At 36.8% G+C, this 137087-nt stretch overlaps 5 protein-coding genes and 1 long non-coding RNA gene across 6 annotated transcripts; 3 read left to right on the top strand and 3 right to left on the bottom strand.

Annotated features, from left to right (window-relative positions):
- Nucleotides 1-4238: 4238 nt before the first annotated feature.
- LOC124642677 (gastrula zinc finger protein XlCGF26.1-like) lies at nucleotides 4239-14054 on the top strand. The gene is made up of 13 exons (XM_047181273.1): nucleotides 4239-4493; nucleotides 4854-4961; nucleotides 5835-6066; nucleotides 6390-6584; nucleotides 7079-7248; nucleotides 7718-7803; nucleotides 8921-9043; nucleotides 9584-9703; nucleotides 10334-10483; nucleotides 10893-10967; nucleotides 11133-11244; nucleotides 11821-11925; nucleotides 12744-14054. Exons 1-13 carry the CDS (start codon nucleotides 4344-4346, stop codon nucleotides 12903-12905), a joined length of 1788 nt encoding a protein of 595 aa, XP_047037229.1. The 5' UTR covers nucleotides 4239-4343; the 3' UTR covers nucleotides 12906-14054.
- A 2717-nt stretch (nucleotides 14055-16771) lies between these two features.
- On the bottom strand, nucleotides 16772-18724 carry LOC124642676. Its single transcript, XM_047181272.1, has 3 exons — nucleotides 18441-18724; nucleotides 18212-18349; nucleotides 16772-18035 (listed from the first exon to the last, which is right to left on the bottom strand). The coding sequence occupies exons 1-3, from the start codon at nucleotides 18574-18576 to the stop codon at nucleotides 16813-16815; spliced, it is 1497 nt and encodes a 498-aa protein (XP_047037228.1). The 5' UTR covers nucleotides 18577-18724; the 3' UTR covers nucleotides 16772-16812.
- A 14110-nt stretch (nucleotides 18725-32834) lies between these two features.
- Nucleotides 32835-39649, top strand: LOC124642793 (sodium- and chloride-dependent GABA transporter 1). Its single transcript, XM_047181448.1, has 11 exons — nucleotides 32835-33044; nucleotides 33838-34109; nucleotides 34461-34562; nucleotides 35046-35217; nucleotides 35708-35898; nucleotides 36250-36430; nucleotides 36833-36957; nucleotides 37308-37552; nucleotides 38192-38395; nucleotides 38752-38919; nucleotides 39258-39649. Exons 1-11 carry the CDS (start codon nucleotides 32974-32976, stop codon nucleotides 39348-39350), a joined length of 1824 nt encoding a protein of 607 aa, XP_047037404.1. The 5' UTR covers nucleotides 32835-32973; the 3' UTR covers nucleotides 39351-39649.
- LOC124642794 lies at nucleotides 35365-36836 on the bottom strand. The gene is made up of 2 exons (XR_006985818.1): nucleotides 36236-36836; nucleotides 35365-35885 (listed from the first exon to the last, which is right to left on the bottom strand). It is a non-coding gene; the product is annotated as an uncharacterized LOC124642794 (long non-coding RNA).
- Nucleotides 39650-47859: 8210 nt separating the features above from the next.
- Nucleotides 47860-89217, top strand: LOC124642825 (fibulin-2). Its single transcript, XM_047181548.1, has 28 exons — nucleotides 47860-48121; nucleotides 59133-59313; nucleotides 61695-61773; nucleotides 63680-63811; nucleotides 66392-66449; nucleotides 67162-67295; nucleotides 67745-67868; nucleotides 68495-68653; nucleotides 69079-69261; nucleotides 69764-69913; nucleotides 70484-70580; nucleotides 70826-70881; nucleotides 71085-71213; nucleotides 71700-71843; nucleotides 76097-76241; nucleotides 76979-77697; nucleotides 77966-78160; nucleotides 78574-78690; nucleotides 79297-79473; nucleotides 82286-82426; nucleotides 82848-83005; nucleotides 83490-83585; nucleotides 84463-84590; nucleotides 85060-85199; nucleotides 85627-85771; nucleotides 86085-86205; nucleotides 87972-88093; nucleotides 88454-89217. Exons 1-28 carry the CDS (start codon nucleotides 48061-48063, stop codon nucleotides 88614-88616), a joined length of 4254 nt encoding a protein of 1417 aa, XP_047037504.1. The 5' UTR covers nucleotides 47860-48060; the 3' UTR covers nucleotides 88617-89217.
- Nucleotides 89051-136347, bottom strand: LOC124642826 (NACHT and WD repeat domain-containing protein 2). Its single transcript, XM_047181549.1, has 33 exons — nucleotides 136144-136347; nucleotides 125792-125911; nucleotides 118384-118472; nucleotides 111834-111979; nucleotides 110649-110823; nucleotides 110024-110168; nucleotides 109345-109570; nucleotides 108889-108999; nucleotides 107848-108023; nucleotides 107336-107490; nucleotides 106760-106963; nucleotides 106271-106410; nucleotides 106011-106122; nucleotides 105671-105769; nucleotides 105307-105476; nucleotides 104721-104884; nucleotides 102936-103099; nucleotides 102288-102457; nucleotides 99000-99219; nucleotides 98420-98632; nucleotides 98277-98337; nucleotides 97874-98026; nucleotides 96928-97115; nucleotides 96445-96574; nucleotides 96029-96126; nucleotides 95489-95640; nucleotides 94815-95033; nucleotides 94171-94375; nucleotides 93605-93752; nucleotides 93154-93316; nucleotides 92780-92911; nucleotides 91685-91909; nucleotides 89051-91351 (listed from the first exon to the last, which is right to left on the bottom strand). Exons 2-33 carry the CDS (start codon nucleotides 125892-125894, stop codon nucleotides 91207-91209), a joined length of 5001 nt encoding a protein of 1666 aa, XP_047037505.1. The 5' UTR covers nucleotides 125895-125911; nucleotides 136144-136347; the 3' UTR covers nucleotides 89051-91206.
- Nucleotides 136348-137087: the final 740 nt, after the last annotated feature.

The raw sequence follows: 137087 nt of genomic DNA, 5'->3' as shown, positions 1-137087 counted from the left end.
TATAGTAATATCAATAACATTGTAAATCCAATATGGCCGCCGGCACAAAATGGCGGATAACGTAGATTTTATCAATCCCATCAATATGGGTATCAAATGAAAGTTCTCAACCAGTAGAATACAATGTACTATATAAAATTAAAATCCAAGATGGCGGCCTCTACAAAATGGCGGATAACTTAGGTTTTATAAATCCCATCAACATGGGTATTAAATGAAAGGTCTCAACAAGTAGAATACAATTTACTATGCAAAATTGAAATCTAAGATGGCCGCTGCTACCAAATGCCTGATAACAATTTTTTATCAATCCCACCAATATGGGTATCAAATGAAAGGGCTTCATAAGTAGAAAACTGTCAGTAACTCCAGCGGGGCCCAACAGGGCCAAGGCCTGCCTGGGCTGCGAGATTGTTCGATTTTTAGTCAAGAGTCTGGCACTCCCTCACCGCTGCTGACCCACAGCAGGAGAGGTCATGTGATGATTTTTGGGGTTGTTACAAAAAAAAGTATCTGGAAGGGCTATGTATTGAGGAATTGGATTGTAATAAATTTTCAGGTAAGAGACCGTGTCATAATGATGCACTAAATGAATTAGATAGAATGAGGAATATTCGGTAGGCATTTTCATTAAATACTAAAAACTAGAAAATAAAAAATCGGTAAAAAAAACTTTTAAGTTAAACGGTTTTATCTTATGTGTACTGAAAACTAGAAAATAAAAAAATAGTTACTTAACTGTCAACCTACGTAGGTGGTCCCGGTCATATTAAACTAAAATAAAAACGTGGGGCCCCTGTGAAATCCTACCTATGGCAAAGCATATCTTTATACTTTGGTAGATCGTGAGCTCGGCGTTCGCTGGTGAAGCCGCTACGGCTGATTATTGATTGTCAAAATCTCCAGTTACGATTATAGTAAGTCGATGCAATCCACACCTATTATACCTCTAGAAGAAAGTACTACAGCAATAGTTAATGGGCCCCACGTTTTTATTTTAGTTTAATATGACCGGGACCACCTACGTAGGTTGACAGGTAAGTAACTATTTTTTTATTTTCTAGTTTTCAGTACACATAAGATAAAACCGTTTAACTTAAAAGTTTTTTTTACCGATTTTTTATTCACCTTACATCCTACACAGGTACTTAATTTTTCTTCTGCAATTAGAAGAAGGCATCTCTCTACAAAGCTCTCTACTTACCGAATTACCAACAAAAATCGTCCCTGTCTAGGTATATCTCCATTAGATACTTACCTATCTTAAAATCATAATTCTCTCTTTATAATTATCAATATTTATTTTGATTCCAAAATCTGTTGTTCAATTGAAGATTTGGCGTTCCGCCATGCAAAAGCGCTTTCTAAGGAAAAAGCTAGCTTATCACAGGTGACCTATCATGCATACATTCTCTATTTACTGCATCTTAAATATTTAAGCCCGTGCTTTTGGCAGGTCTTGCACAACATTCATATCAGACTTCCCAAAAATTAAATGGTTCCGCTAAAAGACCCGCAGATTTACACAAACATTAACTTTGGACTTTTCAAATATTTATTTGTTTAGCCTACGGTAGACTAAACAAATATAAACCTAGGCTGCCTACCTTCCTATGAAGATAGGCGAGTGGTTTAAGACTCTACTCTCGAGTACGAGGGCGGGTTCGATTTCACATAACAAAGTTACACATAACAATATCATAAGGTTAAGCAACACTTGTGTACATCTGCATATAGGATGTATACATTGGTGTACATCCTTGACAGTCGTTTTAAGCTGCCTCTGTTGTCATGTAGAAACCGCGGAAATTCAGAAGGTCATAAGGACATTATGAGTAGGTACATAGGAGAAAAACATAAGGAAGTACATAGAGATACCTACATCATAAGGGGAGGACATAAGGGATTCCATAGGGGTGGTACATAAAGCACGTACCATCTTCGACCACAGTGACGTGATTTCAATGTAATATACCTACGATCATTCGTCATTCATTGTAGACGTCAACACATCAAAATGATACAACACCTAGGAAAGCGAGACACAAACATGATAAACCCTTTTGATGCCCTTTTATCTTGCGATGATGAACATTAATAGATAAGACCTAACTAACTTAGAAAACTAAAGTTTTGAAGGTAGTAGGTACCTGTAGGTAGGTATCAACATTTTCTAGTACATCGGAAAGAAGCTAATACCTACTTTGTGACGTAACAATGCTGACGATCGCCGCCGGGGGAGGGGCGGTCGACACTTGAGCACGATGCGGTCAAACGCTACTTCCACTGTATTTGCCTGCGGTTTGTAGAGAGATGTTGATACCGCTTTGTGGTATTTATTAGGAGAATAAGTATAATCATCGGCAAGGATATTGAGCCCTGACCTTCACCTGCGCAGAAGTGATTTATTGGTTTATTGCCTTAAGTGCACAGTGCGCAAAGCGATCCCCACTCTTCCGCCGAGAGCTCATATCCGTGCCGATAACTATAGGCAGCTGAAAATTGGACGTCTTTAAAGTGGAGTTGGTCACTGCATCTGCATAATCTGGCTAAGAGAGGAATTTTAACTCCTAGACCTTACTGAATACAAGTTTTCTAAGCGGAGGTTACCTAATCATCATCATCCTGCCCTTATGCCAATTTTATTTGTGATCGGCACAGGGGCCCGATTCTCCTAAGTTAATAATGTCAAAATCGAATAGAAATCGAATCGCAATATGATCGCAATAGCAGTCTTAACCATATCGGGCATTCTGCTACTAATAAAAGACCAATCGTATTCAATTGACATTTGATTGGTGTGCGATTGGTCTGCTATTTCGGTGATTTTGGTCTATACGGTAGTTTGCTGTACAAACATTTTACAATCGTAAATCATTTGCAGATAAAATGATTCATTATTGAATGACAGAAAAGGATAAAAACGTTTATTTCAAAGAAAAAATAGCGGAATGCCACATACGCTTCAATCGTAATAGAGTCGGGATCGGATCTAAGTCGAATCGAGTCGAACGTGAATTGTATGTTGCTTAAATAAAATTAGGAGAATCGGGCCCCAGCATGTTTTCTCCTTCCATACTCTTCTATCTGCCGTCATCTCACAAGTAACATTCTTTCTTACCATATCTCTACTTTCACACAGTTGAGGACTATCAATTCTGTGCCTCAAAGCTGCACTAATACCTACCTACATTGCATTGCGCAGTTTCTCTATCGTAGCAATTTTAAAGAATTTCATTATACTATGTGTGGTATCTCATTCTTTAGCGTTCTAAACCATGCGGTGCTACATTTAACCGACTTCCCAAAAAGAAGGAGGTTCTCAATTTTATAAACTAACTAACCTAACTGTCAAAAGGTCCTGCGTTGGTAATTCAAAATATCTAACATACCCTTTCCTCCCAAAGTCGGCTAAAATTAAACCTCTAACAGCTCTATACAAATATATCTGAAGTGAAGCTACGTGCTCAAGAAGTAAGCCTGATCAGGCCACGTGCGATGTTCCGTCAGAAGCTCCGCAGCCTCTTGACCGCGCCTCAGTTCAATACAGAATTGGCAACAACATATCGATCAAGTAGACCTTATTTATAGTGCCTACTTGGTTACGTATCATTGCCTTAAGAAACAAAGTTTGTCGCTGAGATTTTTCTGTACGATCGCGATACTTATGAACTTATCTGAGCGTATCTATTTGTAAGCGATTTTAACACCCATTCTTAACTTTATTTTATGAAATACCACCCACAGTATCTTATAAAGGAACTGCGTTTCTTAAATATCCTTCTCCAGACTTCAGGGTTGTGTCAGGGTATAGGTACCTTGCTTTATCAATATTTAAGCCATATTTCATGCCAATTTGATTAGCCGTCTATGCGTGAAATCCTGTAAGTAAAACAAACGAACTCACATTCACATTTGTTATGTTATAATAAATATACCATCATATATTTATTTTTAAACATTTCAACAAGTTCTCAATTTTTAACAAGAATTGTTTTTTTTTTATTTAAAGTCAACTACAGTCTAATTTTGATTTTCGAACGGAAATTTCTCTTTCATCGTCAATATTAACCGACTAAATAAAATGTACCTATCAGGACTTTCATAGTCTGCCTTATCCTATTGCCATAAAGTTCAATTCCGATTAAACTGTATAGTATCTACTACAATTTCAATTTTACTGTAGGCTTTTGACATGTATGCCTTCAAGTTGTAAATTGTTGTAAAATCTGCCACTGCCATAGAGAAAGAACGTATTTATACTGTGAATATAATGAAAAACAGACATTAATATATAAAATTTCATAATTAGGGTTATAGTGAAGCTAAATAAGCGTCTCAAAATGGGTGATATCAATACTTGGACTCGTAAAAATGAAGACGAAAAACCCGAATGTCCAAGGGATTATTGTTTTGTGTGTTTGTGTATGAAAGAAGAGAAACATGTACAAAGCTATGCATTTCAATGTGGCCCTCTCATGAAAATACTTCAGGTAATATAGTTCTCTTTAATATTTTGTGCTTAAAACTGGTAATCTTGCTCCATTTTGTAGAAATGAAAACATGTTTTTTTAAGATAACAATGCAATAATCTTTCAATTTATTAGGTCTAAATCTCAACAGCTATATAGATTCACACATTTTTTACATACTTTTATTAGGTCAACTTGTATGTAACTATGTAATCTAAGGTATCTAATTTTATCTTCCAAGGATTGCAGTCACTATAAGGCGTGTTATTTAATGTTTTAAAACTATTAATTTGGATTTGTTATAGATGTCACACACATGAAACTAAGGATAATTAGTGTTACATTTTCTACATATTAGTATAGTAACAATCTTTTTTACAGATGGACTGCATAAACCTGTGTTATCTGTGCAAAAGAATGGCTCAGCATGCAGAAATGTTTATACAAACTGTGCAAAGCAATCAGATACTTCTGGAAAACTTTCAAAATGTATGTACACTTACTATATTAGTACAATGCAACTTTTCTAAGTTTGTATGTACTTTCTAAATCTATCTTAGACACCAATGACTGTTTCGGATGTCACATTAAACTGTAGGTCCCGGCTGTCATTGAACATCCTTGGCAGTCATTACAGGTAGTCAGAAGCCAGTAAGTCTGACACCAGTCTAACCAAGGGGTATTGAGTTGCCCGGGTAACTGGGTTGAGGGGTTCAGATAGGGCAGTCGCTCCTTGTAAAGTGCAGCTACATCTGGTTAGACTGGAAGTCAACCCCAACATAATTGGGAAAAAGGCTCGGTGGATGAGGATGAACATGATTACACTTACTATGTGTATAACATAATTATATGTTAAGGACTTCATAATTATATGTTAAGGACTTCATAATTATATGTTAAGGACTTCATAATTTGTGTTATACTGTTTTGAATATCTTTTTCTTCTTACCTGCCAATCATATTTATCTAACAGCTACTCATTAGACTGAAAGCTAACCCAATATAGTTGGGAAAAGGCTGGCTAGATGATAAGATGTGTTAAATCTGTCATTGTACAATAATAGAATAGATAAATTCATCACGGCAGCTGGTTGACGCTTCTTGTGACTAAAAGGCTGGCTATTACCTCGGACAAAGGATCAGCATGGCCATCCAACGAGGTAATGCTGCCAGCCTCTTGGGTACGCTCCCAGTTGACAGCGATGGGGATGAATTTTTTGATGCGTTTTATGCATAGTGTTTTTTTTTACTTGGATAGTTTTATCCTTACCTATTGTAAATAAAAATTTCTTATAATATAGAAAAAAACCATCACTATTCAAGCACTTACAAATCACTATAATTATATTTCCTACATTTCAGGAAATGGACGAGACACTAAAAGCAGTCCGCACACAGATTCAACCTCTAGTCAATTTAACAGAAGTGCCATTAAACACATTAGAGTTGTCCGAGAAAGACGGCCAGCGTTACGAGGACCAGTTCGTGGTTGTATGCTCTAAGAATAAAGGTTTGCAGGTCCAGGTGAAGATGGAAATGAAGGAAGAGGATCTCATTGAGAGGCTGGAGGGCGAGTTTATTAATGGCAGTGATGGTAAATAGTATATGTGACTACATAATATTATAGATTCTTTGTAATCAGCCTTTTTCACTTTTCCACTGTGGGACTTGTGACACAATTAAGCCGTTAATTAAACAGAGTTTTCTCCCCCGAACTGGGTAAAACACTTCTTGCAGCTGGCCAAAAGTAGCCTATGTCCTGTCTCAGGCTCTAAACTATCTGTGTATCCAATTTTATTTATATTGGTTCAGTAGTTTTGCCATTAATGCGCAACAGAGTTCGTTCATAAAATTAGTAAAGATAGTTTTTAGTTTTTGCACCACATTGTAATAATACCTACCTTTACTCTGTTCTAGATTACCAAGACACATGTATAAAAGATGAAGACGATGACTTTCCACTAAATGCATTACTGAAAGAAGAATTAGTTCTAGACAATGAAGATAGCCTAGGCTTTTTAAAAAACCTTAGAGCGTCAAATAGAAAGAACAAAATTAAGAAGAAAAAGAAAATAAAAAAAGAGAAGGAGGATACAAAAGTAATTTCTAAAGGTAATTTTTTTATATAAAATGAAATCAAGATAGAAAATATCATTATTATCACAAATATAATGTAAACTCACACAAAAATGAAAAGTGCGAGTCAGCCTCGCGTACTAAGGGTTCTGAACAATTTATAACGGCCAAAAAATCATGTCTGTTGCAAGGGAGACCCCCAATTTACTTTGATCATCCTCCAAGCCTTTTCCCAACTATGTTGGGGTCGGCTTCCAGTCTAACCGGATTCAGCTGAGTACCAGTGCGTTACAAGAAGCGACTGCCTATCTGACCTCCTCAACCCAGTTACCCGGGCAACCCGATACCCCTTGGTTAGACTGGTGTCAGACTTACTGGCTTCTGACTACCCGTAACGACTACCAAGGATGTTCAATGACAGCCGGGACCTACAGTTTAAAGTGCCATCCGAAACACAGCCATTGGTGTCTAGGATATACTTAGAAAGTACATACAAACTTAGAAAACATCTTTATTTATTCCTCTTACAGCTTCAACTCAAGTAAAAATGGTTTACATAACACGGGACCAAGTAACGGAGGAACGTACAAATATGGCACAAGATCCAAAATACCTCACTTGTATGTACAAATGTGTAGATTGTGTCAAAGGGTTCAGTTTTAAAGGCAGCTATGATAAACATATGGAATCTCATAATCAGGTATGTATCTATTTTCTAACAAATAAAAAAGGAAACATTAAAACTAAACTATGTATGTAACAAAAGGCTGACTGCATTGCCACGCTGGATGGCAATGCATATTCGTTGTCGAAAGTTTAAATATGTAATGTAAAAATAGGTATGAATCGCTGATACAGTCGGATTGGCATCTGTCATTGCTGTCATTACCAGAACAGCAACAAAAAAAAAAATAACGCTCATTTTATAGATATTTAGTAGTAGGTTCACCTTGACCTTTGACCTTGAATATTTTCGGAACCGTAGCTCTGTCGAAACGTCAAGCTATTTGTTTTGAATATCTCATTCTTCTCTCTCATCTCGCTTTTCGAGGAATGATATAGTCTACTTTTTATCTTGGTGTGTGAAGTATGTACCCACAGGATGATAGTGAAATTACTGGCAAAAGCTAGCCCTATAATTCTGTATTTATTAATTCATTTAATTGCAGTTTACAGGTGACTACGAATGTGAGATATGTAAACAGAGAATGGAGTCGGAAGATAAGCTGGTCAGTCATATGAGATACCATTATACGTAAGTAACTTGTAACCTCTTATTTATTTTTTTAATTGTATATTTTTAAGGCCACTATTTTTGACAATATTCATTGGTATAGAACCATTTTAAGGTCCAGACTTCGCCAAAGCAGATAAGTTTTTAAACAACCCATTTAATTTCGTTATTTAAAAGTCGTGGTGGCTTACAGCCTTACTTATAAAAATCAACTAATCATCTTCTAATCATTGTTTTAACTAATTACTACTTAAAGCTCTAAGTAGTGATTAAATTATTTTGACCTATAAACGTTGCTTAAGCATGTCTTAAGTAATGAACAGATAATGACATAAAAACATACTAATTTCTCAACACTACCGGAATGTTGGTAGCTTAAAAAAATATTTGTCATGAAAACGTTGTGTAATGGCAACAATGGCATCCGTAAAATATAAAATTAAAAAGTTGAGCTGTCAATAAACCGGAAATGAAAAATCAGCTGGTAAGAATCCAGCCATTTTGCTAATTAGCGGGTTAAACAAGGGTGTGAGGCTACTTAATTTGACAGCTCATTTAAGACATTGCTAAGAAAATGATTTATTTCAGCCACGTTTATAAGTAAGATTTTTTCTTAAACACCCCTTAAGTATAACTTATTATTTAATTCACGTTTATAAGTAAGACTGTTAGTGGGTAAAGAACCAACCTCTCGAGTATGAGGGCGTGTGTTCGATTCCAGGTCAGGCAAGTACCAATACAACTTTTCTAAGTTTGTATGTACTTTCTAAGTATAGCTTAAACACCAATGACTGATATGAAGGTGAAGGAAAACATCTTGAGGAAACCTGGACTATAAAGTCTGAAATCACCAACCCGCACTGAGCAAGCGTGGTGATTAATGCTCAATCCTTCTCCGTGTGAGAGGAGGCCTGTGCCCAGCAGTGGGACGATAAAAAGGCTGTAACAGTAACAGTTTAAAAATGTCCACTCAGTTGTATTCCTAACCGGCAAAAGCCTATTGGTCAATTGAAAATTTCTCTACACCACTGTGGTACTGTTTGGTACTGGTTTGGTGTGGGACTTTGTAGTCTGGGCCTTTGTAGTATGGGTTAGGCAGATGATTAACTAACTATGTATACCAACTTTTTTCTTTCAGCCGCTACAAATGTTTAGAATGTGGTTTGATTCGCAACTGTAGACTAACTATACTAGATCATTACAATTCATATCACTGCCAAGATTTATATCTCTCCTGTCCACATTGCAGTAAAAAGTTCAAGTGAGTATGTGCTTTATTTTGTATATTATAAAGTTCAATTTTGCTTGACAATCATTTTTCATGTTATATACGTTGTTTTTTACAATTTTAACTACTTTGCATATTTAAAGAAAACATTATGTACCTAACGTAGTCTTAAAGCAAATTTTTTATTCCTATCTGTGATAATGTGACCTTGGACGCGCTGCTCATAGGCTACTTTTTAGCTGGATATTGAAAGTCCTAACGCGCGTAAAATGGGTAAAAGACCAGCCATGATGTAGTAACGAGTGGATCCTGAAATTAATATTTCATTATTAACATCATTTTAGCTTCACTTGTAACTATGTAAGAAAATATTGGAATCTTAATTTCATCTTCGTTTAGTCTTCATTACGATGAAATTTTGCACACGCTCTGAGTTTTGATGACAATACATGACTAGCTAGGAAAATCCAATATGGCGGCCTCCCCAATATGGCGGAGTGCTAAAAGCATGTTTTTTAGTTTTTTTAATTAATTTTTGTTTTATTTATTAATTTCCTTCACTTTTGTTGTCAGACGGTCAGGCTCGCTCCGCAAGCACATCCACTACACACACAACCGCGGCGAGCGCGTGACGTGCGCGTACTGCCACAAGACGTACGCCGACAAGGGCGTACTGCGGGCACACATGCGGCTGTAAGTACTGACTAGAACCCAAAAAAGAAAGAAATTGTCCAAATCAGTCCACGCGTCTTCATGAAAGATAATAAAACATCAAAATCAAAAATTCATACGTGGCTGCAAATCAGCACTTTTTGAACGTCAAAAATTTTCAAAAGACAGCCCCCAAAATGCCCACCCTTCTGTGTGTTTTTGTTGGGAAAAAACATTTGAAAATCGTCATTTATCAAATTGAGAATAATGTCTAAGAATAAGAAAGACTACTGATAGTTGCTAAAATAATTCTATGTAATTTCTTCTGTATTTCTTATGTAAAGCTACAATGAGTAATTGTAACGTACAATGAATGGAAGTGCCAAATCTATATATATAAAAGAAAGTCGTGTTAGTTACACCACTTATAACTCAAGAACGGCTGAACCGATTTAGCTGAAAATTGGCAGGGTGGTAGTTTAGAGCCATGAGAAGGACATAGGATAGTTTTTATTACAAAGAAATGTAAAAATAAAAAAGAAAATTTATTTGGGAGATATAGCGCCATCTATTGGTCAAACCAAAAATCTGTTGGAAGTCCTATTCCACGCGAACGAAGTCGCGGGCAAAAGCTATTAGAAAATAAAAAATATATAATATATTTATCCACAGGAAACATCCCAAAGAAGTGTCAGCTACAGAGATAACGAAGAAGTACGTATGTCAAGAGTGTGGGATGGCTTTCAAGTCACCTTCTCTTTTGAGGAACCATGGAAGCAAGCACTCTTACAGCCGGGACTATTACTGCGTCGAGTGTGACAAGTGAGTTTGTTAGCTATAGTGAGTGAGTGATTATGTAAGTAAGTGAGTATGTCAGGAGTGTGGGATGGCCTTTAAGTCACCTTCTCTGCTGAGGAACCATGGAAGCAAGCACTCTTACAGCCGGGACTATTACTGCGTCGAGTGTGTCAAGTGAGTTTGTTAACAATATAATAGTGTGTGAGTGTGTATGTAAGAGTGTAAAGTATGGGTGAGTGAGTGAGAGAGATATACAAAAAGAATTTGATTGGTTACAAAGAAATTGAGAGGAACAGCAAAGGAGAGATGGAAGTTAGAATGCAATGAAGAGAGAAAGTGATAAAAATATAGTAAAAGGACAAGTAATTGATAAATAGTTTAGTACTATTCATGTAATGAGCTACATAATTTCTAATAATTTGGTTTCTTTCAGGAGTTTTAAAACGGAAGCCACATTAAAGAACCATTTGAAGACTGTATCAATACATACCCAACACATACAATTACCGTAAGTGTAGAAACGATTACCAATTTTCTTTTCTTTAATTGTTGACTTGAATAAAAATAGTTTTTGACTTCATTAATCACTTTACCAATAAGTTAAGGGTAAAAAAGTTTTTTTTGACCTTTGACCTTGACCTTATTTCATATTTTTTTGTACTGTTTCTTTCAGGTTAGCCTGTACTCATTGTGAGAAAAGGTTTGCAATCCGGCGAGATCTAGACAGGCATATGAATAGAGTGCATCTAAATATCAAGCCTTACACTTGTGACAGCTGCGATAGGGTAATTTTTTATCTAAAATATAAATAATTACTAAGCAGATGAGTTTGTGTGTTTGTTTCTTTGGTCAATCTCCAGAATAACTGGAGCGATTTGAAAACTTCTAGCTAGATAGCCCGGGTATCGGAGATGGCGAGAGTTTTTTTTTATCCGGGCGCGTGAAGTAAATCCCAATGTCTACGTCTCTTTCTTCTTACTTGTATTTTCGCCTCCAAGGTATCACCCATGCTAGTTCAGGGTTTTCATACAGCTAAACAAGCAAACAAACAGACGAAACTTTCCCATCACTACATAGTATAAAACAAAGTCGCTTTTTCTGTCCCTATGTCCCTTCAAAACTACGCAACGGATTTTAATGCGGTTTTTTTTATCAGATACAGTGTTTCAAGAGGAAGGTTTATATGTACAATAACATACATCAAATAGTGGGGAAATACTGTTATCCCACGCGAAGCTGGGGCGGGTTGCTAGTAAGGAGTATAAAAGAAAGAAACAGACACACTTAATTAAACTTTCCAATTTTTGATAGGTAGGTACATAATAGTGTTATGTTAGTGATACCTTACAATTTCTCCACAGACATACACAGACTCATGGAGCCTGAAAAACCACAAGAAGATAGTTCACGAAGGGTACAAGAAACCTCTGATGTACCCTTGTTCCATGTGCGACAAAGTGTTCAATGTGAGTTCAATTAGACTATTCTATTTAGCTATGAAGTTGGTCTAAATAGGAATAAATAACCACAGAGGTATTAGGTCCGATTGTTCGTACGTTACGGTAAAGTTAAAGTTAAAATTTTATCTTTGTCAATTTTGACCACGGTTAATTTGACATTTACGGTTAACAACGCTTTTTGAATTTAATTTTACTGTAACTAGAATTTAACCCTAACCTTGACGTAACCGAACCTCGAACAACCGGGCCTAAATAGGAATAAATAACCACAGGGGTATAGTAATCGGCACGACTCTTTGAGCTCTGACCTTCACCTGCGCAGAAGTAATTTATTGGGTCCCTTTTGTGTTATGAAGTGAGGCGCGGGAGTGAGCTAAAGCGGTGATTGGCCCGCAGTGTATCGCGTCATAGCCGTCACTCGGGATTGGTTCTTTGCTAATAAATCACTTCTGCGCAGATGTAGGTCAGAGCTCAAGATTCGTGCCGATAGCTATATAAGAGTAGTGTACGACCATACTGTGCCACCATGCTACTCTTAATTTGAGAGGGCATTTAACAAAAGGTAAACAATTTTAATAGGACATTTTACATAAATACACATAAAACAAGTAAACTAGTGCTTAAAATAATGATTCAATTGATTAATTAAATTGTTATTACTGTAGTTACACTGTTTTTAGGCACATGTTATGATTAAACCGAATTTTTCGAATAAAAAGTCACATCAAGATTATTTATTTCAGCTACAATAATTTTACAATTTATAGTAAACAAGTCTTCTTTTGAAACTAGTCATTAATATCTACTTCGTATTCTTGTTACAGAGCACCCATATCCTGAAAGGTCACATTCGCACCCATACAGGTGAGCGTCCGTACCAATGCAGTAAATGTCCAGCTCAGTTCAGTCAGTCGAACATACTGCGAACTCATGATAGGCTCATACATCTGCAACTCACGAGGGACGGACGGCCCAAGGTCAAATAACACTCAAGGTCATCTAGAACACTCAAGGTCAAATTCTATTCAAGGTCATCTGAACTTCAAGGTCAATTTGTTTGTGCTATCAATTGTGCAGTTGATATGTGAAGAAGAGTTATGTTGTAACGTATTAAGAAGCTTGTTAGGTAAGACTGGAGGTAGTCTTGAACCTAGTGGTGTTTTAAAAGCCGTTGGTCGTTATACTTTTTTTGGTTGATCCACAGGAAACAATGACATTCGATAACTATGAAATAAAATCAATCCAGCTAGCGTAATATTGTGTTAAAAACTAAGTAATTATAATTGAGAAACATTATAACATGTAATCTGAATTAATATGAAAACAAGGTATAATGGGGACTTTATATTTTTATTACAAATGCCTCCAGCCACAGCCAATAAGCTTCTTCGTACCTAGATGATTGTTTTTGTCAATTTAACAATTGAAAGAAGGGTCTGTATAAGTTGATAATACAGAGTAGGTACTAATAAGTATATTAAATTAATATATTTCATTATATCTATTGGGCCTAGCACCTACTACGGCCGGTTTTCTTAAATATAACTCGATCTGCTTAACGGGGCCAATTAATGATACACAATCGTCAAGCAGAAAAGAACAGCGCAGTATTTTTAGGGTTCCGTACCCAAAGGGTAAAACAGGGCCCTATTGTTTTCGCTCCTCCGTCCGTCCGTCTGTCTGTCACCAGGCTGTATCTCATGAACCGTGATAGTTAGAGAGCTGAAATTTTCACAGAAGATTTATTTTTGTTGCCGCTATAACAAAAAATACTGAAAACTAGAATTCAATAAATATTTTGGGGGGTTCCTATACAATAAACGTGTTTTTTGGCCGTTTTATAGATAATGGTACGGAACCCATCGTGCGCGAGTCCGACTCGCACTTGGCCGGTTTTTTATTTATTTCATTCACTATGGAAGACGTTCAGCTATATATTTTTCAGCTATTTTTTTCACTGTCAAGCTATTACCGACTTTACACAAATTTAAATTCTTTGAACCCCAAGATGCAAGGTTCCTGCAAAAAATAATGTTTGTTGCATGGGAGCCTCCTTTATATATTAATTTAAATACATATAGTTACCTACTTATTTTTAAAGAAAGTAATACATTCCATATTCTGTGAATATTTCAACCATCCGTTTCCATCCATTTGTCATTATCTATATAGTATTTAGTTATAAGTTTTAATTGTTATTAAAGATACCCACTGACCCCACAGTCAAACCATTACAACGGTTTTGTGGGGCTTAGCTTATAATATGGCTACCTTTGTAAATTAAAATAAATAAATAAAAAAAATAAATCTACCTGTTGCCGTTATCGAGCAAAAATTTGAAAAAAAAATCACGTTTGTTGTATGGGAGCCCCCCAAAATATTTATTTTATTCTAGTTTTCAGTAGGTATTTGGTCTACTTTTACCCTTCGGGTGCGGGACCGTAAAAAAGTTAGTGAAAAAATACTCTGTTCTGAGCATTATTAGAGTCTGGCCAACGAAAGCTGTCCAAGAAAAAAGTAGGCAATTTTAAAAAATCAAGAGCTGACAACCCCGGCTATACGCTGCTTAAACGGAGTTGATACTTGTTATTTATAGCGATATTTATATCAGTGTTTCATATCAGAACATTACGACTGTAATAACATTATTTAAAAACCGGCCAAGTGCGAGTCGGACTCGCGCTCGTAGAGTTCCGTACCATCCAAACTATTATTCTATAAACATACATATATTTATATATAGATATCGAGCAAAAATGAGTATGGGAGCCCCCCGAAATATTTATTTTATTCTAGTTTTCAGTATTTGTTGGTATAGCGGCAACAGAAATACATCATCCGTGAAAATTTCAACTCTCTAACTATCACGGTCCATGAGATACAGCCTGGTGACAGACGGACGGACGGACGGACAGAGGAGCGAAAACAATAAGGTCCCGTTTTACCCTTTGGGTACGAAACCCTAAAAATGCCATAGCATAGCCAGGGTATGGCATTTTTTAACTTCTGCATGCATTGAAGTCCACAGGGATGAATTAAAAAAAAAGTTATTACAAAACGTTTATTCGATGGAATCACGGAGGACTAAAGACTAGCGGAGGTGCCCTAACGTAAAATCTCCTAACAAAGCAGCGCGCCAAAATTCGGGTGAGCGGGGGACGAGGAACGTTACTGGCTCCACCCGTGCTACACCCTTATACGCCTTTTATGGGAAGCCACCCATTTTTTGTAAATCCATCTAGCGTGGAATAGGATGATTAAAATCTAACCCTAAACTAACATCGACCACTAGTGACATACTAAAAAGTAAATACTCAAAGTTAATAATTCTTAAAAATAGTAATTGAATTAGAAAGTTTGAAGAAGCATTCATTTGAAATGAACGAAGAAAAATAGAGAGATAAAAAGTTTAAAAAATAATACTTAATAAGTATTATCTTGTGCAGAGTACTTGCCTCACAACAATTTATTTACTCCCCCAGAAATGAAATAGGTATAATTCTACTAGGAATCATTAAACGGAGACTCGATTAAAAATATTTTTTATTCACCACGGGTCTAAAATACCCCCGTGGCGTAATTTCAGTATCAACTTATGTCATTGTGTTAGTTCATCTACTAGCCACTATGGCGTGACAAGCATGAAAATTTGTTCTATTTGTTCTAGAACCGTGCTGATGATGACTGTTGTTATTTTCGATGTTGCCATATTATGAAATTCACCAAGAAAAATGGGAATTAAAATTATAGGGACAGTGTTTATCAAATAAGAGTTTTCACAACTATGTACCTATATCATAACGGCGCATCCACTAAATAGCAGACTTTATATGTCGGATGTTGCTCTGAGTAAAGGTCCATTCAAAAAGTATGTATGGCAATAGAGATATAAATATGTAAAACATTGCTGAAGATCTATATAAATAAATCTACACAAATTCTCGTCACATCTTATATTTAAAATAACACAGTATCTACCTAAAATATAAATAAATATTCCTTCTATACAGCGATAGACAGGAAAATCTTTGTTCATCCACCCTAACAAAGAAATTCATATTGACATATATCGAGAAATCTTCTTACAAAAGTACTTTTTAAACTTTTTGTTTGTTTCTTAGATAAAACTAAAATAAATACATAGAGTTATGATTAATTTTAAGATAATTGCAGCTTTTTTTATAAGACCTTGTTTAAGAATGGGTGACTGAATTTTCGATGTCTGGTAGCACTTAATTTTGTAACGGGTCTCTCTGTCTTGCTTGATGAACACAATTTTACTTCAAATATTAAGTCGACTACTTACCGAAAGATGGTGTTTTTATAATTTTAAATTTTCATGATAATATATCGTATGTTTTGGTTTGTAAATAATCTATAAAAAAAACTTGTAGGATGCAAGGAAAAATGAAACTGCTTTTTAAGGCAAAAATTGGTACCAATAATATACATTGATACAAGATTGATACGAAAATAATACAAATTCACTTAGAGGTTCTAGAAATGCAGCTATTCGACGACAGATGTCTCTAGCAAAACATATGTTTTAAAGTTAAAATAATACTTACACGTGAAATGTTATCCTATGGTATGTTTGAGTTTGGATCCTGAGCAATTTCTACAATTAATGATAGCGCATTTCATCGTTTTAATCGAGTAACAAATAAAATCACTTGAAATTGTGGTAAAAATACAACTATGACAAGATGTCAGTTAGACGTGAAGGACGGTATATGGGCGGTGTCTAGCCACGCCTGCCGTGACGTAGTCGTGACGTATTTGACCTACCTGAAGGCGCGTGACCTACCTGCGTTAGGGCATCTCCGCTAGTCTTTTCTCCTCCGTGGATGGAATAGATAGCACCGATACAACTATATCAACACAATGAAGGAGTTAGGAGTCATAATTGAAATCGGATTCCAAGTACTCTACACCTGATATTATAGAATTGGCTTCACTGCTACTGCTAGTGCCTCCAACATTTATTATGAAGGGTTCAAGTTCGGTATCAATAAGACGATCCCTTAATTTGTATTGCTCTTCAACATGAAGTACATGATCGGTGTACTTCTTCCAGTCATTGGCCGTTATTGATGCAAAACATTCTTTTATTAAATTTTGCATTTCCGACCCTGGTATACCTATATTTCTACTTGCCACTTTTCTCTTTGCCTCACTCCATACAAGCTCAATGGCGTTGAGGTCGCAATGATACGGTGGCAGCAACAAAATTTCGTGATTCAAGATATGACTGTATTTTTTTAGGGCTTCTTCTGCTTCGTAAATAACTGCAGGTTTATTATCTTTCACTAGACACATTAGTTCTGATTTCGTATGATATTCTTCAAAATGAATATTATTCTCTTGAAGCCATATACGGAGATTAGATTTAGAATCAGACATAGTAGGGGGTTTGTTCACTTGTTTTACATGATAACTTGCATTGTCCATCACAAGTACGCTGGGTTTTGTGAGATTTGGTAGCAACATTTCTTCAAACCATTTCATGAAGTTGGTAGAATTCATATCATCATGGTAGTCAGCTGATTTGGATTTTGAACTAAATACCAATAATGCGCCTGGCACGAATCCTTCCTCCGATCCCGCATGCACAATGATATGCCTTTTACCCGATGAAATTTTTGTTGTGACACCACTTGTTGAAGGTCCTTGCCACGATTTTTTGACTTTATAGTTCTGATGTACATATGTCTCATCAAGGTAAATAATCTGTTTACCTTCTAGTCTCTTTTGATGTATTGTTCTCAAGAATCTGTGTCTCCATGCTGCAATTTCATATTTTTCTGTGAGTAAAGCCCGTTCATTTTTATTGTTTTGGAAGTCAAATCCGTTCTTATGTAAAACATTTCTAAGGGTTTCACGACATCCCATAAATCCAATTGCTTCCTTCAGTTCATTGTGCAGGCTTCTCAGTGTTGGGACTTGTTTTTTTACTGCATAAAATGAGTTTATTTTGTTTCTTATAGCAGAAATGTCAAAATTATCCAAATTAGAAACTGTTGCTGAATGTGGACGTTTTTTTCCTGGAGTATCCCACTGTCCTTGATTTTTAGACCCTTCAATTTTAATTCTTCTTAAGGTCTTCACACTTATATCTGAAAAGAACAAGTACAAAAATTGTGTAAGAGTATAATAATACCATAATACCCATAAGACCAATAATATATAAAAAAACAAAAAAAAAACATTTGGTTTAAGACATTTTTTTCTCAAAGCATAGATCTTATAAGTTGACTGATAAATCTATAATTTTTTAATTAATGTAGTGAACCTGTCATTGAAGATATTTTTTCTAAGTACTGTGTTTCACTTGCAAACATTTCATTATTTTCGAGAGTTTTCAATTTCTTTACTGTTTCCGCAATTGTAAGTTTTGTTTCCTCGTTGCCGTTGTCCCCGTTAATATTATCTGAAAAGTAGATACACCGTGAAAACTATTGCGTTTTTTGCAAATAAGTCAAAAGTATCAAGATGTTTCAATGGAAATTCAAAAAACTAACCTAAAAGTGAAATGATTGAATCCAGTCGTCGTATTTTCTCTGCAAATTTCTGATTCAAATCACTTTGTAGGTCTTTATATTTGTCAATCATAGTAAATAGAAGCTTTCTCGTCGAACTTTTGATTGTTTTCGGCATTATTTTACACAAAACCAATGAAAATAGGATGAAATAAAATAACAAACCGACTTTATTAAGAAACGTCAATGGGACAATTTTGACAGTTCTAAAATATTGCCATATCAAAACTTTAGAAATTAATTCGTGGTCAGCTTTCGTTGGCCAGACTCTATATTTGCGCCGGCACACACTTTCGAAAAAACATTCGATTCTTTTTTTGTTTTTCATTTTCTTTTTGACTTTAGAAAAAGTACTTTTGTGTTTATTTTCTTCCTTAAATTACTTGAAATGTTTGTGCTAGGCCCACAGTTATTTTGGTTATCGTTTCTACTAAAAGAAAGTAAGTTTCTTGAAGACTTACTTGTAACTACAGAGAAGATATTAAAATATTAGTCAATGGTATTATAAGAGTTACTCTATGGATCTTTGTGGTCCGGTTGTGAAATGTTGTAATAAATACCTAATTACTTAAATGTGTTTTTTTATTTCTTACATTCTAACCTAGAGGTATACTGTGCGGTTTCATCCGTGTCTTCTTTCATTTAAGTTAGGTATACTTTGATAGGGGGATCCAATTCCAATCAAGAAACTACTACAATCTATAGGTACATAGATAATTGTCAATAATAATAAATAAGAATAAAACAAAATAAGTTTATTCTCAAGCATTGGCCCATAGACATACCTTAAAAACTAATATACATATTATATGATAGAAAATTGTAAGTATATAAAAACTTAAATCTATGTTATGAAGTTATAAAGCTGGAGTTTAGTGTTTGAACGTGGTAATCTCAGAAACTACTGAATCGATTGGAAAAAATATATCGTAGTTATAATATACTCATCGAGAAATGCTATAGTCTACATACTTTTTAGATGTAGGTCCCTTTTTAGATGCAGGGATGTAGGAAGTAGGTCCCTTGGGACGCGGGTGGACCCGCGATAAACAGCTTGCAACAGACACGTCTTAGACTAATACTGATTTTGAGATCAATTTTTGAGAATAAATTGACTTATTTTTAGAAGAGTCAAGAAGGTTTTATCCAGATTTCGGACCTACACAAAATAAGATGATAGTTAAGCTATCACGAGTTTATACCTATGTAATATTCATCTCTGAGAATTCTCTAATAAACCCTAAAAGACCAAAGGGCTTACATCGTACAAAAAAAGGTCTCAGGCCAGTGTTAACCGAGTCCCTTCGCCCTAAATTCCTCATAGGAACTGGGAGACGGAAGTGCCGACTTCCAACGGCGCGACTAACCATTTCCTATAGCGCGAGAGGCGTTATACCTACTGTTGCTACCTACGTACGTATTGTCACATGGGGGAACACATGGGTGGAGTTGTCGAGATCAGTCTCGGGATATGTTGCCTAGTTGTAGGCTTGCCTAGTTTGGGGCCAATGTTATATTGTAAACTGTACTTATTCTTTTTTTTGGAAATAAACATTTACTTAATTATTATGTTCAGTTTTGTGAGATACAGAAAAAATATGAGTTGCGGTTAATATAGTGAGGATGGACGGAAAGCCATGTTTTAAGAGGGCTTGGAGCAACTAACATCTTTTTTTTGGCAGTTTTTCCAAAGGGTATCGATTTGCCCAGAAAATTAGTTTGAAGACGTCAGTCGCTCCATGTAAAAAAATCTACTCAGCTGCATCTACATCAGGTTAGATTGGAACGAGGCCCCAACATAATTGGGAAAAGGTTAGCCAGATACTAATGAGATACAGCTTAAACCTTGGGAGCAATGAGAATAAGTCGTTTCCGAAAATATGTTCTCTATTAACCCGTGCATATAAATTTGTTGCTAAGCAAAAGGTATGAGAACATTTCCAAAAATGTTAGTAGGTAAAGACCAAAATTCAGACTAGACACTATTTAGCGTCTATCAATTTAGGTGATGGTTAAAAGCGAAATGAAATTGCTAATTGAGACCCACATAACTTTGTTTATTGGATATATTAGTACCTGCAGTAATTACAGTACGTGTGAAGGTAACTATTAATTAATTATCACTGGAAAGAGGTCAAGACTTTCTTTTGTCTGGTACCTAAGATCTACCTATTAACTTTTAGTTGGGTTGACGAATATCTCCAGTGTGATATTTATACATAGACCTCCCCACTACCTACCTTACCTAATGCCGTCAACAGAATCTGCCTATACTTAAACATGTATTGGGGTTAGCCTCGAGTCTAACTAGATGCTGACCAGCAATGTTTTACATGAAGCGATTTCCTATTTGATCTACTCAACCTAGCCACCTGGGCAATCTGATACGTCTTGGTATGACTAGTTGTCAGACTTTCCGGCTTCTGACTACCTTTAACGACTGCTAATGGTGTTCAAATGACAACCTGGACCCAGCAATTTAACCTGCCCTAATATGAATGTTATTTATTTACCCAAAAAATTAGAATTTTCACGTCATTTATTTCTTACTCAATCTTGCACTTCTGTACCCATGTTTGCAAATGATAAATGACTTTGACTTTACTCCAACGGAATCACTTCTAACCATAACAAACCAGCAACCAAAAAAACTCCTCCATCACAAAATCCTAAGACCTATCCTCACACAATACCCCATGTGCATCACTCCCGGATCTCATGACATCCGCGCCTCCCCCCCGGATGTCGCGCAGCTCCCGTGGGACAGCCGACGACACCGCCATCTGTGTGATGCGCGGTGAACTTACCTGTGCTGAACTTGACGAGAGTATTGGCTGTATAGTTTGATGGTAGAATTGGGAGCTTCGCGGTTTTGCAAAGATTTGATATGGATTTTTGATCAAAGCTACTTAACTGGGTAATTTGTCAGCTAGAAAAAAACTGATTATATAGGCAATTTAATGTACCCTATTTAAAGTTTGACACGTCATTAATCTACCAACTAGTTCTGAATATCATTTAACAGGATAACTTTTCTGTTGTGATGAGGTGTCCCGATGTCCTCAACGGTAGCTAGGTTTGCTATGTATACGTATAAGTTTTTCAGAATATAAAACTCTGTTTATATAATGTTCAAAGTTGTTAGTTTCTCGACAAACACAGTGAGATGCCGACCCCAATATAATTTGGGAAAATGCTAGGCAGATGACGATGTTAAAGTATTACTACTACTTACTCAAATACAACAATAATGCTTATGTACCTCAGTATACTTATTATAAGTACCTACCTAAGTATCATTGCCGGTCAACAATAACGCTAGCTAAAAAAGGTTGGTAAACATTCGACATTCAGGGAATACCCTTAGAATATCCTCTCTTACGAGGTAGCTCTCTTTCTACTATGGTATCACGGTGAGCATTTTATGGAGCAGCTCCTGGAGCGACACCGTGGCCGGGCGCGAGAAATTACAACATTCAACAATTTGTTAAAGGGAAGTTACAAGTCGTACCTATGCAGGGAAATTCATATTCAATTGATTTTATATCAAACTAACTTAGGTATACTTAAAAAAAAAAAAACTGTAAAAACTAAACTGTATCCTACTAATATTATAAAAGCAATGACAAGTCTGTCTATTAAACAGATTTAAAAGAAGTTTTGGTACAGCTAATCTTGTTTGAACCTTTAAACCCAAGAATAGGTTAGTTTTTATTTGGTGCGGAAGGTAGGTGGAACTAACTAGAGGGAGTTAGTTTAATATAAGGTCTTTTGATACATAGGAAATTGATAAGCAGGGAAATATCAATTCGTGAAAAGTAGGAACCAAACTTTATTTGAAGAGAATGTTTATTTTTTTAATACACACTAAACCAGACCCAGACTAAACTATCATAATAACATAGTCTGGCACACAAACATACAGCCAAAACTCTTCCACAGTTAAACCATCATAAAATAATTCGGATTTCCTCATCCTACCTCCATAAGCTTCCCATAACGGGCTTCCCCTTAACCCATGGGCGGCATGCAATGGAAACTGGGTCATGGGATCGATACGTGTCGAACTTGAAACTTTCCGGGGCTGAGGTGTTGGAAACTCAGTGTTCCTCCCATTATCAATTATCTATATGTACTAAAACATTTGATAGAAAGATTTGTTTGTTTGATTAGCTCCGGAATTATTGAACCGATTTCAATACTTCTTTCATTTTTAGAAGCTATACTATCTGCGTTAAATATGGGCTATGTTGTATCGAGATACAGGAAGAATTTTTACCCGGGACGTATGTAAAACCGCCTGGAACAGTTAGTTACTAATAAAATTTTAGAGTTTGTTAGCTTGAACTAAGTAATTGCAGGAACTACTGGTCTGATTTAAATAATTATTTCAGTGTTAGATACTTAGCTCTTTTGTAGACGAAGGCTATAGGCTACTTTTTATCCGTATACGGGTACTAGTTGCCATGGGACGTGGGTGAAACCGCTGGCTGGAGCAAGTTTTTAATATTTTGGTCACTTGATTGATTTTCGGCTATGTCAATTTGTTTGGGCATAATTGAATTAATTAAGATGGTGTTTTTAAGTGGGCTTTGTTTCAAACAAAGGGGAATTTATGATGGGATGCAAATTATGGCTCTTTGTTATAACCATTTTTTTGCTATTGGGAAATCATCAAATGATCCCTCCGGCTGTAGGTTAGCAGCGTGAGGGAGTGTCAGACTCTGACTGACTAAAACCCATCATGTTCCTTCTTTAGCCCTTCATGTACTGCGGCAAAAGTTTCGAACAATCCCGCAGGACTTTCTAGCCCTAGCCTAGTCTAAATGGGACTTACGTATGGTAGACTCAATGGGCCTACTGTCAGAACGCTGGTACACGGCTGAATTGAAGAATTGGGTGTGTACCTTGGATGAAAGAAGGTTTAGGTACCTCTCTTTTTCATAATCGCATTATATCTCGCTGTGTTCTTAGGTTCCAGTAATTTTCGAGTTCGAGTTTAGAGAGAGTTTAGTAATTAGGAATTTGAGTTTTTCTTTTCTTGTTTTTGCTTCAATATTCTTCAGGATTATCCAAAATAAATCATACAGGACAATACTAAGTTATGTAGAGATTATTTGGAGGCTGTCCTCCTACAGAGAGACGGAAAACGGCTTACAGCTTATCAAAAGTCACAGTCATCCTTATGTGACGACGGCTATGACCCACTGACCTAAATATGGAAATACTGATAAATATTCCTTTGAAAATAACAACACTGTTCGCGGTTTTATTGGCATTTTAAGAGAACTATAAATTATAATCTGTAGTTTATGTTTAATATTTAAGGATTACGCATTATGTTGCCTATACCTATTGTGTTTATGTAACTTTCAACCAATGAAAGTGATTTTCCTACAATATGATATTCCTATTAACTAACTACCTACTACGCTGATTTCTTGACGTTCCTCGGATAAAATATAGCCTATGTTACTCTGTAATTGTGAGTGAGTGAGAGTGAACATTTTTCAAATCAGTTCAGAAATTTCTATATTATATTAGTAAGATATTAAGTAAATAACTATAAAACTATAGATTTCATTTAATAGCGAAAGTGTAAACTTAGGTACTTAAAACATTTCATTTAAAAACCCTTAAAAATATAGTCCTTTTCAGGTTAAAACGCTTTCTCAATGCAAGCAACCATGAAAACCTCCAGTGGTTACGAAAAGTTGGAGTCTGCAGGAGTTTTCTCAACCAAGGGCCGTAATTGTCAACTCATTAGCTAAATTTGGAGAGGATGAAAGGATCCTCATTCAATGGTACTAATTTGAGAGGTTTTTCTTTGCATTCGTATTTTATCCTCGTTATTTTTGGGTAGGATATAAATGTAATTCCGTATCTGTTTAGTTTGATAAATAAAAATATTTTTTATGTTAATGTGTTATTACAAAAAGATTTAAGATAGATTTTCATGCGGTATGCCTCTAAGTAATAGGTAAATATTGTTTCTTTCAATAAAAATAAAGACAGTTTTTTAATGTAAATAAACTATACTGGGTAGGTACAGGCAGGGTCTTCTTTATTCTAAGTACAGATTCTACTTAATGTCCGCATGTAATATTTGTGTTGTTCATTTAACTATCCGATTTCATTAAATACATTCTGCGGATAACAAAAGCTTGAAAGATCTGCTGTATCTAAACCTCTAATTTTCATATCTACCAAAACACTTTCTTATTTACCTCCAATAAACACAAACTAGATATTTTTCCGAAATTCCACTCGCGTCCGGCGTCCGGTAGTACCGGACACGTATCGAAACCCGGCTCAATCACACGTTACGGTTGTGCGATAACAAACTGACAAACCCTACTTATTATTACTATTGTAGTATTTTTATGTCATTTTGTGGATGTGAAGTAGCTTGGAATGTTTGGGTGAGGTGTAAACATAATAATATTTGGGTAAGGGTCCTTTAGCTTTGGCTCTATTATAACGGTCAAGAATATCCAAATATTAAGGGAACTACTTCATGCACCGTGCACTTCAAAAACATCGAGGAAGGAAAAGCCGAAGGAAAGAGGGGAAGGTTCACCTGTACCTACAGCTACATCAAGCAAATTAAAGAGGAGGTGAATGTTGTGACGTATTCGGAAGTTCAGGAGTTGGCGCTAGATATGCGTAAATAGAAGGAGCTGCACCTACAAGAGCTGGGCTCTTAAATTGAAGAAGACTTCCTGCACCGGGAATAAAATCTAGCCTTTAAGATATCATCATCATCAGCCTTTTGATCGTCCCACTGCTGGGCTGCGGCCTCCTCTCACACAGAGAAGGATTGAGCGTTAATCACCACGCTTGCTCAATGCTGGTTGGTGATTTCAGACTTTATACTCCTGGTTTCCTCGAGATATTTTCCTTCACTTTTGAGTTTTAGTGGTCCTGAAATACGAGCTTGAAGTTTTATTAAATGCGAACTTGAAACTATAGGTACTTACCGCACCCGGATAAATGTAACGCGTGCATAAGCTATGTTATTGAAGTTTTCATCAGAATACATCCCGTGATTTTAGCGTGAAATTTTATTCAATTAATATACTACCTAACTACTTTAATGAGATGAGGTCTAATGACCATCAACGTGATGTAAACCGTTGTTTGTCAGTAAAAAACAAGCTTTTCTTGAAGGAACTTTATGTAGAAGTAGGTACCTATTTATTAGTAGGTACCTACTTGCAATTATCTGTTGAACATTACCAGCCTTACTTATAAAAATCTCTAATCACCTTCTCAGCAACATTTTAACTAATTACTACTTAAAGTCCTAAGTAGTGATTAATTGTTAGTTAAGACATGCTTAAGCAACGTTTATAAGTAAGAATTTCCTTAAACAGCCCTTAAGTATTACTTATTATTTAATTCACGTTTATAAGTAAGGCTGTACAAGATTATCGCTGTTAAGTACTACCTACTTAAATCTAAGCGACGCAGTACGAACAAATCTCTCAAAACCATTTATTTTTTAAAATTTACAATTAAAGCAAGGGATGATACCGTTCAAAGGGCACAAAACAAAGACATCCAGCAAATTGCAGTCATAGAGCAATTTAAGGAATTCAACAGACTCATATTCAAAGAAAAAGAAACTTTAATTCAAGCATATAAAGTCTAAATTCCACTAACATACTTTCTATGAAAGCAAAAGTGCTTTTAAACTTTGAATGCTACGTCTCCTCAAGGCATATTCAATACTATTTCAAGTGGGATAAGGTTCAATTTTAAGTGCATCGCTTCAGAAGATAGGTTGTTTAAGAATTGAAGATTATAACCATTACCATAGGTTTGCAATGCTTCCATAAGGAGATGATGGAGATATTTTTTCTATAAAGCTTTCACTGTATGGGGTTTTGGGAGAAGCATTTTGTGCTGGTAAGATATTGAACTTGGATAGCGAAGTGATAATATGATGATCTGACACATATAATTGCTGTAGAATTTAGCTAAACCCCGAGTAAATAAAAAAAGGCGTTAATAATGTTAACAAGCTTTGTTCTTATATTATTGTGGAATAATAGTGAAGTGTTCTTTGCGCGAGCTTCCCCAGTGACGGTGGTCGATTTAAATGCTGCCATGTCTCGCTTGATGCAGTCTTTGAAACGAAGCAACGGCCTCTCAACAAAAACGTCCTGAATGGCGCAAACGTGTCGCAGAGGGTCGCAAATTTTGCGATGAAGCCTGGTTCGGAGTGCTCGCTGACAAGAGACAGAAAAGACATGAACATGGTTCGACACTAATGTCCAGTTACTTCTCTTGTCAAGCCTGTGGTAAGAAATGTCGCTCTCGTATCGGTCTGTTCAGTCACGAAAGGCGTTGTATCACGGACACCACCACATAAATCGTCTGCAATAGACGAAAAGGCCGTTGATTGTTCTTTGCGCATTATTCTGGAATAGAGCATATCTGAACATTACTTAATATAGGCATGATATTCAAAAGCCTAAACTCGAGATTCGGGAATGTAGAGGTTCAAGACTGTAGAGACTAGAGATGCTAGGCACTAGAGACTGCAGACTCTCCTGTTAAAACTCTAGACTCTAGAAAAATTATTTCTTCAGGATAGGAATGAAATGAAAGTGAAAAAGACTGCATTACATGACATGTGTTAAAGGTAGATTCAAACGGGTCAAACGTCTATTTAACTTTTTTGTAATAACCCCATATACGTTCATTATTTTAACAGAAACAAAACAATAACCCTTAGTAGTGGTATCAGGACTCTCGTAAAACGCATGCGCGTTACAGGAGGCTGTACACCGCGTCTCCTTTGTCCACAAGGGTGGTTTCACTTAGAGCAAACCGTCGCGTCTACGTTACAACAAATTCTATATACGCAGGTAATATTTTCTATAACTTATTTTTACATAAACTTTCACATATTTTTTGTACTTTTTTCCAATGTTTATATAGCCGTTTTTTGGGCTTTTTTCTAGGTGTATTTTTAGTACTTTTGGTCTGTGTTTTGGTTTTAAATCGGGTAATGAACTGTTGCATTGATTTCGTGTACTTTGGTGAACTTTGTGTTGGTATTTATACGTTCGTTGTTTTTGTTGCGACGTAGTTTGTTAATTGATGGGAAGGGTTAAGCTTGTATTTTGTTTTTATTCTTTTGATATGTGATTAAGTTTGTTTAAATTATAGTTCTTAAGTCGCGTGGGTAGATGACTTATTGTAAATTATGTACTAAGTTAAATACAAAAAAATGATGCTCTTTATAAATTAAATATTCATTATTTTTATATGATGCTTAATAGTGTCGATTTAATAGTTTACTGAAAGATGGGTAAGTTTCAAATACTAGAACAATTTTCATAACTTTTTTTTATGTAAGTTGGTATGTAATCTGCTGTCTTTTTCCGTCGTAATCAAACAATTATTACAAATTAAACAGAAGATATGACATGATATTATAAATAAAATTGATATAATTTCAATTTTCCTTCTTATCTCATTAGGTACTTTGGATGTTAACTTTGAGACTTTTCCTCCATTTGTCGATCAAATATGTATTTGATGGGGTGGTTTCCAAGGCGGGTAGTGAAAGCTTTTCAATGGAATTTTTCTTTTATAATACACCATAAGAAAAGTTCGATGTTTCTACTTACCTACTAATGTGTCTTTTGTTTGTTCCCACAAAGAAATAAAATTTTGATCAGAAAGAAAAGGTTTCGGTTTGATAAGGTTAAAAAACTATTATGTTATGTTTTTGTACTTTGTAAAGATCTTTCATAAATTATGACTTTTCCGAGTTGTCCAACTCTGTCACTGTGATTTATTGAGTACTAGCTTCCGCCAGCGGCTTCGCCCGCGTGGTGTGTTGATAAAAAGTAGCCTATGTGTTAATCCAGGGTATCACCTATCTACATACCAAATTTCAATCAAATCGGTCCAGCCGTTTTTGCGTGATTGAATAACAAACAAACATCCACACATTCTCACAAACTTTCACATTTATAATATACTAGCTTCCACCAGCGGCTTCGCCCGCGTGGTGTGTTGATAAAAAGTAGCCTATGTGTTAATCCAGGGTATCTCCTATCTATATACCAAATTTCAATCAAATCGGTCCAACCGTTTTTGCGTGATTGAATAACAAACATACATCCATACATTCTCACAAACTTTCACATTTATAATATAAGTAGGATGTAGGATTCTCATTAATCTTTTTTATAAAGTTCCGACGTTTATTTTTAGGTAACAAACTGTTTTCCCGCGGTTTCGTTTGCGTCCCGGGGAACTTCCCACACCCGGTGAAATATTTTTTCAAAAGGATTCAGTAGTTTCGCTTGCAAATAAAGTATTTTTCCCAAAAAATCTAGAAAATATAGATTAGTAGCCTGCCTAAATAAGGAACAACCGATTTCCTGAGACGACTTATATCTAAAGACATACGTAGGTCTGTATATGTCCGTCCTATCCGATTCTAATGCCTTAAGACTACTCCAGCCTTTGTGCATTTACTAAAGCTTTGTCTCTGAAAGTAATTAAGGTCACGATCCCTTGAGAGTCAGGGATGATTAAACATACCTAACTCTGCAGTTAAAAGCATAGCTTTTAGTTATAACTACTACCTACCTTCTACTATCTACCTATGATACTATTTACTTTCGGTTTTTGGTATGAATTACCAGCTCCTCTTGCGGTTTCGTTTGCGTCTCGTTGGAGCACTTCGCGTACCCGGACAAACACTAGATATCATAATATAATCTTCTTCTATAAATGGCCTATCTAACATTGTATTAATTTTCAAAATCGGACTAGCATTTCCTCAGATAAGCGCTACCATCTAAGATTACCCATAGACTCGAATGATTTTAAGACAATTTGTCTCAACGAACATCAAACCCAATACGCAACGCTCGACAGCCAAACTTACAACCTCTCCGACCCAAAAATCCACTAATAAAGGAAGAAATAAATAGTCCATGCATACTCTAAACCCAAAGTGTGAACCAGTCCCCCCAATCAAGTGACTCCCGCGGTTCGATCCCTCTTTCCTGTGGGGTCATATGAGCTCATAAATTCTTTACAATCCTGACAGCACTCTGATTTGCATGTATACCGACCATGTAGTGGTCTCCTGTGTCAGTTTGGAGCGTCACAATCGGACCAGCATGTGTCGAGGCACCACGTTTTAGTCTTAGTCTTTCGGGGTTCGTAGAAATATTGTAGTGTATGTGTGTGTGCGGTGTTGTGTTGTGATGCTTGTGTTTGTGTGAGTATGGTTTTTTTATTTATTTTTTTGTTAATGTGAAAGCCGCAAGCCGGTGTTTGTTCTTACATATATAAACTGTCTATATTCTGGTGTGTCAAAATTTTGTGTGCAATAAAAGGATAATGAAATGAAAGCTGCTAGTGTTAATTCCAAGTGATTTTTTTTTACACAAATCTGATAAACACCCCTCTTTTTACATTGGGGCTTAAAAATAAAACTTAGTGTTGATTAAAAGGTACTCAAGGTATATGGCTAAATATTGCAAAAAGTAGGCAGGTACTGGACAAAGTACCTAATCACAGTTATTTTCAAACAATTTATCCAGATCATTTAAATTAGCTTTCGCCAGAGTTTTCACACGCTTTCTGAGAAAACAACTACTTCCCGCACCTGGAGAAAAATATAGCTTTATGTTATTACATATGACGTAGGTATATTACTGCCAAGTTTCGTAAAAAATCGTTCAGCAGTTTGCGCGCGAAGAAGTAGCGAACATACTTACATATTCAAACCTTAATATTAATATAGTGTGCACCTAGAATTGCGGATGATAGAATCCACAATTTTTGACGATTCTTGTCAAAAATTATAAATAAACCTAATCGAAGTAAACCAGATTTTCAGTAACGAAAATGTGTGCACAGTGCATTGCACATAAAGTTATTAGATTTTTTGATGAAATGGCGGATTTCAAAAATTTGCTGAAGAAATTGTTTTTATGAATAACATTTTATTATGCTATAATGATTTTTTTCATTTCAAAACAATTATCCATAGAATTGCTGAAAAATTGAAAGTAATTAGGTATGTAATTCACTGTATTTGTAGATTTGAAGCCACTTGTAACAAGCAGACATAATTTTATATTACACAGTATATCATTAGGTATTCTATCTTCCGCGAGTGTTTTCACTCAAATCTCGTAGGAAATACCTACTTTGCGCACCTGGATAAAAGTAACACTTTTTCAAATCGCGCCAGTAGGTACCTGTTTCCTGAGATTAGCACATTCAAGCAAGCGGACAAACAAACTAACTCTATAGCTTTATGATATTAGTAGGTATAAATTGAACAACATTCTAAACAAGTCCTTTCAGTGCTGTAAATAAAAGGTAGATAAATAATTTATGACAAGCATTTACGAAATAGGAACATAATCTTAAGCACTTAAAATTAGACAACGTTATAACCTACTTGAAATGCGTCTTTTGACTTCTAAAACTAAAAACCAAACATATTCCCAGATGCAAACTGCACCAATTTAATTGCAATTACATACAAAAGAGTTCATTTGAGGGTCATCAGTAAATGCAGGATCGTATCAACCGCGAGTGTTGTCATCCTATCAATTTAATAGGATAGGACGTTTTCAATCAAATGGTTTATTTGTGATCCACAACTCACAGATGGGTTTAGAATTTGTGCCAATTAACTTTGCATTTCTGAAGTTAGTCATTTGTTGCTTCATGCATGTTTTGTTAATACATTTTCGGTCAACTTTAAGTTCGTACATTTAACGAACAAAATGTTCAAGGAGTCAAATAGCTAACTTCAGAAATGCAAATGTGGTTGTCGAGGACGGCATAATTTAAAAGAGCTATAAAAAGCGCTTTCACGCCAAAGACATTGGACCGATTAAAATGAAATTTAGTACCTAGGTACACACATAGCTTAGAATCTAAGAATGGACATATAAATAGGCTACCACGTACATAGGTTTCTGCAAGACACGAACCACAGGGACAGTTAGTTTGTAAATAAATGAGACAAGTGAAAATAGATGTTGCTATTTGGATAGAATTCTCTAGCCTCTAGCTAGAGATCTAGATTAGATATTGTAATGGATGGATTATCAATCAATCATCCTCCGAGCCTTTTTCCCAATCATGTTGGGGTCGGCTTCCAGTCTAACCGGATTCAGCTGAGTACCAGTGCTTGACAAGAAGCGACTGCCTATCTGACCTCCTCAACCCAGTTACCCGGGCAACCCGATACCCCTTGGTTAGACTGGTGTCAGACTTACTGGCTTCTGACTACCCGTAACGACTGCCAAGGATGTTCAATGACAGCCGGGACCTACAGTTTAACGTGCCATCCGAAACACAGCCAATGGTGTCTAAGATATACTTAGAAAGTACATACAAACTTAGAAAAGTTGCATTGGTATTTTCCTGACCTGGGATCGAACCCGCGCCCTCATACTTGAGAGGCTGGTCCTTTACCCACTAGGCCACCACGACTTTTTTTTTATAAGTATGGATTATCAATCAATATAATCTAGAATGTGGGACGAAAAGTTAACAAATCTTTATTCTAAATGTAAATACGTATATTCAGTCCTTATTAACATAGATTTCTCAATCTACTCTATTCGCACGAGACTTCATTTCGCCAAAAAACAAGCTCATCTCAAAAAGTAAATATGTATTTGCAACCATAGCGACTGGTATCCAATTTTCTCAAGCAAATAAACTAAGAATAATGTAGAGGTGTGATGCAAATGTCTGTTCATATTTCTCGGTGTTACCTCGTAAACACAAGCCTGGGGGCTAAAGGGGTGAAACGGGGTGTTATGGTTGTATATATGTATATTTTGTCAAGCTCTGTATTTGTACAGGTATGTGATATCGATTTTATCAATTTCTCCATGCGTTGTACCTTGGTGGTTTTATGATGACGTGCTTTTGATGTTGGTGATGCGAAATTTTTAACTTATAGAAGTGTAATCAAAATATGTCTGTGACCTTGTAGGTAATAACAGGTCAGCTAATGCATTCGCAATGTAAATTGTTAATTACAGAAATGGATGAAGCATTCAAATTATAATGAATGGTAAATTAGCTTCTGCTAATAGTTTCACCTGCGTCCCACAAAGCAACATAAGCCTTTCTCGATAAATGGGCTTTCGTAAATTGAAAGAACAGTTCAAGTCTGCTCAATAGTTTGTCAGATAACCGCGCTCTAGCAAACAAAGAAACGGACAATATCTTCAGCGTTATACTCTTATGAAATATGAAGTGTTTTTATATGTCATCTTTTTACAATCCCACTGCATACTTCTCATACAGAGAATGAATCTCAAAATCTCAATCACCAATTCCTTGTTGCAGGTACAAAATCAACGGCATTCCTAATCTAGTCTACGTACTTCAACGAAAATGTTAATACAGTTCCCCTGAAACATAGTAATAGTGTGGGAAAGTACACGAGATTACTGAAACGCTACGATTAGAAGAAAACGGAAGATAACCTGTAACCATGGAAACGAAAAACGACGTACGCACAGATGACATCGAACTTAGCGCACAAGGTTCTAGCAACAAAACTGGGTAAGCAGAAATATGTAGTAGTTTTTTCATCTTTTCATCATCTTTCAAAACTTACACTAGGACTGGTAGTTCATTAAATGTATATGTATTTCATTCATATAAACTAGAAGGTCCAATTTCAAATATCACAGGCGTGGGTCAAGATATGGGCTAAGATAAGGCTTAGTTATGTGAAAAACTAAATCATACGATCGCCATTTCGCATTATAAAATCTATAGACATTATTGGTAAAAACATTTGTTTTACACAAACGTTTAGGTATCAAGCTGTCCAGAAAAAGAAAGATGCCTTTGATTTATCTGGTACTAGTAATACATACCTAGCTAGATAACATAGCTTATTCCTTGCGAGTTATCCTAATCTAGTTACAAACATAGTGTGTGGATGTTACATACATCTTTGTGGTTCGGTTCGCTTTAATTATCGTATACCGGAATGTAAGGGCCTAATTGAGACTTTGCGTGTTCACTACAATTGTCACATCTTCCTTGAGTAGTTTTTGGGTTTAGGATGCTTAATTTTGTGGAAACAACTAGTTATCGTGTCATTGAGGTTAAAGCTCGCTTTTAAGCACTTAGATATAATATACGAGAACTTAGAAGTTTTGGTCAGTGGGTCATCTTAGATCTTCTTAACGATCTACACATTTCTGAGAACAGCCTGAGTTTATCAAAAATTGGCTATGATTTCGTTTTGATAGCGCTAAACCCGTAGTTTTACTTACAAATTATTCACTCTATTACTTTACTAGATCTTTATAACAAAATCTGACAATTATTTTCTCCTTCACAGCGAAGTCTCAACCAAATCCGACTTACCCGAAAGAGGTTCATGGGGCAGCAAGCTAGACTTTATCCTCTCTGTCATCGGTCTGGCCATCGGGTTGGGCAACGTCTGGCGGTTCCCTTACCTCTGCTACAAGAATGGTGGAGGCGCCTTCCTCATCCCTTATTTCCTCACCCTGTTCCTCGCTGGTATACCTATGTTCTTCATGGAGTTGGCTATGGGTCAGATGCTTACTATCGGTGGATTGGGCGTGTTTAAGATTGCTCCGATTTTCAAAGGTATGTGGTAACTCCGTTTTTGTTTTATGACGCATATAAATGTCATATGCTATACATTTGCTTTTCAGATTTTAGCTTTGAATAAGTTTCTCTTTTGTTTCATTGATAGGTATTTTCATCTTGGCATCTTTATTTGGATATCCAGTGAACTATGTTAACTTTTTTCTTTTGGAAATGATGTGTTAAAGGCATGATTCAATTTGATTACTCCACTAGTATTTATTATCACACCTGGATAGGTTTTCTTTAAATGCCTGTCCAAAGCATCAGTTTTAATTTATTTTTGTTCACTTTACCTAAATTTTACCACAGTTTCAAATAAGTATCATATCTATCTATCTATCTATCCAGGTATTGGTTACGCGGCAGCAGTGATGTCCTGCTGGATGAACGTGTACTACATCGTCATCCTCGCGTGGGCCATTTTCTACTTCTTCATGTCTATGAGATCAGGCAAGTTCTACATTTTACTGAATGTTCAGTTAATCCTATAAGCAACATTATAAAGAGGATAGAGGGGAAATAATATTTTTGATTGTTTACAAAGAATAAACTTAAAAACATCTGGACCAAATTAAAAAAATCTTCTATTGTTGGAAAGTTACACTCTTCCCAAGTAACAAAGACAATTTTATCCCGGTACGAGTAGTAATTCTAGTACTAGAAGTAGGAAAAATGGCTAATAATTTATAAAAAAATTGAAATCGTCATATATCTATATCATCAAAGGGAAAAAATAAATAAGGTTAAATTAAGTACTACATGATGCAACCCGCATTCATGCATTTTTGCCCTGTTAATTAGCCTGTCTGGAGCCTACAGATTCTCTAAAACAGATTTGGCTACAAAACGCATTAAATCAGATAATATTAGGTATATTATTCCATTATACCTCTATGTTATGTTTTTCTATAGTTTCCGTTTTTCTTTCTCCAGACGTGCCATGGCGTAACTGCGACAACTACTGGAACACGGCCACCTGCGTGAACCCCTACGACCGCAAGAACCTGACCTGCTGGTCCACCATGGACATGAACACCTTCTGCACCCTCAACGGCAAGAACATCAGCAAGGCTGTCCTGTCTGACCCCGTCAAGGAGTTCTGGGAGTAAGTTCATATTTGCTTAGACGTTTTTGAGTTTATCGAAGACAGAAGAATGTGGTGAAGGACTCGATTAATAAAAATGTTGAATGAAAACTTTAAATGAGTTGACGTCAAAATCAAAGAATAGAAAACTCGTTAAAACTACACGTGTTGTTAATTAACATCTTTTATTATTTATGAAGCAAAGTTGAATACACCTGACGTGTAAGTTTGAATAGTTGTATCTACATAAATATGTATGAAAAGATGTGTCTATATGAGGATGTGCAAATTTCAATAAGAATTAAATCACTTTATACTCAAAAGTACATGGCGATGATATTCACTCCTTTAAAACAGTTAGTGAGACTTTTACTAAAGTTGCTATTTTATCCTTTAGTTTCAAGAATATCTCCCTCAGATTGTACATACATAGCTCACAATATAATTCCAAAACATATATCAAAATCTATATCACTCCTCATTCTTCTCATACTAACTTCACCATCCCCAGACGCCGTGCCCTCCAAATCTCCAGCGGCATCGAACACATCGGCAACATTCGCTGGGAGCTGGCGGGGACCCTACTCCTCGTGTGGGTGCTGTGCTACTTCTGCATCTGGAAGGGAGTCAGGTGGACCGGCAAGGTCGTCTACTTCACCGCTCTGTTCCCTTACTTCTTGTTGACTGTGCTGTTGATTAGAGGTTTGTGGTTTGGAATTCTTATTGTCGTTAGTTAGGGTTGGTAATTTTGGAGTCTGATTTTAGGTATTATTTGAGCTATAAGGAAGATTGCATGCGGGTATAGATTTCTTTTTTAGAAAAATAGCGAATACCTGAGAAGTGCAATTGGTCATTGATAAATAATTAATACACTCTCAAGCAAAAGATTTTGTCAGTGTAATCAAGACACATTGATGTCCCATTCCTTTTATTCAGAAATAGAGAATCTAACAGTAAATGAACAAAAATCAAAAATAGAAAAATATCCACTAATATGATAATTAGTAGTAGGCATCTCTGATTTTCTCATATTACTTACCACCATCTTCCCAGGAATCACCTTACCCGGCGCCATGCAAGGCATCAAGTTCTACGTGATGCCGAACATGTCCAAGCTGATGGAATCCGAAGTGTGGATCGACGCTGTCACCCAGATCTTCTTCTCTTACGGTCTGGGGCTGGGAACCCTGGTAGCTTTGGGCAGCTATAACAAGTTTACTAATAATGTGTACAAGTGAGTATGAAATTTTGGATCTAGAGAATTTTAGGCGCTAGAAATCATCTAGTAAAAAGCATATAAGTACAGTGAGGCATTTTGTTTCTCGTGTGATTTGACGTTACAGAAATATGTTACTAATTTTGTCGTGCAAAAAAAAATAGGAGATAGTTTTGCATTATGTACTGAATTCATTTGTATGCCTGACGCAAACAAATATCTCTGTGATATTCATGAAGTTATTTGATGAAGTAGCACGAATGAATGACCAATAGAGATAGATGGAAGGCTTTGCCCAGTCGTGGTACAGTCAAGGCTTAAAAAAGCATAATTATATTGAATCAAATAGTTCGATAGTCACAATGATAGAATTGTATCAGCATAGTAGTAGGAATGTATTGATAATAATATTATTTCCAGGGATGCCCTAATCGTGTGTACTGTAAACTCGAGTACATCTATGTTTGCTGGGTTCGTGATCTTCTCTGTGGTCGGATTCATGGCTCATGAGCAGCAAAGACCCGTCGCTGAGGTGGCTGCATCAGGTATTTAGATGTTTTTTTTTTTTAATTTTGTGAGAGAATATATAAATTCTAGTGTTTACAAAGGAGATATTAATCTGCCTTTCAATACACAGTTTTTCGCTACAAAACAAGACGATGTTGGATCTATTAATAGATGAACTTAGTTAAGATTCAATTGTCTTAGTACTAAGATGGTATGATTGACAAATTTTTAAAATAAGACATGCTCTATTTATCCAAATCAAAGCTATAAAGAGAGATGTACAAATATTTGCTTCTAGCGCTGAAATTAGTGCAAACAATGAAAAAAAACATTGCTAATAAATGGTATGGTTATGATAATATTACTAAACTTATTTCCAAAATTCCAGGTCCCGGCTTAGCCTTCTTAGCCTATCCATCAGCAGTACTCCAACTACCAGGAGCTCCACTGTGGTCCTGCCTGTTCTTCTTCATGCTACTCCTCATAGGTCTGGACAGCCAGTTCTGCACCATGGAAGGGTTCATCACGGCTGTCATTGATGAGTGGCCCAAACTCCTCAGGAGGAGGAAGGAAATCTTCATCGCTATTACCTGTGTTATCTCGTACTTGGTTGGGCTTTCGTGTATTTCTGAGGTTAGTAAATAATGTAGTTATTTTGGCAACATAATGAGTTTTAATGGCAATATTCCTCGAAATTGTTGACGAAAAATGTGTTCGCACAGAAGGGTTGCTATTCCGCGGTCATGCTTGTAATAATACATGTTTGCAAGCAATTTGGAACTGTTAGCTAGAGCCAGTAGATTAGAAGAAGCCTTCAACGCTTTGAAATCTCACCTACTTCTGAGCTTCGTGTAAACTGTGAGAAAAAACAAAAAATTGTCTGTTCAAATAAATTATGGAATAACAAAAGACATTTCGGCATAAAATGTATCTGATTTCTCCAAGGCCATACGATGTCTACCAGGCTACAAATCTCTGTATTTGACATTGACGGGAACAGGAACACTCATTGAAATTCAATGTACGACTTCAAAACTTCTTGTGAATACAAAATATCATTCAGAGTGCGGAAAAATGTGATAATAATATTGTATGGTGATTTAAAAATAAAGTTGTTTTTTTAACAGTGTCTTAAATGATAAAAATTACACTAATAAAATAATAGTAGTAATGGTAGTACTAGTGAAGTTATTTGATAAAATGTTAGATGAAGATATTTCAAGTTCAGAAAATCAACTATTTAATTTATACATCACCACAATAATTTTCCAGGGAGGTATGTACGTCTTCCAAATCTTGGATTCGTACGCCGTCTCCGGCTTCTGTCTGCTGTTCCTGATCTTCTTCGAGTGCGTCTCCATCTCCTGGGCCTTTGGCGTGAACCGGTTCTACGATGGCATCAAGGAAATGATCGGCTACTACCCTACTATCTGGTGGAAGTTCTGTTGGGTCGGCTTCACTCCCGCTATTTGCATTGTGAGTATGGAGTTTGATGTCAAGATTTTTTATATTATCATCATTTGCCACCACTTCATCCAGTTACATCAGGAAACAGTTCTTGATAACCCAGTAGCCTACTCTGAACAAGAAAGACTTCTTAGAAAAAATGTTTCTGAGGTTATGATTATGGTTTTTTGGATAAAGTTCGTCAAAGATCTACAAATGACTCCTGGGCTTGCCAACCATTTACTGTAGGTACTTTTCGAGCCACGGAATAGGATCGACTCCGGATAACACAGCTGAATTATTAACTTGTCTGCCTTCTTGTAAAATTATTTATTTTAACTTTTTTTAAGTACCACATTTTAATATATTCTATGATTCTTTTTCAGAGCGTGTTCATCTTCAACCTGGTGCAATGGAAGCCAATTAAGTACATGAACTACGAGTACCCCTGGTGGTCTCACGCTTTCGGCTGGTTCACTGCTCTCTCCTCCATGCTGTGCATCCCTGGGTACATGGTCTACTTGTGGCGCGTCACTCCTGGGACTTGGCAAGAGGTGAGGACATTTTTCTGATTTTTTTATTTAGACACATTTGACACTTGGTTGGGTAATCCCAAAGTAACCCATCTAAAGGTTGTGTTTTGTATGCTAACATAATTTATAAAATACATATACGTCTTACGTGGATGTATATTTTTTTTATATTATTCCAATTTTACACACTCAGGTCATATAGGTGATTGCAAAATATCATACATATAAGATATAACAATTATTGAAAAAATAAGCATCATATTTAGTGACTTGCATGTTATTTTTTATGTTAAGGTACAAACCTTACCTCAAAACACTGAACATTTCTGAAATCATCTAAATATTTTTTTTTTTTACAGAAATTCCACAAAATCGTCCGCATACCAGAGGACGTGCCCTCTCTGAGGACCAAAATGCAGGCTGAGGAGCAAGCCAAGCACAACAAGGCTTAAACCCACTCCCTCCCACTTAACATCAGGATCTCAGACTAAGGGATTCGGAAAGTAGCACCTTAATCCTGTATGGTTAGAGTTGATATTCCATTGGAGTTATATTTCTTCAGAGTAGCTATCGTATTATATTTGCGGAGGATTTGGTTATGAAAATAATTATATTATTTGAAATATTGATACTAACCATACAGGATTACATACCGTGGGAAGAAAAAAGAAATTCTAAAACAACGCACAATTTTATATCATATCCTATTTTGTGCCAAATATAACTGTGCCATATAATGAATTATAAAATCAAAAATATTATTATACTAAAATGATATTTACATATAACGATTATTAATTCAAAATCTATATTGTAACTTTGTAGTCGTATTTATCGTTTATTTAAACGCATTATGTTTTAGATTTTAGAATAATTTGATGACTTTCCGTTTGCCGTGCGTCGACATGTTCATGTACGTTTATAGGTACGATAATTAATTATAATTATATTTAGGTTTAATTTAATGTTTAAATGTTAACTATCTATCGGTCTTCCATGTAGCTGACGATTAGATTTTAATATACCTAATAAATGTTTATTTGTTATTGCTGACTAAAATCTGGTGATATTATTCATTAAAATTAAATATTTTATTCAACATAAAATACATATTTTGCGGCCTAAATTGATAATAGTGAAGTTTCAGATTTGTCACAAAAAAAATATCTACAACGAAAATAAGTTATTTTTCAAACTGGATTTTAGTCTTTAACTTCTAAGATTAATTTATTGTGTATTATTAAAGCTTTATATAAGTAGAAAAATATAATTATATGTGTTATCCTTTAAGGATTTAAACGTTAGTTTGATGTTAGAGAATAGATTTTTAAGAGTTCAAAAGCGCTTCGGGACGCGTCGATTATATTGAATCTAAATGGTGTTTTAAGAAAATTTAAGATTCATATTGTTGATCATTCTTAAATGCATTTAATCTTATATATGTTAAAGGCCTATGTATTAGTTAAGTATCAAAATATTGTGTTGTATAAATGGAGTTTACGGTTGTTTTAATGATCATATCATTAGGTTTACTAAATAGACATTGAGATTATGTGTTTGGTTAATCAGCTTTAAATATATATTGTTTGAGTTCAATTTCAATTGAACTGTGTACTTTATTAAATCGTATGATAAGTTTAATCATGTTTCAGAGTCATTGAGACCTAAGATATTAAAATCTCTGTGTTCCAATTGAGACCAAAGAATCTAAAAATAAATAGTCTATGCTACACAAACATTTAAAAATATATTATACTGTAGATTTTATATAAATATTGACAAATATATCTTTCTTATAATTTTTGTGTACAGATGACATAATTATTTTTCAAAACTGTCATGAATGAGTCAACAAGTCTTTTAATTTATATCTTATTGAGCATATTTTTATGTCATTTGTTAATTAATTATGTACACAAAAATATTTAATCACTTACTACAAATACACTACTTAGCGTGTTCAAAATAATGTCTATTTATACTGTCAATTTTAAATATTATATTTAGTAGAAACTTATAATCCATTTATAAAATTTCTATACAATTTATAAAATTAAGAGAATCAAATATTTAATCCTATAATTTTATTATAACTGTTTACCTTTGTAGTGTTTGAAGAAATTTTATTATAAATTAAGTGAGTTATATAAACATTATAGATCTGTATTATAAGAATAAGATACTCGTAGCCCGATTTTGTATAAATGAGTGAGATGAAACACAATTAGTAGATGTTATATTAATTATATTTTGAGTAAGATATTGGACACTAAGCAACAATAATAAAAAAAAACACTAAGCATTGAAAAAGTACCATCTCAAAAATATTACGGTATTTATAAAGGTACCTCATTTTTCAGTAATAAAAAAAAACCTCTGAATAAAATGCTTAAAGTGTCTATTATCTCTCAAATTGTGCTTTGTCTAAGATAACTGTGCTTCCATGTATATTAAATATAGTAAAATTAGTAGAACAATGTATTAACGTAATTTTTAAAATTAAATTGATGTACTATACTTTCCTCTACAAGATTTTTGTAATCTTCAACTACAGAAAAATATCTCTTTAACAAAATATACTGATAGATTGGAAAATCACTTTTTGGCAGTAATTTTAATAACTTGAAATAATATCTTTATGCATGAACAAAATATATGAGGTTTTAATTATGGAGAAAAAATACTAAATATTTAAACATACTAGTACTTAGGGCATTAAAATAATTTAACAGAGTCATCGATGAGCCGACATGTCATTTTATTCAAATAAATATAATTTTCATTAACTTATAAATTATAAAATATACAAATATTACAAAATAATTATTCTTTATAGTTTATTTGTATAATTATTTTAAATACAAAATGTCATACTGGAGCCATAATATTTTACGAAAATAATATTATTATAATTTATAATTCGATGATTATAAGTTTTTATTTTTGAAAAAAGTATTTCGGAAAAATATGTAACGTAGTATGAATCGTTAAAATATTTATTTCATTAAATATTAGATTAAAATAACGAGTTTTATTTTTTAAGCTTTTGATTTTTCTACCACTTTCCTTAATTTAAAATCTAAATAAATCCTTACCCCGGTTTTACATTTCCGTAAGTTGCTTGTGTAAAAATTACTAAAATAACTAAGTTGTTAGAAGTTCTAAGAAATTCAATGGGGTCCTCCAGGGCTAAAGCCTGCTTTAATTGTTTGAAATAGTTACACAAAGGGCTTAAGAAGGAACATGAAGGACTAATCAGTAAAAGTCTGACTCTCTACAAAAGTACATTATACGGCCTTGCACAGGCCATAAAATAAGCGATAATCATGACGTCATGATGTCAAAAGATTAACTATTTGACTAATTCATTAACGAATTTTTAGCACACGCTTGTAAATTGACCCGTTCCTTATAAGAACTATGATGTAACTGCGTGGGTTCTATCCTTGGAGTCTAAGCTACAAAATAATAGATTTATTTATTGCCTAGACGATAAAACTGGCTAAATATGTGGGTGCTACACGGAGTAGAGAAAATGAACGGAGATGGTATAATGCAGGTAGGTCAGGCGCCTTCTTCTAGATCACATACGTACGGTGGACATGATCAAAATGAGCAGTAACAAGTGAATTAAAGAGGTGTTCAGATACTTTGAGACTTTCTATCAACGAATTTGGAATTTAAAAAAATGCCCGATACAAAGAAGGCGTGTGAGGGCGACCGGCGAAGACAGTAACTTTCCTTGTCCGCCTTGGGTCTTAGGAGATTTTCATTTTGGCATTTCCGCTAGTAATTTTGTTCTCCATGGAGTGCTATTGTTTATATTCCTATTACATGCATATTGATGTTAAACGCATGCCTCTATCTGATGTTACAACATGACTTTCAATCATCTCTGGTGGAGAACTATTTGATATACATTTTGGGCAACGACGTCTTTATTTGGCGAACTTTTTAAAATATGAATTTAATTAAGTGAATCTGGGATATTGTCTGGGTTGCCAACAAACGTTACCGGGCCCGGCAGGGTTGCAATCTCTGCATTTGCTTGGACACAGGTGCATTCTCTATTTCTTCACTCTCATAGCCCGACGGGACAGCAATCCGACACGACCGGAGAGAGGTCACAAATAGGACCAACATTTAGGTATGTGCTTCTCCGATGTATCAATACCCAATTTGACTACTAGAGGAACGTGGCCGGAACCCAAAATTAACCTAGTGAAATATTTTTTATCGAAAGTGTTTTTTTTCTCATGTCTGTAAGCTCGTGTAGGCGACGTTCATTCCGTATGTGGAATGTGTATGTGGAAGGCGTAGGCTCATTACAGCCTTACCGACTCTGACATTGTATAGCTTAAGGCTTTCGTTATGTTAAGCAGTTATTTAAAATCTATGAAGTGTTTTGGTTGTTCTGTAATCATAAGAGCTAATTTTGTTGGGGTTAGCTTCCTGTCGCAAGTGAATGTGTCTGAGTACCAGTGTTTTATATGAAGCTATTGTCTTTGCCTATCTAGTGTTCTTATTGAGTTAGCTGGGGAAACCAGTTTTTCCAATCAACGGTGTTATAATGAAAGAAATGCCTGATATCAATCGGTCAATTCGATTCGAGCATATGTACAAGAATTTTGTAACTTTGTTTGAACTGAAATTTAAAGGATGATTAAAAGCTTCATCCACATAGGTTCTGATCTATTATATAGTATGGTTTACGTAAGCAACATGCTCAACAATTACTCATCCGGCTACACAGTCGGTGCTATTAGCATACACGTAAATAAAACGCTTGACAAGGTAACTGAGCTTCTCTGTATAGGCGTCCGAACCGCCATTGCGTTGACCGCCTAAAAATATAAATTCACCTCAAGTCAGTACTGGCCTTCGCAACAGAAATAAAACTTTATTTGGTATTACATATTCATGGATACATTACACAAGTACTTGAAGCAATTGTCTGGGATATGGTATTGAGATTCGATCTGAGGTTAAGCTGCGGGATTGTTCGAAAGAGTTACCGCGGTTCTGGTACATAAAAGGCCTACGAAGGAACATGATGGGTTTTAGTTAGTAAGAGTCTGACACTCCCTCATGCTGCTAACCCACAGCGGTAGGAGTAATTCGATAATTTTCCAAAATAAAAAGAAATTTTAAGCTGCGATTTACATAGTCTATGGATGGGTCCCGTGCATCGGAGAGCACTTTAATGTCAGTCTTGCACCTGATCTCTCTCCGGTCGTGTCGGATTGCCGTCCCATCGGGCTATGAGAGTAAAGGAATAGTGAGTGCATCTGTGTCTGCGCAAATGCTTGTGCACTAATGTCCTGCACAGCTGGCTGATCTCCTTGTATGAGAACATCCGTCGTGACCGACAATCGGCTAGGAGGACATTATTGGTTAATAAGTTCTTCCGTACTTCACAAAGTAAAGGGTCCCATCTTAATCTCTGCCAATTTCTTTGTCATTTGTATATCTGTGGCAGTCAGAATTAGAAGTCTGAAAGTCTGACAACCCGTAGTGCGGTTGCTCGTAACCAACAAAGTACAAAGTGGGTATTGTGTGCCTAGGTAACTGGGTTGAGGAGGTCAGATAGGCAGTAACTGTTCATAATTAGAAAAGGCTTGGCTACATAACTGAGAAAGGGCTTGGCAAATAATATTGGCAGTTTATAGTCACTAAATAATATTTCAACAAAGCGATGTGTGTGATTGCTTTTGAATACCAACAGGCGCCCTTGTAATAAGCAATACTTCAAATTCTAGTGTCTTTTAAATAAAGCATGTAATGTAATATATACAGCGTGTTTGTTTGAACGCGTTAATCTCATTAACTATTTAACTGATTTGGCAAATTCTGTGTTAGATGTCGAGGAGGGCTGATAGGCCAATTTTTATCCGCGTGCGCGAAGTAGCCCTCACCGGACGTGGGTGAATCTGCGGCAGAGGCTGATTATAATATCAGTAAGGATTAATTAAACCAGATTTATTAAATACCTGTAAAAATATAAAATTAGCCTAGAATAAATTCAAGATTTTTTCACGTCCACAAGGATTGCCGTCATTTACAGTAGGTATGTAGGTATATAATTTTATTTATTTATGTAGATTATAATGCACTCAAAATTGCATTAGCATTTTATCACTCAGCTCGAACATCAACAAGGAATCAAACCCGCACCGATACGGTTAGTCCACTCAAATGGTTCAAACAAACTTCATTGTGGGCGAACGGCAAGTTTCTGAGAAATGCTCCCAAGTATATACAAACAAGAATTATGGTCAAGCACGAACGGTTTATTATAGTTGGGTTCTTGATACTAAAATATGTGGCTAAAATTGATTATTACTTCTAATTTGTTTATCTTTAGTAAGGTTTGTTCATCACCGTTTCTTTATTCAGTAAAATGGGTGAAGCGGTGAAAATGGGTTTTTGGTTTGGTTGCTTTACAATATGATTGACGTGCAAAAGCGCTAATTTAACTAGCCTTTTTTCAAGAAACATATTTCACTTTATGGTATAGATAAACTTTCTAATTTTGCGACAGGTAAAAGAGATCAGCAGTACCTCCAATTAGAAAAGAACGAAGAAGTAAATATATGTTTTTAATTGCTTGAGTAAAGACGCATAAAAACAATAAACAATTTATATGAAACTTCAAGATATAAATACCAATCATTCTTATTAAACCGACTGAAATCCTACATGATAACCAAAAAGTGGTTTTGCAAGATTCCTTTACCGTAAAATCGAACTGTAGGAATTAAATCTTCTGATACTGACCCAATGACATGATTATTAATGCACTTGATGGTAGTGGCTCGGAGGTTAAGAGGACTGCTTTTCAAGGCTGAGGATACAGGTTTGAATCTGGTCGATCCATTGATTGGATCATTTTAATTATTGAATACAAAATTAAATGCATAGGGAGTTACCTAGACTGTCAAGGCTGCGGGATTATTCGAAAGAGTTACCGCGGCCCTGGTACATAAAAGGCCTACGAAGGAACACAATGGGTTTTAGTCAGTATAAGTCTGACAGTCCCTCACGCTGCATCCACAGCGGGAGAGGTCATATGATGATTTCCTGTCTTATAATAAACGGGAAAATAGGGGGTGTATAGAGACTCTACCAAAACGTTATTTTTACTTCTCGTTTAACAATGTTATACTTATCTATAATAAATCTTATTAAACCATACAATAAATAAAGTATTGAATATGTATGTAATATATGTATAACCAAAAATACCCACCATTAGTGTTTAAGGGCCCCCAAAACTTCTAACGACGTGATTACCGGGCATCTCTAACCAAACATTTGGCTAAGCAATTAGTTAGTTTAACTGCGACAGTGAAAACTGTTAACTTTATCGTAATCTCGCACTATCATTGGGGAACAAATATGCTTATGTGACGCAATTTAAGTGTTAAAAGGTGTTGCATAATAGGACTTAACATCTTTGATACTTGGTCTGTAGCAGCTTCTAGCGTCTTCCGAAATTTCTTTGAAGTAATCTCAGCCTTTTCAAATGTGGATGATAACGTATGGCTGTCAGAAACATCGATCTAAAGAAGAGATTCAAAGTTACTGACTAAATACTGTGTTTTATAGAGGAATTTAGTTGAACGGTTTCCTAACTTTCTGGCTTAGGTCTGCTGGTAATGCTTAAAATAAGTATCTGATACTCTTCAAGCTATCCTGTCGTGATGTTACATCGTCTTTTTATCTGACAGGTCTTCAGAGACTTGAACAATGACAGACGTGCCACCAGTAAGTCATGGAATGGTGATGAATGGTCATGGCACAAATCCCGCAATGTGCCGTCCAAAATAAGACACCATGGAGTTTCTTGGCAATTCTTCTCTATAGAAAGCTACAGCAGTAGGTAATATAAGAGATAACTAGAATCTATGAGAGCCCCTGCACACAGCAAACCTTTAATCAGTAGATAGTTTGATCCGGCTCACATATCGGCATGGAGATGAATGGTAGCGCGCACATTACAACGGTCAGGTATCCGGCCAGTATCATACCTACTAAAAAGGTTGGATTCACATCTTCAAAATACACTGGTGACCAACCATCCCAACATGTCTACACTTTGCAGTGCTCATTTTTTTTGAAGTCCATATGTCCTATGCAAATTATTTCGACGTCCGAATCCCCTTATCAGTAATCCCGTTGCTTCCAGTACCTTGTAACCCCGTAGGCCATGGTTAGTGTCCATAAACCCGTTTTTAGACTGAAATAGGACATTCGAACATGTCCTGAGACATTCCGCTTAGTCAGCCGCCGCTCGCGGTGGGAGGGAGGACATAGATTATGATGCAGATGGTATGTGTCAATTGAGGAGAGCATTGTGCCTACAAGATATTCGATAATTTTAGACCACATAGAATTTATTTATACACACAACCTTACATCTTCCATTAAAGCACGTGCCTAATGCGGCAGATGGGTTTTTATTATTTCTAAACTAAAATAAAAAATAAACACAAATAACAAATTAACACATACTTATAGCTAACTAAATTTTATTTATTTTACAAAATGTTTTGCAAGATTTATTTTATGCGTTACAAAGAAAACATGGTGTTCTCTCCTGAGAAGGTTCTAGACGGTATACTATGTATATTGTTTAATAACCTATGTTCATCATTTGTTTTATAAGTAACGCTATTAAGACTGATCCTCTGATATTACTGATGTCTGTATTGAATGCACCTTTTTAACTCTTAAGCTCTTTCCTCGATAGTTTTGGGAAAGAAACTTTGCAATGTATAAAAATCACATCAATCACACAGGCTTATATAAAAAAAGCATATACCATGATACCTTAAACACACTATTTATTTTTGTTATCAAGGAATATTATACCTATCCTTTTTCGTCCCATCTGTCCAAACCAAATAATCTATGCCAAGACAGAGACGGGTGCAGTGCAAACGCGACCGAAATAGATTGCGCTGTGCACGCGCTTGCCACACTCCTGCGCCGCGCGGCGTTCAAAATAAGGACCCATGGATGTTCCACGTTTAAAATTCAAATTCTTGACATTCTAAACTTTTAATATTTTTTTCATAATTGTCATGGCTACTTAATTTGTGTGCCAAGTGTAAGACTTAAATTTATTTTTTGGATATTTTGGACAGTATTTTTGTGAAAATGCGTGTGTGTTTTTTATTGTGTTTGTTCGTCTGTGTGACCTTGTATCCAGCTGCATATGGTGAGTTCATTAATTTTACAAAAAATGGGTCCCTGCCGATTTTGGGTTTGGTTGCGGGAGTTAAGATTTATTGCTTACTAGTCGGGATTTGAGAATGCATTGAATTTTTGAGTTAGTTTTTATTTTTTGATTAAAATAACAAAATTTTAATTAAACGCCGTTCAATTGAAGAAGAAGGTATAATTTTTTATACAAAAAATATTTAAAATCCCAATAAATATTTTTGTCGCAGATTTTTTCACATTTTTTATAAATTAAAGTTATGAAGTTAAGTTAAATCAGTAACCATAAATATAAGAAGCAGTAATACACTACGATTTCTAGATTTCGAAATTCTATTTGGGTACTTACTTATATTTACTTAACAGATTTAGAATCACGTGGAAAAAAGAGAAAGATTCTTATCATAAGACGTACTAATTCGCAATTAGGAATATAATTACACCCTAATTAAGAACATGTAGGTATAAATACGATTGAAATACAAACACTTATTACAGGATCTTATCTTCTATGTTCTTAGAAGCTATCAAGTTTGATATATGTAACTACTAATACTCTTAAATAGGCAGTCTTTCGTGTTTTGCATAGGTATAAATTACAGCCTATACCTCTCCAAACATTCTCCATAGATCACTCTACCTGTAGGTGAAAACCGCATGAAAATCCGATGAGTACTTTTTGAGTTAATCGCAAAGACTGCCACGAGGCATTATTTTATAATATGTGGAGAAGAATTATAATTGCATATCTCATGTATTCATTATATATATCATAAGATGACATATCTTTATATCTAATCAGTATTGTTCTTTCTTAAGACTGTTTGTTATTTATAAATGTCGTGTGTGTTAACAAGCAAGGAAATGTTAACATCATCAATATAGGATATGACATGATTCTTATTAGAGCCATTTAATCTTGAAGAAGATTATTTTTTTATAATTAATATAAACTTACACCTATTATCTATCAAAATCTAACTTATTACCCACTAGCTTCCGCTTCGCCCGCTGCTTCACCCGTGTAGAGTTCGGTTATATTGCGTTTCCAAGAGAATTATTCAAAAGTCCGGGATAAAACTATATATATAAGTTTAGACGTGAAAGCGTAACAGACAGGCAGACAGACAGAGTTACTTTCGCATTTGTAATATTATAGTTCGGCCATTCAGAGAATGCGTTCCTGACACGTCGCGATTGAACTGACGACGTAACTTTGCAATGGCGTTGCAGTTACGATAAAAATATTTTTGCTGGTTGTTTACCGTTTTAACAATTGAGGAGCATTAAAACAACATTATTATATCAATAATCAATGAATGTAGTTACGTCGTCAGTTCAATCGCGACGTGTCAGGAACGCATTCTCTGAATGGCCGAACTATAGTAGCGATAAATCAATTTAATAATTATTATAAGGCATCGAAAAACTCATTTCCCGCCGCGAGCGTACCCAAGAGGCTGGCAGCATTGCCACGTTGGATAGCAATGTTTAACATTTGACCAAAATAAAAACCAGCTCTTGGGTCACTTGAAGTGTCAGCAAGTCACTTCGCCAGGTCTTTAAAAAGCAGATGAGCACTTGGACCCCTCGGCCCGAGGGTTTGCGTATCTTCATTTGCATTTCTATTTCATACTAGCTGACCCGGCGAACTTCATACCACCTAATTATTGGAGGCATATTTAGTAAGTCACAAACACACGACACAATACTTTTTTAATTTTTTCCTTATTTGCTCACCGTTTAGACCTACCCTGGACTACGACAACCATTTTAAAACCAAAATCAGCTCAATCGGCCCAGTCGTTCTCGAGTTTTAGAGCCCCCGCAGACCACAGACTTTTTATCGGCCGATAGTTTGGTCGGGCTCTTAATCAGTACGCAGATGTAAGCAAGTGCGCACACTATGGCGATTTGGTATCGGCCGATAAACAAGTTTGATGGGCTTCCCGATTCAATTCAAACTAAACTGTCGGCAAACTATCGGCCGACCGTATAATCAGTATTGGCTCCCTACCACACGCGCACACATAACGATTTTTTAGTGGACCGACTAAGCCGATAGTTCAGTTCGCTCCGTAAAATGGCGTCGCCCAATTCTCAGTCACTTATTTCGGAATTTTCGATCGTAACTTTGATCGAGGAAGTCGAAAAACGCCCTGCACTTTAATAATCGAGTAATTTGGAATGCATAGTGTAAAATTTTCCATTTAATAATCTATCACTAAAGATATGATGCACCCAATACTCTCGGGATCTCTTTTTAATTATCCTTCTCCGGTGTATGAGAGCAATAATAACATTTCTATGCAATGTTTTATTAATTTTCATTGTGCGGTGCGACCACTCTTTTCACCAGTTGGTTAGAAACTAGCAAATAGTCGGCAGACTGTTGGATAGTTTGCGCACTCATCACCGACTAAACTGTTTAGTTGGCTCGGTGTGCGTACTAGCAGGCCAACCCGACTAAACTATCGGCCGATAAAAAGTCCGTGGTCTGCGGGGCTCTTAATCAGACAAACGAACAACAGTTCATTTTTATTTATATAATATCGTATTTGCGTAAGAGTAACAAACATCCCTATAAGTATCCAAACTTTAACGTATATAATATTAGTGTCATCTGATGTGAATATTTTTGCAATTAATTTAATCATCATTATCATCATCTTCCTGCCCTGTTCCCAAAGTCATTTGGGGTCGGCGCAACATGTCTTTTTCTTCCATTAATTTCTTCCATTCTTTTTTAGTCATTCCATTGCAATTAATTTAATAAAACTTAAAAATTACAGTAGATCCTACCTTATAAATATTTATTATACTTACTTCTTAACAAACATACCAATTAAATGCACATAAACACCAGTCGTTTAGTTATCATTCTACCATGAGATCATAAATGCTTTTAAATTGATCCGTAGCCCTCAAGTACAATTAATAATCTTCCACGCCGATTTCGGCAACGGCGACCACTTCGACCCTAATGGCGTGCGTGTGCTCTCATGTGGCTGGAGTATCCAATTTTGTGCGTGAAAGTCCGCGCACACTGCGGACATGTCAGGGTACCAGCCACAAAGTTGTAGTTGATAGCTACAGGTGGTCGAGCTTTCAACTCATCTCGTTTGGCATCCAACTCAGAAAGTCGGCGTGCTTCAAAGTCAAAGACTTTGGCTTTAACGCGGCTTCTCCAGTCTCTGCGGTTGGATGCCAGATTCTCCCACTGAGACGGGTCAATGGAACAGCTTTTCATGTGACGCTTCAGCACATCCTTGTATCGCAGCAGCTGTCCGCCACGTTTCCGCTTGCCCTCCTGCAACTCGGAGTAGAGGATGCGCTTGGCCACTCTAGTATCCGGCATGCGCAGTACATGCCCGCACCAACGAAGCTGTCTCCTCATGAGGTATGCTTCAATGCCACCTACATTGGCTTTCCTCAACACTTCTGTGTTACGCACACGATCAAACCAACGGATATTTAATATTTTGCGCAGACATTTGAGGTGGAAGCGGTCTAGTTGCTTGATGTGGCGTCGGTACGGTGTCCATGTTTCCGCTGAGTAGAGTATACAAGGCAACACAACTGCCATATACACAGAAACCTTTGTGGATATCTTTAGGTCATGGGAGCTGAAGACCTTCTTGTCGAATTTGCCGAAAGCAGCGGCTGCAGCACCAATTCTGCTATTGATTTCGGCGTCAAGGTCGCACTTTGCTGTTATAGTGCTCCCCAAATATCGAAATTTATCGACCTGCTTCAGGACATCTTCACCAAGCATAATGGTCAGTTCTTGACGTCCGTGATTGTCTGAAGACATTACTTCTGTCTTTTTGATGCTGATTTTTAGACCAAATGTACAGCACTGCTTGTGAAGGTTCGTGACTAGCTGTTGCAGGACTTCAGGGGATTCAGCCACGAAACAGAGGTCATCTGCATACATAATGTCCTGTATATGTGCATAGGACACCTTTGTGGTCGCCTTGAGTCTATTCAGGTTGAAAAGTTTGCCGTCAGTCCGATAACGAATACGAACTCCTTCAGGAGAAGAATTCAATACTTCCCGGACTACAACTGCGAAATATAATGCAAACAATGTGGGAGCCAGGACACAACCTTGCTTCACTCCACAGGTGACGGAGAAGAAGCTCGATTGGTCATCTTCAACCGCTACACAACATTGCATGTCATCGTGCAGGAGTCGCAGGAGTCTTATGAACTTCTCTGTACACCCCAACTTTCTCAGTACCTTCCAGAGGGCCTCGCGAGGGACGCAGTCAAAGGCTTTTTCCAGATCAATAAAGCAGAGATACAAGTGCTGTCCCTGCTCTCTACTTTTTTCCTGGAGTTGACGGACTGCGAATATTGCCTCACAAGTTCCTCTGTCTGGTCTGAAACCAAATTGGGTTTCCGGCAGAATCTTTTCAGAGAGGTTCCTGAGGCGGTTTAGAAGTACTCTGGCGAAGACTTTTCCAGAGACAGAGAGCAGTGAAATACCGCGGTAAGAACCACATTCCGACCGGTCGCCTTTGTTCTTATAGAGAGCCCTGACGCGTGATAACTTAAAAGTTTCAGGAACTTGTTCTTTCTCCCACATAAGCACAAACATTTCCCAGACGCGCGAATGCAGTTCCTCGCCGCCGTACTTCAGAAGCTCACCTGGTATAAGGTCTAGGCCAACCGCACGCTGATTTTGCTGTTGTTTGATGGCACAAAGCACCTCATGTTTAGACAAGGCATCATCCAATTCTTCTGCTATTTGAAGTTGAGGCAAACTGTCTATGTAGTGTAGATCGGCTGTTCGATCTACATTAAGTAGATTATTGAAGTGTTCTGCCCAACGATCTAACACTTCATTTTTGCTTTTCAGCAGACTTTTACCATCCAGCGACTTCAGTGGTACCTTTATGAAGTTGGTGGTACCCAGGAGATTGCGAATTTCGCTATAGAAATCACCGAGCTGATTACTATCAGCAAGCGACTGGATGTATTGAGCCTTGTCTTGCCACCATTTATCTTTAGTGTGTCTCGTGAGTTTACGCAACTCACGGTCACTCTCTCTTATAAGTGCGCTGTTATTACTGCGCCTGAGAAGGTCTCGGTGTTTGGCAATAGCTTCAGAAAGAACTTCGTCGTTCTCATCAAACCAGTCTTGCTTGCGTTTATTTTTTAGCCCTATGGTGTTAATGGCTACGTCAAGAATGGACGACGATAAAGCGTTCCAGTCTGCATCAATATCACCGGTATTTTGATGAGAGTGTATATCACATGCCAGCGTTTCAGCGTATTTGCTTCGGGGTCCCGGATGTTTGAGTTTCTCAATGTTTATGTTCTGAGGCTTTTTCCTGCTAGCCCTGAATGGTCGCCGAAGGCAAAGACGCAGTTTGGTGACAATTAGTCTATGGTCCGTCCAGCAATGAGCACCGCGCATAACACGAGTGACTAGGACCTGAGAGATGTCTCGCTGCCTCGTGATGGCATAGTCAATGAGGTGCCAGTGCTTAGAACGTGGGTGCATCCACGTAGTTTTGTGCTTAGCAGCAAGGCGAAACATGGTGTTTGTGATTGCAAGTTGGAATTGAGCACATAAACTAAGCAGCAACTGGCCATTAGAGTTGATGTTGCCTACCCCATGTCTACCCAAAACTTTAGGCCACGCTTCATAATCTTGACCAACTCTAGCATTGAAGTCTCCTAACAAGAGAATCTTTTCTCTGTTCGGTATTTTATGGAGACATTGTGTAAGTTCTTCATAAAATTTATCCTTGATGTCGTCAGAACTACCTAGCGTCGGTGCATAGACACTGATAACATTAAGGAAATTGTCACCGTCTAAGTGAAGGCGCAATGTGGTTATACGGTCCGAGATGTGGATTGGACATTCTTGAAGTGTCTTCACAAGATTATTCTTGATCACAAAACCAACTCCCGACCTTCTTGGTTCTGTTGCAGCAGTGCCCTTCCAGTAGAAAGTGTAGCCACCGCCATGCTCGACTAGCTCGCCCTCATCGGCAAGGTGGGTTTCGCTCACAGCAGCTATATCAATGTTGTAGCGGCGGAGTTCTCGAGCAACTATGGCTGTTTTCCGTTCTGGGCAGGCGTTTGTCTCGCGGTCGAGAAGGGTGCGAACATTCCATGCACCAAAAGTCAGTAAAGGTGTTTTACGTTTATTACTGTTGTTGTGTCGACCACGAATAAAAAGATGCGGAAGCAGCCGTGGTTACTGCTATCCAAAGAGTGTTTGGGGTGAGCATTTTTTTAGGGCACCTTTTCTAGCCCCCTCCCAGGCTGAGCAAGGAAAGCAGTGCTCCCCTAAAAAGGGCTGCTTTGTCGCTCTGGGTGCTGCCGGATTCCCTCTGTCCCCCCAGCTCAAAGAGAAAACGACCACGGCATGTACTCACACCCCCAGAGCCGCTAGTGTGCAGGTCTCAGACAAAGCTCAGGTTGCATCAGCCCGAACCTCTCTACCTCAACCTATCGCCACTAGTCTTCGCCAAATCGGGGTCCATTATACGGAAGCAGTCAGATGCGCAGGATATATTACAGTGCTCAAACATACGCGCAAACGCAAGAGCACTCTCTCGTCTAACATCCCTTTATCCGATGGAACGGTGAACCGCTACGATCGGAGAGATGTTAGATGCAGCAGTTTGACATACGATAACACGATCCCTATCGCTGCCTCTAGGCCTTCCTGCGATGCCTCGGTGTCTTGCCACCAGTGGTGGTCTGCTATTTAGCCAAGACACAATTTCGGGGGATTTCCGATCAGGCTTGGGAGATGTTGTTACCAAGCGCCGGCGCCGACGGTAGCCGCCGCGCTACTGACGGCGCTCGCCGCCGCGCGACACTGTGCACGACACTGTGGCGCCCTCCAGCGGACACGCCAGGTACTGTGGAGAGCCTGCTGGCGCACACGTCCGGCGCTGGCGGTGACCGCCGCCAATGTACAATTAACGTCAAAATAAATCATATGACAGATGATTGAAAACTTACAAATTGTGCTGTGAATGAAAACATTCCAGATATCGTTGGTCATGTTGGGTAATATGTATGTATTTGTTTGTTTAGCTCAATAACCTCAATTATGAGGACGTGATTTTTGGGAGAAATGTTTGCTAATTTATGAGTATTTGCGTGTTACCATCATCATCTAAGTACCTAGCCTCTTGCCTAATATGTTCTACATCATACAGATATTTTCCCAGTTATCTGTTTAACACAATAATACCCCTTTTTATGGGAAATCACCCAATGACTCCTCCCCTGTGAGTGCAGCGTGAGGGAGTATCAGACTCTTACTGACTAAAACCCGTCATGTTCCTTCGTAGACCTTTATGTACCAGGGCCGCGGTAACTTTCGAACAATCCCGCAGCCCAAAATAATACCCCTTGGTTACTGTTAGACTGGTTGTCAGACTTCCTGTTACCTATCGACTTTTTTTCTAAACTTTTCTAATAAACGAAATCTTAAAACTTTTTCTTAAACAAATACATGTAAGTGTGATACGTAACACAATTTTAAACTAGAATTTAACTACGGTATTACTTAGTTACAAAATTATACGTTGAGTTATCCCCTCAAGCATTGAGTGCAGTTAAAACAAAACAAATGAACTCTTAAAAGCCATTAAAACGCACGATGATTGAAACATCTCAAGAGATGGGAAGCTGCGGTGATTAACTGATTGAGATGAAGTTATTATGTACCAGCTGATTGAGTTTCATAATGGGTCGAGTGTAATGCGTTAGAAGATACTTAATATTTTGTTTATGATGATGTGTTAAAAAAGTCTAGCAACTTGAATGAAATGTTTTGAAATGGTACTTCTATAATTAATCTACTTGCGGTTTGTAAGGTTGAAGCGGATGCGCTTCCCGAGGGAACTATTTCTCGCTCTCGGATAAAAAGTAGCTTTTATACATTGTATACATATTACTGCCAAATTGCTTCGGTAGTTTTGGCTTTCCTGGTTGAAAAAGTGACAGCCATCCTGATATCAGAATGGCCTTTAGATGCTGAATATCTTCAAAACTACGAGGGTAGCAATTGGTAGCAACTAATGGTAGCTGGAAGCAATTAGGTAGCAACTCTCTATATGTATTTCGAGAGGATCGGTGAGTTGTGACAGCGATCCTGACGCAGACTAACGATTGCCAAAGATGTTCAAATGACAGCCGAGACCTACAGTTTATCGTGCCTTCCAAAACATGATCATATAATATAGCAATTTATAAATAATCGATCAAGTTCGAAACTACTTGAGAAGCTTGTGATACTTAACAAATGTCAATATATTCAGGCCACTGAAGTTTCTCCCGGTTAAGATGGTCTCGTTTGATTGCTGTTCAAATATGAACCTTAAGAGTAATGTGGTGAGGTATTTTTTTGATTGATTGTTTGGTTAAAGAGTTATAAGTGTAGAGCATACAGTTTATGTTACAATTTCAGAGTATCAATTTGTTATTTTTACAATGTTATTCGGTAGTTTTTGTTCCTTGAATTAAATTGAAGGGATAAACACAAAACTCTTTAGTTTCTTAGTAGAACTTACATGACACAAAAATAATATTACTTTTGTATGACTTGTGAATATCCCCAAAGTAAGGAACTTTTTATTTTGTAATATTAGAGGCAAAAGTCAATTTTTTTCATTTTATTTATTGACCAAATTTTTTGTTGAAATTATCAGTCAGAAATACCTACCTGCGGGTTATTGGTCAGAAATAACGATCACAATCGACCATTTCCTTCAGTAGGTAGACGTTTAAACGTTTAGCAGTTTTCATTGGACCATTCTAGTGCATTGGTCAATACTATTGCCCTACTTTTTTAGGGTTCCGTACCTATCCAAAGGGTAAAACGGGACCCTATTGTTTTCGCTCCTCTGTCCGTCCGTCCGTCCGTCTGTCACCAGGCTGTATCTCATGATAGTTAGAGATCTGAAATTTTCACAGAAGATGAATTTTTGTTGCCGCTATAACAAAAAATACTGAAAACTAGAATTAAATAAATATTTTGGGGGGCTCCCATACAACAAACATGATTTTTTTGTCCGTTTTATAAATAATGGTACGGAACCCTTCGTGCGCGAGTCCGACTCGCACTTGGCCTGTTTTTAAGAATCATTTTAGTAATATCCGAAACGATGCTTTCTCATGTATTTATGATGAATGATTCATGAACCAAATGACCCATTAAAATTATTAACTTAAACAAAAAAAAAACTGCACTTAAAGCCCTCGATTCACACACTGACCCAAATAAAATGAACAAATAGAAATAATAATACCGTCTCACACTTGACCGATATTTTTCCTCACACTGCTGACCCACTTAAGTTTAATGGGAACAATTATAATTATTGAGAACAACTTTGTTTATTTTGACAAAGATTTTGATGGCATTGTTGCATCTGGTAGTCGTTAAACTCGTTTAATTATGAATACATATGTTTTAATTTTACTTGCTTGCTTGGCTTATGGGTGACGTGGTGCTATATGAATGTCTTGGCAGACATGTAGTCGCCTAGTTTTTTTTGTAATATTGTAGGTATTTAGCACGTTCTATTCTACCATTTATAAAAATCCTACTTAGGTAAGTATCATTGATAAAAATTCTCGGACATACGAAATATAGAATACATGCTTCCCAGACTATTATAGAATATCCTAAGGGACGCGGGTAAAGCCGCGGGTATAGACAGTTCTCCTCCTCCTTGCGTCGTAATTCCTCAATGCTGAGGGTCGTGACCTCCCTGTTTCATCACCTTCGAACGTATGGTATTCTTCCATCTGTTTCTGTTTCTGGCGACAGACAGTTCTAAATGTGTGTCAAATAAAGTATGCAGTCACCTCTTAATCAAAGTCTGTTAATTAAGGCTAAATACACGATGAAAGTAAAAGAAGTCATATATTATCGTACGCAACGTAGCCACATAATTAGTCTTATGCGCTATAAAACTGTTAAGATTATGTCAAGAGAATGAAATGTTTTCGTTCGTGACATAATCAAGTTCGTGACATGATAATATATATTTTTTATTATTATAGTCATCATCATCAGCTTTTCGTCCCACTACTGGGCATATTCCTCCTTTCACAAGGAGAAGGACATAGATAGTGTACATTAGATACAGTTTTTTTTGCAAACAAACACATCTTTTTCTTTCATGGTTATATATTACGTGGTTTATTAAACCTAAAAGTTTTGATTTTTGACCTGCATAATCTACTTATTCCACATCTCACACATCTCTTTCTCATGACAAAATACCCATTAAAACAAAAAATTTGTATAATTTATGATTTTCCTTCGCAAAGTTGATTTATGAACGATGAAGCGTCAAATATGGTGAACAGATGACAATAAATTAATTGTTTATGGTTTAATGTGTTATTATTAAACGTTTAGTTTATGCGTCGGCACGATTTATGTATTACAAGGTCGTAGAATATAGGCCTGTGTTTAAACTTTGCGGTTTTAGTGTTTTTCCTTGTACATACTAAGTGATTATTGACTTGCCGTTTCACCCGCGTCCCGTAGGAACTACTACCCGTACCGGGATAAAATATAACCTATGTTATTTGCGGATAATGTAGCTTTCTAATGGTGAAAGAATTTTTAAAATCGTTCCTGTAGTTTTAGAGTCATTGGGGTACAAACAATCCACAAAAAATCCTCTTATTATATTAGCATTCGGCTTCCAGTCTAAGCGATTGCGACCCCATTTCAATATAATAATTTATTTTTATTATATTATTCATTACTAGCTTTTTGCTTTAGCTTTTGATGATATTATTTATTACTAGCTTCCGCCAGCGGCTTCGCCCGCGTGGTGTGTTGATAAAAAGTAGCCTATGTGTTAATCCAGAGCATCACCTATCTACATACCAAATTTCAACCAAATCGGTCCAACCGTTTTTGCGTGATTGAATAACAAACATACATCCATACATTCTCACAAACTCACATTTATAATATAAGTAGGATATCCTTTTTCAATTTCTCCCAGGATACTACGGAGATGACATGGCAGAAACCATCCAGCTGTGCTGCCACGAAGGTGCCGGGTTTGCAAAGAACCATACCTTGTCAGACTGCCGGGGTACCCTGACCACGCCTCCTGAAGTACCACCTGCCTTCGAAACCATGTGCCAGATAGCTAAGGCGCAGTGCTGCAACCAATATTTTCAGTGAGTACTAAATATAATAAGTAATGGCCCAGTGGTTAGAGCGCTCTCATACGAGCGAATTTTGTCGCACGTAGTCTACCCAGGGACCCGATTCTCCTAATTTTACTACGACATACGATTCACATTCGACTGAGATCCAATCCCGACTCAATTACGATTGAAGCGTATATGGCATTCCGCAATTTTTTCTTTGAAATAAACGTTTTTATCCTTTTCTGTCATTCAATAAAGAATCATTTTGTCTGCAAATGATTTTCGATTGCAATATAATTACTGAGCAAACTATCGTATAGACCAAAATCACCAAAATAGCAGATCAATCGCAAACCAATCGAATGTCGTTTCAATACGATTGATCTTATATTAGTAGCAGAATGCCCGATATGGTTAAAACTGCTATTGCGATCATATTGCGATTCAATTTTGTCATTATTAACTTAGGAGAATCGGGCCCCAGGTATTTAAAATTATAATTTGTCATTCATTCGTCAGTTGTCATTGCTTGAACCAGTAGTTGTCAATTGTTTTTGAGTGTAAGCATACCGTACGGAAAATGAACTAGTGTGAAAGCTCTGTTAACGTTTTTGCATCTGAAGCACGAGTGTGTAAAATCTAAGCAAGGATCAATGTAACTTTAAAGGTGAAGTACCTATCTTGTTTATTTTTCATTCTCGTATTACAGAGGCTACCTAATTGCATGTAAATAGCACAAAATTTAATAGAGCTTCCTTATGAAAAACGGATAATACTACGCTTTGTGTATTTTTAACCTAATTCTATGAATCTAACAAGGAGATCAAATAATGTAATAATCATTCTGCAAAATTTAAAACAACAGCAAATCCTTGGAATCCCAGTGGATGTTTTTCTAGTAGGTTTTTTTTTTCTGAAAAACATGCTAATATAATAATATTAAAATCGGGCTATTTCTATATTTTACTTGTTTTCAGTAGGTATTAATTATAAAATACATTTATATATTACAAGTAATTCTTAGAAATGTTAACCAGGGTTCAATGTCTAACAATAAAATACCTACATAAGCGGTTCTAACAACTGCATCAAACTCAAAAACTTTTATTAAATGACAAACTTGTTTTTATTAAATGACATTATAGTAGCAAAAAAAAAATATGCTTTTCATTATTAATGAAATAGAAACACATTAGGTACGAAAACTTTTCGAGGTAGGTACCATTATCTTATTGTGAAACTTATTTCAAACATTATTGTTAATTAAGTGTGTTTTGCAATTAGGTACTATTAAAACCTGCCTTATGGTATAGATCTGTGAAGTACAAAAGATTTTAAGCCCATTACCAATAATGCACACCTTAACTCTGGCTAAAATATGATACATCAACTATACCAAGGATTTCCTTATTTTGTATTCTAAATAGTATTACTAAGAATCTGTTTCAAATACATTGTGGGCGTTGTTGACTTAGAAACGAGAAACTTATCATTGTTAGAACGGTTTTAGACTAACATATTATTGAAACGAAACGATCCTGTACGTGCGATAAAAATGCTTGTCTGTAATTGCCCTTACAAAGATAAGTAGGTATTGTAAAATGTTAGTTTACATGTCATGTCACCTTGAGGTATTTTGACCTATTTGAGAAGGATAACGTTAATGTTAAAATATCTAGTTGTTAGCAAATGTGTGTTAATGATCTAGTCGTAAATAAATAAGAGCAATATTAAATCTTATATTTGATGGAGAACTTAAATAACTTTTATGCAAAGCAAACAGAAATAGAAAACGAAAAAACTTTATTTCTTTAGGTATTAGGTGAAAAACGCAACGAATTCCAATTAAAAACATTTTTGGTACTTCGGTACTAAAAATTCAAGGAATGTGAAATGAACAGCCAAAATAATATTAGGAATCCGATAAGAAAAAAGAAATCATGCAAGGGAGATCCAAATTCAAATAAAAGTTAAAAATATGCCAAAGAAGTTTTCAATCATTCACCATTACCGAAAGAGTGCTGGCTGACAATAAAAAGAAAATGTATCGAATTTAAAAATCGAATCTTTATTGTTAACAAGCGCGGCAAAATAATAGTTTAAAAAACACAAAAGCAAACAGCCTTTGTGTTTTTCCTAAAGTTTGAAATAATTATGACTGCTTATTATTTTATTATTTAAAAGTGGCAGAAATATTTATTATAAAATGAAAAGTATCGTCTCCAATCATGCAATGGTATTTTTAAATGAATAAACTGCATTAGAATCATTATAAATCAGTTTAATCTGAGTAAGAACTCGACAAAATTTGAAAAAGTGCTTAGCCAGTTTTCCTATAAGTAAGAACTCCCGATAAATCCTGTAACTTATTAACCATATTCTTACTACATTATAATATATTGTTTCAGAAAACAAGTCGACTGCGAGACAGGCATAGACATAGCGACGAGCAGTCACAACTGTGCCGCTACTAAATCTACAAGTAAGGTTAGTAGTTTTTATTTAATCACAAATGGATCAATTTGTAAATAAACTGTTATGGTAGCTTGTGCGATCGTAGCCCGCATATTTTGAGACTACTACTCCACGCGCCCGGATACAAAGCAGCAATTCCTTCCTTAGTAAATGCGCTACCTAGTATTTGTCGATTTCTTGCTAATTGCTGAGATTATTGCGTTCAAGCGAGCTTATGTACTATAGTTATATATAAATATTTATAGTAATTAATTAGCGGTACATAGTACAACAAGATTTTGTTTATCGATTTTTCATAACAAAGTCTCAAGAACGTACTCGCATTCCGGGAGAACTATTTCCCGCTCCCAGATAAAGAGTAGCCTACATCATTTCTCAGGTCCTAAACTATCGAAAGACCTTACTTGTAAGGCATCGATTATTATTCTCAAGATGAAATATAAACGTTATCGTCGCATCTTCGTTCTGGTTTTGCAGTTGCATTTTTTTAGCTAAAACTGTAACTATACTTAAAGCGATGCGATTGCTAGCTATAATTTTGTTTCCGGTTTTGGCGCTCCTGAGAATATTAGAGTATGTCAAAAATTAAATATTTTACTAAGAAAACAATGTGAAAAAGATTTTATTTTCTTCCAAAGTTGAGAAGGTGCGTAAGTTCAATAGATACAATATTAACTCTATGTGTTCTATTGTAAACAAAACATTAATTTGAAATTAAAGAGATATCAACTTCATCCGCCCAGCCTTTTCCGAACTATATTGGGGTCGGCTTCCAATGTAGCCAAATCCCAGCTTTTTTAACACATTAGAATCACTGTCTGCTCTGTCACTGTGTGTAGAAAAATTTCTATCTGCTAAACTGTACTATAGCCGAAATTGCATGCTTGTTCAAAAATATAGCTATAGCACATACTACACTACAAACCTAATCCAAACGTTCCAGTATCTAGGTAACTAGATATCCGTTATCTCACAGATAAGAGTCAGATATATCACTGTTTGTTCAGTTGGTACACCTCTTCCTTGTTTGACAATGACCGTATCTTCGTAACGGTTTCCTGTAGGTGTAGGCAGAATTCCTGTTTTTTCTTGAGGTTCATTTCCGGCTGTTTTTGTGTGACCTTGGGTTATTTAATCCGTGGGGAGCAGTTTTTTTAACTTGAAGATGATAACAATATTTAGGTTAGATAAGTTGTGTGAAATCTGATCTGATTAGTAGAATATTCAACCATTCAGATACTTAGAGTGACTTTAGAGCATGACATTTTTTGAATTTTGAAGATTCAATCCAAACTAATATTATAAATGCGAAAGTAACTCTGTCTGTCTGTCTGTCTGTCTGTCTTTTCTTCACGCCTAAACTACTGAACCGATTTGTGTGAAATTTGGTACAGACATAGTTTGAAACTTGAGAAAGGACATAGGATAGTTTTTATTACAAAAAAAAATAAAAATAAAATTATTCCGGACATATAGCGCCATCTATTGGTCAAATCAAAAATCTGCTGGTAGTCACTATTCCACGCGAACGAAGTTGCGGGCAAAAGCTAGTATCTAATATTATAAAGAGATTTTTTTCATTTCTATATCCGAAAGTACCTACTGGACCGATTTGGATACCTAATTCTTTCACTGTTGGGTAGCTAGACTATCCCCGAGTAACATGGGCTATATTTTGTATGGGCACGGGAAGAAGTTCTCCCTAGACGCGGACGAAACTGCGGGTAACAGCTATCTTAGTATACCTATGTCGATATACATAGGTATACTAAGATAGCTATTTATGCTAGTCAGATGTGTAGTTGGCAGTATGTTCACCAATAGGAGTAGGTGTATAGTTTATATACTGTTTCATATTATACTATGTACCTACCTACTCCTGATCATTTCATCCTCATCCTCATCCTTTGATTCACAGGTATGCTGCGACGAATGTTCAAGAGGCACGAAGGTCGGGTCTTCGGAAGGGCCTACCGCTTGTGTCAAGCGCAACCATGGCATGAACCCTGAGGAGTTATTAGCTGAAGACGCCTTTGTCACGTGTTGTAAGGTAAATTATATTTATCATATATCATTCTAAAGACCCGAAATAATAGTACAAAATTCCCGAGATGGTTCCAATATACTTTACAAATTGACAAAATCAACAATCACATTCACACACAAACAACATTCGTGACTGTCCCGATCAGAATAGGATCTCCCCATCTCTTTCCCATGGGTGTCGTAAGAGGCGACTAAAGGAGCTAAGGCCTAGTGCATTCCACCAGCACTTTGGGCTACCTGCAAGGTTGCGGACAAACCACCTCAATAGCATTCCCAATGAGGGTTAGCATCAGGCAGGCGGCGTGTGTAGAACTTAGAAAAGTATGGAAAAAGAAAACATGCTGCGCCGACCCCAAATAAAATTTGGATTAGGGCAGGAGGATGATAAAATTGACAAAATCAAACTCTTCGGGAACAGTATTATTTAGCCACCAACTCCTAAGCTTCATTTTAAAGAAAAAAACACAATCATATCACTGCTTGTGCAGCGAATTGGTTTGTCTGTGATTGAGCAATTCCACACTTCCGGGGTGAACCACTGTGACATATGAATGTACATTCAAATGTTTTTTCTAGTCTACGCGTTCTAGCAAACAATATCAAATTGCGTGCGAATGTTTATAGAATTACCGACAAAATAGCAACCTTTGTGCGCGAATACACGCTAGCAATTAACAACAATGACCGTATTTTGGAGGGCACGATAAACTATAGGTCCCGGCTTTCATTTGAACATCTTTGGCAATCGTTACGCGTAGTCAGAAGTCTGACGACCAGTCATAACTAGGGTATTGGGTTGAGGAGGTCAGATAGGCAGTCGCTTTTTGTGAAACACTGGTGCTTAGCTGCGTAGGGTTAGACTGGAATCCGACCCCAACATAGTTGGGAAAAGGCTAGGCAGATGATGACGATGACATGGTAGTAATTGACTTGAGTCGACAGGTAGGTTATACATGTTATGGACCAAGTGATAAATTGAGCAGTATACATAATGCCCGGTCATTATGAAAAATGCCCAATATGAGAGTGCAATTTGATAATAATTATTCAAATAATCAAATTGACCGGGCACTATACATATTGCCCATGACCTTTTGGGCAAAGTAATACAAGCAACGTAATAACATATTTATATTCAATTTTTTATTGTTATTGCCATTTAATTTAAAATTAACTAAATATTAAACCACTTAAATAATCAGCCTCATGATTTGGATTAATTATGAAGGACTTCTGCCTTAAAAATCCACTAGTTTTTGCATTTAAAAGTTAAGGAAAGTCATATTTAAAGGGTGCTTATTAAACAGGCTCCTTAATATAATTATTCGCCCCGAATAATGTATGTTGCCTTCTTAATTACTAAGTCAGCCACAATTAACGAGCATCTAAATAATACTATCTCAGCCACTCGTTATCTTCTAAGTAAACCACTCTAAATACAACTCCGCATGATGGTTATTTTTTAGCATCTAAATTTGTAGCATGCATTCTAACAGTAAACTTCTAAAATACTATTAAATGACATCATAAAATTTATTTATTTAGCTTCTAATTTTTTAACTCAGTACGTTTAAAATGTAAGCAAGCAACATGCAGCAAGCATGGCTTCTGTCACGGCTCCGGTGCTGCGGGGCTCCGGCGGTCCCATGCGAGCTTATCGTCGCAGATGGTTTTCACGCTCACCGCCGCAGCTTCGGCTTGCTGGCCGGCTCAGCCGGCCAGCCTCAGCCGCGTCGGCGAGCGTTAAAACTACCTGCGCCTCAGCTCGCAGGCCGCCTCGCCCCTCCACACTTACGCGGTTTTGAATTGCACTCTAGGGGTAGGACAGACAAGACTACGTGGAGTCGGTTTTGCAGCGATACGTTTTCGTCACATCATCCTCCGAGCCTTTTTCCCAAACTATGTTGGGGTCGGCTTCCAGTCTAACCGGATGTAGCTGAGTACCAGTGCTTTACAAGGAGCGACTGCCCTATCTGACCTCCTCAACCCAGTTACCCGGGCAACCGTTACGTGGGATACGTTTTCGTCACTAACTTCAATTTTTTGCTTTATTATCAAATTGCCCAACTGTCATGTAGCAATATAATAATGCCCGTGCAATGTGATAAATAATGAAGTTAAGATAGTTATTAATCACTTGGCCCGATAAAGCTAGACATTATTCATAATGCTCGGGCATTATTTATAATGCCCGAATTAATCACATGGTCCATAACATATATACCATTTTGGTGATGACTTGCCATTGCGGGTTCCCTATTGATATCATACTCTTCTTATTCTTTGTCGGTATCACCCACCATGAACAAAACGACGAGCGGAGATGTCATAATGTAAAATCTCTTTAGAAAGTAGCGTCGCCAAAATGCAGGTGTTCGGAAGACGAGGAACATTATTGGCTACAGCCTCATACGCCTTCTCTTCGGAACCCGCCCATTTTTTATGAAAAAAACCAAGACACCAATCAGACAAGGTCAACCTTTGACAGAGGTCGTGGTGATAATCTTTACAATCCTGTCTTATGATCACCTTCCTGCATTCTTATAATCATAATCGTACCTACAATATGACTTTATTATTTTAGAAAGCGGCACAGGACTGGAAAAGAGAAACTACTCCAAGAAATGATATCAAATTATCTGGTGAGTACTCATATTCATCTCTATTACAATTTTATCTTATGTATTCGTAAACAGATAAGCTTTATGAAGTCATTATTAATATAACAGAGCCGTTATCTATTGACATATTTGCAGAATTAAAGAGTAATAACGAGAGGTTTCATTGTATTCTATAATTATTGTATCTATGCGGACGAATCTTTACAAATCCTCAAACAACATTTGCAGGATCTTTACTGATAGATAGATAATTAATTGAAAAAGAGTAATTTTATCATGACAAATACACGTACATACCTTTGACTAGCCTTTTTCCCGCGGTTTCAGCCGCGTCCCGTGGGAACTCCTGCCAGTACCGGGATAAAATATCGCTAATGTTACTCGGGAAGAGTGTAACTTGCTAACAGTGAAAGCATTTTTCAAATCAGTTTCGGGGCCTTTAGGGTACAAACAGACAAACAATAAAATGTTCCCTCTTCGTTACGTTATTATAGATTACTAGCTTCCGCCAGCGGCTTCGCCCGCGTGGTGTGTTGATAAAAAGTAGCCTATGTGTTAATCCAGGGTATCACCTATCTACATACCAAATTTCAATCAAATCGGTCCAGCCGTTTTTGCGTGATTGAATAACAAACATACATCCATACATTCTCACAAACTTTCACATTTATAATATAAGTAGGAAGTAGGATATCGAAATGCATATTTTGATTCTTTCTTTCCTTCATTCTAGTACTACCATCACTATGCGAAGACTATGCTCCTAATGAGCTGTGTGCACACCACTGCATACCGGTGCCTGGGTCGTACAGATGCGAGTGTAACCCTGGTTTTATGCTGATGGCTGATGGAAGGAACTGTAAGGAGGTAAGTTAGTTGTGTTTCGTCACGCTTATCAAAGAGAATTGACAAACTACAGGGCGACTTAGGACCCAAACCCTGCCGAGGCTGCGGGATTGTTCAAATGAGTTACCACGGAAATAGTGTTCTTTATTTTCGTAACTAGGCAAAAGTCTGACTTTATTAAACATTTTTAAGGGTTTATTTTTGAAGTCTCTGAATCAGAACTATACTCCAGCTTTATTTATACCTCCCAAGGACTTATTTACTTAACGGTTTAAGCGGATTATTAACCATCATCAACAATGGGACTCTTAAATATCCAAGGGATCTTGGATCTAAAAACTAGTTCGGAGACCCTGCTCAAAGAATTTGCTTTTTTAGACTTAGAAAATAATCTTCAAGACATTTCTTCTTACCTTACAATTCCACCTAGGAGCAACGATAAGTGACTCTTATTATCTTCTATTTTCCAGGTGAGCAAAAACAGGTGTAAACCTCGTAACCCTTGCCATCACAAGTGTAACGACAACGGAGTGGAAGTCAAGTGCTCATGCAGGAGAGGATACGAGCTCATGGCTGATGGCAAGTCTTGTCAAGGTAAGAATATTTATGGAAGTTCCATTTTATACAGATGTAGAGAAGAATTAAGTCAGAAACTGTTGTAAAATTGTTGTAATTGAAAATACGATGTTCTTGCGAAGATAAACTTTTATTGAGTGACATAAGTCTGACAAGTCAAGTGACGAAAAGAAAATATTCGACATGTAAAAAATAAATACTGTAACAGTCAGTACGATTATGTACATATTAAAACTCTTTCAACAGAAACCTTTTTGGAAAAGATGGTTTTATGACATTATTAATAGGATCAAAAAAATTGAGAGGGTATATGAAAAACACGTCTAGGGATGACTATGCTCAACAATTTATTGTTTTAAAATAGTCCAATGTAACCTGAGATATATATCCAAACTGAGAGCACACATTACCAAAGTAGGTATCAATTTCATAACAAGACCATCTCCAAAAAGAGAGAACGGTATTGTTTAGATAAAGACGTTAAAGGTAGATACACATTCAGAAAATCAGACTACAAAATCCATATTCGACTTAAGACCTGACCTTACCTCAACATATGTAGTTGGGCAAAGGTTAGGCATTTGTTCTTGTAAATTAAATACTTTCAGAGGACCCATTGCTAAAAAATCTATTTATATTTTCAGACATAGACGAATGCCAGCTAGAAGACCCCGTGTGTCTGCCGGGCACACAATGCCACAACTTGCACGGCTCATACAAATGTATACCTTTCAAGAAGGAAGTGGAGAAGGGACAGTGTCCACCAGGCTTTGCTAGGAACCTCAACAATAATGTTTGCGATGGTAAATAAAACTACTTTAACTATTTTTGAGAAGAACTAGAACTACAGATATATGTAGTTTTTTATATGTAAGGAGTTTTTATTAATTTCTGACTAGTCAAAACGAATCTTATAGCTCACAAAAAAACATATATTTATGAGATGTTCTAAAGATAGTTCACTGGTAAATCGGAAGAGCATTCTCAATCGCATAAAAAGTTTGAGCTTAAACAACTGCCAACTATCGATTCAAGCGATGATTTTCGATTAAGCATGTGTATGCCCTAAAAAGTTCTTACCGAAGTAGACCAAATGCGTGGCAACATTCTGTACTTTGAAAGTGATCTTAGAACATACTATCTCAAAAATCAACTGTTAAATTCTAACATTTGAGATGCAATTTAAAATCTCATAATATACATGAAGAACTTTTCCCTTCTATTCTAGACATTAACGAGTGTCTACTACCAAATCCTCCATGTCCGTCGTTTGTTTGCGAGAACACGATTGGTGGGTACTCCTGTGGTGGTGTGACTGGCAACCCCATTAACCTTAGCACTTCTCCTCGAACACATGTGGAAGATCGATGCCCACCAGGGTTCAAGGTTGGACTACATGGGGAGTGTGAAGGTATGTTATTTAACGTATGATAATATAATATAATCAGTTAGTCAGTTAAACAATTTGAATAAAAGCATTTGACGACCCGGTTTTACTAGTCACCGATAAAGTGTCAGTTTGTTCTCTGTTAGTTAAACTATCTTCCAAATGATGGATGCTTATAATTTCTGCCAGAGTATTGATATCTGAGACCTGTGAAACCAAAAGTTGTAGGCTTTCTGATAGGCTATCAGGGACTTCATCAGTAACCGGTGGGTTTGGCCACAAAGCGTGTCAACCCAGACATGATTCATTTACTATAAAACTAACTGTTTCCAGCGTTCTTTCCTCAACCGAACAAAAAGTACCAAAGATACTGCTTTTTATATCAGCTATCTGAAAGTACCGTCAAACTTAGTCCAGTTATTTCACACATTATCTTGAACAAGGTCAACCAGAAAGATTTCTCTATACCTAATATCTGTTCTTAGTAATGGATAAATGATGTATAACAACCAAAAATCTCTTCCAGATGTAGACGAATGCGCAGTTAACAAACACGACTGCAACCCGCTGTCGCAGTTCTGTATCAACACTCACAGTTCGTTCTACTGCCAGGACAAAGTGTCCAAACACTGCCCGCCGGGATTCAAGATAGATTCTAATACTAATAAGTGCGAAGGTAAGAAAATTTAAGTATTTTTCATTGAGGAATTTTTAAGCGATTTATGGAATGTGGGACAATAAGGAAGGCTAATGATGAAGATGATTATGGTTCTAAATCCCACAATGTAAATAATAAATAAATACAGTGGTTGCTCAAGATTTATCCATCAGCTGAGAGACATTTTCCATCATAAAAGGTTTAGTTTAATTAAGGTATCGCTCACGGAGGAAGGAAAGATGAGCGGAGATACCATAAGGAATGTAAGTAAGGAGCCTTCTTGTAGGTCAAGTGACGTGCGGTAGACGTGACCAAAGCGATTAGTAACCGAAAACTAACGAGGCTTTTGGGTTCCTTGATACATCTGTCAAAGCTTGGTGACTGATTGATTGGTGATTTGGTTTGAAAAAAATGGGCGGATATCAAAGAAGGCATATGAAGGCGTAGCTAGCAACGTTCCTCGTTCTTCGAACACCCGCATTATGCTTTCTTAAGATATTCTACATTATGTCATCTCCGGTCATCATTTACTTCTCCATACTATGGACTTGAGACGTGATGAAAATGTCTTCCATTTTGCGATTACAGATATAGACGAATGCGAGGAGGGAGCCAACTGTGGCCCCGACAGGTTCTGCGTCAACCAGCTCGGACAATACGACTGCAAGGCTAAAGTTGAAGTCGGGTGAGTTTCCATTCATGTATATTATTAGCGATAATCTTTGATTGTAATCTTAGGGAAACAAAATGAATTATTGCGTTTGGTACTTTTTTGTTTCTATAATTTTTAACTGACCTCCCAAAAAGGAGGATGTTCTCAAATCTTCGGGAGCTTTTTTTATTTAATTATTTGAATATTATTTCCCAACTGCCGTTGTCTAAAGGGGTTACTTGAAAGTGTTTACAACTTATGATGCATTTGTCTTACAGAAAAGAAATATGTCCTGATGGTATGCGAAAGAAATCTGGCAGTCTTTACTGTGACGGTAAGTTTTTACCAGAAATCTAGAGCATTTAATTTATTTTAGAGGAAGAACTTAATACGCTCTTTATGTATACCAATTACATTACACTTAGATTCATGAAAAAATATTTTTTCTCATGCTTTTTATTTGCAATCAGTCTCAAAACTATGAGCAAATCTGTGCAGTTATTTCTATATCCTCACAAAAAAAAAACTCTTTTCCAGACATTGACGAATGCGTAGAAGGCACCCACTTATGCGACCAGTACCAGAACTGCTTGAACACAAACGGTAGCTACGAGTGTCACTGCAAGTTGGGCTTCGAACTGGACACCATCACGGGAGCCTGTGCTGGTATGTTAAACTTAATCATCATCTGCCTAGCCTTTTCCTATGTTGGGGTCAACTTCCAGTATAACCGGGTGCTGCTGGGTACTAGTGTTTTACGGGGAGCGACTGAATATCTCACCTGCTTGACCTGGGGAGTTTGTTGCAAATTCTTCCAATCAAAAACATATTATAGAAGGGTGATTTTTTTTTGGGACTGTCTTTAGCAGCCGATTTTGAATAGATGATTTTGAGTTTGAGTCTGAACGAGTTATCTGGGCAACTCTACCCTAACTACCTCTTCGTAAGATTTTTTGTTACTCCCAAAAATGTTCAGAAAGCCCAGCACTTTAACGGAATACGGAATTTTGATCACTTCGTCTGAACTAACTATGAAGAATTGGTTATCTATGATGCCATCTACATATGTTACTTATCCACTAGCTCTTCATGAGGAAAAAATACATAAAAATATATCAAAAATCACTATACAACAAATAATTTCACTTGCAGACGTGAACGAGTGCGCTACAGGAGAACACAACTGCATATCTCAAGCTCAGAGATGTGACAATACTGTTGGCTCCTACCTCTGCATCAGGATAACTTCCTGCGGCACTGGCTATGTGTTGCATCATTCTACTGGAAAATGCGAGGGTAAGGAGAAAATACTAACTACATACATAATTCCCTACCTCAATCAAGACAATAGGCATGATGACAAATTTTTAAATACCTTTGTATGATGTAGGTATACGTCTATTTTATATGAAAAATTATTAATTTTAAGAAAATGCGAAGTTTTTTTTATCAAATAATTGCATTTTTGTCTGTCCACTTTGAATCCGGCGCGAAAACGCTTGTCAGTGTCATGTCGTCACTTGTGACGTCACGACTGAAATTACAAGACGCAAGTAAACAACGCTCGTGCAATAATTAAGTTTTTTGTGTTATTAAATATGAATTCGAAAGGGCATAGGTGTTGTGGGGTCCCCCAGTGTAAGAACACATCCAAAACAACTCCTGATAAGTTATTTGTGTACGTTCCTCACAATAAAAAAATACGAAACAAGTGGCTTAAACTTGCAAGGCGAGATTCAAAAGCAATATTGCCCAGGGTACAACTTTATTTTTGTGAAGATCACTTTGATGTAAGTTATTACATAGTTCTCTAGATTCTAACATAGAAGTTTTTTTAATTAAACTAATACACTTACATGGAAGTTTTTTTTAATTAAACTAGTATACTTACATGGAAGTTTTAACATTTCTAAATTCAGCTGAACAAAAATCTTTATTTGATGCCAAAAACTCTCCCAGCATTATGATATCAATTCTAGGCAAATTAGCGCTGTTTGCCTTGATAAATCCGGGCTCCATAACTCGTGTTATACACAATTAATTAAATAAAAACAAAGATCGCAGTGGAAGTTCACAATAACGAAATGTGACGTTCGCGCGCTTTCGCGCGAGTTGTTTTGAGAAATGACGTCACGAGCTCTGATTGGTGTTCAAGATATCATGGCGGATTGCCTTATTTCGTAATTTTATTTTATAAAAATACATATTAATCACATTATTAATAAAGAAAACAATGCGCGTTTTATATTCCAAGCTTCAAGTTTAATTTAATAAATATATTATTTTAATGATTTTTGATTACTGTCATCATGCCTATTCTAAGAGAGTTCTGGTTTAACAAACCATACTGACAGAATTGTGTTGCTGGGACGTTTGTTCCACCACTTCTTTCCAGCTAAAACACATAGGAAGTAGTGAAGGACGGGCGTTTTTGGGTCTGTCTCTTGTAAACTGGAACTTCACAAACTCCTGATTTTGAGCCTCATCATCCTCCGAGCCTTTTTCCAATCATGTTGGGGTCGGCATGTCGGATTCAGCTGAGTACCAGTGCTTTACAAGAAGCGACTGCCTATCTGATCTCTTCAACCCAGTTACCCGGGCAACCCGATACCCCTTGGTTAGACTGGTGTCAGACTTACTGGCTTCTGACTACCCGTAACGACTGCCAACGATGTTCAATGACAGCCGGGACCTACAGTTTAATGTGCCATCCGAAACACAGCCAATAGTGTCTAAGATATACTTAGAAAGTACATCCAAACTTAGAAAAGTTGCATTCCTGATTTTGAGCCTAATTTGAATAAATAACTTATTTTCTTTTTTATCTAGTATGTAAGTCACACTCTCTTTTGACTCATCATGATTATTAAGAACTAGCTTCTGCCCGCGACTTCGTACGCGGATCCTGTCCCTTACGCCAGCGACTACGGGGTCAGCAAAATCAAAGATCTGAATAGTCTGATATTGAATTTTAAGGGCCCGTTGACTTGGAAACAACGGAATACGCATAACCATTAGAAACGTTCCATATATTAAATTTTTGTACTTTAACGGCAAAAGCACAGCAGACTAAACAAAACGCTGAGAACTGAACCGCAATAGACGTGACCATAGGGATAAAAGTGGTGATTCTAATTAGTCCGCATTTAAGTTGTGAGTGGCAAAAATATTAGGTACACGTATTATTACGTAAAAAAACATTAAATAGATGACAAAGTCGTGGTGACTTAGTGGAAGTCGTGGTGGTTTAGTGGGTAGAGAACCAATCTCTCAAGTATGAGCGTGCGGCTTTGATTCCAGGTCTGGCAAGTGCCTGCCAATGCAACTTTTCTAAGTTCTTATGTACTTTCTACGTATATTTTGGATACCAATGACCGTTATTTGGAGGGGATGTTAAACTGTAGGTTCCGGCTGTCATTGAACATTCTTGGCAGTCGTTATGGGTAGTCAGAAGCCAGTAAGTCTTACCAAGGGGTGTTGGGTTGAGCGGGTAACCGGGTTGTGGAGGTCAGATAGGCAGTCGCTCCTTGTAAAACACTGGTACTCAGTTGCATCGTGACTGGAAGTCGACCCTAACATAATTGGGACAAAGGCTCTTGAGATAATAACGACAATAATAATGAGATACAGGCACCGCAGGACATCTGAGGCTGATGACGGGGAGTAGCGACCCCGCGAGGCTATATATACTGAGTTCTCCAGGGAGAGTATACTGTCCCCCATCTCCGGCCGGTCGGAGTGAACCATGACGGGGGTAGGTCTCACGCCTCTGGCTTGGCTTGGCCGTCCAGAGTGGAGTCGCTAGAGCAGGATTAGTAGCCCCGCTCGGAGGGTAGGTGCCTCATGGTAAGCACAGGGAGCGCGTAATCAGCGTTTAAAGTCCACCGAGGTATCCTCACCCTACAGCCGCTCATGTACCTGTTGCCCTCTTGTTGCTATTCAGTGACTGGTTCCCAGGGGCCCAGTAAGTGAGGTGGCAAGTCTCCACGTGCCATTTTTACATGTACCTAATACATTGTCATCCACTAACATCCCATCACAATAGCCCAAGTACTTTTCCTACATAGTTAGCAATAGTTTAGCATAGAACCGGGGATTGTCTTTTTTTAACGACGTCCACCGGGGATTGTCCTTGGGTTCATTTCTATAGTGTATAAAGGGATAATCGTCGGTTTTGTGTCACCATTTCATTAAAGTTGTCTCAAAAGGGCTTCAGCGTGTTGGCTTCGGCCCCACGTTTGCCTCCCAAAAATTCGGAACTCTGTAGTCCCGAGGTCTGGAAGAGACATACAAAATAATAATGAGATATAACGAAACAAAGTCGGAGATTGGGGGCTCGTAACGCCACGTCTAGGTATGTAAAATTTGTACTAAGCAGTGACTTAACACAAAATTCAAGCGTGTTGTATCTTCGTTATTATTTGTTTGTGAGAGAGAGAAAAGAAAAATACGTGTCCATTATTTTAGGGTTATCTAAAAGACGGACTAATTACTTTTTTTTTGATTCGCCATACCTATTTCATAACATTCATTTCTATACATTTCAAGTGTAGTATTGCTCTTGAAGTTCCACATCAGGTGTTCCAGATCTTCGATGTTTATACGTCAATAGAGAGAGAGTGCTTATCAGATTGAACCACTTTTGCTAAAACGTCATATCTTCATATGCTATAGTCTAGCTGGGCCCCTGGAGTTCCACATCAGGTGTTTTAGATCTTCAATTTGTATAAGTCAATAGAAAGTGCTTATCAAATTGAACAACTTTTGCTAAAACATCATACCTGTATATGGTACAGAGAAGCTGGGCTCTTGGGGTTCCCCATCAGGTGTTCCAGATCTTCAAATTTATTATCTCAGCTGAAAATGCTCATCACATGAAACAATTTTTGCCATGGCACCATTTTTGTATCTCTTATAGTTTTGTTGGTCTGTTGGAGTTCTGCATCAGGTCTTCAAGTTTCGAAGATAAATTATAGCCTATATGTTGACCAGGCTTAATACTGATACAACAAAGAAAAAATCGTCGAAATCCGTTCAGTAGTTCGGAAGATTAGCGTGTACAAACAAACAGACATACAGACATACAGACATACAGACATACAGACATGCAGACATACAGACATACAGACAGAATTTTTTTTTTGGATTTGTGCTCCATTACTGTTTCTAAACCCCACCCAATTATTATTTTTTTGATATATTCAATGTACAGACACAGTTTTTTTACAGATTTATTATATGTATAGATATAGATGACTATGTTTGAGTGGTCTCACTTACAAGTGAATTTTCATATTACTTTTTTGTTAAGAAATAATGAGAATCCGTTTATTAAGCAAAAAATAGATGCATAAGAAATACCGAAAACAATAATGCTGCTTTTAAATGTTGTTTGATGAGTAAAACATCATTGGTTTCAATCTTTTTGTGAGAAATTGTCATTTGTGTTAGCACCAGTAATATAAATTAGTAATAATTTTCCATGGGGCTCACCAACCGTATGTAAAAATGTATTCCTGTGTATTTACATATTTATTTTTTATTCCCAGACATAGACGAATGTGCGCTAAACATACACAACTGCGGCTCGGACTACACGTGTCAGAACATCCGCGGCTCGTTCCGCTGTCTGCGCAAACGCACCACCACTACATCCACTACGCCTGATTACGAGTATTATTATGATGATTCTGAGTAAGTTTGTCTTTATTGTTATCTGGTTAACTGGAGTATTGTTAGGTATTTAGAAAAAAAAAAACTAAAAAAAATACCAATATGAAAATATAATTATACTTAATTTATGTTTAAAAATATTACGTTCTATTGCATGTTTAGCGGATTTAAGTTTGATTCCTAATAACTAGATTTGTTGTGTCTTGGAATGGTAAATCATCCTCCGAGCCCTTTCCCAATCATGTTGGGGTCGGCTTCCAGTCTAACCGGATTCAGCTGAGTACCAGTGCTTTACAAGAAGCGACTGCCTATCTGACCTCCTCAACCCAGTTACCCGGGCAACCCGATACCCCTTGGTTAGACTGGTGCCAGACTTACTGGCTTCTGACTACCCGTAACGACTGCCAAGGATGTTCAATGACAGCCGGGACCTACAGTTTAACGTGCCATCCGAAACACAGTCAGTGGTGTCTAAGATATACTTAGAAAGTACATACAAACTTAGAAAAGTTGCATCTTGCCTGACCTGGGATCGAACCCGCGTCCTCGTACTTGAGAGGTTGGTCCTTCACCCACTAGACCACCACGACTTTTTTGTCTTGGAATGGTAAAGCTACATAATAATTGTAGTTATTGTTTTGCAAAGAAAGTATTCCAGTGTGCCTATAGCGTACATAATACACATTATCAATCATTTATTATTGTGATCATTATCATTAGTAATCATTTGTTGAGCAATAAAAAAACCCTTTTTCTAGAGAGGACAACAGTACATCGACTGCAGATAATCAGCCAAAAGAACCTACAACCACGACCACTGAAACTCCTCTACCTCAGCCTCAGTCTCCGCCCACATCAAGTACTACTGAAAAAACTGAAAACAATGAAGTGGAACCACCCTTTATATCCAAACATGTACCTGATTTATATAAAAATGAGACGGTTGAACCAACTACAACCCCTGTCCCAGAACGACCAACAGAACTGATTCCACAGCCTTTACCAACTGAAACAGAGCCCCCACCAACAGTAACTCAGCCCCCACCAACAGTACCACCGCCCCCACCCACTGTACCTCAGCCCCCACCAACCGTACCACATCCCCCACCTACAAAACCCCAGCAACCAGAATATCCCCCAACATCTACAGAACAAATACCTACATATTCAGTCCCTAGACCTACACCATCCTACCACTTACCTCCCATTGATATCCCCGAATCAGAATTGCCAAAAATACCTACTGAAAAAACTTGGCCAAAAGTATATACGACAGATACACCAAAACCTACTCCCCCGCATCAGGTTAATGTGAAAATAGAGAACGAAACGGCAGTAGTTGAGGGTAAAAGGAACAAAGATGGGTCAGTAGTTATTGATACTAAATATATTCCGAAAAATGAGTGGACGAAAGTTGATAAGAAACCTACGGAATGTCCTAATGGTTTTGAGGCTGATGAGTATGGATCTTGCTTTGGTAAGTTTTGAAGTGATTCTGAAAATATCCAGATTAACTAAGTGTTTTTTTTTAATGTTTTGGATGATTTTTTTAAAGTCTATTTTGCTTTGTAATTTTGCTAGTAAAGTTCAGTATGTTTTCTTGTCCTTAAATTTTTGACAGACTTATTTGCATTCAGCTGCTCCTGCACTGTTAAATCCTCAAAAGTATCCTTCAGATGGCTCTTATTTTTAGTATTATCTTGTTTTCCAAAAAAATCTTGATTTTCCATTTTTCTATTTTCTAGACATAGACGAATGCTCGACTAATCGCCACTTTTGTTCTGGCCTCACCGAGACTTGTCGCAATACCATCGGTGGTTACACCTGTAACTGTGCCCCTGGCTTCCGAAGAGATCTGGTCTCTAAGACCTGCGAGTTCATCACCACTTCATCTTCTACTACCACCACTACTCCTGTTCCTACGTTACCTACTTCTACCAGTAAGTAGTATTATTGTAACATGATGGAATGAAACTAAATATGAATATGAATTCTTAAAAAAACATTTGTGGGCACCCAATCATCATCATCTGGCTAAACTTCTCACAACTACATAATTATTATGTTGGGATCGGCTGTCAGTCTAACCAGATACAACTCAGAAGGTGTTTTAAATGGATCCACTACCTATCTGACGACTTCAACCCAATTGCCTGGACAATCCCTTGGAAAGACTGTTTGTGAGACTTTCTGGCTTTTGATAACCAGTAACGTCTACGCATCAATTTACTATAACATCTGAAAAACGAAGGTACACGTCTTGACCTAATGATAAGCCATTCACGGGCCGATTGCGCCCATCGTTGCTTAACCTTAAGATCATTCGACCCGTAATTAAACCACTGTGTTCCAGAAAAATCTTTCTTCTGGGGATATCCTGTGTACAATGTAAGCACAGTTCGGCCATTCCTGCCGAGCAACCTCTGCGATGTCGGCTACCACCATAACATTAAAACTGGAGTATGCGAAGGTATGTAGATAGATAGATAGATATACTCTTTATTATCATCTTCCTCCGAGCCTTTTCCCAACTATGTTTGGGTCGGCTTCCAGTCTAACCGGATTTAGCTGAGTACCATTGTGTTACAAGAAGCGACTGCCTATCTGACCTCCTGAACCCAGTTACCCGGGCAACCCGATACCCCTTGGTTAGACTGGTGTCAGACTTATGGGCTTCTGACTACTACTATTATGTTCACCAATTAAAAAACAACAACAAAAACGAATCTAAAGATCAAGTAATGTTTTAACAATCATCGTTATTAAAATTTCACTGTAAGAGAGTCTCAAAATACCTCTTTTAGCACTTCCTAGTGATAACAAATAAAATTGTTGTTGAAAGCCTTCTCATGAACAATAACAATATTAATGAATTATTCAATAGCAGTATTTCTTTTAAAATTTTATAATCTTTTATTTTCATTCTAACAAGCCCTAGTGTCAGAATATTTTGAAAGCCGCTTTAGGCCCAAGTTCACTTACAATATAAATGCCAGTTTTCTACAATGAACATTCACATGTTTTAATTTTATTGACGACAATGCTTTAGTACAATGCTCACTGCTTCTACCTCCAGATATGAACGAATGTACAAACGGACAAGCGAACTGCGCAGCCGTAGAGATTTGCATCAACACTGAGGGAGGGTACCGGTGCGAGTGCCCTCCTAACTGGAAGCTGGACGACGTCAGACACCGATGTGTTCCCGTCAAGAAGAACAAACAGTTCCCATCGGGATATGGGAATGAGCCTGGTATGTTTCTGATATAATTATCATCTTTCATCATCATCTCCCGAGCCTCTTTCCCAACTATGTTGGGGTCGGCTTCTAGTCTAACCGGATGCGGTTGAGTACTAGTGTTTTACAAGGAGCGACTGCCTATCTGACCTCCTCAACCCAGTTACCCGGGCAACCCTTGGTTAGACTGGACTTGGTTATTATCTGTCATCATTATCATCAAAAAATTTGTTGGTCTTTTTGTCACATAGTGCAACTGCCGAGCACGAGGTCTCGGTTTTATTTCCAGGGCCGTGCCGAAAAGCGTTTTGACAGAATCTTTAGCAATATTATTGAAAAGTTTACTTAAATGAGGATATTGCTGGTCCACATTTGATTGTTTCAATGATCAAACATTTATCACGAAGTCCAATTTTTATACGAGATCGTTAAATAGATTGGAAGCTAGTCTGTAATAAGGGTCAAACCTAAGGATCTACTTATAGCTCGGTCAAAATAGACATTTGAAATAACATTAATTCCCGGAAAGCTGAATTTTGGTGGAGAGCTTGGGTTTATCATTGTAAATAAAATATTAAAAGTCCCCATCGATCCCATGTGTTCGTCAAAAGTTATTCGAGGTTACATGTCAAAATTTTTGGATTTTTTATTTTTTTTCGAAAACGGTAAGTTTTATCGAAAAAGAACATCACACCAAAGTTGTAGATCTTAAAATTTTCTACAAAAATGCCATCAACAGTTTTCTCCTAAATGTTACTGTGGAGATATGAGAGCAGAGAGTAAAGCTCATCATACCTCGCACTAAAGGGAGGATCCTCCGACCGGACAGGTGATATTGTCCGGTGGGCTACTGCCCGACAGTTGTTGTCGGGGTGATCTACGCGTATTAATGTGCGCGCGAACACTGCATGTGCGATGCAGGATACTTGTTTGAGAGTTGCGTCGGCGACTGTGTAGATGGCGGTGTTGACAGTTGTAGTGCCGCTACATTACCATTGCTGAGATATCGCGATTCAAAGAGTCACACTACACATGTTATGCACATAATTATAAGCCACGTATATACGAGGGCTGCCTTTTAAGTTGTGTCGTTTGAAATAAGTAAAGACAATCTAATTATTTAATACGATTTATTGTTTTTAAAAGAATTCTCCGCGATATTTAATGTACTTTTGCACGCATTAAAACCAGTTCTTGAAATGTTTATTCCATTCTGAAGTGGGGGTAGTCAAAATGGCCGATTTGTATGAGTCAAAAGCTTTTTCAGGTGTGCTGAAACGTTGACCATGAAGGCTTTGCTTAATTTTGGGGAATGTAAAAAAATCGTTATGCCCACGGATCTATGTCACGGTATGTTACATGTTGGTCTGCGAGAATTAACTGCCGCATAGCCTCGATATTATCTTGGGTCATGTAGGTCATGGCTTGTCACTGAGGCTAGAGTGCCCACGTTGAAATTCTAAATCAAAATCTTTTTATTATAAAAAGGCCTTTGCAGGCTCCTATGAAACGTCACACTATTTGCATGGTTCCAAAAAGTTGGTCTTATAGAGCGGGCAAAAAACTCCATAGACACTCTTTTAAAAAGTAATATTTTCACAAACAGTCTATTACATAACAATAGTCATCATCCTCCGCCTTTTTCCCAACCATGTTGGGGTCGGTTTCCAGTCTAACCGGATTCAGCTGAGTACCAGTGCTTTACAAGAAGCGACTGCCTATCTGACATCCTCAACCCAGTTACCCGGGCAACCTGATACCCCATGGTTAGACTGGCCTCAGACTTACTGGCTTCTGACTACCCGTAACGACTGCCAAGGATTTTCAATGACAGCCGGGACCTACAGTTTAACTTGCCATCCGAAACAAAGTCATTGGTGTCTTAGATATACTTAGAAAGTACATACAAACAATAGTAAGCTGACAAAATTATACAATGCAACTGAAAGTTAAACTGTAAACTCCTAACTTTATCTCTGTTTTACACATGATGTTGTAAATTAGGGCACGCCACCATAGTGGCGGTAAGTCTCCTCTTTGAGGAATGGCTCGGGATAGCCCCAAGGGCACGGTGGACCACACAGTCCAGGTGTGCCCTGGGTGGGAAGAGCACTGTCGGGTCCTCGTCGAGGCTTTAGGCGGCGGCGACCTCTCGCGTCCGGCCCTGGTTCAGGCCATGGTCCGGGGCGAGAGGGTATGGGATGCTGTCGCCTCCTTCTGCGAAGCAATCATGCTCGAGAAGGAGGAGGCGGAACGACAAAGAGTTCGCACCTTTCATCCCGGCCGCCGCGCAGGACCAGGTAGGCTGTGTCAGCAACCCCAGCGGGGCCAAGGCCTGCCGGGGCTGCGGGATTATTCGAAAGAGTTACCGCGGCCCTGGTACATAAAAGGCTTACGACGGAACACGACGGTTTTTAGTGAGTAAGAGTCTGAAACTCGAAGCCCTCGTATACGTTGCTTATATGTGCATATCATGTGTAGTGTGACTCTTTGAATCGCGATATCTCAGGAATGTTAACATTTAGAAGAAAACTGTTGATGGCATTTTTGTAGAAAATTTTAAGATCTACAACTTTGGTCTAATGTTATTTTTTGATAAAACTTACCGTTTTCGAAAAAAAATCAAAAGACCTAAAATTTTGACATTTAACCTCGAATAACTTTTGACGCACACATGGGATCGATGGGGACTTTTAATATTTTATTTATTATGATAAACCCAAGCTCTCCACTAAAATTCAGCTTTCCGGGAATTTATGCTATTTGACCACTACTTTTATGTCTATTTTGACCGGGCTATTAACATAAACACGTACTTTGTCCCCAGTGTACCCCTCAGTTCGTCCGCAGCCAGTAATCCCGGATCAGGGCACCAAATATTTGACTCCTGATATCACCACGGTGGAACAAGGCTCAGTGTTCACCTGCCCAGCTGGCTACATTCTAGGAGATTTCAATACTTGCGTAGGTGAGTAAGAAAATCTATATTTGAGAGAATTCTACATAGTTATGACATAAGAGCCATAAGAAGAGCAGTGTTGATAAAATTCTAAGCGGGGAATAGATGGAGAACAAAATGACTAGCGGAGATGTATAATGTAACGGAAAAACTTCTAAGAAAGTATCGCGCCAAAATGCGGCTGTTCGGAGGAAGAAGAACTTTATGTCTCCTATGCTTTTGAACTTGCCTTCTTTGGAACTCGCAATTTTTTTTTAAATCAAAATTCATTGACGTCTCCAGAAACTCGTATGCCTTTTTAGTTCACTCGTAACTTCGTCATTTTGGTCACGCCTTAATTTTTTTGACCTAAGAGAAGGCGCCTGACCTTCCTCCGTGTTAAGACTACCTATATGTAGAGCCGAAGTTAACTTATACCCCACTTTCCCAGATGTAAACGAGTGTTTAACCGGGGAAGCGAAGTGTGGACCCGATCAGCTCTGTTCGAACCTACCGGGCGGGTACAGCTGCAACTGTCCCGTCGGACACAGACTAGTTGGAGATCATCAGTGTGAAGATGTAGACGAGTGTGCACTTGCGGGCAGTGTGGTAAGATCATTATAGAACTATTCTATGTATTATGGGTGAATTGCTTTTGAAGTCTTTGGTCTTCTGAATATGCTATAAAAGACCGTTTTTGTAACTATTGTACTTAATCTTATCAGGATCGTGGTTTATTTTTTGATTTAAATTCCTTTTTGAGTTTGTTTCAATGTAAAGCCAATTTCATGCCAAGTTCACACTATTTGTTGCGGGGTTGTCCAAAAGAGTTACCACAGCTCTGGTGTATAAAGGGCTAGAAGGAACATGGTGGATTTAGTCAGTGAGAGTCTGACATTCCCTCACGCTGCACCCACAGCAGGAGGGGGCCATTGACGATTCTAAAAAAAAAGTATTCACGCTATTAGATTACGGGAGATACTACGATTCTTATTAAATTACTGATATTTTCTCCCAAATACTAACCAGGTTGATCAAGATTTAATTCTTTTCTAGAGGTACTGTAAACTTATAACTTTAATGTTATTTTCAGCCCGCCTGCTCTCAGAATGCTGATTGTTTGAACACAGTCGGTTCATACCAATGTAAATGTCACATCGGCTTTAGATCAGCACCCGTCAATGATAAGGTAAGATGTTAATGCGATAATTGAAGCAAAGTCATCATCTCCCGGTCCTATTCCTCAGCTATGTTGGGGTCGGCTTCTAGACCAATCAGATGCAGCTGCCTATCTGACCTCCTCAACCCAGTTACCCGGCCAAACCAATACCCCTTGGTAAGACTGGTGTCAGACTTTCTGGCTATAGACTATCCGTAATGACTGCCGAAGATGTTCACTGACAGCTGGGACCTACCGTTTAACGTGCCATCCGAAACCATAGACATAATATAGTAAACAGGACTGCGCACTTTTACCCAAAAATCGAGCCGAGTGAAACAGTTAGTACGGAGGCCGTCTGTCCCTTTCTAATAGGGTGACTATGAGATTAAGCTAGGTGAGACAAACCCGAATTAGCTAAGATTGTTAAACACAGATTGGTATTGAAATTTTAACTTACGCAGTTTGTGACCTTAAAATACTTATATAGGCTTTTACTAATTAGCGGGAATTAGCAGTATAAAAGCAGGAAGATTCGAAGTGAAGATTTTTTATGCTGGCAAGGTGTTAGAAAGAGACAAACGGCCTCCGTTCTAACTGTCACTCTCGGCTCGGATTTGCCTCTGTGTATTATGCAACCAATTTAGTACCTTATTGCGTTGGAATAGAGTTCATTTTCGTAAATATATATTTTGAGCGTGCGCAATCTTGTTTAGTATATTACATCTATGTTCGAAACACAGTCAATGGTGTCCAAGATACACTGAGAAAGATAAGAAAAGTTGCATTGAAACTTTTTACTGACCTGGAATCGAACTCACGCACTAACACTTGAGAGGATGGTTCTTTACCCAATAGTCCACCATGACCTTTTCGAGGTAACTAAAGTTATTTTATTTTGACCCAGGTTTGCGTAGACGTGGACGAATGTATGGAGTCTCGCCCCGGTTCGCTGTGCCAGCACCGATGTAACAACGTCTGGGGATCCTACAGATGTGCCTGTCATAGAGGATATAGACTCAATTCTGATAACAGGTAAGGAAAATGATATATTTTCTATGTTTTAAGTTGTTCTTAGAAATGGTTGAAGTAATGCTACTGCAAGGAATGGTTTACTTGAGAGAGTTGTCAAGTTACTCTGGATAAAAAAGGGTTCCAAAAGGAACATGGTTTTTGTCAGCGAAATAAAATTTTGAAACTTCCTTTTAGTCCATAAAGAACGAGGAAGCAGGAATCCGATAAAGTTTTCTGACCTTGCACGTAAAGCGTCCACGAATGCTTCTAGCAGTCGTTGTTATATTTCCACGTCAGAAGCTGTCAGGTGGATTTGAGAAAACTCTGACACAAGCCCTAGCTTGTAGGTGCTGCAGCTCACTTGATAAGAAGCAGAGTAGTGATTTTTCATCCCAGTTTTGTGCCCACAGAAAAAATGATAGTCATAAAGTTGCAAAAAAACCTTAGCAAGTTAATTTCTTATTCTACAAGATACGTTAATGTTCCCCAGCACATGTTCAGACATAGACGAGTGCACGGAGTTCAGGTCTAAGATCCCGTGCGTGGGGCGCTGCGTCAACGAGCCGGGGAGCTACCGCTGTGCCTGCCCCAAGGGGTACCGACTGTCCGAGGATAAGAGGAGCTGTATTGGTAAGTGTTTCTTGTTTATCATCATTTGTCCAGCCTTTTCTATATTTTACATGGATGACTCGAAGCCAGGGTTGTAAAGCTTTATTTCTTCTTATTCATCATTCTTCGTAACCATTCATCCCCCGAGCCTTTTCCTAACTATGTTGGGGTCGGCTACCAGTCTAACTCTGCCTTGTTATCCGGGCACCCTTTGGCTTACCAAACAGTCTTAACTGGTTGTCAGATTTACTGACTTCTGACCACCATTAACGACTGCCAAAGATATTCAAAGATTTTGAAATTACAGCTGAGATTCGTGATTTAATCATCGATCCTATGGTTTTCACTTTTGATGTGTCAGTGTTTATTGATTAAATGTATTACTAAGCACCAAAAATTGGTAGCATCTTTTTTTCTCTGCTTGCTTTGACTCAATTTTTTCCTTCAGACATAGACGAATGCGAGACAGGCGAGGCGCCGTGCGCGAAGGGCGGCATTTCCACAACGTCCAGCGATGTGTGCGTCAACACGCGAGGCAGCTACCGCTGTCTGCACATCTCCTGTCCTGTTGGCTATCAGCTAGAAAATAAACAGTTAGTATTTACTCTTGACATTTACTTAATTTCCGTGAGATTCTGGAGAGGACTTTCAAAAGATCCCCATGGCCTTTTCCAGGAATTTCTTAAATCAACGGAGCAGGAAGTGTATGAGTCTAAGTCCATTCATTCACGAATTTTATGAAAACAATTTATTCTTCGAGAAAATAAATTATTAAAAATAGTGGATTTTGACAGTGATACTTCCAAAGTATTTATTTTATACGTTCACTTATATTAGTCTAAAATATTTTTATTTTATCATTCTTTACATCTTGTGTTTCCAAATCGTGACCTATTTCTCTTTCAGCCGCTGCAACAAGATAGGTCGTGTATGTCCAGTGGGTGACTGGAACTGCGCTCATCAGCCGACCACCATCTCATACAACTTCATCACGTTTGTCTCCAACTTGTACATCCCGGAGTCTATGGTTAGTCCTGTACCTGTTATTATATCATCTACATACAATATCTTCTTCAAAAACTCAAAAATCATTTATGTGTACTGCGCATTTTAACCACGGGGTAATGAAAGATTAGCGCAGATACCATAATGCAGGTAGGTCAGGCCCATTCTTCTAGCTCAAATAGATACGGTGGGCATAACCAAAACAATCAGTTACGAGTAACCTAACGGGGCGCTTGGGTTCTTTGAGATAGATATCTGTGAACAATTTTTGGTATTACAAAAAAATTACAGGTTTCAAAGAAGACTTATAAGGGCGCGGACAGTAACGTTCTTCGTCCCCCAAACACCCGCATTTTAGCGCGCTACTTTCTTAAGAGATTTTACGCTACTGCATTTCCGCTATCCATTTTGTTCTCTGTGACCAAAACCCAATAGGTCTCATTTCATCTGGAATCAAAAATTTACTTGAAATAACAGGTATATAACAGCCCCGGATCTAGGGGGGGGCAAGCCGGGGCCCATGCCCCGGGCGGCAAAATCAGGCGACTGCCTGATTTTAAATCCTACATCACAGGATACCATAATTGTTACCTACAGGGCCGTCTTAACCTATGGTGCAGGGTGTGATGTCTCAGGGGCGCCCCACCACCAGGAAATTTCGAAAAAATTACACCCGTTTGATAAGAAAGTTCCATTGTATCATGATACTGACAAGCAAAGTTTCTAAAAAAGTCGCCTTCGCTTTGTTTAATTGATCATTTTGAATATTTTTCACTTTTAACATCCTCCAAATAAGTGAAAAAATTCTCGCTCGCTACGCTCGCGACTAAATGACAACGTATGTATTGTTTTTTCTGATGGTTTATCATTTTTATTGACGCACCGAATCAACGAACACAAATGGTACTCGCTCTAATCACGGTTTCTTTTTATTTGTACATAATTCCCAGTTTCATTTGTGAGTCTTCAGGGCCGTCTTAAGCTATGGTGCAAGGTGTGCGAATAACCCGGGCGCCTCGGTCTCAGGGGCGCCGCGGGACGCCCCTGTTTGATAAGGAATTTCCACATTGTATCATATGATACAGACAAAAAAGTCGCCTTCGCTTTGTTTGATTGATCGATCATTTTGATTATTTTTCACTTTTAACATCCTCCAAATAAGTGAAAAAATTCTAGCTCGCTACGCTCGCGGCTAAATGACAAAGTATGTACTATTTTTCTGATTGTTTATTATTTTTATTGACGCACCGAATTACGAACACAAATGGCACTCGCTCTTATTACGGTTTCGTTTTATTTGTACATAATTCCCAGTTTAATTTGTGAGTCTTCAAACAAATAATTTAAAAAAGTTCGTGGCTTTACAATGTACTTAGTCACTTAATATTGTGTCGTAGGCTCAAAAATTTCGCTATTATATTATAAAAATTATTTTTTATGGAGTCCTCAAAAACAAAAAAGTTTGCGCTTCCGACTGCTTGTTACTTTACAGCGCTTTTTAAAATTTATTAATTTTTTTGTCCCAAAATTAAAAAATTTGCGCGCTTCTTTCGCTCGCACAAATTTTTACAATAATTGCATTATTCTGTCTCGACTTTTATAACTTAAACCTGGCCAACAGTTTGAGCCTACAATTATTTGGACACATTTACCTACCAAAAAAATGACTTTCGTTGGTGAAAATAAAAATAAGTAGGTAGGTAGGCGGGGCGGCATTTTTCAGTTTTTGCCCCGCCTAAAAAAAATTGAAGATCCGGGGCTGGTATATAATTAATTCAATTTTTTCAGCTAAAACTCTTCACAATGCGAGGTCCAGTTTGGCCGTACGTGAAGATGAGGTTCGAGCTGAAGGTGGTGAACGTTAACACGCCGCCCAGTGTTAAGAGGAAAGCTGATATCAATGACTTCTTGTAAGTATACACTACCTTCAAAACGAAGGGGATTCTAAAAATGTTTTTGAGAAGACTGTTATGAAAGTCTACTTGAAATTATTTCAGGCATTTTACCTAGCGTATAATTTATATACACCGACTCTACCTTTTATTATACTACCTCAAGGTACTTTCTTGAGGAATATTTGAATGTTCACCCTTATGAACTCTACTTCTTTTATCTATATTCCGATCTTCCCTCTTACCAAGATCAGTCAGCCGCACCGGTCAGTCTAACATATTATTATAATGTAAAAAATCCAATAATAGAGGTAGATTAGGATGAAAACGGCGGCGTGAACATCCAGAGCTGTTATTTTATTGCCTTGTCTTTTTCAGATTAACACAAAACAACAACGAAGGTCTAGTATCACTAGTGAGACCTCTAGAAGGACCACAGAGCATAGAGTTAGAGATGACTATGGAACTTTACACTCACGAGCAATTTGGGGGAACAGCCGTCGCTAAACTATTCATATACGTTTCCGAGTACGAGTTTTAGAAGATACACTGGCGAGCAAAAAAAATGGGACAGCAGTTAATTTTTTTGTTATTTTTGTTTGGTATTCATCATTTGGGAGTTATCACAATATTTTTGTAAGCTAAAAATAGAAGCACAGTTTTGGCCCCAAATGATTTTTACCAAACATTTCTTAAGCCATTTAATCAAACCAATATTTTTTGAACTGCATTCTGTGAATTCAGTATTGTTTTTGTTTTAAATAAATAGTTAAGGAATTATTTTTGTAGCCATACTTTTACACGGCGTCATAATATTTGCTGTTTTATGAATATTATATAAATGAGTGAATAAAAGTTGAGTGAAAAAATGGTGCTTTTAAAGTCATACTACTTCCATAGGACTTTAAGATTGTAGTTTAGATAATCAGGCTAGAATATTGTTGTGAGTAAATAAAGCAAAATAAGAAAATAAAAATGATGATTCTGCCATAAGCCAAAGTAAAAAAAAAAAACAATATACTTGACACATTTAAAGCAAGGTCAATAATTTTGGCTCAAACTGTAAAAAAACTGCCTACAGTCGAAATGTTGTTAAAATATTAAATTTCTAAGTGCTATAAATAAAACAATTAGTTTTAATACTTAGTATTTATTATTGTATAGACTTAAACCTAATAAAATATGAATAAGTACCATGATTTTGTTTTATTCTTTAAATAGAGTAAGAAGGAACAATAAAATATTATATTTCTATTTTACATGAAAAATAATACTTAATTCCCCCCGTTAGTGATAGTTTCTGATAGCCTAACAGGACTTATCTGACAGATGAACTATAACTATTTTCGTTCCACAGGTCTCGGATAGTAGATAACTGGCAGATAGCATTAAGCATAAACTATCAGATAACTAACTGAAACTTTATCGCTTAACCAGTGTCATACATATTTCATAATATAACAAGAAAAATAGAGATTATTTAAATATGGATTTAAGTGAGGTATGGTTACATGCAGGTACTATTATGAGGTATCATAAAAATAGTATATTTTAAAAGATATTTTGATACATAGGAACTCGACGTAACATTATAAATAGTTAAAAAAAACTGTGTAAATAATAATAAAAAAACATACTATACACCATATAAAAAAATATTTTAAAACGTCAAAATATATGTATATTTTAAACAGACGATGATTGACTATAGAAAGAACTGTAAATGAATTTACTTCATTTAAACATTTAGCTGTTGGTAAGTTCTCTCTGCAATAAGTATAAACTCAATATTATTTACTATGTAGTGTTTCCTACGATTTTATCTTGTGAAAACTGCTTGATACATCCTGTACAAAAATGTCCATTCTCAGTTATACAGGTAGTGAATCGTTTCAGCCGCTTGCCATGAAACACGTGGGTACTTTAAGATTTAGATAGATTGTCTAAAGCTTAATATATCGGAGATAGACCTTACCAACAATAAATTGCTGCCTCAAGTTTGACAAATTAATATTAATATTGACTTTTCCTACAGACTGATTAAATTGAATTGACTAGAACATTATTTGACTAGAACTACATACTACTGGAATTTCTACCACTAATAGTACAGTCAACACCAGAATTTCGCGAGGATAAAAATGATCCATTGAAAGTCGAAAAAATAAAAGAAATGACTTGAGATCTTCTCCGTTTTTTTGAAGTCAGTTAAAAATTAAACAGACACAAAATGGTATGTTGAAAATTAATAACGTATTTGACTCTAAACAGGGTGCCCAAAATTCAGAAGAGAGAGATATCGTGAAAAAGAAAACTCTTGCTGATGTTATTTAAATGTGTCTAATATTTTAAGATTTTTCCGGTTGATTGTGTGATTCAAAACTTTCAAAAACTTCAAAATTTTCGCGTCACTCTGGCGTCAACTTTACACTAATTTTGACTACTAGTGATGTCCTACATAGACTACGTGCTTCAATAGAAAGTATTATCCAACACTAGCACAACTTTCTGAGATCCTTATCATAACCTTCTTAGTTTCACATCCTTACTATCACAGAGCAATCGTTTCAGTGTATTTCAGGTTAAGCCCAGTTGAGAGCAGAGTAGGATGAATCTTATGTATTCTTACTGTCACTTTTTTCCCTTCTTCGTAAACAACATTATAATTTGCGTTCAATTAAGAAATTTGCCCAACCCAATAAGATGTATCATTTCAAAATTAAGAACTACATTTTTACGGAACGGATCGGTGATTTCGGATCATTTACGGCAATTGCTCAAGTCTTATCACGATGTTTCATTCTCATCTGTTTACAAAAAAATCTGTTCTCAAAAAAAAAAAAAACAAATTTGCTGTGTTTTGAGCCAAAACAACAATACCTACCATTTACTTTTCCAATAAATTGAAATCCAAAGTACATTGTCTCGTTACTTGGAAGATGACGTCAGATAGAAAAGCCTCGAAGAAGCTGAGATGCTTACACCAAATATTTAAACATAATAAATTAGAACAAGAGCAGAGGAACAATGACTGTCATCTAAACCCTAAACTAAGCCTTGAAAAAAGGTAAGTCAAAAGACAATTTACACCCTAACCTGCTCTCAAAACTGGGCTATAACCAAGCACCATACTAAACATGAGGATCTACAATATCCAGCACAGTTAGGCAGCCATCTTGAGACGCTATAGCTACCGCCTTTCCACCGTGAGCGCTGGCCACGCCGGTCACTTCTGCCGGAGCTCGGTATTCCGCTATGGCGCGACCATCTACAGTCCTGGGTGGAAGATGTTGTAAATTATTGCTTGAGAAATCAGTCATATACCTTGAGTACCTAATTAAGGGAGTTCTTAAGAGTTCATTCTAGTTTTAGGTATTTTTTGGTTTACTAATCCCAAGTATGTTGGTTGCCCAGGCTGCCATTAAAGAGAACATCCCACTTTTGGTCTAGCCTGGCTAGTTTTTTGTATCAATCTCAAAGCAGTGTTTGTTTTCCAAATTCAGGAGCTTTAGTATTTTGTTCTCAACATTAAGGTTGTGGATTTTTTACTTAATAATCAATACGACTGACCACTTTCAAAGCTTCCTTTATATCCCTAAGTATACTAACCTGAAAACCCTCAGCGTCTTCCTCCCACTATGATAATAAAACACATAGTCATCCGTAGAGCTGAACATGGTAATGATGGAGAAGACGCCCTCAGCAGCCCTGTAGATCAGCTGCTGCACTGAGGTCCCTTTTTTCAGCTCTATGAGGTCTAAGCCTCCTCGGGAGGGAGCGCAAAGACCTATTTTGCCATCCCGAGTGCATGAGCCGTTCCAACGAGGGACGAACCTGTGATAAAAGAATGATTATCGATATTTACTGTAAACTGCCTGAAAAGTATACACCCAAATTGAGTTCATATTGAACTTGAATTTTTAGTTTTTTTTTAATATGTCCTATTAAATATAAATCGATCTTTGACGACCTCTATGGCGCAATGGTCACCAAGCTGGACTGCCGAATCTGAGGTCCCGGGTTCGATTCCCGGTGCGGTCGACATTTGTGTGATGAGCATGCTTGTTAGCCGTGGTCTGGGTGTTACAATATGTATTTATAAATATGTATATATGTAGCTATATGTAGTTTATCAGTTGTGTTAGCACCCATAACACAAGTTAATTAATAACTTACCATGGGGCTAACCAACCGTGTGTGAAAAGATGTCCCGACATTATTATTATTATATATGTATGTCTCTTCCAGACCTCGGGACTACAGAGTCCCGGATTTTTGGGAGGCGAACGTGGGGCCGAAGCCAACGCGCTGAAGCCCTTTTGAGACAACTTTAATGAAATGGTGACACAAAACCGACGATTATCCCTGTATACACTATAGAAATGTACCCAAGGACAATCCCCGGTTCTGTGCTAAACTATTGTTAACTATGGATGAAAACTACTTGGGCTATTGTGATGGGATGCTAGTGGACTAGGAATGGGGGAACTACGGGAACTATGGCACCTGCCGATAACAATGTAATAAATACACGTAAAAATGGCAGGTTATTATTTATTATTATTAGTATTTGTAGACCCATGACAACTAATTTATTATTTGGCGGCGAAAAGGAGTCTCGTAATTTATCATTAATAATTTCTAAGATATAGTATACTATATATCTAAGATGATTGTTGAAGATAAAAATAAACAAAGGCTTACCTAATATGCCTCTTAGTTTTGATGTCAAGAATACCAGCCTTGTCGTTTCCCACTACGGCCACCCATAGTGGCTTATGGGGCAATGCCACTATAGACTGCATGTCTTTGATGCCACTATTCTTAATGGGGATCCTGAAATAGAATCGATTAAGGATTAGCTTCTGCTCGTGGTAAACCCACGGGTAATATATTATTTATTCAGTAAAATTGTTATTGTCAATTGTATTTTCATTAACTTCTAAACTTTTTAAATGTTTACTTTGAAAATTGACCGTGAACATTCATAGTAAACAGTATGTCGGTGGTCCTGAGACCAAGTTATTTATAGAAGCTGCGTTGTTAATAGTTGAAAAGACATTTGAGGTTAAATGTACCTATGAAGCCTCGCACCAGTCTTCGCATGGAATACATGCAGACAATCCCTGGAAGACTTGTCAACACCCGGAGCCACGATGTGATGCTCATCAGCTGACACAACAGCTGACTTGTACCCAGTTCCTCGGATCTCATATTCGGCGTTGTAAATTTTCTCACCCTCTGAAATAAGAGTTCAGAGATGGTTTTTACTAAAATATTTGAACCTGAGAGTTTTTTTGCAATACCTATTTTTTTAAGACACTTAGCGACTGTAAAAAAGACGACGTTCGGAAAGTGCAACCTCAATCTTAAATTAATGAAGAATGTTTAGCTTACGCCTGTTGAATAAATTTTCTGAATCACTCCAATCCTTCGCTTGAAAGTGACCATTAAACTTCTAAACTTCTATCAATTTGAACTACCTACAGATCATTTTAAACAGAATATTATATAAATGGAACTCCTCACCTGGAATAGTCCTAGCAACGATATGAGCCATTCCGATATTGTCAACGCTGTCATTGCCTGTAGCCTGCATGGATATCGTGATGAACTTGGTTCCGTCCTCCAGAAGTAGGACTTGCTTGATGCCTTTCTGTTCTTCTTTGAATATTGCCTTGAAGAAAGGGTATTTTTTATATTACGTTGTTCATGTTTTTACTTATTTTTAAGCTCTAAATTATATACACAGAGATTTTTAAGGAAGTAAGGGCGAGTTGTACCATTCAACTATAACTACATTATTACCAAACCATAAGTAGCCGTATATCTGCCACTCATTGGTAAAATTGTCGAATTGACTACTGAAAATGGTTCGGTTTTTCTTTATAGTTAAATGGTGAAACACAGCGTAAGTGACTTAAAAGTTGAAGGATTCAGTCAAAAAATAAATTTTAGGTTCTGTCTATATACAGTTTTTTGTCAAATTAATTTGGAAAACAACCTGATATAAAAAGAAGTGAGAATCTATCAATGAATAATGGTTAGTTCCTAAATTACCAAAGAGAAGATAATCTTCAAAATATATAATTTACCTGTTTCTCCGGCGTATCCCAAATGACCACACTGCCAGACTCTGCAGTAACCACATTATCCCCATTAGGAGTGATGACTGCATGGGTGACGATGGCTCCAAGTGGTGCTTCAGCTAGCTGGGCTAATAGCTTCCCAGTGCTGGTATCCCAGAGACCCCAACAGCTTCGAGTCACTGTCACTGCTAGGTGTTTGTCACGGGCTAGGCTGGAAAGTAAGGAGAATGAAACCAAGAACTTATTACATTCAGTGTACAAAGGAAATGTATGTTTTTAAATTAGCAAACTTGCTGAAGGTGGACTGGCAGTTAAAAGGAAATGTATTTATTTGTCTTTTCTAAGATATTTGATATCAATTACACAATTACAGTTGATAACAAAAAAAATATAACACAAAGAAAACTAACATCGACAGGAACAGTTTTGGTAACTAAGACAGTCCAAGTATTCATTTGTGTGGTTTTTGGTAATAGAAGAGGTCTTATAGCATATTCATAGAACCCACAAAACCTGCCTATGTGCCACTTACTCCGAGTTTGTTATTTTACTGACTTCCTTTTTTCAGACGTCGATTTTTATATATAATCACGCTACTGTAACCTCTTAAAAGAAAACTCATAGTTTCTACAACAAATCTTACTTCTTACCTTATAGAATCAATAGGTAGCTCTTGCCGATCAATCTTATGGACTTGTTCAAAAATATTGTCGATGTTCCAGATCTTGACTGTCCTATCAATGGAAGAGGTGATCACATTGTTCCAGGATCCAACAGTCAGGGGTTCGAGCTGGACTATCCTGCCGAAGTGGGCATCTAACACTTTTATCAGTTTCGTGGTCTCCAAACTCCATACGTAGAGGTTTTTTCTGCAAAGAATATCATGATGTTTCTTTGCATTTTCATTAAATAAACTGTCCTAACTGTTACGAAAAAAGTACGGATTCGTTATAGATAAGTCAAATATTTAGAAGGATCTTATTTTTTTCATTAATTGTTTAGAGAGCCTACACACTATATATTTGGAATTATTAGCCATTATAAAAAAAATAATGTTCTGCCGAATGGCTCTTCAGATGACGAGAGATCAAGAAGTCTGTTGGACTTTTTGGCTATTAAATCTCAACTAGTGAACTAGTTCGAGCAATACCGCAGTTTTACTATCATCCTAACAGAACCAATTTCCCCATCTTAGTAAAAAGTAGCATATAAAGAATTTTCAATGCAGCTGGTACTTACTTTGACTGTAAAACCCCACAGGCAGACATATAGTCGGGGTAGTTTCACATTTCCAATAAACATAGTGACAATATCGAAGACCTACCTGACCCCAGCAACAGCATAAGTGTTATTGTTGCTGATCATGAAGGAGTTGGAGAGAGTCATCTTGGTGGAGATGTTGCGGATAGTGTGAGGCAGCTTCAGGACTATGCCGTGGAGACGGTGGTCTATCTCTGGTTCCTCTGGCTTCTCTTCCTGGAAATGAGGACCTAATAGTAAGTTTTTTAGTATATAGTTTAACATCTTTAATAAATAGTAGTCGGCAAATAGAAGAGTTTAACAATCCTTCTCCGTGTGAGAGGAGGCCTGTGCCCAGCAGTGCGACGATACAAAGGCTGTAACAGTAAATAGAAGAGTATGCACATCTTGCGCCGAACCAAATAAAGTTAGAATAAGGGTAGGAGGATGATGATGATAGCAAGTTCTTATAGATAAAGCACTTACCCGGAGGCAAAATAAAATGAGTGGGTTTTAAGGCTCGTACTTGCCCTGCCAAACTTATTTAGAGTGAAAAATTGTAATCACAAAAATAGATAATAAATAATAAAAATAAATAGAGATCTATAATAAAATGATAACTTACATCTTCATCTTTATCATCTTCTTTTGGATCAGGTTCAGGTTTAACTCTAGGTATTGTGTAATCAAAGTCCCACACTACGAAACTGTATGTTGTTGTGGCTGAAACGCACAAATAACAATATTTATTGCTTCAGCCTTTGGAGCTTCACAGTTGCCAAGATCTTCGGCATGTTTTTTTTTTCATAAAAATCGCATTTAAACATTATTATAAGACTTTTCTCATCATTATAAGACGAATAACTTTAAATACAAACTATGCTACGGGTAGGTACCTATCTTCTGACTATGTCATCAGATCAGTTCGACAGTACTATATTATTGTATTATCATCAGAATCACATACAGCTGTAAATTTTTATGACGCTACGATTCTTGGAATATGAGTAGGTATATAATGCTCTAAATTATATTGTTTACCAAACAGCATCCGATCCTTCTTCCCGCGTTTGAGCTGAAGCATCGCCTCGGCCGTGTCTGTCTCCTGGTGGAAGATCTCTTCCGTCTTCTTCCAGCATTTCTCATCCATGTCCAGCTCGTATATCGATATCTAGAATATAACATGTATTTTGCTATTATTTTCCACTTTAATTTCTTGAAATAAATTAAAAGTGTTGTATACTTTAAATTAAAATTACTATTATATACTTAATTGTAACTCAACTATCTAACTTGATCAAATGCAACGTAGTAAAGTATGAAAAAACAAATAAACTTTCGATAACCTACACCTAGTTACTTATTACCCCTAAACTTTTCGACGAAGATAAGGAATCTAGAATTTGATTCAAATACTTTTCTTGCGAAAATGTTTCTCTTGTGACTTACAAAAAATCTGAGTTGTTTATTTTGGTTTAGAAATCTGAGCCGTTCTTTCATATTGAATCTATATTGACAACATACCTGATACCCCCTCTCAGGGTCACTACAATACACCTTGGTCCAATGCTTGCTCATAGTGACAGCTCCCCGGCATCTCAGTGGTTGCATCCACTCGCCATTCTTACAGAAGTGCACCAGAAGCCGGTCCTCGTCCAGGTCACCACTCCACATCACCACGAAGAAGTTTTCCAGGTCACGGAAGTCCATTGCTGAAAGAATATTTGTCTCATTGATAAATCTATACTAATATTATAAAGAGGAAAACTTTGTTTGTTTGTTTGTTTGTTTGGTTGTAATGAATAGGCTCAAAAACTACTGGACCGTTTTTAAAAATTCTTTCACTATTCGAAAGCACATTATCCACGAGTAACATAGGCTATATTTTATCCCGGTACGGGCAGTAGTTATCGCGGGACGCGGGTAAAACCGCGGGAAAACGGCTAGTAATAAATAAAATATTTATTTTCCCAAGTAATTTATGCAGTAAGTAATCATGCATACAAATTATTTGAACAAATCTAAAAAAAAATTACAAACTCGCCTCTTAAACTAGGATGCCTATGACTTAAGAGACAGTGTTTGGCCAAAAGAGTTTATAAAGTTGCTTACAATAGAATGAACGAGTATTGATCAACTAATCTACTAAAACAAGTGTAAAATAACATAACATTTTATTTTCCTTTCCTTAGCTCCTGGCTACTGACGTTGGTCGAGCAAAAGGCAAAGCAATGCTTGGCAGGACGGTTAGTGGATGAACATCTTCAGTAGTCGTTACGGGTAGTCAGTAGTAACTAGTCTTACCAAGATATTTCTATCGATTTGTTCGGCGTAGGGTTAAGGAGGTCAGATAGGCTGTCCGTCTGTAAAACAATGGCAGTCAGCTGCATCCAACTGCACTGGAAACCACACTGGGAGGTTTGGGAAAAGTGTAAACGTGGTGTATTTAGAGAATAATCAAAGGTCTCACAAAGTATCTCCCAGTTGACATCATCATAGGGCGCAGTGTCAGGAGCTGGTAGCGTCTGCTCGTGTTCCCCTCTCATGCTGTACTGCACCCAGGAGTGGGGGCCGTAGATGAACATGTGGTGATTTAAGACAAACACTCCACGGACAGTCTCTCCTGATCAAAAAAAGTAGTTCATAGTATTAGCCAGAAATATATATGTGTAAAAGTCTGAACTGATCCGAATTAGTGGAGAATCTGAACGTTTTGAGTGTTTGATAAAGAGAATTCTTCTAATTGAACAACTTCTGAGCATTTATGTATACAGCCCTGCTTGCTATTTTACACGACGCAGTCAGGTTAAAATTCAATTTAATTGCACTGAAAATAAAAATAATATTACTCAGAAATTATAAACAGGCCTTACCTTCATTGAGCGGGTTATCAATTGTGATATATTCACTCGTCAGCATATTCAGGAGCATTGACTGAAAAGACAAAGCGTATTCATAAAATATCTTTAGACAATAATCGTAATAAATTAAATACTTAGCAAGCATACAAACTTACTACAGAATTATTAGTAGAGGCAGCAGCCCACTTGTTATCTGGTGAGAGCTCCAAGTTCTGCATGATACCTTCGAGTTGAGGACATAGGTCCCTCGCCAGGTCTGAGGTGGACAGGTCCCAGGATATCACCCTGCTGGAGATGGAGACCACGTAGCGTTTGTCAGAACTGAGCTTGAAGGCGAACACTGCAAACTGGTGGCCTTCGAGGGAATACTGGAAGAAGAAATTATTTGAGATAAGTGATATAGAAGATCCAAGGTAATATGTATTTTAGGGTGTTCAAAACAACAAATTATTGCAATTTTCATTTAAAATATATCAATGCAAAAAAGGAATCGTAGCTGTTTTATAAGCAACTGGCATTCACCTCGGTAAGTAGTTTTCGAGGGAACTACACAACGCAAATGGATAGAAATAGACTATTTCTTCCTCGTTAAGTGTTTTCGAGGGATCAACTTACCACAACCAGAGAAAAAAAACCTGTAATCTTTACTTATCTAATGACCAAAAATCAGTTTTATCGTTAGAGCATGACGTACTTACATACAAAATCGCTTTCGCATTATACGGGAAGACATACCTTCAAAGGCCCACCAGGCGTATGCAAGCAATGATGAGAAGGCAGCAACGCGCAATGGGTCTTCCCGTTATGAACGCACTGCTTCAGCAGCGAGGCTATGGCAGGGTTGTGGGGGGCTTCTGGCAGTAGCCTCCCCACCAGTTGAGGGGCTAACATGTCGGAGTATGTGCCGAGGATAGCACCTCCCAAGCGAAGGGCATCGGCTACTAGCATGAGCTCTCTGGAATTGTATGTAAAAGCTGATTTTTCAAAATTATCTATTTTGCAGAAAATTGCAGTGTTTTTTTTATTTGTAGAATGTATGATGTTTAGGCATTAAATGGTTCTTTCATTTTTTTATGAAGAGCAGATATATTACAAACTAGCTTTTGCCCGCGGCTTTGCTCCCGTCAACTGACTTCTCTACTTTACCCTATTTTTTTTTCATAAGAACCTCCTGACAATAACAAACACAACAAAAAAAGAATTAGCCAAATTGGTCCAAGCGTTGTTGAGTTATGCGCTTACCAACACATTTTGCGATTCATTTTTTATTATAGATAGGTATAAGACCTTAGCGAGAAAAAGAGGTACTGTATTCCTGTACATTACATCTTCTATCTATACATATAATAAATCTGTAAAAAAACTGTGTCTGTACATTGAATATATTAAAAAAATAATAATTGGGTGGGGTTTAGAAACAGTAATGGAGCACAAATCCAAAAAAAAAATTATGTCTGTATGTCTGCATGTCTGTATGTCTGTATGTCTGTTTGTTTGTACACGCTAATCTTCCGAACTACTGAACGGATTTCAATGATTTTTTCTTTGTTGTATCAGTATTAAGCCTGGTCAACATATAGGATATAATTTATCTTCGAAACTTGAAGACCTGATGCAGAACTCCAACAGACCAACAAAACTATAAGAGATACAAAAATGATGCCATGGCAAAAATTGTTTCATGTGATGAGCATTTTCAGCTGAGATAATAAATTTGAAGATCTGGAACACCTGATGTGGAACCCCAAGAGCCCAGCTTCTCTGTACCATATACAGGTATGATGTTTTAGCAAAAGTTGTTCAATTTGATAAGCACTTTCTATTGACTTATACAAATTGAAGATCTAAAACACCTGATGTGGAACTCCAGGGGCCCAGCTAGACTATAGCATATAGAGGTATGACGTTTTAGCAAAAATTGTTCAATCTGATAAGCACTCTCTGTTGACTTATAAAAATTGAAGATGTAAAACACCTGATGTGGAACTCCAGGAGCCCAGCTAGACTATAGCATATGAAGATATGACGTTTTAGCAAAAGTGGTTCAATCTGATAAGCACTCTCTATTGACCTATAAACATCGCAGATCTGGAACACCTGATGTGGAACTTCAAGAGCAATACTACACTTGAAATGTATAGAAATGAATGTTATGAAATAGGTATGGCGAATCAAAAAAAAAGTAATTAGTCCGTCTTTTAGATAACCCTAAAATAATGGACACGTATTTTTCTTTTCTCTCTCTCACAAACAAATAATAACGAAGATACAACAAAGCTTGAATTTTGTGTTAAGTCACTGCTTAGTACAAATTTTACATACCTAGACGTGGCGTCACGAGCCCCCACTCTCCGACTTTGTTGCGTTATATCTCATTATTATTTTGTATGTCTCTTCCAGACCTCGGGACTACAGAGTTCCGAATTTTTGGGAGGCAAACGTGGGGCCGAAGCCAACACGCTGAAGCCCTTTTGAGACAACTTTAATGAAATGGTGACACAAAACCGACGATTATCCCTTTATACACTATAAAAATGAACCCAAGGACAATCCCCGGTGGACGTCGTTAAAAAAAGACAATCCCCGGTTCTGTGCTAAACTATTGCTAACTATGGAGGAAAAGTACTTGGGCTATTGTGATGGGATGTTAGTGGATGACAATGTATTAGGTAGATGTAAAAATGGCAGGTGGAGACTTGCCACCTCACTTACTGGGCCCCCGGGAACCAGTCACTGAATAGCAACAAGAGGGCAACAGGTACATGAGCGGCTGTAGGGTGAGGATACCTCGGTGGACTTTAAACGCTGATTACGCGCTCCCTGTGCTTACCATGAGGCACCTACCCTCCGAGCAGGGCTACTAATCCTGCTCTAGCGACTCCACTCTGGACGGCCAAGCCAAGCCAGAGGCGTGAGACCTACCCCCGTCATGGTTCACTCCGACCGGCCGGAGATGGGGGACAGTATACTCTCCCTGGAGAACTCAGTATACATAGCCCCGCGGGGTCGCTACTCCCCGTCATCAGCCTCAGATGTCCTGCGGTGCCTGTATCTCATTATTATTGTCGTTATTATCTCCAGAGCCTTTGTCCCAATTATGTTAGGGTCGACTTCCAGTCACGATGCAACTGAGTACCAGTGTTTTACAAGGAGCGACTGCCTATCTGACCTCCACAACCCGGTTACCCGCTCAACCCAACACCCCTTGGTAAGACTTACTGGCTTCTGACTACCCATAACGACTGCCAAGAATGTTCAATGACAGCCGGAACCTACAGTTTAACATCCCCTCCAAATAACGGTCATTGGTATCCAAAATATACGTAGAAAGTACATACGAACTTAGAAGAGTTGCATTGGCAGGTACTTGCCAGACCTGGAATCAAAGACACACGCTCATACTTGAGAGATTGGTTCTCTACCCACTAAACCACCACGACTTCAACTAAGTCACCACGACTTTGTCATCTATTTAATGTTTTTTTACGTAATAATAGGTGTACCTAATATTTTTGCCACTCACAACTTAAATGCGGACTAATTAGAATCACCACTTTTATCCCTATGGTCATGTCTATTGCGGTTCAGTTCTCAGCGTTTTGTTTAGTCTGCTGTGCTTTTGCCGTTAAAGTACAAAAAATTAATATATGGAGCGTTTCTAATGGTTATGCGTATTCCGTTGTTTCCAAGTCAACGGGCCCTTAAAATGCAATATCAGACTATTCAGATCTTTGATTTTGCTGACCCCGTAGTCGCTGGCATAAGGGACAGGATCCGCGTACGAAGTCGCGGGCAGAAGCTAGTAATTTAATAAAGACAGATTTTTTTACCTAGCGAAGCAAAAAATCACAAAAGCATTTTCGTATTCACACAACTCATTTCTGCATCTAGCAACTAATCCATTTGTTAATATTTTAGAAAATGGCAACTTAGCTTGTGGTTAGTTGCTTGCATAAAAAAATCTAACTTCAACGAATATTACTCATGTTCAGGACAATGTCAGAAGAAGTTTTAATATTTTACCTCACAGCATCTTTATTGACATGCAGTTTAGCATCTTCGAAGTCAGCCAGCACTGCTTGGAGGGGGCAGCAGTTGAGCTTGGCGTGGAGCCACTCGTAGTTGAAGAGTACTTCAGCGTATAAGTCGGTGAACCGCTTGGAGCGAACCAGGTGGAATGGGAGCTCGCCAAACTGAAAAGGACAATGATAATGTGTGATTTAAACTTCTAGCAGTTAAAAGAATTACTTTTTTTTCACCCTTGCCATGAAACTATTTTTTTACACTATGAAAGGTCATTTTTAGGAGAAGACTGTAGTGGCTGGTATCATCAGTTCTGATTAAGTCTCTGGTAGCCAGGAACTTATCTGACAGTTTTACAGGTCTTGGTTGACAATAAGGAGCCTTTATCTGACAGATAGCATTAACAGTACAAGTAGAATCAACTTTATTTATATTTTTTGACGTTCATAAGTGCTTGTGAAAGCCTAAATGAAATAAATGATTTGACTTTGACAGTGAAAGCGGGCCTGAGTTTTTAAACTATGTATATTCTACCTCTAAATTAATACGATAAAAAGAGAAAAAAGGCCTGCTATATTTTCCATGTACGGGGCGATGTAAAACCGCGGAGATACAGCCAGTCTTAAATGAATTGATAGTAATATTAACCTTCCTCAAATTATATCTCCTATTAGCTCCATCAGCGGACATGAATATCAGCGGCTGTAGAGGCACCTTCCTGTCAGCCACACCCTCGCGGTCAGCCAGGTTGAACCGGTGACGCTGGATCTCCGTGTACTTGAAGGGTTTTGGTATTCCACCACCCCAAATACCTGAGAATGGAAAGCATAGTTTGTGAAGAAATTGTATTTCTCTGTTTTTGCTAGTAGAACTTTAAGAGGAGAAATTGATTGAATAGAAAATCACTTTTGTGGCCAATTTCAACATTACTGATAAAGTCTCTGATAGTATATCAAGAACTTATCGTACAGGTTTTTAACTTTTGTTTTCACAGGTCTCAGATAGCAACATCTGGCACAATTATAAGCAGCCTTTATCTGGTGCCATACATATATCAGACAGCTGACACTTTATCGGTAACCAGAAAAACAGGGCCTTAGGTTCTAAAAATTTGAGAAACAAAACAACATGGTGACTGCAAAATACTAAAAAAAGTCGTAAAAGCACTATATCATAAACTAGCTTCTGCCCGCGGTTTCCCCCGTGTTCCGATATGACTGCTTCCTGTAGCCGGATGGTGACAAAAACTACCCTATGTCCTTTTCCTGGCTCTAAACTACCTCCCTGTCAATTTTCTGCTAAATCGGTTCAGCCTTTCTTGAGTTATAAGTGGAGTAACTAACACGACTTTCTTTTATATATACTATAGATATAAATTCAAATATACTAACTATAGTTCGGCCATTCAGAGAATGCGTTCCTGACACGTCGCGATTGAACTGACGACGTAACTTTGCAATGGCGTTGCAGTTACGATAAAAATATTTTTGCTGGTTGTTTACCGTTTTAACAATTGAGGAGCATTAAAACAACATTATTATATCAATAATCAATGAATGTTATAATTTTGTGCCAAACTGAGTGTCAAATAACTTGGTAAACAATATATTTCTAAATATATACTGCGCTATTACAAGGTTATGTCAGCGGTTTATATTTTGTAGTGCTGTGCTAAAAATAACAGGCAAGTATCGTAATCTGTTCTTATACAGTTATAATATAAAATAATACGTTTTGATTTTCTTTTTAAGAATTGGAAAATAATGGACTATAAGACTTAATTATAACTTTTATGAAATATAAAAATAAAACTATGACCAAACCGCATTTTTATACTTAGATTAAAAATGGTAACCCCAAATGGCGTTATGGGCCGCCATTTTGTGACGCTAAAACAGTCGTCCGTTGTCGTTTCGTGCGCATAGACCACGTTTTTCAAGTGTTTTCGATCTGTTTTTATTTGATTACCCGGCTTTTGTTAGACCGAGATATCAGGATTGATTCTGTTATTGATAATAATATAATTATACATGTAGGCGAAGATGATGATGAAGACACCACCTCCTCAAGCAAATCGGAGTCTGATTAATATTCTGTTCGCACATTCAATTCAATGTACTTGTAACAAAGAATAAATAAAACAATTTTATTATATGAATATTACCTTTTTTTGGTTTCCACTTAAATAACTAAAATATAAAACAAATGATTCCGCCAATTTAAAACGAAAATAATCTTAAAATAATGCGGCCGTTCATTTTGAAGGAACGGTAACGAACTCAGTGTTATGTTGTGCCCATCACTAGTCGTGACTAACTGATAGGTGTCAGGAACGCATTCTCTGAACGGCCGAAGTATACTATAATATACATATCTATTTTCTCTGAGCAGAAGAATTTTGCGTAAAAGCTATAAAAGCCCCAAAGTCCTTACCAAGATAATAATCAGCGATCATAGAATGGAAATACATGGCCATGTTCATGTTCTTGAAGTACCTCTCCCGGGCGGTGTCACGGAACTGCCTGTGGTACCAGTTCATCACGGAGACGCCATCGGCTTCACGCTCTGACAGGTAGTTTGGGAGGTCGTTGCGGATCCTGGAGGTAATATTTTGTGACGACATTAGCTTAAAGAAAGAAAGGAGGAAATAGCTGTTGACAAACATGTATAGAAAGAAATAATAAATAGATCAAATAGATGAGACTTCTATGTTTAATTGGAAACAAGAAACGAAAAAGCATAGGCAGGTACAATAGCAATTAATCATTATCTATCAAGCCTTTTTCTTTGCTTTGATTTACACACCAGGAGACAATGCAGAAAAACTTTATAAAATTGATAAAAAAAACTGTGCGTAACTGTGTAAACTTAGGTTTACTTTGTAACGACTTTACCTACTACTTCAGTAATTCCAAATAAATATTTTTCATAAATATAAGTAAGTTCTTCAGCTTTGAGTGTTTCATTCTAAAGCACACAACTTTATCTTTAGCTACCTATATTTATAAATTACAGATACCTAGTCCACAACAGAGGTGGAATTCTTCTCACAGGAGGCAAATGGTACTGGTAGACATCATCCAAGACCTTATCGTCCAAGGAGATCAGGTCTTCGAGCTCAGTTTCCGAGAGACCACTGCGAGCAGCTGTGATGTAGGCTAGAGCGTGAAAGACTAGGAGGCGGCCGTGCTGGAAAGAACGAATAGAAGGTTTAAGAATTCAAATTGAAAGGAGGACTATTTTGGGTTTCGTGTGAAATAATAGCTCAACAACTAGTGTTAAGTTTTTACAGTTTTACAGTTTTGTGTTGAGCATAAAAAAAGGATCATATTTATTCAGGAGAAAGTTAATTTTCAACTATGTATTAAGAATTGATATGATACCTGTTTCTCAATTCTTTCAAACAGCATCATAATAGAATCCATGACGGTGGACGCCAGATGTGTATCTTGAGGCTTCGTGTAACTTCGCCATCTGCATACCTGTAAAAATTGCCGTGGATCGATCGATCATAAGATTAGATGAGCCAACCATCTTATTATGACGAGTTCTTTCAGTCTAACCAATGGGTAACGAGTGGCCCAGGTAGGTAACTGGGTTGAGGAAGTTAGGCAGGCAATCGCACCACAGGAATCACTAGGGCTCGGCTGCATATGTTTAAGATACAAGAACAAAGTTACGAAAAAGTAGATGATGAACAAGAGAGTTTTGTTAGATATTTACCTCAGCAAAAACAAGTTTCACGAATATTGGTAGTGAACACGAGGCGATGGCGTTGGACACCAAACGCCATTGATAGTTTGACAGATCACGAGCCGCTGATGCCATCCACAACCTGTGATTCAAGAGTTTTATGTATGTTTCTATGAAAATTAATCCGCTTTTGAAAAATATTTTCTAAAAAACTCTGCGTGGCCCAGAGTGAAACTGCTGGAAGAAGCAGGCAAAATTTAAGTCTTTCGTTCTCAGCTTACAGGACTTACTTGAGAACTTGCATAGCCAGATCCTCTCCAAGAGCCTTAACTTCCAGAAAGTTCTCTTCAGAGTCAATCATTCTGCGCAGAACATCGTATTCCTTCGATACTTCTGGATTCGCTTCCTCACACGCGCATGTTACTATTATCTGAAAACACAAAGGATTTTTACCATTGGCCTAGTTTATTAGTAAAATTGAATGCATGCCTTATCTCCTATATCTCAATTCAATATCTCCAATATATCTCTCTGAACTTATCCTTCTCTGAGCTTTTCCAGAAAATTCAATAAAAAAGAACGAAGCAAGTGCAGTGGTCGCCGCTTACCTTTCTTGTTAAATAAAAATAACGGCAAAGTTATTTGAAGAATGCTGTTGTTGTTTTCGTATACCTACATTTAGTCTTTGTAACATCATTATCCTTTAGTTTCTATGGGTTCCCACAGACCATTTATATTAACATCATTGACTCTTTTATTTCAGCTAGTCTTATCCTTACCTTACAATGAGCCGGCAATCTGGTAGGCAACCAAGAAACCTTGTTATTCTCAGTGCCTATCCCAGTGAGCTGGTCTACTGAATCCAAGAAGAGAAGAAGAGGCTGCTGCTGGGTAGCCATCGTGAGGAGATGCTTGAAGTGAGCTGTGAGGGGCACCAGGTCATCTGGGATCCCTTCGAAGGGGAGGGCGAAGTTGTATGATATCTGAAATGGAATTACAAAGTTTTCGATTTTAGATAATAATATTTTCAAGATGTTTTACTAGACGAAGAGACTTTGCATCGTTGGTTGTTAAACTTTAATTTGTATTTTTAAGATTGAGCCTTGGCCTAATGTTTATTATTGCAGTCTGTGGAATCTGGAAGTTGGTGGTATCACACCCCCAAGTTAGGGAGGACGCGAATGCCAGCATCCCCGAATGCTACTTATCGAGGGAGACTGTAGACTATTTTTCATCCCAGTACAAGAAGTAATTCCCACATGACGAGGGTGAAAAGTCTGGCGAAAGCTAGTTTTAGTGTTAACAAGCATTTGCGCATTTACTCAGTTCATGTGACGTGTATAGACAGAGCTTACCTGTTGACAAATAGAGATGAGAGTGGGCGTAAGAGCACTGGAGTCAGGAGTTGTTCCGAGGAACCTGATGATGTTGGTAGGTTTCACTTCAGCAAACCAGGTGTCCAGTGACATGGCGGCGCTTTTTGCTAAGAGACTTGTTTTGCCGCAACCACCTGAATATACAAAGGATTTTTGAGTTTATTTATTTAATACAAAAGACTGATAGAGTGCAATGGAAGCGGAAAACATATTGTGCCTACCCCAAACAAATTGAGAACAGAGCAGAAAGGAGAGCCAAAGATCTTTTCAGTTATTTTTTTATTTATTTTTGTATGTGTCTTTCTCTGCTAATATGCAATCGTAAGTAAAATAAAAACTTGCACAAAATGATAGGTCAAATCGTCAATTTGTTTTACTAAGATAGTTTTATAATAACAGGTCAAATCTCATTTACTATCCGACTTTAGAATTCTCAACTAACTCCCCATTCTTAGTTCAATAAAAACTTAAACCATTAATTTCAACATTACCTTCTCCATACAAGACAAGTGGTTTGTCAGAAGAATTCTTCATATAGTCCTCAATGAAGTCCAGGTCAGGTTCTCGCCCATGGAACACCTTCACAGAGTTATTGCAAGCGTGAAGATGTTGCAGTATTTCCGTCACGATCACGCCTTGAGCACTGCTGTCTTCTTTGCGCATTGCTCTGGAATTACAAATAAGATAATTTTTGATACATTGACAGGTAGATGGACATTGCTTTATATACCAGTTTTTGCAGATTCTTCTTAAAAACTGTTGAAAGTAACGTAATTGGTGGTCTTATCGCTACGAGCGATCTCGCCCAGAAGAGCTTAGGGGATCAAAATAAAATCAAAAGGAATTTATACAAAACTGTATTTTCTTTATTTCTATATAGAGGTATCTAAATGCAATTCGAAGAAAGTAAACTGGGCCTGGCCTGGTATGACTTTATCTTAAACCTTTCTCATGAACCCTTACATCAATTGGTGAAAACCACAAGAAAACCCGTTCCGTACATTCTGTGAGTATTGCATACAGATAGACGTAGCGTAGCGATGTGATATAGGTAGTACGTAGTAATATACACAATGTTTTAGTAAAACAGGAGTTTTGGAGGATCATTAAATAAATCTTCTGCAACTAAGTGAGAAACATTATAATATCATTCAGTTACAAGTACCAAATGAGGAAGCCATTTGCAAATTACATAGTTTGCACTGAAACGTATGCAATGCAAATGACTGGATTAGTTTTCAACTCTCTTCGAATCATTTGCATGCAAATTACTTAAAATCTACTCTGAATTAATTTCATGCATTAAAAAACATGGGGTGGTTGGAATATTTTCAAAATGTTTGACTGGATTGACAACCTTTTTAGTGAGATAAATTTAAGGACAACTTTTGGTTACTTATTGTTTGGTAGGGATCCCAATTTTGGAGTATGACGGGTTGTTAATTTATCATCGGTCTTGAATATTCAATTATCTGATTAGAACTAAGACAGATGGAGCTAATATTATCAGAGCTCATCAAAAAGGCGTCTACCTGTCCACAAGTTTGACGATGTTCTTATAGAAGTGCGCGATGAAATGCCCAAGGTATTCGCTGTGTGTCTCCGTATCCAAACCCTCACGACCGATCCACTCCACTGTGTATCTGAAAGCAAAGAAAGATAATTTGAAAACCTTGAAACAGTCATTGATGATGACACTACTCTTACCGAACCCGAATGAAAAGTGGTAAATGTTTTTGTGCTAGAGCATAAAAACTTTAACAACACAAAAATCCATATCTTACACCAAATTAAATTTCAATCGATGAAGCCACTTTTGCCTTTATAATGTTAAGGATTGCATTAATATACTAAATGAAGACAGATCTATAGGTGAGGACCTACAACCAAAAGCCGCAAGTCTTAGTAATTTGGCTAGGATAAGGAAGGATCAATTTGATATAATTCCTTCTCAGAATCTCGAAAAAAGAAGAACTGTTAAAACTTACTTCTGAATATTAGTAGTCTCAATCTTATCAGGAAGCCTGACATCGCGGAGATCAGCCAACAGCTTCGAGGCCTCTGCATCCAAGCTCCTGTTGATGATGTCCACAAAGTTGCTGGCTTTCTTCAAGTTCTGAAGATTGATGTTATTGATGTATCTGACGTAGGCCAAGCAGTGGTTCTTCGTATTTTTCACGTTCAGCACACCGTTTATTACTTCGCGTTCGGTTACTGGAATTTGGATAGACTTACGTTATTTCTGGTGTAAACGTGTCATTTTTGAAGTTCTGTGTGCTACATGAAGGCCTTTTCATGTATGGGTACAATGCCACGACTTTCAGACATATTTTTCTTGAACATGTGCATGTGATTAAGGCCTAGAAAGGTTAAAGCTCAATTTCTGAGGTATTCGGCGTAAACAACTATATTTCACTATCCTTCTACCCCCCCTTTTTTTAGTAATTTCTTGGAGTGTACCTTTGTGTCATTGCTGAATAGACGTTTTATCTATATATTTCCAATATCGGAGCACCTTACCGGTGAATGAATCGTTGGATATTTACATATATCATATGAAAGGTGAAACCCTGGACCAAAAAAAAATGTTTTCTCTATACCAACTAGGGAAAGCCTTTCTACAGCTTCATCAAATAAATACCTACAAAATAAAGATAAAACACTTACCAGACATAAAATAATTGTGCATACAATCCTTATCGATCTTGCCAGCATTGTACAGCTGTAGAGAAGCCTTGCGGAACAGCTTCTGCATCTTGCCGAGCGTGTCCCACCATACTGCTTGATCTTCAGCTTGCAGTTTTGGTACTCTCTGTAATGAGGAGTTATTTATGATTTTTTACACAGTTAAACTTGTTTTAAAATGTTGATCTACAGATAAGTTCAGTTTTTCAAAGGCTTTCATTTAATCTACAATTTATGTGAAATGTGCCGGTGAAATCTTGCAATACCTACTACACCTACAATACCTACTAGTTAATTTAAGAGCGTTTTGGGAGTGATTGCTGTTATTTTGTCTACAGGTTTTCTTGTAGCTTCTGGTAGAGGTTACACCCGCTTCTACAGGGAACAAGATACTTCCCGTGCCAGAATAAAAAGCAGCAAAATTTTTACTGATGTTTAAACTATATTATAACAGTCATGTTTCGTGAACATTCGTTCAGCTGTTTGTGCGAGAAGAAGTTACAAAAACACTCTCAAAAGCTTCCTAAAAATCTAGCTGACTCTATCTGGAGGTGGTTTTATAAAGCAGAAGTATCATCCTAATCAAAATTATACAAGACAAAGTCACCTTATTGTTGAAATTGATCAATATAGACGATATGGGCTGCAGCACCGACACGGGAGGTACCGCGTTCGAGTCCTTCTTGTACCAGGTGTCCAGCAGGATGACGTCCACTCCTCCAGCTACTAGTTCATCCTTCAGCATTTGTAGTTCTGATGATAGGACGTATGTTGGGATTGGCCTGGAAGGGATTTAGTTTTCTGTATTTATAAGGTCAGTTTGTCATTATGTGGCTACACATTCGCTAAATTTTTACATACAACAATTATGGGCTTCTTTAGGCGTGATTAACTGCGGATTTGTACAATTCAACCATCAGTTGTTTTATAATTAGAGACTGAAATCTACGGTAAGGGAAATTAAGTTATGAAAGGCATTTGTTCCGGCTTAACACTCCCATCAAAACGAGCTTCTTACGCGAGTTTTATACTGAATCCGCTCTAATTATGATGATGTTACAAAGCGATTTCACTACAAAACTGTGTATGTTGTAATTCGCCCAAATTAGTGCCAGATTATATTATATTCGTTTTTCAACAGGCCCAGAAAAGTGTTCATGTTTTTAAAAAATAGATAAAAAGTTGATTTTAAAGAAAGGGCTTTATGAAAAACAATGGCAGATGTATACAAAAGAAGGATAACAAAATAAGTAATCCAATTAAAAACCATAACAATGGCGACATTTTGCGCTAACTTATGAATTTCCTAGCTGTTTTGGAGAAAACAATTAAATGAAAAATGTCCAAGGGAACCGTGACAGGAACTTAATTCATTATTAAGGTTACGAAAGAGCATAATTAGCCTTTTTCCTGGTTTATTTAATGTTCCACTGCTGCTGGGTACGGGCCTTTTCTCATACAGAGAAGGTATGTGCGTTAATCACCTCGCATGCTGAAAGCGTATTAGCAATTCAGCCTATAAGTTCAGGTTTCCTGACAAGGTTTTTTTTTTTCACTTTTTCTTATTATGCATTTTAATACAAAATTGACATCCGCAAGAGTCCTTTTCATTCGAGAATTGTATAGTGTGTTTGGTAGACAAGGTGCGAGAAAATGACGTGGGTCTCGCTTGGATAAGTCATGAAATCCACACGATATAAGAAACATCCTGGATCTTGAGTTTTCTACTATCTTAATAGACACGAAGCTATTGCCTTGAATATCTTATGTATTTGTAGCCATCAATAAATACCTGTAACCATATTTCTGCCCCAGGAACACGACGAAGTTAGGTCCCATAGACAGTCGCTGGCAGTTCTTGATCTCTCGCATACACAGCTCTGTAGTCATGTGATCATCCGTCGCCTCGTCTCGGACGCCCCAACGCATGTCCACTACCTGAGGGTTAGAAAAAGTGTTAATGGCTGCAAGATGAAGATGTATTTTATAACATTAAGTAACTTCCATTTGCGTTTTTGGAGAAAAAGTAGCCTGAGCCTTCCTGGATAAACTGACTTTTTAATACTAAATTTTTCAATTCTTTCTTTAAATCCTCCTGTCCAGTCTGACCTTTCCAGTCTTTGATCTGAACCTACCGTAACTCCTACCCACTCTTCGCTTTTTGTACGTTTGTATTTAGATTAAAAATCGTATGCAAAAATGGACATAAGTAGTCCGTTTCGAGAAAAAGGTAATCTTATGTACAGATAAAAACAGTTTTCTTCATTTACTACTTCGTTTGTAACTTTGTACGTAACCACTGGATGTACTGAACCGATTTCGAAAATTGAGTTTTGTAAGTATCATAGACTAATAGTCTCCGAATGCTGAAAGCAGTTTCTTCGGGATGTAGGCAAAATAGCCAGCCAATCAACACAAATTCCTCTCTCACAACCAAACATAATCTATGGCGTTTAGTTCAACAATCTTAAAATAGCAGTCACAAACACCAGCCGTAGGAATTGTAAACATTTACAAAAACCACGCTAGCTACCCTCGGGGCTATTCGTGGCTATTTCTGTTAGCGGAAGGTACACGTGCACTAACTGTGTGATTAACTGGCCTGTTTCTAGGCGCAATGACCGTAACTGTTAAGTTAACGAAAAGTAGTTTTGAGTGCATCTTAACTGCTGCGGGATTGTTCGAAAGAGTTACTGCGGCCCTGGTAAATAAAGGGCTTAAGAAGGAACATGGTGGACTTCAAGTAACGCCTCCCGCTGTGGTTGCAGCATGAGGGAGTGTCAGACTCTTACTGACTAAAACACATCATGTTCCTTCTTAAGCCGTTTATGTATCAGTGCCTCGGTAACTCTCTCGAACAATCCTGCAGTCCTAAGAGACTTGAGAGCATCTTAAATCACAGAAAGCATTGGAAAGGCACGTAAACAGCCGTTGCACATAGGGGTATTTTGCACTTTTAGCCGGGCGAAACTAGTAAAAACAAACTTTCACATAAAAGAAAAAAATTCTACTTGTTAGCCAGCCAGGTAACTACTGAACGAAATCTGAGCTTTTTTGGACTCCTACCCACACGCCAGCTACCCACAAATCTGTCAGAACTTGATCGTTGTCACATGCACTCACGTCAGTTACTGACTACATTAAAAACGTGCCGTGTTTGATACCTCAGAGTTTTTTATTGTGAGTTAGATAACCAAAACTACTATGGATTATCATAATACAGGTAAGAACAGTTTTATTTGTTATGATTTACTAATGTTTACGTGTAATTTTAAGATACAAAATCAATTTTTGACATTCAACAGTTTTTAACGTTTTTTTGTATGAATTCTACTATTCTCAGGGATTAAAGTTATCCTTCCGAGTGTTTCCGGGTAACGATTTCTGTTGTAACGTATTACAAAATCTGTCAGGTGATAGATATTACACACATTGGGTGCTACTTTTTGCTACTTTGCTTGAAAATAATGGTTAATGGTTTTTAGCTAACATCAGCAGAAAAGTCTAAGTTTTGTCGAAAGTAGCAAAAAGTAGCACCCAATGTGTGTAATATCTATCACTTGACAGATTTTGTAATACGTTACAACAGAAATCGTTACCCGGAAACACTCGGAAGGATAACTTTAATCCCTGAGAATAGTAGAATTCATACAAAAAAACGTTTAAAAATGTTGAACTTCAAAAATTGATTTTGAATCTTAAAAATACACGTAAACATTAGTAAATCATAACAAATAAAACTGTTCTTACCTGTATTATGATAATCCATAGTAGTTTTGGTTATCTAACTCACAATAAAAAAACTCTGAGGTATCAAACACGGCACGTTTTTAATGTAGTCAGTAACTGACGTGAGTGCATGTGACAACTATCAAGTTCTGACAGATTTGTGGGTAGCTGGCGTGTGGGTAGGAGTCCAAAAAAGCTCAGATTTCGTTCAGTAGTTACCTGGCTGGCTAACAAGTAGAATTTTTTTCTTTTATGTGAAAGTTTGTTTTTACTACTTTCGCCCGGCTAAAAATGCAAAATACCCCTATGTGCGTTGTTACAATTTGATGTCAAAGGTCGTTAGGAGATTTGCGAAAAATTTACACTTGTGCTTGTTACGCAATTAACCGCAGATCACCAGGTAAGAATACCTTTTTATAATATGGTGCTATTTGAGAATTCTTGTAAGTCACAATATTCTGCATAAAAATATAAAAATTGCACTGTTTTCCAAAAATAACGAAGTTCAATGTCCTAGTCGCAATAAACTAAACACATTTCTGGGCGCCGAAGTTAATTAGCGGTTGTTTTAGCCTGTATTTCTGCGTAATTACATTAAGGCCTATTACAGATTAATTAGGAAATGTGCATTTATATTTAGAATAGGCAATTATATACAGCGTCACAAAATAGTAAAAGTACCTAAAATATCATAGATCAAAAACATCTTGCAAGATGCCATGTTATTGAAAACAAATTAGGATTAGCTATTTGTAACATTGAGGTACTTTTTATCCGCATGTGCAGAATAGTTCGAAAGCTATTTGACCCAAATTACCGACCAATAATATTTTACCCACACAAAATTTCACCGACATTCATGTGTCAAAAAAGTTTGGAAATGACCTTGTACAAACCATTTAATTTCGCCCATAGAGACACACTTCGCTTACCCTATAAACGTTAAAAACTGAACAATCCTACTTATATTATAAATGTGAAAGTTTGTGAGAATGTATGGATGTATGTTTGTTATTCAATCACGCAAAAACGGCTGGACCGATTTGATTAAAATTTGGTATGTAGATAGGTGATACCCTGGATTAACACATAGGCTACTTTTTATCAACACACCACGCGGGCGAAGCCGCTGGCGGAAGCTAGTACAAAATAATTACAGGGCAGAATGTAGTTTGACCTTGAATAAAATAGCATCTAGGTTGTAGACGATCGATATTACGTTACTTTGCCAAGCGGCTTTCTACCAAATGTCTTCAGCAAACTTTTTAACGTTTTCAATGTTGGAAAAAGTTTTTCAAAAGAACATTTATTTTTTTAAAGCAAATCATAAAAAGTGTCAAAGTATTTCATTGTACAGCAATTGGTTTGAAACTTGTTTTATGAGTTTCACTAGCATTTCTTGCGGTTTTACCTGTATTTTCAGGAACTTTTATCTGTTCTTGGATAACCCGAATAGGTATAATATGGCATTTAAAAATAATGAGCGAACCAAGGTCCAATCTCTAGTTATACTTTTAAAGGCGTGTTTTATTGATGACATCTACCTACTTATGTATATTAGACACTTAGTAACACGAGTGTCATAAAGCTGAAGAGTTTGTTTGTGTTAAACTTAAAAGACTTGAAAACTGGCCTACACAGTCTCAGTTTCAACTCTTGAAAATTGCAGAAAAATACATTTATTTTAGAGCTTAGTAATTTCCACAGTATGCAAGCAAAACAACGTATAGAAGCAGTTACATCGTTATTTTTCAGTGTACAAAAAATGTTTGCCAACAAGGTCTCTTTAAAAGCAGGACCATGTAACCAATTTTGACATAACCACCACAAGCTTTTCACACTACAGACGAGAAAACCCTGGAAACGCATTAAATATACATGGAAACTATGAATTATGTATGAGGACGACGACAGCAACCGACTCGATTATTTCCAAAATCGATAGCACTCGGTGCCGATTTTATAATCGATATAAACCAATTATGAATATTTTATCGAGTACCACGATGATTTATGGATTGTCAATTAATATTATTTGTTAATTACAGCTTCAGGTAAAAGTTTGATTATATTTTGTGAAAGTGGGAGTCTAATATCGAATTGGGTTATCAAATAGCCGTTTTATGATTCGTTTTTGTTTCTTTTTTAACAGTGGCTTGCTCAAAGAACAGTAGCCAAAAAATATTTTCTATTGCTCTGAGTAAATTAACGATTTCAAATATTTACAAGTTACTTGATTATTCATGTACATATAAGAAAAATATCACGATGATAGTTGGAGTCAAAAACAGTTGGCCTTGAGACATACAATTTAGAAGTTGAAAAGCCTAATAATTACCTTATATGGATCAAATAAGAATTCACAAACCTATTATAAGAATAGACCTTTCACATAAAACCCTCTGCATGAAAAAAACAAATGAAAAGCGATTCAGTCAGTTTTGAGTTAATCGCTAGCAGACATACCTACAGACGGAGATTAAATTATCTTACCTATACATATAATTTACGAATGTGCCAAGACATGCATGAAATATAAGATGATCAATACAGCAAACAGCAGAATTCAGTTTGTATGACAATAATAATATAGTTCGGGATCTGATTTCCCAAAGGATTGTAGTAGAAGCTCGTGAATCTGGTAGCATTGACTTAATATCGAACACTAGGTTTCTTAGTATAGGTATTAAAGAAATTCTAGATGTTTAGTATTCATATATAGTCTTTTTTGTTTTTTATAAGAAATCATCAAATGACGCTCCCGCTGTGGGTTAGCATCTTGAAGGTGTGTCAGACTCTGACTGACTAAAACCCATCATGTTCCTTCTTAAGCCCTGTATGTACCAGGGCCGCGGTAACTCTTTCGAATAATCCGTCAGCCCATACATAGATAGTCTAGATCTGAGAAAGGACATAGGCTACTTTTTAACACGTATTAGGTTGACCTGTATGTATTAAACTTCCAAGGGTCGTAGCTTCATAAAAATTGGTAGCTGTATGTAGTTTTGATGACAATACAATTATCTGGTACTGTCAAACTGATCTAATGATGGAGCCGGAAAATATGGACTGAAACTTGATGATGGAACATCGTATCATGGCTGTTTAGTCTTGTTAGAAAAGCCTTTTGACGAACTTTGACTACGATTAGGTTTCAAGATCTTATAATGAAGCCCGTTTTTAAGTTTGATTTGAAGTAAGTATTATTTTATTATCTGGTAATGGAGCCTAACACTGAATGTATTTTTTCAAAGTGGTGGAATACACAAACCCTTCAGCTTTATGATATTAGTATAGATTACTGACGCTTTTACAGTGCAAAATTGTACAAAATATTTCTGTAATATTCGTGAGGATAGATAACATCAGGTTTTTATGTAAATATGGGATCTAAGGGCAAAGGTATCGGATGTCGGGTCAAGACTTCTTATACGAATTGAAAAGGTAAGGGGTACCTTTCCGTATTTTTTTCATAACACATTTTCTATTGGAAATATATTTTATGTTATTACTTGCTATGGCTTATTTTATGTATCTTTTTAATTTAGCTTTCATTTCAAAGTTTAATTTAGCTATAGTTAAGATTTGCATGTCTTTGTGACTGAATTTACTTACTTTAATTTACAATACGCACGTATTAAAATATATTCATCCCGCGGTTCTACCCGATTGAACAACCGCATCCCAATTAAAAATAGACTTTTCCCATTTTTAGGCTCTATTTCTTTTTGTATTTCTGTATTCTACCATTAATGTACTTACCTTAAATTGAAATTGGTTCAGTAGTTTTGGCACAAAGGTAGGATAGGCAGAATTACAAATATTGTTAGCGAGCTTTTATTTCAGAAGCGAGGCAGAGTTATGTCATAATAATACATCCATACTCTACTAAACTTTGATCCGCCTAAAACCCACTTATTTTTTTATCGTATTAAAGTATTAGTTCAAAGCCCCAAACGTTTATTTTTTATTCGCCTATCGGAAGACATTAATTTTAATACTAAATCTAAAGAAAATAATCTTCTAAACAGTTATTCGTGGAAAATCACAGCAAATCCAATAATAAGTTTGGTTTCCTCTGAAAGAAACTTATGTAATTCCATGAAAATATTGGTTTTAATTTGACACCCAAAAAATATTCTTAGGAAGCCATTTGAATGTTATCTTTGAATTGAGGAAGTTTTAATATTTTTAGAGTGCTAAATAATCCATATACTTGAATAATACGGTTTAGCTACAGTGAATTATTTGATAGATAACCGCCTATCTTAGAAGCTCTTTAGGTCTAATAATTATAATAAACTAGCTATTCTCGACGGTTGAATCTGAGTCCCGCGTGATCTATTTCCCGCATCTGGATAAGACGTTATTCCACTCCAGTTTTGGTGTGAAAGCGCGACAGACAAAGAGAAGCAAAATTTCTTTCGAATTCATAATATTTAGTAAGGATAGGACTTTAGTAGTTCGTTGGTTTGATATCCATGTGCTGCTAAAAGTCTACAGTTAATTCCATATCAATTATCATAAAATAACTTTCAACAGTCAAACAAAAACGACCATTGTTAAAAATACACAAACGCTCTCTACAATTTAGTATAGGTTTTTTCTCTTACCTGAAACTCTAACCCATGTTTCTCTCGGCAGTAGTCTTTGATGCGCGGGTAACATTTCGCCATGAGAGTATTCCTCTCCATCGTTGTATCTGGAAGTAAAGAAGATTTAGATTGAATACAATACCATCATCATCTCTTTAGGCTTTTCCCAACTATGTTTGGCTGTGATAAGACCTATTTATTATCGATATTTTAAAATCTTTTCATTTTTCAATGACTGCGTTGATCGACAATTTGCGAAGGTCTCGTTTGGGTCAAGGGACTAATTCAGAAGGCAGTTAGGGCACCAGAGACAGAAACCTCACAGGTATCTTGGACCCTGTTCCCGGTGGGGGTCACCAATTTTTTATGTTTTAAATATATTTACAAGTTCTTGAAATAAATAAGTAGATAAATTCAAATAGATATTGAGTATCATGAAAAAAATTTAATGCTGCAAGCATTTTCCTTGTCTAACTAATGTATGTACTCGACAAGAGGCCTTTGCCCTGAATTTGAGAATGACACGCTAATGATATTTTAAGTAGCAATGTTCTTGGAAATAAATTCACATAATTATTGAAGTATGATAAAATATTTCAGAGAAATCGCTATCTCAATCGCTTCGAGATAAATTCCGGTGTTATGCAGTTAATGTGGGTTTGTAGTAATATACTTACCGTTTAGTACAGAGGTGGAACTCATTTTGAATAATGTTTATGAAGATTTCTTGATTTTATAAGTAGAATTTGAGTTTAAGAGAGAGTTTATTCTATTCTGATCTGTTCTACCTAGTTAATCGCGACCGATATCCCTTAGTAAGACTGTTTGTCCGACCTGTAAGGCCTTCCAAAGACTTTCACATTTTGCATGACTTCCGAATATACTGAGGAACTCCTGATCACCCATCCAGCGATCGCACGGGCCAACCTTTGCTTAACTTTATCATAATCGACCCTTGTAGCTACTTAGCCACGAGCCCCTCATTCCATTACCACTCAGTGTAAATAAATTCACCAGTTCTGCAGTACTATAGTGACTGCAATTCTTGTCACTATTGCATGGAATTGGGTTGATTACACGAATGGAGTAAAGAAAGATGAGCGGAGATACCATAATGCAGGTAGGTCAGGGGCCTTCTTTTAGGTCAAATATGTACGATGGGCATGACCAAAACGATCAGTTAGAAGTGAACTAACGAGCGTTCTGGTTCTTTGAGATATTATATCAACGATTTTTGGCATTGCAAAAAATAGTAGGATCCAAAGAAGGCGTATAAGGGCGAACACTGGAACATTCCTCCTCCCCCGAACACCCGCATTTTGGCGCGCTACTTTCTTAGAAGATTTTCCGTTATGGCACCTCCGCTAGTCATTTTGTTTTCCATGTTTTCACGCGAACGTTATAGTGTTGCTGTACCGGAATTAATATTTAATCGTTCTAAGAATAGTGAGTTAGGATGGAGTGGTTTGAAGAATTTTGTGGCTAGGATTAGATGGAAGAGAATATCTTAGAAATCTAATGGATGATAGAGCTTTGATATTTGAAGAAATATGGGTTTTAGGTAAGAAGTGATGGCTACTTTTGAGGATTTTGCGTCCAATGGGTAAAATGGGTGTCAGGGTTATATATACAGACCTGTATATATAAGTCGATCATCAGGCTGTATTGTGAACTGCAGTTGTTAGAAAATAGAGTACCTTATCTTGTTATTTAACTTTGGCTACCATATAACAAACGTTATTTTCAACATCAATAACTTTTACTGCTTTTAAATAACTAAAGCTATTTATTGTATTTTTATGAGAGAGCCATCAAACACTGCAAAAGAGATTTATCCAATCCATGTTTCGATAGAGCCTAAAATCTTCGTCTAAATATCACCGAGCGAGCGAATAGTGAGTCTGAAATATTCGCACTACCTCTAGCTAGAGTGTCGCTGACAAGGCACGCTAGAATAATGCCGTACATTTTGTATTGTACGTCTATCGTGCACTGTTATAGTGGAAATAACTAGTTTAAGTTTCGAAATCGGTTCAGAAGATTCAGAGATTCCTGGATGAGGGAGACGACCACTTTTGTGCGACTGTCATCATGCTGGACGAATTGATGGTCCCGAGTTCGATTCCTGGTACGGTCAACATTTGAGTGATGAGTATGCTTGTTGGCTGTGGTCTGGGTGTGATGATATGTATTTATAAGCATATATAAAGAATATGTAGTTTATCAGTTGTGTTAGCGCCCATGACAACAGCTAAAAATTGCTTACCACAGCCTGGGTAGGGCTTACCAGTCGTGTGTAAAGGTGTAAAAAAATAAAATAAAGAAAAGCTGTTTTCATCACACAGCAAAGTTTTTAAACTCTTCTTAACAATCGACTTAAGAAGATGCATTGTAGAGAAAAGGATATCATGCTTCGAGCTTAAGATATTGAATCTTAAAACCAAAGTTTTTAAAACCACATTAAAAGTAGGTCAAGTAAAATTAAATTTTCCAAAACCGATCACCGCCTACTATCTGATAAATATGGCGTTAATTAAAAGTTGTTCATTTGAACCCCCTTTCGCCCCACCCAACCCCACCCATCCCCACCCTCCCCACTTGTAGGGGAAATGAATACAAAATTGCATTTGATCACGATTTGAAGATATTAAGCTGCTTGGATCGATAGGTTATAGTGGATTTGTGGTATTTCTAGCTGTCAGTAAGCTTCTATTAAATATAATATTAATAACATTGAGATTTTCCTTAGAAAGGACGTAGATAGTTTTTATCCCGGACTTTTGAAGAATTCTCTTGGAAACACGAAATAACCGAACTCTACGCGGGTGAAGCCGTGGGCGGGAAGCTAGTGATTTCATAAATGAAAAATGTTTGACTGTAGTTGTTTCACTATAAAAGTAAAGAATAGATGTAACGCTTTTAAATTGAACTCTATGTTCAATTATCTAGACCTCTGTCTGGGTGGATCAATAGAAAACATAAAATACTTTATTAATCTTTTAACCGACTTCAAAAATGAGTAGCTTATCAAATACATCGTATTACTTTCTTTCAGAACTTTTGTAACATCCATTTCACTACTCCTACACCATATCTATCCGTTTATTACGTAACACGTAAATGGTATTGAATCACTAGCTTCAAAAACCATTATTGCTTGGAAAGCTAAAAATAGTGCACATTTTGTGCGAAGTTTGCCCTCTACGTGGGTAAATACCATTTGAAACCTGCACTATAGGGGCGCTTGAATGACGCAGTTTGAGTCTGCTGTCTTTGTTTTAGTATTTTTGGTTGAAACAATGAAAATATGGGTTAGAACCAGGTTCAATTAATAATAATATTGACGCTTAAAACTGTATTTGGCGTTTCGTAGAAAAAACGTACACCACACAAATAGGTAATATCATGTCGTAAAAAGTGGATTGAAATTGTGTCTTTTGAGTTGTAATCAAGCTTTGTTCCGAAATATTAGAATGTCATAAAGGAGATCATTCAAGTCTCGAACATTTTGTACCCAAAAATGAAAGTGTCGGCCAGAAGAAAAAAATTGTAGATTCTTGTAGAGAATAATGCTCTGAAGATTTTTTACTATTACTAGAATTATCTACAATTAACCCCCAGGCTGCTATTTGACTTTGAAAATACCAAAAAATCCCACAATGTTTGGAGCATTACATTACGGTCCCAAAATCAAAATCAAAATCAAAATCAAAACTCATTTATTCAAACTTGGCTGCAAAACAGCACTTTTCGAACGTCAGAAAAAAATAATAGTTTTAAAAAAACTAAAAAAACACGCTTTTTATAGAAAAACGAACCAAAAAATAGAAAATAAATTTTAATGAATTTAAATTAAGAAAACAGTGTTAAAAATTTCAATGAATATAAATTAATAATAGTGTGAATACAAAAAAAAATATTTAAAAAAAGCGTGGGGTGCATGGTGTCAATAGTTATAAATATTTTATTGACAGATATGAGTACAGTGATTTTCATTTAGATAATATCTTAAAAAGCACCCCACGCTTTTTTTAAATATTTTTTTTTGTATTCACACTATTATTAATTTATATTCATTGAAATTTTTAACACTGTTTTCTTAATTTAAATTCATTAAAATTTATTTTCTATTTTTTGGTTCGTTTTTCTATAAAAAGCGTGTTTTTTTAGTTTTTTTAAAACTATTATTTATTTTCTACTTTTTAGTTTGTTTTAAAACTATTATTTGTTTTGTAGAATTAAAATTATCTTTAGTATACAAAAAATTGACAATATTACAGAAAACTGCTAAAGATAATTATTGGAAATAAAAATTAACATCGAGTCCTGCCTTATCGACTGTAGAGAAAAATTCTAGAAAATTTTAATTAATTTTCTTACCTTATCGACTATAGATGAAAATTATATAAATTAACAAAAATCATATTTTGCAAATTGAAAAGCCTAGAAGTCGGTGTCTAATGGATGTTACTAAGTTAATTTTGCCACCGACTTCTAGGCCGATGCACCTAAAATTAGTTTTTTTTTTTGCTTTTTAGTGTTTTGGGAAGTCGGTTTAATTTTTTTGTAAAAAGGTTATTTATTTAAAGCTTTACAGTGATATGAATAGTTGTCACTATCCATACAAGTCCAAACGAGGTATTTTACATATTCAATTGTCGAGTTCCCTCGACTTTCTCTGGTCTCCATCATCAGGTCAGCTCCAAACCTTCACTGTTGCATAGGTCTTGTCAATACGAATAATTTAAGCCCAAACACGAGGTAGTTTACATATTCAGTTGTCGAGTTCCCTCGACTTTCTCTGGTCTCCATCATCAGGTCCGCTCCAAACCTTCACTATTGCAAAGGTCTTGTCAATACAAATAATTTAAGCCCAAACACGAGGTAGTTTACATATTCAGTTGTCGAATTCCCTCGACCCTCTCTGGTCTCCATCATCAGGTCAGCTCCAAATCTTCACAGTTGAATAGTGCTTTTAGGCGTACACCTGAGTGTCAAGTTTTTACCCTATGTATGCCTACAACTTTTGAAGGTTGCCCTCTATTTCTCAGGGTTTCCATCATCAGATCCTGACCTGATGACTATGGGACCAACTGGCAGCTATTCCGAGTCGAACAAAAAAAGAATCACGTAAATCGGTCTATAAACCTCGGAGTAATCGATGTTTATGTGTAACCTCCTCCTTTTTGGGAAGTCGGTTAAAAATGGAATTATTTTATCAAATTATTGTATTGTCATCGGTCCTCAATAAATCTACAAAGTTTGAACGAAATCTGGCCGTTTCAAGTGGGTCAAAATCGCGCCAAAAGAAGTCGGTTACAAACATACAGGTGAAGCTAATAAAAAGCGTGTAAAAAATTACATAAGACAGCCCCCAAAAACGCCCACCCTTCACCACTTCCTATGTGTTTTTGCTGGGAAGAAGAAGTGGCGCAACAAACTCCCCAGCAACACATGTCTGTCTGTAGGTTAAAAGAACCTTTCAACAAAGTACAGTGAGTATTGCAGTATGCAATACGCAATATTGTCATAAAATAAAATTACATTTAAAAATGATTTATAAAATCCACCACATGCTAGCTAGCACTCACCCTACGTGACTTGTCTAACTCAAGCATTGAATAAATATGATGTGAAAAAAATGTATAGCCTCCAATATTTATAATAGTTTATGAGGGAGTGCCCACCTTCATGTGATATTCTATTGCAACCCTGTGTAATGTACAACATGGGTAAGTAATGAATCTAGTAAATTGGACCGCTCAGCCAGTAAAAAAAAAAGAAGTATAAGAAAAGAGTCTACAAAATTATATAATACTACTTATAGTATAGGCAGTAAGACGACCTGGCACCACAAGCAGCACCCGTTCACGAGCATAACGCGAGGATCAGCCATCGCCCCCCTCGCACATCTTTGAGGGAGGGAAGCAACCCGACCGCCGACGCTACCGCAAGCAGTGCCGTCTAAGGGAGCATGACGTACTCACCGCTACATAACTCAATATCAGGATCAATTATCGCTAAGTAGTGGTCCTTATTTACTGTAATCCAAAGGAAAAAAAAATAAATATAAATAGATGATTTAAATAAAACATAATAAATACAGTAAATGTATCCTGTCAATAATGTAAAACCAAGTAAGGTCAATAATAAAAATATAAAATTGTAAAAAAAAAATGAATAATAATAATTGATTGTAAAATTAAGATGTCATTCACAAAAAAAAAAGACAATTATAGTATAGCTGTCTTGCGTTCAACATGGCGACCAACTATTTTTATCATTCAAATAATCGTTAATTGTATAATATGCCTTTTGAATAAGAATAGCCTTAATTTGTTCTTTGAATTTATTAAACGGCTGTTCTAATAAAGACAGAGGAAGTTTATTATAGAAACGAATACCTAGACCCAGAAATGAACCATGCACTTTATGAAGCCGGTGAAAGGGTACACACAGTTTATGCTTATTTCTTGTATTAATGCTATGGACTTCACTTTTTTTGGTATATAAATGTAAGTTCTGTCTAATATACAGTATATTGGCAAAGATGAATTGTGATGCCACAGTAAGAATACCAATTTCTTTAAACAGCTCTCTGAGGGAAGTTCTGGTACCTAATTGGTATATCGCACGTATAGCACGTTTTTGTAGAATAAATATATTCTCTATATCAGCGGCTTTGCCCCACAACAGGATACCGTAGGACATAACGCTGTGAAAATTACTGAAATACACCAATCGAGCAGTGTCGACGTCTGTGAACTGTCTGACTTTCCTGACGGCGTAGGCGGCAGAACTAAGCCTTCCCGCGAGGCTAGAAATATGTGAACCCCATTGAAGTTTTGTATCTACTGTTTTTATAAACTGTTTTGTATAAACTGGAGAAGGCAGCCGCTGCCTTCAGAAGATTCCTGCCCAACCTGGGAACTCATCAAATGGTCCCCCTCTCGCTGTGGGTAAGTCAGAATCTTACTGAATAAAGCCCATAATGGGGAAACCAGGGCCGCGGTAATTCTTTCGAACAATCTCGCAGCCCCGATAGGGTTTGTCCCCGCAAAAAATATCGTATGATTCTTGTCGAGGATGCCCTGAAGATTTTTTACTATTATAAGGAACGTCATCGGTTAACCCCCAGACTGCTATTTGAGTTTAAAGTGTGAGAACCGTGAATAAAAAATCTATACTTGAATATTGCGGCAAATAACGTCCACAGTATTTTTTTTACTAATCGAACATCTACGATATACCCCTCCCCCCCTCCTGCTTCACCGAGGAGCTTTTTACTGATTTAAACCCATCATGTTCCTTCTGACCATGTAGCAGGGCCGTGGTTACTCTTTCGAACAATCCCGCAGCCCTGGCAGGTTCTGACCCTGGTGGGCCCCACTGGGGTTTGCTGTAGCTCTTTATGTGGTCATCTTACCTGTGAAGGTGGAGCTGGTGAAGATCCTGACAATCTTGGAGCTGACCGGCGGCAGCGACTTCAGCGAGCCGCCGAAGATCAGGTCCACGGTCCGGTCATCCATGGTTCAGGCTGGATGTCCTAAGGAAAATTAGGAATAACAGGAATAATAATATTTTCATGCATGCAGATTTATGTGGAAACCTTAAGATAAATTTAGGTGAGGTTTTTAAGTAACCTGTACTCAGAAATTTTCCATAAGTTACCACCATATCTGTTACCTACAATTTTGGCAAAAAAAATGGTTTCTGATTTTTGAGAACCATTATTGTCCATAGAAAAACCACAGTAATTTTTGAGTTCGTCTTTTGTTAATTAGATGCAGGGAAAGCCCTGGGAGTTATGCATTGTATTTGCCTTGTATGTTGTATGTTCAGGTAAAATACAAGACCGAAAATTCGTGCGTTTTAATAAATGCATAATAATTTGGCTATGATCCTAATAAATAAAATACTTGACGTGATCTGAAGAAATTACTGTGCCACCCTAATTGATAATTTTTAAGGGATTCATAAAACAAATTAACAATGATTTCCTTAATCCAATTATTTATTTAAATAGCTCTTTATTTATTACAATAATTTTGTATGATTTATCTATTATATCTAAAGTTATGGATTTTAGCTGCGTGCAGCGGAAACATAAAAATGCTTGCATGAGTTTCAGAGCCGATATATCCTGAAAGCTGCACCTTCGTTACTAGAGTATTTTCTAGTTTAGGTACTTATATTTAAGGAAAACTTTAGGAATTGCCTGTAAGCAGATATATTATGGATAAGAAAGGAGTTGATGTTAGTATGACGGCTGACAGAGAGGAACGGAAGCGGAAAACATTGCCATAATAACTTGGGAACAGAAGAAAGAAGGAAGAACTTTAGTAGCCGCAAGTCTTAGTTTTAATTTTGCACTTCATACATGTATTTTTGTTAAGCCAATTCACGGGTTTCAGGTTTAGACTTTCTCAAATCCTTCTGACAGAATACGACTTGAATTTTTTACAATCGGATACGCTGGATTTTTGGAACGGTGATTTGTGGTGGCGATTAACCATAGACTTAACCCGTTTGGGCCAAATTATAAGTCAAAATCATAGGACAAGAGAACATCCGAAAGATGTGTACATTTAAAAATGTGACGATGTAGGTATGACATTACAATTACCATAGAACCATAATACCCAATCCAACACCACCCATTTAAAATTTATTAAAAGATTGAGCGTTCACCGACAATTTAATTCAGTTAGCGATATCTTATCAGTATGATAGCGGTGGCTATTGAAGTGCTATTACTGATCTGCCGATAGCCTTCGCATGATCAGGCACAGTTATATTCAACGGTTAGTCATTACGGAGATATGGTGTGTCGTTAAATTGAATTGTAAGACATAGAAGAACGGTTCAAATGTGGTTTAGGAAACAACTTGAAAAAAAAAACTCTTTGTAAAAATAGCCACTGAAAAGTAGAAAACTTTAGAGTGAAGAAACCTTTTTACGAAAGTAAAAGTACTGAAAAGTAGATAATTAATAGAGTCTTGTGAGTCTTCAGGTTGCAGCTGCTTAGTTTGCTTTCGACTTCAAAAACCATGTTAATGCTAGTTTTGCTTTGTGGAATCATATTTTTACACAGATATCATCACAAAAACAGCTAGAAGGTACAACTGTATTATAAAACAAGCTGCCTATTCAAATAACCTGTCTGTCGATTCACAGCATCATCCATCATCCTCCGAGCCTTTTCCCAAATATGTTGGGGTCGGCTTCCAGTCTAACCGGATTCAGCTGAGTACCAGTGCTTTACAAGAAGCGACTGCCTATCTGACCTCCTCAACCCAGTTGCCCGGGCAACCCGATACCCCTTAGTTAGACTGGTGTCAGACTTACTGGCTTCTGACTACCCGTAACGACTGCCAAGGATGTTCAATGACAGCCGGGACCTACAGTTTAACGTGCCATCCGAAACACAGCCAATGGTGTCTAAGATATACTTAGAAAGTACATACAAACTTAGAAAAGTTGCATTGGTACTTGCCTGACCTGGGATCGAACCCGCGCCCTCATACTTGAGAGGTTGGTCCTTTACCCATTAGGCCACCACGACTTTTTTCACGATTCACAGCGATCTCACAAAAAGTTTCAATTATTTTTCACGGTTGCAAGGAATAAAGAAGGAAGGCAAAGTCGGGGCGGCCAGCTGGTATAATTACAAACGTATGAAAAGCCATCCCGAATGCAAGTGTCGACTCGTATTTCAGTCTCCCTCGTAAAACCGATGAAGCGCGAACATCTTCCTGGCACATACATACAAACAAACTGTAGTTTTATTATATTTCCGGAACTAAGTAATGTAATGAGAGTGGACTTTACTTACCTAAGTTATTTTAAGTTCAGTATTACTACAATGTTACCTATTATTGTAAGTTTAAGAGTGTGTGCACCATTTAACCAAAACGTTGACCAAGTATACTTGCCGAGTTGCCGCCTATTGGTCAAATCAAGTGATTTTACAACTGAAAATGGTCGGTAATCGTTGTAGTGTGTAACCATCCATGTATGTAAACAGCCTTATTTAAAATGCTTCTTCAGCAATACTGACTTGTAATTGTCTTTATATTGTCTTTTTACACAATAAACCGGACCTTCAAACTAAATGGACGTATTATTTCAATTCTTCTAATCTACCGTGACCAGACCACACCACATGGCGACCCTGCCATACTAGCTACTCTGTATCTACCTACATGGACTTTCTACCTCTATAATATTTCTCAATCTTCAAAACGTCGGGCTATTGATTGATTTTGGATATTGCATTGGCATCCATCATCAAGATTCTTGCGATTTTTGGAATATCGACGAAGAACACCAACCAAGAACGAACCAACATCATGGGCACAACTCAAAGCAAGGAACAAGTGGTCATTGCACAGTCTGCAGCCGGAAGCAACCACGCAAAAGCGACGGCGGAACATCTCCAGACGAACAATATCCTTCTGTCCATAATCTGCGCCTGTATGCTGCTGGCGGTGTTGATTGGATTCTTCTGCCTGTACAAACGATGCCACACCAACTGGATGCAGAAACAGCTCAGGAGTGACGCTTTGGAACGAGTTCTCGCGCGTGTCAGCTACCGACGTCGCAGGGAAATCAGGGAGCATGAGGACCCAGAAACCAAGGTGTAAGAGTGACCAACAAGTAAGTCGTAATTAGTACGCGCGTCTTAATTTCTTTTATTTTAGTAAGTGATTTTACCTAGTACTTAATATTTTTTTGTTTTTGTGTAGTGTTGAGCCACTTAACACTTACTTATTGAATTAGATTATGAGTATAGAGTTAAAATTATCAGATATTTATAAGCAATTAAAACATTGTACGGATTATATTTCTAAGTTAGGTCCTTCAAGAAGAGTAGGTAGTAATTTTGAGAATAAGATTTTAGAAGCTAAGAACTTGTATGTGTCGTTTAAAAATATTTTGAGTATTTTACCTAAAGAGGCGTCTAAAGAATTATTATTTTTATGTTCTTGTATAAACAAATGCTATGACAAAATTTTGAAATTTGAGATGGAATCTATTTCGAGCGGTAGTCAGAGTCAAGATAAATCTGCCACAATGTCGGTGCAAGGTGAAAAGTTTAATTTAAAGACGGCTGTAAGCCTATTGCCTAAAATGACTGGTGATGAAGAGGTGACTAATGACTTAATTTCTGCGATTGAATTATATGATTCAATGCTTATTGGTGGTGATAAGTCGATTTTAATCAATTTTGTTTTAAAGAGTCGGTTAACTAATGGAGCAAAAATGCGTTTAGCTACTTCTTATAGTTCTGTTGAGTTGCTATTAGAAGATATGCGTAAACATTTACTTACTCGCAAGTCAGATACTGCTTTACAGTCTAGACTACAAAAGGCTAGGCAAGGTGAAAAGTCAGTTACAGAGTTTGCTCAAGAGATAGAGAAGTTGTTTGTAGAATTGACCATTTCTCAGGCAAATGGCGATGATAAAGCGTATGAGGTATTGCGTCCTCTTAATGAAAAGAACGCTATTAGGTGTTTTTCCGAAGGGTTAAGAAGTCAAAAGTTAGGAACAATTATTTCAGCACGGAATTTGACCTCCTTAAAGGAAGCTATTAGGGTGGCCGAAGATGAAACTAGCTTAACTGCCGAGCGTCAGACCGTCATGTCGTATAACCGTCGGTCTACTCGCACTAATAATTTTGGTCATCGTGGATTTCGTGGTCGAAATTCATTGAGATATTTTCGAGGTAGACAGCCACATAGTGCGCATCAAAATTTTGCTGCATCAAGGAACACGTGGCGAGGCAGCCGCGGTGCTCAGGTATATCGACGAGGAGCGTCAAGTTACGGTTCCAGGTATGTTCGTGGGAATCGTGGCAATTACGCAAACTATTCTAATAATAGAAATCTAAATCATTTTATAACAAATGAACGACATGATTTACCGACTTCAGAAAATAGTCGTAATGATCTTTCTGCGGACCAAAATTTGGGAGCATTTTTTCGTTCCTAATCAAGTTTTTACTTGTGATAGCATTAATTGGGTAAACTTAAGTTTAAATAACATAGAATTAGAATTTTTAGTAGATACAGGGGCCTCTTTATCGTGTGTTAATTATGATATTTTAGATTTAGCTCAGCTAGAGTTGCATAAGTGCGATTTAAATATCCATGGTATTGGTGGAAGTTTAAAGTCTATAGGATTTGTTTATTTAACTCTAGAGTTCAGGAATATTATTTTTAAACATAAGTTCTACGTATTTAGGAATTTACCATGTAAGTCGATAGGCATATTAGGTCAAGATTTTATTAAACGGTATTGTGGAATTATAGATTATGACTCAAATACTTTATCTCTCAAAGTTGCAGAGAGTAGAGTCTCATTGCCTTTACATTTTTATAATTATAATTTTGTTATCGGACCGAGGTGTGAAGTCATTAAGTTCATACCTACGAGTATTAATTATGAATGTGTCATTTATCCGAAGGAGATTAGACAGGGTATATTTTTGGCTAGTGTGGTAGCCAGGCCGAAAAATGGTAGGATTCCTGTAAGACTTTTAAATACCACTGATAAGGAAGTATCTCTATGTTTGGATAAGTTTGAAGTTGATAGGTTAGAAAACTATAGTTTTTGTAATTACGAAAGCCCGGATGTTAATGTAGAGAGGATAAAGACCTTATTTTCATTACTTAATGTAGGTTCATACTTGAACAAGGAAGAACAGCTGTCGATCGAGCAAATCTGTGCCAAATATTCGGACATATTTCATTTACCAGGTGACAAATTAAGTGTTACGGACGTTTACGAGCAGACTATTCATTTAAAAGAACATGCTACGCCTGCGTATAAGAAACAGTATAGAATTCCATTTATGCAGAAAGAAGAACTTAATAGACAGATCGATGATATGTTACGAGAAGGCATTATAGAAAAAACTTGCAGTGAGTGGTCTAGCCCCCTGTTACTAGTTCCTAAAAAGTTAGATAGGAGCGGTAAACGTCAATGGAGAGTAGTGGTAGACTACAGACAGCTAAATGAGAGAATACAGGACGACAAATTTCCTCTCCCAAACATAACAGATATATTAGAGTCTCTATCTGGTGCTATGTACTTTAGCCATTGTGATTTAAATCGTAGTTATTATCAATGTAATCTTTCAAAAGAATCTAGAAAATATACGGCGTTCACGACAGATAAAGGGCAGTATCAGATGTGTAGGTTACCGATGGGGCTCAAAATTAGTCCATCTGCCTTCAGTAGATTAATGACAGTTGCTATGTCGGGTTTAAATTACGAAAAATGTATTGTCTATTTAGACGATTTAATTATTTTTGGTCGCAATTTGGTGGAACATAATAAAAATCTTATGTCTGTTTTTGAAAGATTACGTAAAGTTAAACTAAAACTAAATCCCTCTAAATGTGAGTTTCTAAAGCGACAAGTCCTTTACTTAGGCCATGTAATATCATCCTCAGGTATTTTGCCTGACCCTGAAAAGATCCGAGTAATTGAAAGTTATCCGACACCAACATGTGCGGATGACGTCAAGCGTTTTGTTGCATTTAGCAACTATTACAGGAAATTTATTCGAAACTTTGCAGCTATTGTTGTGCCACTAAACAAATTATGTAGAAAGAAGGTTCAGTTTGAATGGACTACAGAATGTCAGAATGCCTTTGAAACTCTTAAAAAATCACTATCTAGTCCACCTGTTTTAGATTATCCAAATTTTTTGAAAGAAAATGAATTTATTTTACAAACAGATAGTTCCGGTTTTGCTATTGGCAGTGTGCTAAGTAATTCTAACGGAAAACCCGTAGCGTATGCTAGTAGGAGTTTAAATAAAGCAGAGTTAAATTATGCAACAATTGAAAAGGAACTTCTGGCAATAGTTTGGTCAATAAAATATTTTAGGCCATATTTATATGGGAAAAAATTTGTAATAAGAACTGACCACAGGCCTTTGCTTTATCTTTTTAACATGTCAAATCCATCTAGTCGTTTAACAAAATTTCGTCTTTTACTGGAGGAGTACGACTTTAAAGTAGAATATGTCAGAGGAAAAGAAAATGTAGTTGCCGACGCGCTATCTAGAGTTATTTTGACATCAGACGAGTTAAAACAAATGAATAACAAAATAATAAATGTGATGACTAGAGCGCAATTGAGAAAAAATCAACAATCAACTGATTTGACACCTAGTACTGGGACTTCGGATGACAATAGGTCTGATCAGCCTAAAGTTGCCGAAGTACTTAAGAAATGTGATACGGACGTAGAATTAATTATTTTACCGGAAAGAAACCTGCGCAGATTACTTACATTACTAAAAAATGACGATAAGTTATATTTTTCAAGGAATAGGACTTTCGTATATTGTAAAAGAAAAAATAATGTATTTGCAAGCTCATCTTCTTTATCAGTAAACTCGCGAGACGATTTATTGAAAGAGTTGGCGTTATTTTGCAAAACAATAAATATTGAAGAATTAATAATTATAAAAACGCGTAAAAATAAAGAGCTCATTGAAAGTATAGCCAAATATGTTGCTAAAAATAAATCGAGTGAGTTTCCTCGAATATGTGTTATAAAGGACGTCCAAAGAATATATGATGATGACGATAAAAAAGTAATAATGAACGATTTTCATTTATTACCTAGTAGTGGTCATATAGGAGTTCGGAGAATGATAAGTAAGATTAAAAAATATTATTATTGGCCATCGTTAGAAAAAGATGTTAGATGTTATGTAGAAAAATGCAGCAACTGTCAAAAGCAAAAATACACAAAAATTCATAGGGAGCCATTAAAAATTACATCCACAGCATCATCATCTTTTGAGAAAATTTTCTTAGACATTGTAGGTCCATTAGATAAAGATGATTTAGGCTACAATTATATTCTAACATTACAGTGCGAGCTCAGTAAATATGTTGAAGCATATCCTTTAAAAACTAAAACAACAACAGAAGTTGCTAAAGCATTCGTCGAAAACTTTATTTTACGATACGGAATTCCAAAAGAAATTGCAAGTGATAGGGGTACAGAGTTTGTTTCTAAGGTTATGTCAGAATTATGCAAAATTTTAAATATAAAACAAACAATCGCGACTTCTTACCACCATCAAAGTATTGGATCATTAGAAAATGCACATAAAGTGTTAGGAGCCTATTTACGAATCCAAACAGATAATCATCCTTCAAGTTGGAGTTCATGGTTACAGTATTGGTGTTTTTCATATAACACTACTGTACATTCAGAGACTAAATATACACCTTTTGAGTTAGTGTTTGGACAAGTAGGTATGTAGATTACCTAATAATTTATGTAATGTTGTAGAACCACTGTATAATTTTGAAAATTATGTGTCAGAATTTAAGTACAGATTACAGAAAGCTCAAAAAGATGCAAAAAATAATTTAATTGTAAGTAAAGAACGTAGAAAACTAAATTATGATAAGTCAAGTAATCCCATTGTTTACAAATCAGGTGATGCACTATTGTTGAAAAATGAGATAGGAAATAAATTGGATACTTTGTACACTGGCCCATATATTGTAGTTGAAGATCTTGCACCTAATGTTAAACTTAATATTAATGGAAAAAATGTAATAGTTCATAAGAATAGGACAAAATTGTATAAGGAACCATAGTAGTCTATTATTTTAAATATAATAATAATCATAGGATATATATAAGTGTTACAAAAAAAAAAAAAATCTTGTAATCATTTTTTTTTTTTTCAAATAACGGGGATGATGTAGTGTGTAACCATCCATGTATGTAAACAGCCTTATTTAAAATGCTTCTTCAGCAATACTGACTTGTAATTGTCTTTATATTGTCTTTTTACACAATAAACCGGACCTTCAAACTAAATGGACGTATTATTTCAATTCTTCTAATCTACCGTGACCAGACCACACCACATCGTCATACACTTGTTGTTCTGTGCATAAGCTTACTATTTGATACATGATGCCATTGTGAAATCAACATCTGACTGACTTCTTAAACCCAACTACCCGGGCAACCCGATACCCCTTGGCAAGACTGGTTATCAGACACACTCGCTGTTTTGTATCCGGATGCGGAAAATAGTTTCATCAAGCCACAGATTATAACAGTAGAGAATAGCTAGTATTACACGAGTGTTCAGTCCCTACTTCTGCTGCAGTCGAGTAAAATTCAAGACTTCTTACCCAATACGTTCAAATACGTCTTCAAATAATTTTCCACCATATAATATTTGGACCCTAAAATATCATTGGAAAGCCATAAAGCGTCATATTTAGACGGACGCCATAAACCGACTGTCGACAGCGAGCTATAATTATTTTACGAGTTACAAATTACTATTTCGTGGTGTGCACATTTCCTGTAATACTTCTCATGTGGTGGGTTTGATTTTTTTATGGAAGTAAGTATAATAACTCTTCGCACCCGGATAAAAGCTGCCTATAACTTGCTTTGATAAGTGTCAAAAAATTCAAGCAATCAAACTCTTCTTCTTTATATAATTTCAGTATAGATATTATCGATGAATGTGGATGGATGGAGAGGCAGATGTAGACCAAGGAAAAGATGGATTGATTGCTTGAAAGAAGACATGAAAAAGAAGGGAATGGATGTTAGTATTGCGACAACACCAAATAACTTGTAAACAGGGCAAAAGAAAACAACGTTTAAATAAACTAAAAAGCTCTATAATAAGTGTTTTTCTGTAACCGTTACAGAATAAAAGTATATGTGGAGGACACTGGACCCTTTATCCAACTTAAATAAAAAAAACTGAACAAAATAGCACTCAGTAACATAAAAAATATACTAATAAAAACAGTAAATCTCTGTAACCTATAACAGAGATAAGATTGAGCCGTTTTTGATGGATTCCCAGAGATATTTAATGGTAGACTGATAAAATATATTAATGAAACTCTGATTGTGTGCGCACGAGTCATTTTGGCTGTTTGGATTATGTGGTTTAAGATAAAAGTTGGGTAAAAAGGTGAAGTATGTTACAGGAAGATGAAAGATTAAATGTATACCTATCAGTTTTTTTACGGTTAGGTAGATTTAGCTGAAGCTGAAAAAAACTATAGATAAAATAATATACTAGGCTGTCTCGTCTGTCTAGCAGTGGCACAGCTCAACTTCTGTCTCGGGTTGGTTTCCCAGTCCATGCCAAAACCGATTTTAGGGTTTTTAGAAACGTTCGTAAAACAGAGAGAGAGAGAGATCCCTTGGGAAGCGATTTTATAAAATAACGAAAAGAAAATTGATGTTTTAGTCATTTTATTTTCAGATGTACTTAGGTAGGATGATTTATTTGAAATTATCTAATTTAACAGTTAGCATTCATTTAAATGTAGCTCAAAATGCTCATAAAATGTTTGCAGCAACTTTTGCTGTTTTTGTTTTAGATAAAATATAAATAAAATGAATTATTATTAGATCATTATGAAAGTAAAAAGTTCTAAGTTAGACAAAATTGTTCTCAGAAATAAATACTTACATATTCATTAGAACTTTTAAGAACTACTTTATGTATATTTTTATTAAAATATAATATAAATATTAAAGATAAAAAAAAAAAATCTTTACGTACCTTAGAAATAATACGTCTTTTCTGCAAATTATAGCTTTAAATAAAGTTTTTTATTCCATAACTTTTTTACTTCGCTTATAAAATCATTATTATTTTGATTAAAATAATGCCACAAATAGCCAAATCTAATAAAAATCTAGACTACACAAAGTATAAATTAACACATAACCACTTAGAAAACTTACCTGGTGTTACAAAACTTTAATCAATACGTTCGCTTTGGAAAGGTCATGAGCAAAACTATCAGTTTTCACTTTCAAACCGATTCTAACACCGGTATCGATTACAAAAAATCTCGATTAAACTTATCGATACATGCTCGGAAACTCGATTATTTAATTTGGGTGATTTAAGTATTTTTTTGTTAAAACGTGTCTCTTCAAATGATTGTTTTGTAGCACTGATAGTTGCTTCGTGGTTTTAAGACTTGTTATCCCGTTGCTAAGCAACGGTTTGCATGGTATTGTCAGTTTAAAAAGTCTGTTTGGCGCTATTTGACGTCATTCGATAGGGTATAGAGTATTATAAAGTGGTGATTGGTTTTGATTTTGAGATTGAAGTTCTGTTTTTAGATTTTTAGTCGGCCGATAGTTTGATCGGGCGCTTGATAAGTACGTAGATATATGGAATGCGTAAATTACAACGATCAGGGTGTTTGACCGGTAAAAAGACTAACTAAAAACTTTGATTGAATAGACGATTTCCTAAAAAAATTGATTGTAGTGTGCGGTATGCGGTCTATTCTTGCTGATATAAAAAATGCAGAAGTCATTATGTAGCGATTTTCCGACAAAACTTCAGAAAATACGAAAAAAGGATATAATCTGGTTTTTAACTGGTTGCGGTTTATAACTGGTTCTCCCGAGACCTGGGTAAACTATAGACTAGTTAGAACTATTTAAACAGAAGCTTTCTACAGAGGAACTATTGTAATTTCTAAAGATTTTTATGTGTCACCGGTGTCACCTTCTTAACCCTATAGTTTTCAGTGTTTCTGAAAATAAATGGATCTATTTAAAACATGCGCCTCAAATATACCTTTATGTACTTTCTACACATAATAAATTAACTTGCAAATGTGTGTCTCTTAAGTCCTATAACTCCTTAAAAACTTTGCCGTCATCTTCTG

Source organism: Helicoverpa zea, chromosome 25 (genome assembly GCF_022581195.2).
Source record: "Helicoverpa zea isolate HzStark_Cry1AcR chromosome 25, ilHelZeax1.1, whole genome shotgun sequence".
In the NCBI taxonomy this organism is placed as follows: Eukaryota; Metazoa; Arthropoda; class Insecta; order Lepidoptera; family Noctuidae; genus Helicoverpa; species Helicoverpa zea.
This window is presented reverse-complemented; position numbering and strand designations above follow the sequence as displayed.

Coding starts and splice junctions, on each gene's coding strand:
- LOC124642825 (XM_047181548.1), top strand. CDS start 48,061: ATGCGTGTGTGTTTTTTATTGTGTTTGTTCGTCTGTGTGACCTTGTAT. Junction 67,869..68,494: donor TGATGGCAAGTCTTGTCAAG/GTAAGAATATTT, acceptor TTATATTTTCAG/ACATAGACGAATGCCAGCTA. Junction 85,200..85,626: donor GGATAAGAGGAGCTGTATTG/GTAAGTGTTTCT, acceptor TTTTTCCTTCAG/ACATAGACGAATGCGAGACA.
- LOC124642676 (XM_047181272.1), bottom strand. CDS start 18,576: ATGCCGAAAACAATCAAAAGTTCGACGAGAAAGCTTCTATTTACTATG. Junction 18,350..18,440: donor TTCAATCATTTCACTTTTAG/GTTAGTTTTTTG, acceptor TCTACTTTTCAG/ATAATATTAACGGGGACAAC. Junction 18,036..18,211: donor AAAAATATCTTCAATGACAG/GTTCACTACATT, acceptor TGTTCTTTTCAG/ATATAAGTGTGAAGACCTTA.
- LOC124642677 (XM_047181273.1), top strand. CDS start 4,344: ATGGGTGATATCAATACTTGGACTCGTAAAAATGAAGACGAAAAACCC. Junction 4,962..5,834: donor TTCTGGAAAACTTTCAAAAT/GTATGTACACTT, acceptor CCTACATTTCAG/GAAATGGACGAGACACTAAA. Junction 9,044..9,583: donor CATTGCAGTAAAAAGTTCAA/GTGAGTATGTGC, acceptor TTTTGTTGTCAG/ACGGTCAGGCTCGCTCCGCA.
- LOC124642826 (XM_047181549.1), bottom strand. CDS start 125,894: ATGGATGACCGGACCGTGGACCTGATCTTCGGCGGCTCGCTGAAGTCG. Junction 106,411..106,759: donor GATTGCCGGCTCATTGTAAG/GTAAGGATAAGA, acceptor TTGTGTTTTCAG/ATAATAGTAACATGCGCGTG. Junction 91,352..91,684: donor AAGACGCTGAGGGTTTTCAG/GTTAGTATACTT, acceptor TCTTCCACCCAG/GACTGTAGATGGTCGCGCCA.
- LOC124642793 (XM_047181448.1), top strand. CDS start 32,974: ATGGAAACGAAAAACGACGTACGCACAGATGACATCGAACTTAGCGCA. Junction 35,218..35,707: donor CCCGTCAAGGAGTTCTGGGA/GTAAGTTCATAT, acceptor CACCATCCCCAG/ACGCCGTGCCCTCCAAATCT. Junction 35,899..36,249: donor GACTGTGCTGTTGATTAGAG/GTTTGTGGTTTG, acceptor CCATCTTCCCAG/GAATCACCTTACCCGGCGCC.